We start from the raw sequence: 144,179 nt of genomic DNA, 5'->3' as shown, positions 1-144,179 counted from the left end.
AGATTCCACAGAAATAAGGCTAGCAAAGAGATCCACGAAATACCGATGTAACTCTGTGAGAGGAAGTCACACATCACAGAGCAGTTTCTCAGAAAGCTTCTTTCCAGATTTCATCTGAGGATATTTCCTTTTTCACCATAGCCCTCTATGGGCTTCCAAATATCACTTTGCCAATTCCACAAGAACTGTCTTAGCGAAAGGATTCTCGAGGGGAAAGCTGTAACTCTGTTAGATGATTTCACAGAACACAAAGAAGTTTCTCAGAAAGCTTCTTTCTCATTGTTATCGGAGGATATTTCCTTTGGCCCTATAGTCTTCAAAGGGATCCGAAATATCTGTTCTCAGATTCCAAAGAAATAAGGCTAGCAAAGAGATGCACGAAATACAGATGTAACTCTGTGAGATGAATTAACAGAACACTAAGCAGTTTCTCAGAAAGCTTCTTTCCAGATTTCATCTGAGGATATTTCCTTTTTCACCATAGCCCTCTATGGGCTTCCAAATATCACTTTGCCAATTGCACAAGAACTGTCTTAGCGAAAGGCTTCTTGAGGAGAAAGCTGTAACTCTGTGAGATGATTTCACAGAACACAAAGAAGTTTCTCAGAAAGCTTCTTTCTCTTTGTTATCGGAGGATATTTCCTTTGGCTCTATAGTCATCAAAGGGATCCGAAATATCTGTTCTCAGATTCCACAGAAATAAGGCTAGCAAAGAGATCCACGAAATACAGATGTAACTCTGTGTGATGAATTAACAGAACACTAAGCAGTTTCTCAGAAAGCTTCTTTCCAGATTTCATCTGAGGATATTTCCTTTTTCACCATAGCCCTCTATGGGCTTCCAAATATCACTTTGCCAATTCCACAAGAACTGTCTTAGCGAAAGGCTTCTTGAGGGGAAAGCTGTAACTCTGTGAGATGATTTCACAGAACACAAAGAAGTTTCTCAGAAAGCTTCTTTCTCATTGTTATCGGAGGATATTTCCTTTGGCCCTATAGACTTCAAACGGATCCGAAATATCTCTTCTCAGATTCCACAGAAATAAGGCTAGCAAAGAGATCCACGAAATACAGATGTAACTCTGTGAGAGGAAGTCACACATCACAGAGCAGTTTCTCAGAAAGCTTCTTTGCAGATTTCATCTGAGGATATTTCCTTTTTCACCATAGCCCCCTATGGGCTTCCAAATATCACTTTGCCAATTTCACAAGAACTGTCTTAGCGAAAGGCTTCTTGAGGGGAAAGCTGTAACTCTGTGAGATGATTTCACAGATCACAAAGAAGTTTCTCAGAAAGATTCTTTCTCTTTGTTATCGGAGGATATTTCCTTTGGCCCTATAGTCTTCAAAGGGATCCGAAATATCTGTTCTCAGATTCCACAGAAAAAAGGCTAGCAAAGAGATGCACGAAATACAGATGTAACTCTGTGAGATGAATTAAAAGAACACTAAGCAGTTTCTCAGAAAGCTTCTTTCCAGATTTCATCAGAGGATATTTCCTTTTTCACCATAGCCCTCTATGGGCTTCCAAATATCACTTTGCCAATTCCACAAGAACTGTCTTAGCGAAAGGCTTCTTGAGGGGAAAGCTGTAACTCTGTGAGATGATTTCACAGATCACAAAGAAGTTTCTCAGAAAGCTTCTTTCTCTTTTTTATCGGAGGATATTTCCTTTGGCCCTATAGTCTTCAAAGGGATCCGAAATATCTCTTCTCAGATTCCACAGAAATAAGGCTAGCAAAGAGATCCACGAAATACAGATGTAACTCTGTGAGAGGAAGTCACACATCACAGAGCAGTTTCTCAGAAAGCTTCTTTCCAGATTTCATCTGAGGATATTTCCTTTTTCACCATAGCCCTCTATGGGCTTCCATATATCACTTTGCCAATTCCACAAGAACTGTCTTAGCGAAAGGCTTCTTGAGGGGAAAGATGTAACTCTGTGAGATGATTTCACAGAACACAAAGAAGTTTCTCAGTAAGCTTCTTTCTCTTTGTTATCGGAGGATATTTCCTTTGGCCCTTTAGTCTTCAGGGGATCCGAAATATCTGTTCTCAGATTCCACAGAAATAAGGCTAGCAAAGAGATGCCCAAAATACAGATGTAACTCTGTGAGATGAATTAACAGAACACTAAGCAGTTTCTCAGAAAGCTTCTTTCCTGATTTCATCTGAGGATATTTCCTTTTTCACCATAGCCCTCTATGGGCTTCCAAATATCACTTTGCCAATTCCACAAGAACTGTCTTAGCGAAAGGCTTCTTGAGGGGAAAGCTCTAACTCAGTGAGATGATTTCACAGATCACAAAGAAGTTTCTCAGAAAGCTTCTTTCTCTTTGTTATCGGAGGATATTTCCTTTGGCCCTGTAGTCTTCAAAGGCATCCGAAATATCTCTTCTCAGATTCCACAGAAATAAGGCTAGCAAAGAGATCCATGAAATATAGATGTAACTCTGTGAGTGGAAGTCACACATCACAGAGCAGTTTCTCAGAAAGCTTCTTTCCAGATTTCATCTGAGGATATTTCCTTTTTCACCATAGCCCTCTATGGGCTTCCAAATATCACTTTGCCAATTCCACAAGAACTGTCTTAGCGAAAGGCTTCTTGAGGGGAAAGCTGTAACTCTGTGAGATGATTTCACAGAACACAAAGAAGTTTCTCAGAAAGCTTCTTTCTGTTTGTTATGGGAGGATAAGTCCTTTGGCCCTATAGTCTTCAAAGGGATCCAAATATCTCTTCTCAGATTCCACAGAAATAAGGTAGCAAAGAGATCCACGAAATACCGATGTAACTCTGTGAGATGAATTAACAGAACACTAAGCAGTTTCTCAGAAAGCTTCTTTCCAGATTTCTTCTGAGGATATTTCCTTTTTCACCATAGCCCTCTATGGGCTTCCAAATATCACTTTGCCAATTCCACAAGAACTGTCTTAGCGAAAGACTTCTTGAGGGGAAAGCTGTAACTCTGTAAGATGATTAACAGAACACAAAGAAGTTTCTCAGAAAGCTTCTTTCTCTTTGTTATCGGAGAATATTTCCTTTGGCCCTATAGTCTTCAAAGGGATCCGAAATATCTGTTCTCAGATTCCACAGAAATAAGGTTAGCAAAGAGATCCACGAAATACAGATGTAACTCTGTGAGTGGAAGTCACACATCACAGAGCAGTTTCTCAGAAAGCTTCTTTCCAGATTTCATCTGAGGATATTTCCTTTTTCACCATAGCCCTCTATGGGCTTCCAAATATCACTTTGCCAATTCCACAAGAACTGTCTTAGCGAAAGGCTTCTTGAGGGGAAAGCTGTAACTCTGTGAGATGATTTCACAGATCACAAAAAAGTTTCTCAGAAAGCATCTTTCTCTTTGTTATTGGAGGATATTTCCTTTGGCCCTATAGTCTTCAAAGGGATCCGAAATACCTCTTCTCAGATTCCACAGAAATAAGGCTAGCAAAGAGATCCACGAAATACAGATGTAACTCTGTGAGAGGAAGTCACACATCACAGAGCAGTTTCTCAGAAAGCTTCTTTCCAGATTTCATCTGAGGATATTTCCTTTTTCACCATAGCCCCCTGTGGGCTTCCAAATATCACTTTGCGAATTCCACAAGAACTGTCTTAGCGAAAGGCTTCTTGAGGGGAAAGGTGTAACTATGTGAGATGATTTCACAGAACACAAAGAAGTTTCTCAGTAAGCTTCTTTCTCTTTGTTATCGGAGGATATTTCCTTTGGCCCTATAGTCTTCAAAGGGATCCGAAATATCTGTTCTCATATTCCACAGAAATAAGGCTAGCAAAGAGATGCACGAAATACAGATGTAACTCTGTGAGATGAATTAACAGAACACTAAGCAGTTTCTCAGAAAGCTTCTTTCCAGATTTCATCGGAGGATATTTCCTTTTTCACCATAGCCCTCTGTGGGCTTCCAAATATCACTTTGCCAATTCCACAAGAACTGTCTTAGCGAAAGGCTTCTTGAGGGGAAAGCTGTAACTCTGTGAGATGATTTCACAGATCACAAAGAAGTTTCTCAGAAAGCTTCTTTCTCTTTGTTATCGGAGGATATTTCCTTTTGCCCTGTAGTCTTCAAAGGGATCTGAAATATCTGTTCTCAGATTCCACAGAAATAAGGCTAGCAAAGAGATCCACGAAATACAGATGTAACCCTGTGAGGTGAATTAACAGAACACTAAGCAGTTTCTCAGAAATCTTCTTTCCAGATTTCATCTGAGGATATTTCCTTTTTCACCATAGCCCTCTATGGGCTTCCAAATATCACTTTGCCAATTCCACAAGAACTGTCTTAGCGAAAGGCTTCTTGAGGGGAAAGCTCTAACTCTGTGAGATGATTTTACAGAACACAAAGAAGTTTCTCAGAAAGCTTCTTTCTGTTTGTTATGGGAGGATATGTCCTTTGGCCCTATAGCCTTTAAAGGGATCCGAAATATCTGTTCTCAGATTCCACAGAAATAAGGCTAGCAAAGAGATCCACGAAATACAGATGTAACTCTGTGAGTGGAAGTCACACATCACAGAGCAATTTCTCAGAAAGCTTCTTTCCAGATTTCATCTGAGGATATTTCCTTTTTCACCATAGCCCTCTATGGGCTTCCAAATATCACTTTGCCAATTCCACAAGAACTGTCTTAGCGAAAGGCTTCTTGAGGGGAAAGCTGTAACTCTGTGAGATGACTTCACAGAACACAAAGAAGTTTCTCAGTAAGCTTCTTTCTGTTTGTTATCGGAGGATATTTCCTTTGGCTCTATAGTCTTCAAAGGGATCCGAAATATCTGTTCTCAGATTCCACAGAAATAAGGCTAGCAAAGAGATCCACGAAATACAGATGTAACTCCGTGAGATGAATTAACAGAACATTAAGCAGTTTCTCAGAAAGCTTCTTTCCAGATTTCATCTGAGGATATTTCCTTTTTCACCATAGCCCTCTATGGGCTACCAAATATCACTTTGCCAATTCCACAAGAACTGTCTTAGCGAAAGGCTTCTTGAGGGGAAAGCTGTAAGTCTGTGAGATGATTTCACAGAACACAAAGAAGTTTCTCAGTAAGCATCTTTCTCTTTGTTATCGGAGGATATTTCCTTTGGCCCTATAGTCTTCAAAGGGATCCGAAATATCTCCTCTCAGATTCCACAGAAATAAGGCTAGCAAAGAGATCCACGAAATACAGATGTAACTCTGTGAGAGGAAGTCACACATCACAGAGCAGTTTCTCAGAAAGCTTCTTTCCAAATTTCATCTGAGGATATTTCCTTTTTCACCATAGCCCTCTATGGGCTTCCAAATATCACTTTGCCAATGCCACAAGAACTGTCTTAGCGAAAGGCTTCCTTAGGGGAAAGCTGTAACTCTGTGAATTGATTTCACAGAACACAAAGAAGTTTCTCAGAGGGCTTCTTTCTGTTTGTTATCCGAGGATATTTCCTTTGGCCCTATAGTCTTCAAAGTGATCCGAAATATCTGTTCTCAGATTCCACAGAAATAAGGCTAGCAAAGAGATCCACGAAATACCGATGTAACTCTGTGAGAGGAAGTCACACATCACAGAGCAGTTTCTCAGAAAGCTTCTTTCCAGATTTCATCTGAGGATATTTCCTTTTTCACCATAGCCCTCTATGGGCTTCCAAATATCACTTTGCCAATTCCACAAGAACTGTCTTAGCGAAAGGATTCTCGAGGGGAAAGCTGTAACTCTGTTAGATGATTTCACAGAACACAAAGAAGTTTCTCAGAAAGCTTCTTTCTCATTGTTATCGGAGGATATTTCCTTTGGCCCTATAGTCTTCAAAGGGATCCGAAATATCTGTTCTCAGATTCCAAAGAAATAAGGCTAGCAAAGAGATGCACGAAATACAGATGTAACTCTGTGAGATGAATTAACAGAACACTAAGCAGTTTCTCAGAAAGCTTCTTTCCAGATTTCATCTGAGGATATTTCCTTTTTCACCATAGCCCTCTATGGGCTTCCAAATATCACTTTGCCAATTGCACAAGAACTGTCTTAGCGAAAGGCTTCTTGAGGAGAAAGCTGTAACTCTGTGAGATGATTTCACAGAACACAAAGAAGTTTCTCAGAAAGCTTCTTTCTCTTTGTTATCGGAGGATATTTCCTTTGGCTCTATAGTCATCAAAGGGATCCGAAATATCTGTTCTCAGATTCCACAGAAATAAGGCTAGCAAAGAGATCCACGAAATACAGATGTAACTCTGTGTGATGAATTAACAGAACACTAAGCAGTTTCTCAGAAAGCTTCTTTCCAGATTTCATCTGAGGATATTTCCTTTTTCACCATAGCCCTCTATGGGCTTCCAAATATCACTTTGCCAATTCCACAAGAACTGTCTTAGCGAAAGGCTTCTTGAGGGGAAAGCTGTAACTCTGTGAGATGATTTCACAGAACACAAAGAAGTTTCTCAGAAAGCTTCTTTCTCATTGTTATCGGAGGATATTTCCTTTGGCCCTATAGACTTCAAACGGATCCGAAATATCTCTTCTCAGATTCCACAGAAATAAGGCTAGCAAAGAGATCCACGAAATACAGATGTAACTCTGTGAGAGGAAGTCACACATCACAGAGCAGTTTCTCAGAAAGCTTCTTTGCAGATTTCATCTGAGGATATTTCCTTTTTCACCATAGCCCCCAATGGGCTTCCAAATATCACTTTGCCAATTCCACAAGAACTGTCTTAGCGAAAGGCTTCTTAAGGGGAAAGCTGTAACTCTGTGAGATGATTTCACAGATCACAAAGAAGTTTCTCAGAAAGATTCTTTCTCTTTGTTATCAGAGGATATTTCCTTTGGCCCTATAGTCTTCAAAGGGATCCGAAATATCTGTTCTCAGATTCCACAGAAAAAAGGCTAGCAAAGAGATGCACGAAATACAGATGTAACTCTGTGAGATGAATTAAAAGAACACTAAGCAGTTTCTCAGAAAGCTTCTTTCCAGATTTCATCTGAGGATATTTCCTTTTTCACCATAGCCCTCTATGGGCTTCCAAATATCACTTTGCCAATTCCACAAGAACTGTCTTAGCGAAAGGCTTCTTGAGGGGAAAGCTGTAACTCTGTGAGATGATTTCACAGATCACAAAGAAGTTTCTCAGAAAGCTTCTTTCTCTTTTTTATCGGAGGATATTTCCTTTGGCCCTATAGTCTTCAAAGGGATCCGAAATATCTCTTCTCAGATTCCACAGAAATAAGGCTAGCAAAGAGATCCACGAAATACAGATGTAACTCTGTGAGAGGAAGTCACACATCACAGAGCAGTTTCTCAGAAAGCTTCTTTCCAGATTTCATCTGAGGATATTTCCTTTTTCACCATAGCCCTCTATGGGCTTCCATATATCACTTTGCCAATTCCACAAGAACTGTCTTAGCGAAAGGCTTCTTGAGGGGAAAGATGTAACTCTGTGAGATGATTTCACAGAACACAAAGAAGTTTCTCGGTAAGCTTCTTTCTCTTTGTTATCGGAGGATATTTCCTTTGGCCCTTTAGTCTTCAGGGGATCCGAAATATCTGTTCTCAGATTCCACAGAAATAAGGCTAGCAAAGAGATGCCCAAAATACAGATGTAACTCTGTGAGATGAATTAACAGAACACTAAGCAGTTTCTCAGAAAGCTTCTTTCCAGATTTCATCTGAGGATATTTCCTTTTTCACCATAGCCCTCTATGGGCATCCAAATATCACTTTGCCAATTCCACAAGAACTGTCTTAGCGAAAGGCTTCTTGAGGGGACAGCTGTAACTCTGTGAGATGATTTCACAGATCACAAAGAAGTTTCTCAGAAAGCTTCTTTCTCTTTGTTATCGGAGGATATTTCCTTTGGCCCTGTAGTCTTCAAAGGGATCCGAAATATCTCTTCTCAGATTCCACAGAAATAAGGCTAGCAAAGAGATCCATGAAATATAGATGTAACTCTGTGAGTGGAAGTCACACATCACAGAGCAGTTTCTCAGAAAGCTTCTTTCCAGATTTCATCTGAGGATATTTCCTTTTTCACCATAGCCCTCTATGGGCTTCCAAATATCACTTTGCCAATTCCACAAGAACTGTCTTAGCGAAAGGCTTCTTGAGGGGAAAGCTGTAACTCTGTGAGATGATTTCACAGAACACAAAGAAGTTTCTCAGAAAGCTTCTTTCTGTTTGTTATGGGAGGATAAGTCCTTTGGCCCTATAGTCTTCAAAGGGATCCGAAATATCTCTTCTCAGATTCCACAGAAATAAGGTAGCAAAGAGATCCACGAAATACCGATGTAACTCTGTGAGATGAATTAACAGAACACTAAGCAGTTTCTCAGAAAGCTTCTTTCCAGATTTCTTCTGAGGATATTTCCTTTTTCACCATAGCCCTCTATGGGCTTCCAAATATCACTTTGCCAATTCCACAAGAACTGTCTTAGCGAAAGACTTCTTGAGGGGAAAGCTGTAACTCTGTAAGATGATTAACAGAACACAAAGAAGTTTCTCAGAAAGCTTCTTTCTCTTTGTTATCGGAGAATATTTCCTTTGGCCCTATAGTCTTCAAAGGGATCGGAAATATCTGTTCTCAGATTCCACAGAAATAAGGCTAGCAAAGAGATCCACGAAATACAGATGTAACTCTGTGAGATGAATTAACAGAACACTAAGCAGTTTCTCAGAAAGCTTCTTTCCAGATTTCATCTGAGGATATTTCCTTTTTCACCATAGCCCTCTATGGGCTTCCAAATATCACTTTGCCAATTCCACAAGAACTGTCTTAGCGAAAGGCTTCTTGAGGGGAAAGATGTAACTCTGTAAGATGATTTCACAGAACACAAAGAAGTTTCTCAGAAAGCTTCTTTCTCTTTGTTATCGGAGGATATTTTCTTTGGCCCTATAGTCTTCAAAGGGATCCGAAATATCTGTTCTCAGATTCCACAGAAACAAGGTTAGCAAAGAGATCCACGAAATACAGATGTAACTCTGTGAGTGGAAGTCACACATCACAGAGGAGTTTCTCAGAAAGCTTCTTTCCAGATTTCATCTGAGGATATTTCCTTTTTCACCATAGCCCTCTATGGGCTTCCAAATATCACTTTGCCAATTCCACAAGAACTGTCTTAGCGAAAGGCTTCTTGAGGGGAAAGCTGTAACTCTGTGAGGTGATTTCACAGAACACAAAGAAGTTTCTCAGAAAGCTTCTTTCTCATTGTTATCGGAGGATATTTCCTTTGGCCCTATAGTCTTCAAAGGGATCCGAAATATCTGTTCTCAGATTCCAAAGAAATAAGGCTAGCAAAGAGATGCACGAAATACAGATGTAACTCTGTGAGATGAATTAACAGAACACTAAGCAGTTTCTCAGAAAGCTTATTTCCAGATTTCATCTGAGGATATTTCCTTTTTCACCATAGCCCTCTATGGGCTTCCAAATATCACTTTGCCATTCCACAAGAACTGTCTTAGCGAAAGGCTTCTTGAGGGGAAAGCTGTAACTCTCTGAGATGATTTCACAGAACACAAAGAAGTTTCTCAGAAAGCTTCTTTCTCTTTGTTATCGGAGGATATTTCCTTTGGCCCTATAGTCTTCAAAGGGATCGGAAATATCTGTTCTCAGATTCCAAAGAAATAAGGCTAGCAAAGAGATCCACGCAATACAGATGTAATTCTGTGAGTCGAAGTCACACATCACAGAGCAGTTTCTCAGAAAGCTTCTTTCCACATTTCATCTGAGGATATTTCCTTTTTCACCATAGCCCTCTATGGGCTTCCAAATATCACTTTGCCAATTCCACAAGAACTGTCTTAGCGAAAGGCTTCTTGAGGGGAAAGCTGTAACTCTGTGAGATGATTTTACAGAACACAAAGAAGTTTCTCAGAAAGCTTCTTTCTCATTGCTATAGGAGGATATTTCCTTTGGCCCTATAGTCTTCAAAGGGATCCGAAATATCTGTTCTCAGATTCCAAAGAAATAAGGCTATCAAAGAGATGCACGAAACACAGATGTAACTCTGTGAGATTAATTAACAGAACACTAAGCAGTTTCTCAGAAAGCTTCTTTCCAGATTTCATCTGAGGATATTTCCTTTTTCACCATAGCCCTCTATGGGCTTCCAAATATCACTTTGCAAATTCCACAAGAACTGTCTTAGCGAAAGGCTTCTTGAGGGGAAAGCTGTAACTCTGTGAGATGATTTCACAGAACACAAAGAAGTTTCTCAGAAAGCTTCTTTCTCATTGTTATCGGAGGATATTTCCTTTGGCCCTATAGTCTTCAAAGGGATCCGAAATATCTGTTCTCAGATTCCAAAGAAATAAGGCTAGCAAAGAGATGCACGAAATACAGATGTAACTCTGTGAGATGAATTCACAGAACACTAAGCAGTTTCTCAGAAAGCTTCTTTCCAGATTTCATCGGAGGATATTTCCTTTTTCACCATAGCCCTCTATGGGCTTCCAAATATCACTTTGCCAATTCCACAAGAACTGTCTTAGCGAAAGGCTTCTTGAGGGGAAAGCTGTAACACTCTGAGATGATTTCACAGATCACAAAGAAGTTTCTCAGAAAGCTTCTTTCTCTTTGTTATCGGAGGATAATTCCTTTGGCCCTATAGTCTTCAAAGGGATCCGAAATATCTGTTCTCAGATTCCACAGAAATAAGGCTAGCAAAGAGATGCACGAAATACAGATGTAACTCTTTGAGATGAATTAAAAGAACACTAAGCAGTTTCTCAGAAAGCTTCTTTCCAGATTTCATCTGAGGATATTTCCTTTTTCACCATAGCCCTCTATGGGCTACCAAATATCACTTTGCCAATTCCACAAGAACTGTCTTAGCGAAAGGCTTCTTGAGATGAAAGCTGTAACTCTGTGAGATGATTTCACAGAACACAAAGAAGTCTCTCAGAAAGCTTCTTTCTGTTTGTCATGGGAGGATATGTCCTTTGGCCCTATAGTCTTCAAAGGGATCCGAAATATCTGTTCTCAGATTCCACAGAAATAAGGCTAGCAAAGAGATCCACGAAATACAGATGTAACTCTGTGAGTGGAAGTCACACATCACAGAGCAATTTCTCAGAAAGCTTCTTTCCAGATTTCATCTGAGGATATTTCCTTTTTCACCATAGCCCTCTATGGGCTTCCAAATATCACTTTGCCAATTCCACAAGAACTGTCTTAGCGAAAGGCTTCTTGAGGGGAAAGCTGTAACTCTGTGAGATGATTTCACAGAACACAAAGAAGTTTCTCAGAAAGCTTCTTTCTGTTTGTTATCGGAGGATATTTCCTTTGGCTCTATAGTCTTCAAAGGGATCCGAAATATCTGTTCTCAGATTCCACAGAAATAAGGCTAGCAAAGAGATCCACGAAATACAGATGTAACTCCGTGAGATGAATTAACAGAACATTAAGCAGTTTCTCAGAAAGCTTCTTTCCAGATTTCATCTGAGGATATTTCCTTTTTCACCATAGCCCTCTATGGGCTACCAAATATCACTTTGCCAATTCCACAAGAACTGTCTTGGCGAAAGGCTTCTTGAGGGGAAAGCTGTAACTCTGTGAGATGATTTTACAGAACACAAAGAAGTTTCTCAGAAAGCTTCTTTCTCTTTGTTATCGGAGGATATTTCCTTTGGCCCTATAGTCTTCAAAGGGATCTGAAATATCTGTTCTCAGATTCCACAGAAATAAGGCAAGCAAAGAGATCCACGAAATACAGATGTAACTCTGTGAGATGAATTAACAGAACACTAAGCAGTTTCTCAGAAAGCTTCTTTCCAGATTTCATCTGAGGATATTTCCTTTTTCACCATAGCCCTCTATGGGCTTCCAAATATCACTTTGCCAATTCCACAAGAACTGTCTTAGCGAAAGGCTTCTTGAGGGGAAAGCTGTAACTCTGTAAGATGATTTCACAGAACACAAAGAAGTTTCTCAGAAAGCTTCTTTCTCTTTGTTATCGGAGGATATTTCCTTTGGCCACATAATCTTCAAAGGGATCCGAAATATCTGTTCTCAGATTCCACAGAAATAAGGCTAGCAAAGAGATCCACGAAATACCGATGTAACTCTGTGAGATGAATTAACAGAACACTAAGCAGTTTCTCAGAAAGCTTCTTTCCAGATTTCATCTGAGGATATTTCCTTTTTCACCATAGCCCTCTATGGGCTTCCAAATATCACTTTGCCAATTCCACAAGAACTGTCTTAGCGAAAGACTTCTTGAGGGGAAAGCTGTAACTCTGTAAGATGATTAACAGAACACAAAGAAGTTTCTCAGAAAGCTTCTTTCTCTTTGTTATCGGAGAATATTTCCTTTGGCCCTATAGTCTTCAAAGGGATCCGAAATATCTGTTCTCAGATTCCACAGAAATAAGGTTAGCAAAGAGATCCACGAAATACAGATGTAACTCTGTGAGTGGAAGTCACATATCACAGAGCACTATCTCAGAAAGCTTCTTTCCAGATTTCATCTGAGGATATTTCCTTTTTCACCATAGCCCTCTAAGGGCTTCCAAATATCACTTTGCCAATTCCACAAGAACTGTCTTAGCGAAAGGCTTCTTGAGGGGAAAGCTGTAACTCTGTGAGATGATTTCACAGATCACAAAGAAGTTTCTCAGAAAGCTTCTTTCTCTTTGTTATCGGAGGATAATTCCTTTGGCCCTATAGTCTTCAAAGGGATCCGAAATATCTGTTCTCAGATTCCACAGAAAAAAGGCTAGCAAAGAGATGCACGAAATACAGATGTAACTCTGTGAGGTGAATTAACAGAACACTAAGCAGTTTCTCAGAAAGCTTCTTTCCAGATTTCATCTGAGGATATTTCCTTTTTCACCATAGCCCTCTATGGGCTTCCAAATATCACTTTGCCAATTCCACAAGAGCGGTCTTAGCGAAAGGCTTCTTGAGCGGAAAGCTGTAACTCTGTGAGATGATTTCACAAAACACAAAGAAGTTTCTCAGTAAGCTTCTTTCTCTTTGTTATCGGAGGATATTTCCTTTGTCCCTATAGTCTTGAAAGGGATCGGAAATATCTGTTCTCAGATTCCACAGAAATAAGGCTAGCAAAGAGATCCACGAAATACAGATGTAACTCTGTGAGATGAATTAACAGAACACTAAGCAGTTTCTCAGAAAGCTTCTTTCCAGATTTCATCGGAGGATATTTCCTTTTTCACCATAGCCCTCTGTGGGCTTCCAAATATCACTTTGCCAATTCCACAAGAACTGTCTTAGCGAAAGGCTTCTTGAGGGGAAAGCTGTAACTCTGTGAGATGATTTCACAGATAACAAAGAAGTTTCTCAGAAAGCTTCTTTCTCTTTGTTATCGGAGGATATTTCCTTTTGCCCTGTAGTCTTCAAAGGGATCCGAAATATCTCTTCTCAGATTTCACAGAAATAAGGCTAGCAAAGAGATCCAGGAAATATAGATGTAACTCTGTGAGTGGAAGTCACACATCACAGAGCAGTTTCTCAGAAATCTTCTTTCCAGATTTCATCTGAGGATATTTCCTTTTTCACCATAGCCCTCTATGGGCTTCCAAATATCACTTTGCCAATTCCACAAGAACTGTCTTAGCGAAAGGCTTCTTGAGGGGAAAGCTGTAACTCTGTGAGATGATTTCACAGAACACAAAGAAGTTTCTCAGAAAGCTTCTTTCTGTTTGTTATGGGAGGATATGTCCTTTGGCCCTATAGTCTTCAAAGGGATCCGAAATATCTGTTCTCAGATTCCACAGAAATAAGGCTAGCAAAGAGATCCACGAAATACAGATGTAACTCTGTGAGTGGAAGTCACACATCACAGAGCAGTTTCTCAGAAAGCTTCTTTCCAGATTTCATCTGAGGATATTTCCTTTTTCACCATAGCCCTCTAGGGGCTTCCAAATATCACTTTGCCAATTCCACAAGAACTGTCTTAGCGAAAGGCTTCTTGAGGGGAAAGCTGTAACTCTGTGAGGTGATTTCACAGAACACAAAGAAGTTTCTCAGAAAGCTTCTTTCTCATTGTTATCAGAGGATATTTCCTTTGGCCCTATAGTCTTCAAAGGGATCCGAAATATCTGTTCTCAGATTCCAAAGAAATAAGGCTAGCAAAGAGATGCACGAAATACAGATGTAACTCTGTGAGATGAATTAACAGAACACTAAGCAGTTTCTCAGAAAGCTTATTTCCAGATTTCATCTGAGGATATTTCCTTTTTCACCATAGCCCTCTATGGGCTTCCAAATATCACTTTTCCATTCCACAAGAACTGTCTTAGCGAAAGGCTTCTTGAGGGGAAAGCTGTAACTCTGTGAGATGATTTCACAGAACACAAAGAAGTTTCTCAGAAAGCTTCTTTCTGTTTGTTATCGGAGGATATTTCCTTTGGCCCTATAGTCTTGAAAGGGATCGGAAATATCTGTTCTCAGATTCCACAGAAATAAGGCTAGCAAAGAGATCCACGAAATACAGATGTAACTCCGTGAGATGAATTAACAGAACACTAAGCAGTTTCTCAGAAAGCTTCTTTCCAGATTTCAACGGAGGATATTTCCTTTTTCACCATAGCCCTCTATGGGCTTCCGAATATCACTTTGCCAATTTCACAAGAACTGTCTTAGCGAAAGGCTTCTTTAGTGAAAAGGTGTAACTCTGTGAGATGATTTCACGGAACACAAAGAAGTTTCTCAGAAAGCTTCTTTCTCTTTGTTATCGGAGGATATTTCCTTTGGCCCTATAGTCTTCAAAGGGATCCGAAGTATCTGTTCTCAGATTCCACAGGAATAAGGCTAGCAAAGAGATCCACGAAATACAGATGTAACTCTGTGAGATGAATTAACAGAACACTAAGCAGTTTCTCAGAAAGCTTCTTTCCAGATTTCATCTGAGGATATTTCCTTTTTCACCATAGCCCTCTATGGGCTTCCAAATATCACTTTGCCGATTCCACAAGAACTGTCTAAGCGAAAGGCTTCTTGAGTTGAAAGCTGTAACTCTGTGAGATGATTTCACGGAACACAAAGAAGTATCTCAGAAAGCTTCTTTCTCTTTGTTATCGGAAGATATTTCCTTTGGCCCTATAGTCTTCAAAGGGATCCGAAATATCTGTTCTCAGATTCCAAAGAAATAAGGCTAGCAAAGAGATGCACGAAATACAGATGTAACTCTGTGAGATGAATTAACAGAACACTAAGCAGTTTCTCAGAAAGCTTCTTTCCAGATTTCATCTGAGATTATTTCCTTTTTCACCATAGCCCTCTATGGGCTTCCAAATATCACTTTGCCAATTCCACAAGAACTGTCTTAGCGAAAGGCTTCTTGAGGGGAAAGCTGTAACTCTGTGAGATGATTTCACAGATCACAAAGAAGTTTCTCAGAAAGCTTCTTTCTATTTGTTATCGGAGGATATGTCCTTTGGCCCTATAGTCTTCAAAGGGATAAGAAATATCTGTTCTCAGATTCCACAGAAATAAGGCTAGCAAAGAGATGCACGAAATACAGATGTAACTCTGTGAGTGGAAGTCACACATCACAGAGCAGTTTCTCAGAAAGCTTCTTTCCAGATTTCATCTGAGGATATTTCCTTTTTCACCATAGCATTCTATGGGCTTCCATATATCACTTTGCCAATTCCACAAGAACTGTCTTAGCGAAAGGCTTCTTGAGGGGAAAGCTGTAACTCTGTGACATGATTTCACAGATCACAAAGAAGTTTCTCAGAAAGCTTCTTTCTCTTTGTTATAGGAGGATATTTCCTTTGGCCCTATATTCTTCAAAGGGATCCGAAATATCTGTTCTCAGATTCCACAAAAATAAGGCTAGCAAAGAGATGCACGAAATACAGATGTAACTCTGTGAGATGAATTAACAGAACACTAAGCAGTTTCTCAGAAAGCTTCCTTCCAGATTTCATCTGAGGATATTTCCTTTTTCACCATAGCCCTCTAAGGGCTTCCAAATATCACTTTGACAATTCCACAAGAACTGGCTTAGCGAAAGGCTTCTTGAGGGGAAAGCTGTAACTCTGTGAGATGATTTCACAGAACACAAAGAAGTTTCTCAGAAAGCTTCTTTCTATTTGTTATCGGAGGATAATTCCTTTGGCCCTATAGTCTTCAAAGGGATCCGAAATATCTGTTCTCAGATTCCACAGAAATAAGGCTAGCAAAGAGATCCACGAAATACAGATGTAACTCTGTGAGATGAATTAACAGAACTCTAAGCAGTTTCTCAGAAAGCTTCTTTCCAGATTTCATCTGAGGATATTTCCTTTTTCACCATAGCCCTCTATGGGCTTCCAAATATCACTTTGCCAATTCCACAAGAACTGTCTTAGCGAAAGGCTTCTTGAGGGGAAAGCTGTAACTCTGTGAGATGATTTCACAGAACACAAAGAAGTTTCTCAGAAAGCTTCTTTCTGTTTGTTATGGGAGGATATGTCCTTTGGCCCTATAGTCTTCAAAGGGATCCGAAATATCTGTTCTCAGATTCCACAGAAATAAGGCTAGCAAAGAGATCCACGAAATACAGATGTAACTCTGTGAGTGGAAGTCACACATCACAGAGCAATTTCTCAGAAAGCTTCTTTCCAGATTTCATCTGAGGATATTTCCTTTTTCACCATAGCCCTCTAGGGGCTTCCAAATATCACTTTGCCAATTCCACAAGAACTGTCTTAGCGAAAGGCTTCTTGAGGGGAAAGCTGTAACTCTGTGAGGTGATTTCACAGAACACAAAGAAGTATCTCAGAAAGCTTCTTTCTCATTGTTATCAGAGGATATTTCCTTTGGCCCTATAGTCTTCAAAGGGATCCGAAATATCTGTTCTCAGATTCCAAAGAAATAAGGCTAGCAAAGAGATGCACGAAATACAGATGTAACTCTGTGAGATGAATTAACAGAACACTAAGCAGTTTCTCAGAAAGCTTATTTCCAGATTTCATCTGAGGATATTTCCTTTTTCACCATAGCCCTCTATGGGCTTCCAAATATCACTTTTCCATTCCACAAGAACTGTCTTAGCGAAAGGCTTCTTGAGGGGAAAGCTGTAACTCTGTGAGATGATTTCACAGAACACAAAGAAGTTTCTCAGAAAGCTTCTTTCTGTTTGTTATCGGAGGATATTTCCTTTGGCCCTATAGTCTTGAAAGGGATCGGAAATATCTGTTCTCAGATTCCACAGAAATAAGGCTAGCAAAGAGATCCACGAAATACAGATGTAACTCCGTGAGATGAATTAACAGAACACTAAGCAGTTTCTCAGAAAGCTTCTTTCCAGATTTCAACGGAGGATATTTCCTTTTTCACCATAGCCCTCTATGGGCTTCCGAATATCACTTTGCCAATTTCACAAGAACTGTCTTAGCGAAAGGCTTCTTTAGTGAAAAGGTGTAACTCTGTGAGATGATTTCACGGAACACAAAGAAGTTTCTCAGAAAGCTTCTTTCTCTTTGTTATCGGAGGATATTTCCTTTGGCCCTATAGTCTTCAAAGGGATCCGAAGTATCTGTTCTCAGATTCCACAGGAATAAGGCTAGCAAAGAGATCCACGAAATACAGATGTAACTCTGTGAGATGAATTAACAGAACACTAAGCAGTTTCTCAGAAAGCTTCTTTCCAGATTTCATCTGAGGATATTTCCTTTTTCACCATAGCCCTCTATGGGCTTCCAAATATCACTTTGCCGATTCCACAAGAACTGTCTAAGCGAAAGGCTTCTTGAGTTGAAAGCTGTAACTCTGTGAGATGATTTCACGGAACACAAAGAAGTATCTCAGAAAGCTTCTTTCTCTTTGTTATCGGAAGATATTTCCTTTGGCCCTATAGTCTTCAAAGGGATCCGAAATATCTGTTCTCAGATTCCAAAGAAATAAGGCTAGCAAAGAGATGCACGAAATACAGATGTAACTCTGTGAGATGAATTAACAGAACACTAAGCAGTTTCTCAGAAAGCTTCTTTCCAGATTTCATCTGAGATTATTTCCTTTTTCACCATAGCCCTCTATGGGCTTCCAAATATCACTTTGCCAATTCCACAAGAACTGTCTTAGCGAAAGGCTTCTTGAGGGGAAAGCTGTAACTCTGTGAGATGATTTCACAGATCACAAAGAAGTTTCTCAGAAAGCTTCTTTCTATTTGTTATCGGAGGATATGTCCTTTGGCCCTATAGTCTTCAAAGGGATCCGAAATATCTGTTCTCAGATTCCACAGAAATAAGGCTAGCAAAGAGATGCACGAAATACAGATGTAACTCTGTGAGTGGAAGTCACACATCACAGAGCAGTTTCTCAGAAAGCTTCTTTCCAGATTTCATCTGAGGATATTTCCTTTTTCACCATAGCATTCTATGGGCTTCCATATATCACTTTGCCAATTCCACAAGAACTGTCTTAGCGAAAGGCTTCTTGAGGGGAAAGCTGTAACTCTGTGACATGATTTCACAGATCACAAAGAAGTTTCTCAGAAAGCTTCTTTCTCTTTGTTATAGGAGGATATTTCCTTTGGCCCTATATTCTTCAAAGGGATCCGAAATATCTGTTCTCAGATTCCACAAAAATAAGGCTAGCAAAGAGATGCACGAAATACAGATGTAACTCTGTGAGATGAATTAACAGAACACTAAGCAGTTTCTCAGAAAGCTTCCTTCCAGATTTCATCTGAGGATATTTCCTTTTTCACCATAGCCCTCTAAGGGCTTCCAAATATCACTTTGACAATTCCACAAGAACTGGCTTAGCGAAAGGCTTCTTGAGGGGAAAGCTGTAACTCTGTGAGATGATTTCACAGAACACAAAGAAGTTTCTCAGAAAGCTTCTTTCTATTTGTTATCGGAGGATAATTCCTTTGGCCCTATAGTCTTCAAAGGGATCCGAAATATCTGTTCTCAGATTCCACAGAAATAAGGCTAGCAAAGAGATCCACGAAATACAGATGTAACTCTGTGAGATGAATTAACAGAACTCTAAGCAGTTTCTCAGAAAGCTTCTTTCCAGATTTCATCTGAGGATATTTCCTTTTTCACCATAGCCCTCTATGGGCTTCCAAATATCACTTTGCCAATTCCACAAGAACTGTCTTAGCGAAAGGCTTCTTGAGGGGAAAGCTGTAACTCTGTGAGATGATTTCACAGAACACAACGAAGTTTCTTAGAAAGCTTCTTTCTCTTTGTTATCGGAGGATATTTCCTTTGGCCCTATAGTCTTCAAAGGGATCCGAAATATCTGTTCTCAGATTCTACAGAAATAAGGCTAGCAAAGAGATCCACGAAATACAGATGTAACTCTGTGAGATGAATTAACAGAACACTAAGCAGTTTCTCAGAAAGCTTCTTTCCAGATTTCATCTGAGGATATTTCCTTTTTCACCATAGCCCTCTAAGGGCTTCCAAATATCACCTTGCCAATTCCACAAGAACTGTCTCAGCGAAAGGCTTCTTGAGTGGAAAGCTGTAACTCTGTGAGATGATTTCACGGAACACAAAGAAGTATCTCAGAAAGCTTCTTTCTCTTTGTTATCGGAGGATATTTCCTTTGGCCCTATAGTCTTCAAAGGGATCCGAAGTATCTGTTCTCAGATTCCACAGAAATAAGGCTAGCAAAGAGATGCACGAAATACAGATGTAACTCTGTGAGATGAATTAACAGAACACTAAGTAGTTTCTCAGAAAGCTTCTTTCCAGATTTCATCTGAGGATATTTCCTTTTTCACCGCAGCCCTCTAAGGGCTTCCAAATATCACCTTGCCAATTCCACAAGAACTGTCTCAGCGAAAGGCTTCTTGAGGGGAAAGCTGTAACTCTGTGAGATGATTTCACGGAACACAAAGAAGTATCTCAGAAAGCTTCTTTCTCTTTGTTATCGGAGGATATTTCCTTTGGCCCTATAGTCTTCAAAGGGATCCGAAGTATCTGTTCTCAGATTCCACAGAAATAAGGCTAGCAAAGAGATGCACGAAATACAGATGTAACTCTGTGAGATGAATTAACAGAACACTAAGCAGTTTCTCAGAAAGCTTCTTTCCAGATTTCATCTGAGGATATTTCCTTTTTCACCATAGCCCTCTATGGGCTTCCAAATATCACTTTGCCAATTCCACAAGAACTGTCTTAGCGAAAGGCTTCTTGAGGGGAAAGCTGTACCTCTGTGAGATGATTTCACAAAACACAAAGAAGTTTCTCAGTAAGCTTCTTTCTCTTTGTTATCGGAGGATATTTCCTTTGGCCCTATAGTCTTCAAAGGGATCCGAAATATCTGTTCTCAGATTCCACAAAAAATAAGGCTAGCAAAGAGATGCACGAAACACAGATGTAACTCTGTGAGATGAATTAACAGAACACTAATGAGTTTCTCAGAAAGCTTTTTTCCAGATTTCATCTGAGGATATTTCCTTTTTCACCATAGCCCTCTATGGGCTTCCAAATATCACTTTGCCAATTCCACAAGAACTGTCTTAGCGAAAGGCTTCTTGAGGGGAAAGCTGTAACTCTGTGAGATGATTTCACAGAACACAAAGAAGTTTCTCAGAAAGCTTCTTTCTCTTTGTTATCGGAGGTTATTTCCTTTGGCCCTATAGTCTTCAAAGGGATCCGAAATATCTGTTTTCAGATTCCAAAGAAATAAGGCTAGCAAAGAGATCCACGAAATACAGATGTAACTCTGTCAGATGAATTAACAGAACACTAAGCAGTTTCTCAGAAAGCTTCTTTCCAGATTTCATCTGAGGATATTTCCTTTTTCACCATAGCCCTCTATGGGCTTCCAAATATCACTTTGCCAATTCCACAAGAACTGTCTTAGCGAAAGACTTCTTGAGGGGAAAGCTGTAACTCTGTAAGATGATTAACAGAACACAAAGAAGTTTCTCAGAAAGCTTCTTTCTCTTTGTTATCGGAGAATATTTCCTTTGGCCCTATAGTCTTCAAAGGGATCCGAAATATCTGTTCTCAGATTCCACAGAAATAAGGTTAGCAAAGAGATCCACGAAAAACAGATGTAACTCTGTGAGTGGAAGTCACATATCACAGAGCACTATCTCAGAAAGCTTCTTTCCAGATTTCATCTGAGGATATTTCCTTTTTCACCGTAGCCCTCTATGGGCTTCCAAATATCACTTTGCCAATTCCACAAGAACTGTCTTAGCGAAAGGCTTCTTGAGGGGAAAGCTGTAACTCTGTGAGATGATTTCACAGATCACAAAGAAGTTTCTCAGAAAGCTTCTTTCTCTTTGTTATCGGAGGATAATTCCTTTGGCCCTATAGTCTTCAAAGGGATCCGAAATATCTGTTCTCAGATTCCACAGAAAAAATGCTAGCAAAGAGATGCACGAAATACAGATGTAACTCTGTGAGGTGAATTAACAGAACACTAAGCAGTTTCTCAGAAAGCTTCTTTCCAGATTTCATCTGAGGATATTTCCTTTTTCACCATAGCCCTCTATGGGCTTCCAAATATCACTTTGCCAATTCCACAAGAGCGGTCTTAGCGAAAGGCTTCTTGAGCGGAAAGCTGTAACTCTGTGAGATGATTTCACAAAACACAAAGAAGTTTCTCAGTAAGCTTCTTTCTCTTTGTTATCGGAGGATATTTCCTTTGTCCCTATAGTCTTCAAAGGGATCCGAAATATCTGTTCTCAGATTCCACAGAAATAAGGCTAGCAAAGAGATCCACGAAATACAGATGTAACTCTGTGAGATGAATTAACAGAACACTAAGCAGTTTCTCAGAAAGCTTCTTTCCAGATTTCATCGGAGGATATTTCCCTTTTCACCATAGCCCTCTGTGGGCTTCCAAATATCACTTTGCCAATTCCACAAGAACTGTCTTAGCGAAAGGCTTCTTGAGGGGAAAGCTGTAACTCTGTGAGATGATTTCACAGATCACAAAGAAGTTTCTCAGAAAGCTTCTTTCTCTTTGTTATCGGAGGATATTTCCTTTTGCCCTGTAGTCTTCAAAGGGATCCGAAATATCTCTTCTCAGATTTCACAGAAATAAGGCTAGCAAAGAGATCCAGGAAATATAGATGTAACTCTGTGAGTGGAAGTCACACATCACAGAGCAGTTTCTCAGAAATCTTCTTTCCAGATTTCATCTGAGGATATTTCCTTTTTCACCATAGCCCTCTATGGGCTTCCAAATATCACTTTGCCAATTCCACAAGAACTGTCTTAGCGAAAGGCTTCTTGAGGGGAAAGCTGTAACTCTGTGAGATGATTTCACAGAACACAAAGAAGTTTCTCAGAAAGCTTCTTTCTGTTTGTTATGGGAGGATATGTCCTTTGGCCCTATAGTCTTCAAAGGGATCGGAAATATCTGTTCTGAGATTCCAAAGAAATAAGGCTAGCAAAGAGATCCACGAAATACAGATGTAACTCTGTGAGTGGAAGTCACACATCACAGAGCAATTTCTCAGAAAGCTTCTTTCCAGATTTCATCTGAGGATATTTCCTTTTTCACCATAGCCCTCTATGGGCTTCCAAATATCACTTTGCCAATTCCACAAGAACTGTCTTAGCGAAAGGCTTCTTGAGGGGAAAGCTGTAACTCTGTGAGGTGATTTCACAGAACACAAAGAAGTTTCTCAGAAAGCTTCTTTCTCATTGTTATCAGAGGATATTTCCTTTGGCCCTATAGTCTTCAAAGGGATCCGAAATATCTGTTCTCAGATTCCAAAGAAATAAGGCTAGCAAAGAGATGCACGAAATACAGATGTAACTCTGTGAGATGAATTAACAGAACACTAAGCAGTTTCTCAGAAAGCTTATTTCCAGATTTCATCTGAGGATATTTCCTTTTTCACCATAGCCCTCTATGGGCTTCCAAATATCACTTTTCCATTCCACAAGAACTGTCTTAGCGAAAGGCTTCTTGAGGGGAAAGCTGTAACTCTGTGAGATGATTTCACAGAACACAAAGAAGTTTCTCAGAAAGCTTCTTTCTGTTTGTTATCGGAGGATATTTCCTTTGGCCCTATAGTCTTGAAAGGGATCGGAAATATCTGTTCTCAGATTCCACAGAAATAAGGCTAGCAAAGAGATCCACGAAATACAGATGTAACTCCGTGAGATGAATTAACAGAACACTAAGCAGTTTCTCAGAAAGCTTCTTTCCAGATTTCAACGGAGGATATTTCCTTTTTCACCATAGCCCTCTATGGGCTTCCGAATATCACTTTGCCAATTTCACAAGAACTGTCTTAGCGAAAGGCTTCTTTAGTGAAAAGGTGTAACTCTGTGAGATGATTTCACGGAACACAAAGAAGTTTCTCAGAAAGCTTCTTTCTCTTTGTTATCGGAGGATATTTCCTTTGGCCCTATAGTCTTCAAAGGGATCCGAAGTATCTGTTCTCAGATTCCACAGGAATAAGGCTAGCAAAGAGATCCACGAAATACAGATGTAACTCTGTGAGATGAATTAACAGAACACTAAGCAGTTTCTCAGAAAGCTTCTTTCCAGATTTCATCTGAGGATATTTCCTTTTTCACCATAGCCCTCTATGGGCTTCCAAATATCACTTTGCCGATTCCACAAGAACTGTCTAAGCGAAAGGCTTCTTGAGTTGAAAGCTGTAACTCTGTGAGATGATTTCACGGAACACAAAGAAGTATCTCAGAAAGCTTCTTTCTCTTTGTTATCGGAAGATATTTCCTTTGGCCCTATAGTCTTCAAAGGGATCCGAAATATCTGTTCTCAGATTCCAAAGAAATAAGGCTAGCAAAGAGATGCACGAAATACAGATGTAACTCTGTGAGATGAATTAACAGAACACTAAGCAGTTTCTCAGAAAGCTTCTTTCCAGATTTCATCTGAGATTATTTCCTTTTTCACCATAGCCCTCTATGGGCTTCCAAATATCACTTTGCCAATTCCACAAGAACTGTCTTAGCGAAAGGCTTCTTGAGGGGAAAGCTGTAACTCTGTGAGATGATTTCACAGATCACAAAGAAGTTTCTCAGAAAGCTTCTTTCTATTTGTTATCGGAGGATATGTCCTTTGGCCCTATAGTCTTCAAAGGGATCCGAAATATCTGTTCTCAGATTCCACAGAAATAAGGCTAGCAAAGAGATGCACGAAATACAGATGTAACTCTGTGAGTGGAAGTCACACATCACAGAGCAGTTTCTCAGAAAGCTTCTTTCCAGATTTCATCTGAGGATATTTCCTTTTTCACCATAGCATTCTATGGGCTTCCATATATCACTTTGCCAATTCCACAAGAACTGTCTTAGCGAAAGGCTTCTTGAGGGGAAAGCTGTAACTCTGTGACATGATTTCACAGATCACAAAGAAGTTTCTCAGAAAGCTTCTTTCTCTTTGTTATAGGAGGATATTTCCTTTGGCCCTATATTCTTCAAAGGGATCCGAAATATCTGTTCTCAGATTCCACAAAAATAAGGCTAGCAAAGAGATGCACGAAATACAGATGTAACTCTGTGAGATGAATTAACAGAACACTAAGCAGTTTCTCAGAAAGCTTCCTTCCAGATTTCATCTGAGGATATTTCCTTTTTCACCATAGCCCTCTAAGGGCTTCCAAATATCACTTTGACAATTCCACAAGAACTGGCTTAGCGAAAGGCTTCTTGAGGGGAAAGCTGTAACTCTGTGAGATGATTTCACAGAACACAAAGAAGTTTCTCAGAAAGCTTCTTTCTATTTGTTATCGGAGGATAATTCCTTTGGCCCTATAGTCTTCAAAGGGATCCGAAATATCTGTTCTCAGATTCCACAGAAATAAGGCTAGCAAAGAGATCCACGAAATACAGATGTAACTCTGTGAGATGAATTAACAGAACTCTAAGCAGTTTCTCAGAAAGCTTCTTTCCAGATTTCATCTGAGGATATTTCCTTTTTCACCATAGCCCTCTATGGGCTTCCAAATATCACTTTGCCAATTCCACAAGAACTGTCTTAGCGAAAGGCTTCTTGAGGGGAAAGCTGTAACTCTGTGAGATGATTTCACAGAACACAAAGAAGTTTCTTAGAAAGCTTCTTTCTCTTTGTTATCGGAGGATATTTCCTTTGGCCCTATAGTCTTCAAAGGGATCCGAAATATCTGTTCTCAGATTCTACAGAAATAAGGCTAGCAAAGAGATCCACGAAATACAGATGTAACTCTGTGAGATGAATTAACAGAACACTAAGCAGTTTCTCAGAAAGCTTCTTTCCAGATTTCATCTGAGGATATTTCCTTTTTCACCATAGCCCTCTAAGGGCTTCCAAATATCACCTTGCCAATTCCACAAGAACTGTCTCAGCGAAAGGCTTCTTGAGTGGAAAGCTGTAACTCTGTGAGATGATTTCACGGAACACAAAGAAGTATCTCAGAAAGCTTCTTTCTCTTTGTTATCGGAGGATATTTCCTTTGGCCCTATAGTCTTCAAAGGGATCCGAAGTATCTGTTCTCAGATTCCACAGAAATAAGGCTAGCAAAGAGATGCACGAAATACAGATGTAACTCTGTGAGATGAATTAACAGAACACTAAGTAGTTTCTCAGAAAGCTTCTTTCCAGATTTCATCTGAGGATATTTCCTTTTTCACCGCAGCCCTCTAAGGGCTTCCAAATATCACCTTGCCAATTCCACAAGAACTGTCTCAGCGAAAGGCTTCTTGAGGGGAAAGCTGTAACTCTGTGAGATGATTTCACGGAACACAAAGAAGTATCTCAGAAAGCTTCTTTCTCTTTGTTATCGGAGGATATTTCCTTTGGCCCTATAGTCTTCAAAGGGATCCGAAGTATCTGTTCTCAGATTCCACAGAAATAAGGCTAGCAAAGAGATGCACGAAATACAGATGTAACTCTGTGAGATGAATTAACAGAACACTAAGCAGTTTCTCAGAAAGCTTCTTTCCAGATTTCATCTGAGGATATTTCCTTTTTCACCATAGCCCTCTATGGGCTTCCAAATATCACTTTGCCAATTCCACAAGAACTGTCTTAGCGAAAGGCTTCTTGAGGGGAAAGCTGTACCTCTGTGAGATGATTTCACAAAACACAAAGAAGTTTCTCAGTAAGCTTCTTTCTCTTTGTTATCGGAGGATATTTCCTTTGGCCCTATAGTCTTCAAAGGGATCCGAAATATCTGTTCTCAGATTCCACAAAAAATAAGGCTAGCAAAGAGATGCACGAAACACAGATGTAACTCTGTGAGATGAATTAACAGAACACTAATGAGTTTCTCAGAAATCTTTTTTCCAGATTTCATCTGAGGATATTTCCTTTTTCACCATAGCCCTCTATGGGCTTCCAAATATCACTTTGCCAATTCCACAAGAACTGTCTTAGCGAAAGGCTTCTTGAGGGGAAAGCTGTAACTCTGTGAGATGATTTCACAGAACACAAAGAAGTTTCTCAGAAAGCTTCTTTCTCTTTGTTATCGGAGGTTATTTCCTTTGGCCCTATAGTCTTCAAAGGGATCCGAAATATCTGTTTTCAGATTCCAAAGAAATAAGGCTAGCAAAGAGATCCACGAAATACAGATGTAACTCTGTCAGATGAATTAACAGAACACTAAGCAGTTTCTCAGAAAGCTTCTTTCCAGATTTCATCTGAGGATATTTCCTTTTTCACCATAGCCCTCTATGGGCTTCCAAATATCACTTTGCCAATTCCACAAGAACTGTCTTAGCGAAAGACTTCTTGAGGGGAAAGCTGTAACTCTGTAAGATGATTAACAGAACACAAAGAAGTTTCTCAGAAAGCTTCTTTCTCTTTGTTATCGGAGAATATTTCCTTTGGCCCTATAGTCTTCAAAGGGATCCGAAATATCTGTTCTCAGATTCCACAGAAATAAGGTTAGCAAAGAGATCCACGAAAAACAGATGTAACTCTGTGAGTGGAAGTCACATATCACAGAGCACTATCTCAGAAAGCTTCTTTCCAGATTTCATCTGAGGATATTTCCTTTTTCACCGTAGCCCTCTATGGGCTTCCAAATATCACTTTGCCAATTCCACAAGAACTGTCTTAGCGAAAGGCTTCTTGAGGGGAAAGCTGTAACTCTGTGAGATGATTTCACAGATCACAAAGAAGTTTCTCAGAAAGCTTCTTTCTCTTTGTTATCGGAGGATAATTCCTTTGGCCCTATAGTCTTCAAAGGGATCCGAAATATCTGTTCTCAGATTCCACAGAAAAAATGCTAGCAAAGAGATGCACGAAATACAGATGTAACTCTGTGAGGTGAATTAACAGAACACTAAGCAGTTTCTCAGAAAGCTTCTTTCCAGATTTCATCTGAGGATATTTCCTTTTTCACCATAGCCCTCTATGGGCTTCCAAATATCACTTTGCCAATTCCACAAGAGCGGTCTTAGCGAAAGGCTTCTTGAGCGGAAAGCTGTAACTCTGTGAGATGATTTCACAAAACACAAAGAAGTTTCTCAGTAAGCTTCTTTCTCTTTGTTATCGGAGGATATTTCCTTTGTCCCTATAGTCTTCAAAGGGATCCGAAATATCTGTTCTCAGATTCCACAGAAATAAGGCTAGCAAAGAGATCCACGAAATACAGATGTAACTCTGTGAGATGAATTAACAGAACACTAAGCAGTTTCTCAGAAAGCTTCTTTCCAGATTTCATCGGAGGATATTTCCCTTTTCACCATAGCCCTCTGTGGGCTTCCAAATATCACTTTGCCAATTCCACAAGAACTGTCTTAGCGAAAGGCTTCTTGAGGGGAAAGCTGTAACTCTGTGAGATGATTTCACAGATCACAAAGAAGTTTCTCAGAAAGCTTCTTTATCTTTGTTATCGGAGGATATTTCCTTTTGCCCTGTAGTCTTCAAAGGGATCCGAAATATCTCTTCTCAGATTTCACAGAAATAAGGCTAGCAAAGAGATCCAGGAAATATAGATGTAACTCTGTGAGTGGAAGTCACACATCACAGAGCAGTTTCTCAGAAATCTTCTTTCCAGATTTCATCTGAGGATATTTCCTTTTTCACCATAGCCCTCTATGGGCTTCCAAATATCACTTTGCCAATTCCACAAGAACTGTCTTAGCGAAAGGCTTCTTGAGGGGAAAGCTGTAACTCTGTGAGATGATTTCACAGAACACAAAGAAGTTTCTCAGAAAGCTTCTTTCTGTTTGTTATGGGAGGATATGTCCTTTGGCCCTATAGTCTTCAAAGGGATCCGAAATATCTGTTCTGAGATTCCAAAGAAATAAGGCTAGCAAAGAGATCCACGAAATACAGATGTAACTCTGTGAGTGGAAGTCACACATCACAGAGCAATTTCTCAGAAAGCTTCTTTCCAGATTTCATCTGAGGATATTTCCTTTTTCACCATAGCCCTCTATGGGCTTCCAAATATCACTTTGCCAATTCCACAAGAACTGTCTTAGCGAAAGGCTTCTTGAGGGGAATGCTGTAACTCTGTGAGATGATTTCACAGAACACAAAGAAGTTTCTCAGAAAGCTTCTTTCTGTTTGTTATCGGAGGATATTTCCTTTGGCTCTATAGTCTTCAAAGGGATCCGAAATATCTGTTCTCAGATTCCACAGAAATAAGGCTATCAAAGAGATCCACGAAATACAGATGTAACTCTGTGAGATGAATTAACAGAACATTAAGCAGTTTCTCAGAAAGCTTCTTTCCAGATTTCATCTGAGGATATTTCCTTTTTCACCATAGCCCTCTATGGGCTTCCAAATATCACTTTGCCAATTCCACAAGAACTGTCTTGGCGAAAGGCTTCTTGAGGGGAAAGCTGTAACTCTGTGAGATGATTTTACAGAACACTAAGAAGTTTCTCAGAAAGCTTCTTTCTCTTTGTTATCGGAGGATATTTCCTTTGGCCCTGTAGTCTTCAAAGGGATCCGAAATATCTGTTCTCAGATTCCACAGAAATAAGGCTAGCAAAGAGATCCACGAAATACAGATGTAACTCTGTGAGATGAATTAACAGAACACTAAGCAGTTTCTCAGAAAGCTTCTTTCCAGATTTCATCTGAGGATATTTCCTTTTTCACCATAGCCCTCTATGGGCTTCCAAATATCACTTTGCCAATTCCACAAGAACTGTCTTAGCGAAAGGCTTCTTGAGGGGAAAGCTGTAACTCTGTAAGATGATTTCACAGAACACAAAGAAGTTTCTCAGAAAGCTTCTTTCTCTTTGTTATCGGAGGATATTTCCTTTGGCCCTATAGTCTTCAAAGGGATCCGAAATATCTGTTCTCAGATTCCACAGAAACAAGGTTAGCAAAGAGATCCACGAAATACAGATGTAACTCTGTGAGTGGAAGTCACACATCACAGAGCAGTTTCTCAGAAAGCTTCTTTCCAGATTTCATCTGAGGATATTTCCTTTTTCACCATAGCCCTCTATGGGCTTCCAAATATCACTTTGCCAATTCCACAAGAACTGTCTTAGCGAAAGGCTTCTTGAGGGGAAAGCTGTAACTCTGTGAGGTGATTTCACAGAACACAAAGAAGTTTCTCAGAAAGCTTCTTTCTCATTGTTATCGGAGGATATTTCCTTTGGCCCTATAGTCTTCAAAGGGATCCGAAATATCTGTTCTCAGATTCCAAAGAAATAAGGCTAGCAAAGAGATGCACGAAATACAGATGTAACTCTGTGAGATGAATTAACAGAACACTAAGCAGTTTCTCAGAAAGCTTATTTCCAGATTTCATCTGAGGATATTTCCTTTTTCACCATAGCCCTCTATGGGCTTCCAAATATCACTTTTCCATTCCACAAGAACTGTCTTAGCGAAAGGCTTCTTGAGGGGAAAGCTGTAACTCTGTGAGATGATTTCACAGAACACAAAGAAGTTTCTCAGAAAGCTTCTTTCTGTTTGTTATCGGAGGATATTTCCTTTGGCCCTATAGTCTTGAAAGGGATCGGAAATATCTGTTCTCAGATTCCACAGAAATAAGGCTAGCAAAGAGATCCACGAAATACAGATGTAACTCCGTGAGATGAATTAACAGAACACTAAGCAGTTTCTCAGAAAGCTTCTTTCCAGATTTCAACGGAGGATATTTCCTTTTTCACCATAGCCCTCTATGGGCTTCCGAATATCACTTTGCCAATTCCACAAGAACTATCTTAGCGAAAGGCTTCTTTAGTGAAAAGGTGTAACTCTGTGAGATGATTTCACGGAACACAAAGAAGTTTCTCAGAAAGCTTCTTTCTCTTTGTTATCGGAGGATATTTCCTTTGGCCCTATAGTCTTCAAAGGGATCCGAAGTATCTGTTCTCAGATTCCACAGGAATAAGGCTAGCAAAGAGATCCACGAAATACAGATGTAACTCTGTGAGATGAATTAACAGAACACTAAGCAGTTTCTCAGAAAGCTTCTTTCCAGATTTCATCTGAGGATATTTCCTTTTTCACCATAGCCCTCTATGGGCTTCCAAATATCACTTTGCCGATTCCACAAGAACTGTCTAAGCGAAAGGCTTCTTCAGTTGAAAGCTGTAACTCTGTGAGATGATTTCACGGAACACAAAGAAGTATCTCAGAAAGCTTCTTTCTCTTTGTTATCGGAAGATATTTCCTTTGGCCCTATAGTCTTCAAAGGGATCCGAAATATCTGTTCTCAGATTCCAAAGAAATAAGGCTAGCAAAGAGATGCACGAAATACAGATGTAACTCTGTGAGATGAATTAACAGAACACTAAGCAGTTTCTCAGAAAGCTTCTTTCCAGATTTCATCTGAGATTATTTCCTTTTTCACCATAGCCCTCTATGGGCTTCCAAATATCACTTTGCGAATTCCACAAGAACTGTTTTAGCGAAAGGCTTCTTGAGGGGAAAGCTGTAACTCTGTGAGATGATTTCACAGATCACAAAGAAGTTTCTCAGAAAGCTTCTTTCTATTTGTTATCGGAGGATATTTCCTTTGGCCCTATAGTCTTCAAAGGGATCCGAAATATCTGTTCTCAGATTCCACAGAAATAAGGCTAGCAAAGAGATGCACGAAATACAGATGTAACTCTGTGAGTGGAAGTCACACATCACAGAGCAGTTTCTCAGAAAGCTTCTTTCCAGATTTCATCTGAGGATATTTCCTTTTTCACCATAGCATTCTATGGGCTTCCATATATCACTTTGCCAATTCCACAAGAACTGTCTTAGCGAAAGGCTTCTTGAGGGGAAAGCTGTAACTCTGTGACATGATTTCACAGATCACAAAGAAGTTTCTCAGAAAGCTTCTTTCTCTTTGTTATAGGAGGATATTTCCTTTGGCCCTATATTCTTCAAAGGGATCCGAAATATCTGTTCTCAGATTCCACAGAAATAAGGCTAGCAAAGAGATGCACGAAATACAGATGTAACTCTGTGAGATGAATTAACAGAACACTAAGCAGTTTCTCAGAAAGCTTCCTTCCAGATTTCATCTGAGGATATTTCCTTTTTCACCATAGCCCTCTATGGGCTTCCAAATATCACTTTGACAATTCCACAAGAACTGGCTTAGCGAAAGGCTTCTTTAGTGGAAAGCTGTAACTCTGTGAGATGATTTCACGGAACACAAAGAAGTATCTCAGAAAGCTTCTTTCTCTTTGTTATCGGAGGATATTTCCTTTGGCCCTATAGTCTTCAAAGGGATCCGAAGTATCTGTTCTCAGATTCCACAGAAATAAGGCTAGCAAAGAGATGCACGAAATACAGATGTAACTCTGTGAGATGAATTAACAGAACACTAAGTAGTTTCTCAGCAAGCTTCTTTCCAGATTTCATCTGAGGATATTTCCTTTTTCACCATAGCCCTCTAAGGGCTTCCAAATATCACCTTGCCAATTCCACAAGAACTGTCTCAGCGAAAGGCTTCTTGAGTGGAAAGCTGTAACTCTGTGAGATGATTTCACGGAACACAAAGAAGTATCTCAGAAAGCTTCTTTCTCTTTGTTATCGGAGGATATTTCCTTTGGCCCTATAGTCTTCAAAGGGATCCGAAGTATCTGTTCTCAGATTCCACAGAAATAAGGCTAGCAAAGAGATGCACGAAATACAGATGTAACTCTGTGAGATGAATTAACAGAACACTAAGCAGTTTCTCAGAAAACTTCTTTCCAGATTTCATCTGAGGATATTTCCTTTTTCACCATAGCCCTCTATGGGCTTCCAAATATCACTTTGCCAATTCCACAAGAACTGTCTTAGCGAAAGGCTTCTTGAGGGGAAAGCTGTACCTCTGTGAGATGATTTCACAAAACACAAAGAAGTTTCTCAGTAAGCTTCTTTCTCTTTGTTATCGGAGGATATTTCCTTTGGCCCTATAGTCTTCAAAGGGATCCGAAATATCTGTTCTCAGATTCCACAGAAAAAAGGCTAGCAAAGAGATGCACGAAATACAGATGTAACTCTATGAGATGAATTAACACAACACTAAGCAGTTTCTCAGAAAGCTTCTTTCCAGATTTCATTTGAGGATATTTCCTTTTTCACCATAGCCCTCTATGGCTTCCAAATATCACTTTGCCAATTCCACAAGAACTGTCTTAGCGAAAGGCTTCTTGAGGGGAAAGCTGTAACTCTGTGAGATGATTTCACGGAACACAAAGAAGTTTCTCAGAAAGCTTCTTTCTATTTGTTATCGGAGGATATTTCCTTTGGCCCTATAGTCTTCAAAGGGATCCGAAGTATCTGTTCTCAGATTCCACAGAAATAAGGCTAGCAAAGAGATCCACGAAATACAGATGTAACTGTGTGAGATGAATTAACAGAACACTAAGCAGTTTCTCAGAAAGCTTCTTTCCAGATTTCATCTGAGGATATTTCCTTTTTCACCATAGCCCTCTATGGGCTTCCAAATATCACTTTGCCAATTCCACAAGAACTGTCTTAGCGAAAGGCTTCTTGAGTGGAAAGCTGTAACTCTGTGAGATGATTTCACGGAACACAAAGAAGTATCTCAGAAAGCTTCTTTCTCTTTGTTATCGGAGGATATTTCCTTTGGCCCTATAGTCTTCAAAGGGATCCGAAATATCTGTTCTCAGATTCCACAGAAATAAGGCTAGCAAAGAGATGCACGAAATACAGATGTAACTCTGTGAGATGAACTAACAGAACACTAAGCAGTTTCTCAGAAAGCTTCTTTCCAGATTTCATCTGAGGATATTTCTTTTTTCACCATAGCCCTCTAGGGGCTTCCAAATATCACTTTGCGAATTCCACAAGAAGTGTCTTAGCGAAAGGCTTCTTGAGGGGAAAGCTGTAACTCTGTGAGATGATTTCACAGAACACAAACAAGTTTCTCAAAAAGCTTCTTTCTCTTTGTTATCGGAGGATATTTCCTTTGGCCCTATAGTCTTCAAAGGGATCCGAAATATCTGTTCTCAGATTCCACAGAAATAAGGTTAGCAAAGAGATCCACGAAAAACAGATGTAACTCTGTGAGTGGAAGTCACATATCACAGAGCACTATCTCAGAAAGCTTCTTTCCAGATTTCATCTGAGGATATTTCCTTTTTCACCATAGCCCTCTATGGGCTTCCAAATATCACTTTGCCAATTCCACAAGAACTGTCTTAGCGAAAGGCTTCTTGAGGGGAAAGCTGTAACTCTGTGAGATGATTTCACAGATCACAAAGAAGTTTCTCAGAAAGCTTCTTTCTCTTTGTTATCGGAGGATAATTCCTTTGGCCCTATAGTCTTCAAAGGGATCCGAAATATCTGTTCTCAGATTCCACAGAAAAAATGCTAGCAAAGAGATGCACGAAATACAGATGTAACTCTGTGAGGTGAATTAACAGAACACTAAGCAGTTTCTCAGAAAGCTTCTTTCCAGATTTCATCTGAGGATATTTCCTTTTTCACCATAGCCCTCTATGGGCTTCCAAATATCACTTTGCCAATTCCACAAGAGCGGTCTTAGCGAAAGGCTTCTTGAGCGGAAAGCTGTAACTCTGTGAGATGATTTCACAAAACACAAAGAAGTTTCTCAGTAAGCTTCTTTCTCTTTGTTATCGGAGGATATTTCCTTTGTCCCTATAGTCTTCAAAGGGATCCGAAATATCTGTTCTCAGATTCCACAGAAATAAGGCTAGCAAAGAGATCCACGAAATACAGATGTAACTCTGTGAGATGAATTAACAGAACACTAAGCAGTTTCTCAGAAAGCTTCTTTCCAGATTTCATCGGAGGATATTTCCTTTTTCACCATAGCCCTCTGTGGGCTTCCAAATATCACTTTGCCAATTCCACAAGAACTGTCTTAGCGAAAGGCTTCTTGAGGGGAAAGCTGTAACTCTGTGAGATGATTTCACAGATCACAAAGAAGTTTCTCAGAAAGCTTCTTTCTCTTTGTTATCGGAGGATATTTCCTTTTGCCCTGTAGTCTTCAAAGGGATCCGAAATATCTCTTCTCAGATTTCACAGAAATAAGGCTAGCAAAGAGATCCAGGAAATATAGATGTAACTCTGTGAGTGGAAGTCACACATCACAGAGCAGTTTCTCAGAAATCTTCTTTCCAGATTTCATCTGAGGATATTTCCTTTTTCACCATAGCCCTCTATGGGCTTCCAAATATCACTTTGCCAATTCCACAAGAACTGTCTTAGCGAAAGGCTTCTTGAGGGGAAAGCTGTAACTGTGTGAGATGATTTCACAGAACACAAAGAAGTTTCTCAGAAAGCTTCTTTCTGTTTGTTATGGGAGGATATGTCCTTTGGCCCTATAGTCTTCAAAGGGATCCGAAATATCTGTTCTGAGATTCCAAAGAAATAAGGCTAGCAAAGAGATCCACGAAATACAGATGTAACTCTGTGAGTGGAAGTCACACATCACAGAGCAATTTCTCAGAAAGCTTCTTTCCAGATTTCATCTGAGGATATTTCCTTTTTCACCATAGCCCTCTATGGGCTTCCAAATATCACTTTGCCAATTCCACAAGAACTGTCTTAGCGAAAGGCTTCTTGAGGGGAATGCTGTAACTCTGTGAGATGATTTCACAGAACACAAAGAAGTTTCTCAGAAAGCTTCTTTCTGTTTGTTATCGGAGGATATTTCCTTTGGCTCTATAGTCTTCAAAGGGATCCGAAATATCTGTTCTCAGATTCCACAGAAATAAGGCTATCAAAGAGATCCACGAAATACAGATGTAACTCTGTGAGATGAATTAACAGAACATTAAGCAGTTTCTCAGAAAGCTTCTTTCCAGATTTCATCTGAGGATATTTCCTTTTTCACCATAGCCCTCTATGGGCTTCCAAATATCACTTTGCCAATTCCACAAGAACTGTCTTGGCGAAAGGCTTCTTGAGGGGAAAGCTGTAACTCTGTGAGATGATTTTACAGAACACTAAGAAGTTTCTCAGAAAGCTTCTTTCTCTTTGTTATCGGAGGATATTTCCTTTGGCCCTGTAGTCTTCAAAGGGATCCGAAATATCTGTTCTCAGATTCCACAGAAATAAGGCTAGCAAAGAGATCCACGAAATACAGATGTAACTCTGTGAGATGAATTAACAGAACACTAAGCAGTTTCTCAGAAAGCTTCTTTCCAGATTTCATCTGAGGATATTTCCTTTTTCACCATAGCCCTCTATGGGCTTCCAAATATCACTTTGCCAATTCCACAAGAACTGTCTTAGCGAAAGGCTTCTTGAGGGGAAAGCTGTAACTCTGTAAGATGATTTCACAGAACACAAAGAAGTTTCTCAGAAAGCTTCTTTCTCTTTGTTATCGGAGGATATTTCCTTTGGCCCTATAGTCTTCAAAGGGATCCGAAATATCTGTTCTCAGATTCCACAGAAACAAGGTTAGCAAAGAGATCCACGAAATACAGATGTAACTCTGTGAGTGGAAGTCACACATCACAGAGCAGTTTCTCAGAAAGCTTCTTTCCAGATTTCATCTGAGGATATTTCCTTTTTCACCATAGCCCTCTATGGGCTTCCAAATATCACTTTGCCAATTCCACAAGAACTGTCTTAGCGAAAGGCTTCTTGAGGGGAAAGCTGTAACTCTGTGAGGTGATTTCACAGAACACAAAGAAGTTTCTCAGAAAGCTTCTTTCTCATTGTTATCGGAGGATATTTCCTTTGGCCCTATAGTCTTCAAAGGGATCCGAAATATCTGTTCTCAGATTCCAAAGAAATAAGGCTAGCAAAGAGATGCACGAAATACAGATGTAACTCTGTGAGATGAATTAACAGAACACTAAGCAGTTTCTCAGAAAGCTTATTTCCAGATTTCATCTGAGGATATTTCCTTTTTCACCATAGCCCTCTATGGGCTTCCAAATATCACTTTTCCATTCCACAAGAACTGTCTTAGCGAAAGGCTTCTTGAGGGGAAAGCTGTAACTCTGTGAGATGATTTCACAGAACACAAAGAAGTTTCTCAGAAAGCTTCTTTCTGTTTGTTATCGGAGGATATTTCCTTTGGCCCTATAGTCTTGAAAGGGATCGGAAATATCTTTTCTCAGATTCCACAGAAATAAGGCTAGCAAAGATATCCACGAAATACAGATGTAACTCCGTGAGATGAATTAACAGAACACTAAGCAGTTTCTCAGAAAGCTTCTTTCCAGATTTCAACGGAGGATATTTCCTTTTTCACCATAGCCCTCTATGGGCTTCCGAATATCACTTTGCCAATTCCACAAGAACTATCTTAGCGAAAGGCTTCTTTAGTGAAAAGGTGTAACTCTGTGAGATGATTTCACGGAACACAAAGAAGTTTCTCAGAAAGCTTCTTTCTCTTTGTTATCGGAGGATATTTCCTTTGGCCCTATAGTCTTCAAAGGGATCCGAAGTATCTGTTCTCAGATTCCACAGGAATAAGGCTAGCAAAGAGATCCACGAAATACAGATGTAACTCTGTGAGATGAATTAACAGAACACTAAGCAGTTTCTCAGAAAGCTTCTTTCCAGATTTCATCTGAGGATATTTCCTTTTTCACCATAGCCCTCTATGGGCTTCCAAATATCACTTTGCCGATTCCACAAGAACTGTCTAAGCGAAAGGCTTCTTCAGTTGAAAGCTGTAGCTCTGTGAGATGATTTCACGGAACACAAAGAAGTATCTCAGAAAGCTTCTTTCTCTTTGTTATCGGAAGATATTTCCTTTGGCCCTATAGTCTTCAAAGGGATCCGAAATATCTGTTCTCAGATTCCAAAGAAATAAGGCTAGCAAAGAGATGCACGAAATACAGATGTAACTCTGTGAGATGAATTAACAGAACACTAAGCAGTTTCTCAGAAAGCTTCTTTCCAGATTTCATCTGAGATTATTTCCTTTTTCACCATAGCCCTCTATGGGCTTCCAAATATCACTTTGCGAATTCCACAAGAACTGTTTTAGCGAAAGGCTTCTTGAGGGGAAAGCTGTAACTCTGTGAGATGATTTCACAGATCACAAAGAAGTTTCTCAGAAAGCTTCTTTCTATTTGTTATCGGAGGATATTTCCTTTGGCCCTATAGTCTTCAAAGGGATCCGAAATATCTGTTCTCAGATTCCACAGAAATAAGGCTAGCAAAGAGATGCACGAAATACAGATGTAACTCTGTGAGTGGAAGTCACACATCACAGAGCAGTTTCTCAGAAAGCTTCTTTCCAGATTTCATCTGAGGATATTTCCTTTTTCACCATAGCATTCTATGGGCTTCCATATATCACTTTGCCAATTCCACAAGAACTGTCTTAGCGAAAGGCTTCTTGAGGGGAAAGCTGTAACTCTGTGACATGATTTCACAGATCACAAAGAAGTTTCTCAGAAAGCTTCTTTCTCTTTGTTATAGGAGGATATTTCCTTTGGCCCTATATTCTTCAAAGGGATCCGAAATATCTGTTCTCAGATTCCACAGAAATAAGGCTAGCAAAGAGATGCACGAAATACAGATGTAACTCTGTGAGATGAATTAACAGAACACTAAGCAGTTTCTCAGAAAGCTTCCTTCCAGATTTCATCTGAGGATATTTCCTTTTTCACCATAGCCCTCTATGGGCTTCCAAATATCACTTTGACAATTCCACAAGAACTGGCTTAGCGAAAGGCTTCTTGAGAGGAAAGCTGTAACTCTGTGAGATGATTTCACAGAACACAAAGAAGTTTCTCAGAAAGCTTCTTTCTATTTGTTATCGGAGGATAATTCCTTTGGCCCTATAGTCTTCAAAGGGATCCGAAATATCTGTTCTCAGATTCCACAGAAATAAGGCTAGCAAAGAGATCCACGAAATACAGATGTAACTCTGTGAGATGAATTAACAGAACACTAAGCAGTTTCTCAGAAAGCTTCTTTCCAGATTTCATCTGAGGATATTTCCTTTTTCACCATAGCCCTCTATGGGCTTCCAAATATCACTTTGCCAATTCCACAAGAACTGTCTTAGCGAAAGGCTTCTTGAGGGGAAAGCTGTAACTCTGTGAGATGATTTCATAGAACACAAAGAAGTTTCTTAGAAAGCTTCTTTCTCTTTGTTATCGGAGGATATTTCCTTTGGCCCTATAGTCTTCAAAGGGATCCGAAATATCTGTTCTCAGATTCTACAGAAATAAGGCTAGCAAAGAGATCCACGAAATACAGATGTAACTCTGTGAGATGAATTAACAGAATACTAAGCAGTTTCTCAGAAAGCTTCTTTCCAGATTTCATCTGAGGATATTTCCTTTTTCACCATAGCCCTCTAAGGGCTTCCAAATATCACCTTGCCAATTCCACAAGAACTGTCTCAGCGAAAGGCTTCTTTAGTGGAAAGCTGTAACTCTGTGAGATGATTTCACGGAACACAAAGAAGTATCTCAGAAAGCTTCTTTCTCTTTGTTATCGGAGGATATTTCCTTTGGCCCTATAGTCTTCAAAGGGATCCGAAGTATCTGTTCTCAGATTCCACAGAAATAAGGCTAGCAAAGAGATGCACGAAATACAGATGTAACTCTGTGAGATGAATTAACAGAACACTAAGTAGTTTCTCAGCAAGCTTCTTTCCAGATTTCATCTGAGGATATTTCCTTTTTCACCATAGCCCTCTAAGGGCTTCCAAATATCACCTTGCCAATTCCACAAGAACTGTCTCAGCGAAAGGCTTCTTGAGTGGAAAGCTGTAACTCTGTGAGATGATTTCACGGAACACAAAGAAGTATCTCAGAAAGCTTCTTTCTCTTTGTTATCGGAGGATATTTCCTTTGGCCCTATAGTCTTCAAAGGGATCCGAAGTATCTGTTCTCAGATTCCACAGAAATAAGGCTAGCAAAGAGATGCACGAAATACAGATGTAACTCTGTGAGATGAATTAACAGAACACTAAGCAGTTTCTCAGAAAACTTCTTTCCAGATTTCATCTGAGGATATTTCCTTTTTCACCATAGCCCTCTATGGGCTTCCAAATATCACTTTGCCAATTCCACAAGAACTGTCTTAGCGAAAGGCTTCTTGAGGGGAAAGCTGTACCTCTGTGAGATGATTTCACAAAACACAAAGAAGTTTCTCAGTAAGCTTCTTTCTCTTTGTTATCGGAGGATATTTCCTTTGGCCCTATAGTCTTCAAAGGGATCCGAAATATCTGTCCTCAGATTCCACAGAAAAAAGGCTAGCAAAGAGATGCACGAAATACAGATGTAACTCTATGAGATGAATTAACACAACACTAAGCAGTTTCTCAGAAAGCTTCTTTCCAGATTTCATCTGAGGATATTTCCTTTTTCACCATAGCCCTCTATGGCTTCCAAATATCACTTTGCCAATTCCACAAGAACTGTCTTAGCGAAAGGCTTCTTGAGGGGAAAGCTGTAACTCTGTGAGATGATTTCACGGAACACAAAGAAGTTTCTCAGAAAGCTTCTTTCTATTTGTTATCGGAGGATATTTCCTTTGGCCCTATAGTCTTCAAAGGGATCCGAAGTATCTGTTCTCAGATTCCACAGAAATAAGGCTATCAAAGAGATCCACGAAATACAGATGTAACTGTGTGAGATGAATTAACAGAACACTAAGCAGTTTCTCAGAAAGCTTCTTTCCAGATTTCATCTGAGGATATTTCCTTTTTCACCATAGCCCTCTATGGGCTTCCAAATATCACTTTGCCAATTCCACAAGAACTGTCTTAGCGAAAGGCTTCTTGAGTGGAAAGCTGTAACTCTGTGAGATGATTTCACGGAACACAAAGAAGTATCTCAGAAAGCTTCTTTCTCTTTGTTATCGGAGGATATTTCCTTTGGCCCTATAGTCTTCAAAGGGATCCGAAATATCTGTTCTCAGATTCCACAGAAATAAGGCTAGCAAAGAGATGCACGAAATACAGATGTAACTCTGTGAGATGAATTAACAGAACACTAAGCAGTTTCTCAGAAAGCTTCTTTCCAGATTTCATCTGAGGATATTTCTTTTTTCACCATAGCCCTCTAGGGGCTTCCAAATATCACTTTGCGAATTCCACAAGAAGTGTCTTAGCGAAAGGCTTCTTGAGGGGAAAGCTGTAACTCTGTGAGATGATTTCACAGAACACAAACAAGTTTCTCAAAAAGCTTCTTTCTCTTTGTTATCGGAGGATATTTCCTTTGGCCCTATAGTCTTCAAAGGGATACGAAATATCTGTTCTCAGATTCCACAGAAATAAGGCTAGCAAAGAGATGCACGAAATACAGATGTAACTCTGTGAGATGAATTAACAGAACACTAAGCAGTTTCTCAGAAAGCTTCTTTCCAGATTTCATCTGAGGATATTTCCTTTTTCACCATAGCCCTCTATGGGCTTCCAAATATCACTTTGCCAATTCCACAAGAACTGTCTTAGCGAAAGGCTTCTTGAGGGGAAAGCTGTAACACTGTGAAATGATTTCACAGAACACAAAGAAGTTTCTCAGAAAGCTTCTTTCTGTTTGTTATCGGAGGATATTTCCTTTGGCTCTACAGTCTTCAAAGGGATACGAAATATCTGTTCTCAGATTCCACAGAAATAAGGCTAGCAAAGAGGTCCACGAAATACAGATGTAACTCTGTGAGATGAATTAACAGAACACTAAGCAGTTTCTCAGAAAGCTTCTTTCCAGATTTCATCTGAGGATATTTCCTCTTTCACCATAGCCCTCTATGGGCTTCCAAATATCACTTTGCCAATTCCACAAGAACTGTCTTAGCGAAAGGCTTCTTGAGGGGAAAGCTGTAACTCTGTGAGATGATTTCACAGAACACAAAGAAGTTTCTCAGAAAGCTTCTTTCTGTTTGTTATGGGAGGATATTTCCTTTGGCCCTATAGTCTTCAAAGGGATCCGAAATATCTGTTCTCAGATTCCACAGAAATAAGGCTAGCAAAGAGATCCACGAAATACAGAAGTAACTCCGTGAGATGAATTAACAGAACACTAAGCAGTTTCTCAGACAGCTTCTTTCCAGATTTCATGTGAGGATATTTCCTTTTTCACCAAAGCCCTCTATGGGCTTCCAAATATCACTTTGCCAATTCCACAAGAACTATCTTAGCGTAAGGCTTCTTTAGTGGAAAGGTGTAACTCTGTGAGATGATTTCACAGATCACAAAGAAGTTTCTCAGAAAGCTTCTTTCTCTTTGTTATCGGAGGATATTTCCTTTGGCCCTATAGTCTTCAAAGGGATCCGAAATAACTGTTCTCAGATTCCAATGAAATAAGGCTAGCAAAGAGATCCACGAAATACAGATGTAACTCTGTGAGATGAATTAACAGAACACTAAGCAGTTTCTCAGAAAGCTTCTTTCCAGATTTCATCTGAGGATATTTCCTTTTTCACCATAGCCCTCTATGGGCTTCCAAATATCACTTTGCCAATTCCACAAGAACTGTCTTAGCGAAAGGCTTCTTGAGGGGAAAGCTGTAACTCTGTGAGATGATTTCACAGAACACAAAGAAGTTTCTCAGAAAGCTTCTTTCTCTTTGTTATCGGAGGATATTTCCTTTGGCCCTATAGTCTTCAAAGGGATCCGAAATATCTGTTCTCAGATTCCACAGAAATAAGGCTACCAAAGAGATGCACGAAATACAAATGTAACTCTGTGAGTCGAAGTCACACGTCACAGAGCAGTTTCTCAGAAAGCTTCTTTCCACATTTCATCTGAGGATATTTCCTTTTTCACCATAGCCCTCTATGGGCTTCCAATTATCACTTTGCCGATTCCACAAGAACTGTCTTAGCGAAAGGTTTCTTGAGGGGAAAGCTGTAACTCTGTGAGAAGATTTCACAGAACACAAAGAAGTTTTCAGAAAGCTTCTTTCTCATTGTTATCGGAGGATATTTCCTTTGGCCCTACAGTCTTCAAAGGGATCCGAAATATCTGTTCTCAGATTCCAAAGAAATAAGGCTAGCAAAGAGATGCACGAAATACAGATGTAACTCTGTGAGATGAATTAACAGAACACTAAGCAGTTTCTCAGAAAGCTTCTTTCCAGATTTCATCTGAGGATATTTCCTTTTTCACCATAGCCCTCTATGGGCTTCCAAATATCACTTTGCCAATTCCAGAAGAACTGTCTTACCGAAAGGCTTCTTGAGTGGAAAGCTGTAACTCTGTGAGATGATTTCACGGAACACAAAGAAGTATCTCAGAAAGCTTCTTTCTCTTTCTTATCGGAGGATATTTCTTTTGGCCCTATAGTCTTCAAAGCGATCCGAAATATCTGTTCTCAGATTCCACAGAAATAAGGCTAGCAAAGAGATGCACGAAATACAGATGTAACTCTGTGAGATGAATTAACAGAACACTAAGGAGTTTCTCACAAAGCTTCTTTCCAGATTTCATCTGAGGATATTTCCTTTTTCACCATAGCCCTCTATGGGCTTCCAAATATCACTTTGCGAATTCCACAAGAACTGTTTTAGCGAAAGGCTTCTTGAGGGGAAAGCTGTAACTCTGTGAGATGATTTCACAGATCACAAAGAAGTTTCTCAGAAAGCTTCTTTCTATTTGTTATCGGAGGATATTTCCTTTGGCCCTATAGTCTTCAAAGGGATCCGAAATATCTGTTCTCAGATTCCACAGAAATAAGGCTAGCAAAGAGATCCACGAAATACAGATGTAACACTGTTAGTGGAAGTCACACATCACAGAGCAGTTTCTCAGAAAGCTTCTTTCCAGATTTCATCTGAGGATACTTCCTTTTTCACCATAGCCCTCTATGGGCTTCCAAATATCACTTTGCCAATTCCACAAGAACTGTCTTAGCGAAAGGCTTCTTGAGGGGAAAGCTGTAACTCTGTGAGATGATTTCACAGATCCCAAAGAAGTTTCTCAGAAAGCTTCTTTCTCTTTGTTATCGGAGGATATTTCCTTTGGCCCTATAGTCTTCAAAGGGATCCGAAATATCTGTTCTCAGATTCCACAGAAATAAGGCAAGCAAAGAGATCCACGAAATACAGATGTAACTCTGTGAGATGAATTAACAGAACACTAAGCAGTTTCTCAGAAAGCTTCTTTCCAGATTTCATCTGAGGATATTTCCTTTTTCACCATAGCCCTCTATGGGCTTCCAAATATCACTTTGCCAATTCCACAAGAACTGTCTTAGCGAAAGGCTTCTTGAGTGGAAAGCTGTAACTCTGTGAGATGATTTCACAAAACACAAAGAAGTTTCTCAGTAATCTTCTTTCTCTTTGTTATCGGAGGATATTTCCTTTGGCCCTATAGTCTTCAAAGGGATCCGAAATATCTGTTCTCAGATTCCACGGAAATAAGGCTAGCAATGAGATGCACGAAATACAGATGTAACTCTGTGAGATGAATTAACAGAACACTAAGCAGTTTCTCAGAAAGCTTCTTTCCAGATTTCATCTGAGGATATTTCCTTTTTCAGCATAGCCCTCTATGGGCTTCCAAATATCACTTTGCCAATTCCAAAAGAACTGTCTTAGCGAAAGGCTTCTTGAGGGGAAAGCTGTAACTCTGTGAGATGATTTCACAAAACACAAAGAAGTTTCTCAGTAAGCTTCTTTCTCTTTGTTATCGGAGGATATTTCCTTTGGCCCTATAGTCTTCAAAGGGATCCGAAATATCTGTTCTCAGATTCCACTGAAATAAGGCTAGCAAAGAGATGCACGAAATACAGATGTAACTCTGTGAGATGAATTAACAGAACACTAAGCAGTTTCTCAGAAAGCTTCTTTCCAGATTTCATCTGAGGATATTTCCTTTTTCACCATAGCCCTCTATGGGCTTCCAAATATCACTTTGCCAATTCCACAAGAACTGTCTTAGCGAAAGGCTTCTTGAGGGGAAAGCTGTAACTCTGTGAGATGATTTCACAGAACACATAGAAGTTTCTCAGTAAGCTTCTTTCTCTTTGTTATCGGAGGATATTTCCTTTGGCCCTATAGTCTTCAAAGGGATCCGAAATATCTGTTCTCAGATTCCACAAAAAATAAGGCTAGCAAAGAGATGCACGAAACACAGATGTAACTCTGTGAGATGAATTAACAGAACACTAATCAGTTTCTCAGAAAGCTTCTTTCCAGATTTCATCTGAGGATATTTCCTTTTTCACCATAGCCCTCTATGGGCTTCCAAATATCACTTTGCCAATTCCACAAGAACTGTCTTAGCGAAAGGCTTCTTGAGGGGAAAGCTGTAACTCTGTGAGATGATTTCACAGAACACAAAGAAGTTTCTCAGAAAGCTTCTTTCTCTATGTTATCGGAGGTTATTTCCTTTGGCCCTATAGTCTTCAAAGGGATCCGAAATATCTGTTTTCAGATTCCAAAGAAATAAGGCTAGCAAAGAGATCCACGAAATACAGATGTAACTCTGTGAGATGAATTAACAGAACACTAAGCAGTTTCTCAGAAAGCTTCTTTCCAGATTTCATCTGAGGATATTTCCTTTTTCACCATAGCCCTCTATGGGCTTCAAAATATCACTTTGCCAATTCCACAAGAACTGTCTTAACGAAAGGCTTCTTGAGGGGAAAGCTGTAACTCTGTGAGATGATTTCACAGATCACAAAGAAGTTTCTCAGAAAGCTTCTTTCTCTTTGTTATCGGAGGATATTTCCTATGGCCCTATAGTGTTCAAAGGGATCCGAAATATCTGTTCTCAGATTCCGCAGAAATAAGGCTAGCAAAGAGATCCACGAAATACAGATGTAACTCTGTGAGTGGAATTCACACATCAGAGAGCACTTTCTCAGAAACCTTCTTTCCAGATTTCATCTGAGGATATTTCCTTTTTCACCATAGCCCTCTATGTGCTTCCAAATATCACTTTGCCAATTCCACAAGAACTGTCTTAGCGAAAGGCTTCTTGAGGGGAAAGCTGTAACTCTGTGAGATGATTTCACAGAACACAAAGAAGTTTCTCAGAAAGCTTCTTTCTCTTTGTTATCGGAGGATAATTCCTTTGGCCCTATAGTCCTCAAAGGGATCCGAAATATCTGTACTCAGATTCCACAGAAATAAGGCTAGCAAAGAGATGCACGAAATACAGATGTAACTCTGTGAGATGAATTAACAGAACACTAAGCAGTTTCTCAGAAAGCTTCTTTGCAGATTTCATCTGAGGATATTTCCTTTTTCACCATAGCCCTCTATGGGCTTCCAAATATCACTTTGCCAATTCCACAAGAACTGTCTTAGCGAAAGGCTTCTTGAGTGGAAAGCTGTAACTCTGTGAGATGATTGCACGGAACACAAAGAAGTATCTCAGAAAGCTTCTTTCTCTTTCTTATCGGAGGATATTTCCTTTGGCCCTATAGTCTTCAAAGGGATCCGAAATATCTGTTCTCAGATTCCACAGAAATAAGGCTAGCAAAGAGATGCACGAAATACAGATGTAACTCTGTGAGATGAATTAACAGAACACTAAGCAGTTTCTCACAAATCTTCTTTCCAGATTTCATCTGAGGATATTTCCTTTTTCACCATAGCCCTCTATGGGCTTCCAAATATCACTTTGCCAATTCCACAAGAACTGTCTTAGCGAAAGGCTTCTTGAGGGGAAAGATGTAACATTGTGAGATGATTTCACAGAACACAAAGAAGTTTTCAGAAAGCTTCTTTCTCATTGTTATCAGAGGATATTTCCTTTGGCCCTATAGTCTTCAAAGGGATCCGAAATATCTGTTCTCAGATTCCAAAGAAATAAGGCTAGCAAAGAGATGCACGAAATACAGATGTAACTCTGTGAGATGAATTAACAGAACACTAAGCAGTTTCTCAGAAAGCTTCTTTCCAGATTTCATCTGAGGATATTTCCTTTTTCACCATAGCCCTCTATGGGCTTCCAAATATCACTTTGCCAATTCCACAAGAACTGTCTTAGCGAAAGGCTTCTTGAGGGGAAAGTTGTAACTCTGTGAGATTATTTCACAAAACACAAAGAAGTTTCTCAGAAAGCTTCTTTCTGTTTGTTATCGGAGGATATTTCCTTTGGCTCTATAGTCTTCAAAGGGATCCGAAATATCTGTTCTCAGATTCCACAGAAATAAGGCTAGCAAAGAGATCCACGAAATACAGATGTAACTCTGTGAGATGAATTAACAGAACACTAAGCAGTTTCTCAGAAAGCTTCTTTCCAGATTTCATCTGAGGATATTTCCTTTTTCACCATAGCCCTCTATGGGCTTCAAAATATCACCTTGCCAATTCCACAAGAACTGTCTTAGCGAAAGGCTTCTTGAGGGGAAAGCTGTAACTCTGTGAGATGATTTCACGGAACACAAAGAAGTATCTCAGAAAGCTTCTTTCTCTTTGTTATCGGAGGATATTTCCTTTGGCCCTATAGTCTTCAAAGGGATCCGAAATATCTGTTCTCAGATTCAACAGAAATAAGGCTAGCAAAGAGATTCACGAAATACAGATGTAACTCTGTGAGATGAATTAACAGAACCCTAATCAGTTTCTCAGAAAGCTTCTTTCCAGATTTCATCTGAGGATATTTCCTTTTTCACCATAGCCCTCTATGGGCTTCCAAATATCACTTTGCCAATTCCACAAGAACTGTCTTAGCGAAAGGCTTCTTGAGGGGAAAGCTGTAACTCTGTGAGATGATTTCACAGATCACAAAGAAGTTTCTCAGTAAGCTTCTTTCTCTTTGTTATCGGAGGATATTTCCTTTGGCCCTATAGTCTTCAAAGGGATCCGAAATATCTGTTCTCAGATTCCACAGAAATAAAGCTAGCAAAGAGATCCACGAAATACAGATGTAACTCTGTGAGTGGAAGTCACACATCACAGAGCAGTTTCTCAGAAAGCTTCTTTCCAGATTTCATCTGAGGACATTTCCTTTTTCACCATAGCCCTATATGGGCTTCCAAATATCACTTTGCCAATTCCACAAGAACTGTCTTAGCGAAAGGCTTCTTGAGTTGAAAGCAGTAACTCTGTGAGATGATTTCACGGAATACAAAGAAGTATCTCAGAAAGCTTCTTTCTCTTTGTTATCGGAGGATATTTCCTTTGGCCCTATAGTCTTCAAAGGGATCCGAAATATCTGTTCTCAGAATCCACAGAAATAAGGCTAGCAAAGAGATGCACGAAATACAGATGTAACTCTGTGAGATGAATTAACAGAACACTAAGCAGTTTCTCAGAAAGCTTCTTTCGAGATTTCATCTGAGGATATTTCCTTTTTCACCATAGCCCTCTATGGGCTTCCAAATATCACTTTGCCAATTCCACAAGAACTGTCTTAGCGAAAGGCTTCTTGAGGGGAAAGCTGTAACTCTGTGAGATGATTTCACAGAACACAAAGAAGTTTCTCAGAAAGATTCTTTCTGTTTGTTATTGGAGGATATTTCATTTGGCCCTATAGTCTTCAAAGAGATCCGAAATATCTGTTCTCAGATTCCACAGAAATAAGGCTAGCAAAGAGATCCACGAAATACAGATGTAACTCTGTGAGTCGAAGTCACACATCACAGAGCAGTCTCTCAGAAAGCTTCTTTCCAGATTTCATCTGAGGATATTTCCTTTTTCACCATAGCCCTCTATGGGCTTCCGAATATCACTTTGCCAATTCCACAAGAACTGTCTTAGCGAAAGGCTTCTTGAGGGGAAAGCTGTAACTCTGTGAGATGATTTCACAGAACACAAAGAAGTTTCTCAGAAAGCTTCTTTCTCTTTGTTATCGGAGGATATTTCCTTTGGCCCTATAGTCTTCAAAGGGATCCGAAATATCTGTTCTCAGATTCCACAGAAATAAGGCTAGCAAAGAGATCCACGAAATACAGATGTAACTCTGTGAGATGAATTAACAGAACACTAAGCAGTTTCTCAGAAAGCTTCTTTCCCGATTTCATCTGAGGATATTTCCTTTTTCACCATAGCCCTCTATGGGCTTCCAAATATCACTTCGCCAATTCCACAAGAACTGTCTAAGCGAAAGGCTTCTTGAGTTGAAAGCAGTAACTCTGTGAGATGATTTCACGGAATACAAAGAAGTATCTCAGAAAGCTTCTTTCTCTTTGTTATCGGAGGATATTTCCTTTGGCCCTATAGTCTTCAAAGGGATCCGAAATATCTGTTCTCAGATTCCACAGAAATAAGGCTAGCAAAGAGATCCACGAAATACAGATGTAACTCTGTGAGTGGAAGTCACACATCACAGAGCAGTTTCTCAGAAAGCTTCTTTCCAGATTTCATCTGAGGATATTTCCTTTTTCACCATAGCCCTCTATGGGCTTCCAAATATCACTTTGCCAATTCCACAAGAACTGTCTTAGCGAAAGGCTTCTTGAAGGGAAAGCTGTAACTCTGTGAGATGATTTCACAAAACACAAGGAAGTTTCTCAGTAAGCTTCTTTCTCTTTGTTATCGGAGGATATTTCCTTTGGCCCTATAGTCTTCAAAGAGATCCGAAATATCCGTTCTCAGATTCCACAGAAATAAGGCTAGCAAAGAGATGCACGAAATACAGATGTAACACTGTGAGACGAATTAACAGAACACTAAGCAGTTTCTCAGAAAGCTTCTTTCCAGATATCATCTGAGGATATTTCCTTTTTCACCATAGCCCTCTATGGGCTTCCGAATATCACTTTGCCAATTCAACAAGAACTGTCTTAGCGAAAGGTTTCTTGAGGGGAAAGGTGTAACTCTGTGAGATGATTTCACAGAACACAAAGAAGTTTCTCAGAAAGCTTCTTTCTCTTTGTTATCACAGGATATTTCCTTTGGCCCTATAGTCTTCAAAGGGATCCGAAATATGTGTTCTCAGATTCCAAAGAAATAAGGCTAGCAAAGAGATGCACGAAATACAGATGTAACTCTGTGAGATGAATTAACAGAATACTAAGCAGTTTCTCAGAAAGCTTCTTTCCAGATTTCATCTGAGGATATTTCCTTTTTCACCATTGCCCTCTATGGGCTTCGAATATCACTTTGCCAATTCCACAAGAACTGTCTTAGCGAAAGGCTTCTTGAGGGGAAAGCTGTAACTCTGTGAGATGATTTCACAGAACACAAAGAAGTTTCTCAGAAAGCTTCTTTCTCTTTGTTATCGGAGGATATTTCCTTTGGCCCTATAGTCTTCAAAGGGATCCGAAATATCTGTTCTCAGATTCCACAGAAATAAGGCTAGCAAAGAGATCCACGAAATACAGATGTAACTCTGTGAGATGAATTAACAGAACACTAAGCAGTTTCTCAGAAAGCTTCTTTCCCGATTTCATCTGAGGATATTTCCTTTTTCACCATAGCCCTCTATGGGCTTCCAAATATCACTTCGCCAATTCCACAAGAACTGTCTTAGCGAAAGGCTTCTTGAGTTGAAAGCAGTAACTCTGTGAGATGATTTCACGGAATACAAAGAAGTATCTCAGAAAGCTTCTTTCTCTTTGTTATCGGAGGATATTTCCTTTGGCCCTATAGTCTTCAAAGGGATCCGAAATATCTGTTCTCAGATTCCACAGAAATAAGGCTAGCAAAGAGATGCACGAAATACAGACGTAACTCTGTGAGATGAATTAAGAGAACACTAAGCAGTTTCTCAGAAAGCTTCTTTCCAGATTTCATCTGAGGATATTTCCTTTTTCACCATAGCCCTCTATGGGCTTCCAAATATCACTTTACGAATTCCACAAGAACTGTTTTAGTGAAAGGCTTCTTGAGGGGAAAGCTGTAACTCTGTGAGATGATTTCACAGATCACAAAGAAATTTCTCAGAAAGCTTCTTTCTATTTGTTATCGGAGGATATTTCCTTTGGCCCTATAGTCTTCAAAGGGATCCGAAATATCTGTTCTCAGATTCCACAGAAATAAGGCTAGCAAAGAGATCCACGAAATACAGATGTAACTCTGTGAGTGGAAGTCACACATCACAGAGCAGTTTCTCAGAAAGCTTCTTTCCAGATTTCATCTGAGGATATTTCCTTTTTCACCATAGCCCTCTATGGGCTTCCAAATATCACTTTGCCAATTCCACAAGAACTGTCTTAGCGAAAGGCTTCTTGAGGGGAAAGCTGTAACTCTGTGAGATGATTTCACAAAACCCAAAGAAGTTTCTCAGAAAGCTTCTTTCTCTTTGTTATCGGAGGATATTTCCTTTGGTCCTATAGTCTTCAAAGGGATCCGAAATATCTGTTCTCAGATTCCACAGAAATAAGGCTAGCAAAGAGATGCACGAAATACAGATGAAACTCTGTGAGATGAATTAACAGAACACTAAGCAGTTTCTCAGAAAGCTTCTTTCCAGATTTCATCTGAGGATATTTCCTTTTTCACCATAGCCATCTATGGGCTTCCAAATATCACTTTGCCAATTCCACAAGAACTGTCTTAGCGAAAGGCTTCTTCAGGGGAAAGCTGTAACTCTGTGAGATGATTTCACGGAACACAAACAAGTTTCCAGAAAGCTTCTTTCTCTTTGTTATCGGAGGATATTTCCTTTGGCCCTATAGTCTTCAAAGGGATCCGAAATATCTGTTCTCAGATTCCAAAGAAATAAGGCTAGCAAAGAGATCCACGAAATACAGATGTAACTCTGTGAGTGGAAGTCACACATCACAGAGCAGTTTCTCAGAAAGCTTCTTTCCAGATTTCATCTGAGGATATTTCCTTTTTCACCATAGCCCTCTATGGGATTCCGAATATCACTTTGCCAATTCCACAAGAACTGTCTTAGCGAAAGGCTTCTTGAAGGGAAAGCTGTAACTCTGTGAGATGATTTCACAGAACCCAAAGAAGTTTCTCAGAAAGCTTCTTTCTCTTTGTTATCGGAGGATATTTCCTTTGGCCCTATAGTCTTCAAAGGGATCCGAAATATCTGTTCTCAGATTCCACAGAAATAAGGCTAGCAAAGAGATCCACGAAATATAGATGTAACTCTGTGAGATGAATTAACAGAACACTAAGCAGTTTCTCAGAAAGCTTCTTTCAGATTTCATCTGAGGATATTTCCTTTTTCACCATAGCCCTCTATGGGCTTCCAAATATCACTTTGCCAATTCCACAAGAACTGTCTTAGCGAAAGGCTTCTTTAGTGGAAAGGTGTAACTCTGTGAGATGATTTCACGGAACACAAAGAAGTTTCTCAGAAAGCTTCTTTCTCTTTGTTATCGGAGGATATTTCCTTTGGCCCTATAGTCTTCAAAGGGATCCGAAGTATTTGTTCTCAGATTCCACAGAAATAAGGCTAGCAAAGAGATCCACGAAATACAGATGTAACTCTGTGAGATGAATTAACAGAACACGAAGCAGTTTCTCAGAAAGCTTCTTTCCAGATTTCATCTGAGGATATTTCCTTTTTCACCATAGCCCTCTAAGGGCTTCCAAATATCACTTTGCCAATTCCACAAGAACTGTCTTAGCGAAAGGCTTCTTGAGTTGAAAGCTGTAACTCTGTGAGTTGATTTCACGGAACACAAAGAAGTATCTCAGAAAGCTTCTTTCTCTTTGTTATCGGAGGATATTTCCTTTGGCCCTATAGTCTTCAAAGGGATCCGAAATATCTGTTCTCAGATTCCACAGAAACAAGGCTAGCAAAGAGAGATGCACGAAATACAGATGTAACTCTGTGAGATGAATTAACAGAATACTAAGCAGTTTCTCAGAAAGCTTCTTTCCAGATTTCATCTGAGGATATTTCCTTTTTCACCATAGCCCTCTATGGGCTTCCAAATATCACTTTGCCAATTCCACAAGAACTGTTTTAGCGAAAGGCTTCTTGAGGGGAAAGCTGTAACTCTGTGAGATGATTTCACAGATCACAAAGAAGTTTCTCAGAAAGCTTCTTTCTCTTTGTTATCGGAGGATATTTCCTTTGGCCCTATAATCTTCAAAGGGATGTGAAATATCTGTTCTCATATTCCACAGAAATAAGGCTAGCAAGGAGATCCACGAAATACAGAAGTAACTCTGTGAGTGGAAGTCACACATCACAGAGCAGTTTCTCAGAAAGCTTCTTTCCAGATTTCATCTGAGGATATTTCCTTTTTCACCATAGCCCTCTATGGGCTTCCAAATATCACTTTGCGAATTCCACAAGAACTGTCTTAGCGAAAGGCTTCTTGAGGGGAAAGCTGTAACTCTGTGAGATGATTTCACAGATCACAAAGAAGTTTCCCAGAAAGCTTCTTTCTGTTTCTTATCGGAGGATATTTCCTTTGGCTCTACAGTCTTCAAGGGGATCCGAAATATCTGTTCTCAGATTCCACAGAAATAAGGCTAGCAAAGAGATCCACGAAATACAGATGTAACTCTGTGAGATGAATTAACAGAACATTAAGCAGTTTCTCAGAAAGCTTCTTTCCAGATTTCATCTGAGGATATTTCCTTTTTCACCATAGCCGTCTATGGGCTTCCAAATATCACTTTGCGAATTCCACAAGAACTGTTTTAGCGAAAGGCTTCTTGAGGGGAAAGCTGTAACTCTGTGAGATGATTTCACAGATCACAAAGAAGTTTCTCAGAAAGCTTCTTTCTCTTTGTTATCGGAGGATATTTCCTTTGGCCCTATAGTCTTCAAAGGGATCCGAAATATCTGTTCTCAGATTCCACAGAAATAAGGCTAGCAAAGAGATCCACGAAATACAGATGTAACTCTGTGAGTGGAAGTCACACATCACAGAGCAGTTTCTCAGAAAGCTTCTTTCCAGATTTCATCTGAGGATATTTCCTTTTTCACCATAGCCCTCTATGGGCATCCAAATATCACTTTGCCAATTCCACAAGAACTGTCTTAGCGAAAAGCTTCTTGAGGGGAAAGCTGTAACTCTGTGAGATGATTTCACAGATCACAAAGAAGTTTCTCAGAAAGCTTCTTTCTCTTTGTTATCGGAGGATATTTCCTTTGGCCCTATAGTCTTCAAAGCGATCCGAAATATCTGTTCTCAGATTCCACAGAAATAAGGCTAGCAAGGAGATGCACGAAATACAGATGTAACTCTGTGAGATGAATTAACAGAACACTAAGCAGTTTCTCAGAAAGCTTCTTTCCAGATTTCATCTGAGGATATTTCGTTTTTCACCATAGCCCTCTATGGGCTTCCAAATATCACTTTTCCAATTCCACAAGAACTGTCTTAGCGAAAGGATTCGTGAGGGGAAAGCTGTAACTCTGTGAGATGATTTCACAAAACACAAAGAAGTTTCTCAGAAAGCTTCTTTCTCTTTGTTATCGGAGGATATTTCCTTTGGCCCTATAGTCTTCCAAGGGATCCGAAATATCTCTTCTCAGATTCCACAGAAATAAGGCTAGCAAAGAGATCCACGAAATACAGATGTAACTCTGTGAGTGGAATTCACAAATCACAGAGCAGTTTCTCAGAAAGCTGCTTTCCAGATTTCATCTGAGGATATTTCCTTTTTCACCATAGCCCTCTATGGGCTTCCAAATATCACTTTGCCAATTCCACAAGAACTGTCTTAGCGAAAGGCTTCTTGAAGGGAAAGCTGTAACTCTGTGAGATGATTTCACAGACACAAAGAAGTTTCTCAGAAAGCTTCTTTCTGTTTGTTATCGGAGGATATTTCCTTTGTCTCTACAGTCTTCAAAGGGATCCGAAATATCTGTTCTCAGATTCCACAGAAATAAGGCTAGCAAAGAGATCCACGAAATACAGATGTAACTCTGTGAGTGGAAGTCACACATCACAGAGCAGTTTCTCAGAAAGCTTCTTTCCAGATTTCATCTGAGGATATTTCCTTTTTCACCATAGCCCTCTATGGGCTTCCAAATATCACTTTGCCAATTCCACAAGAACTGTCTTAGCGAAAGGCTTCTTGAGGGGAAAGCTGTAACTCTGTGAGATGATTTCACAGATCACAAAGAAGTTTCTCAGAAAGCTTCTTTCTCTTTGTTATCGGAGGATATTTCCTTTGGCCCTATAGTCTTCAAAGGGATCCGAAATATCTGTTCTCAGATTCCACAGAAATAAGGCTAGCAAAGAGATCCACGAAATATAGATGTAACTCTGTGAGATGAATTAACAGAACACTAAGCAGTTTCTCAGAAAGCTTCTTTCAGATTTCATCTGAGGATATTTCCTTTTTCACCATAGCCCTCTATGGGCTTCCAAATATCACTTTGCCAATTCCACAAGAACTGTCTTAGCGAAAGGCTTCTTTAGTGGAAAGGTGTAACTCTGTGAGATGATTTCACGGAACACAAAGAAGTTTCTCAGAAAGCTTCTTTCTCTTTGTTATCGGAGGATATTTCCTTTGGCCCTATAGTCTTCAAAGGGATCCGAAGTATTTGTTCTCAGATTCCACAGAAATAAGGCTAGCAAAGAGATCCACGAAATACAGATGTAACTCTGTGAGATGAATTAACAGAACACGAAGCAGTTTCTCAGAAAGCTTCTTTCCAGATTTCATCTGAGGATATTTCCTTTTTCACCATAGCCCTCTAAGGGCTTCCAAATATCACTTTGCCAATTCCACAAGAACTGTCTTAGCGAAAGGCTTCTTGAGTTGAAAGCTGTAACTCTGTGAGTTGATTTCACGGAACACAAAGAAGTATCTCAGAAAGCTTCTTTCTCTTTGTTATCGGAGGATATTTCCTTTGGCCCTATAGTCTTCAAAGGGATCCGAAATATCTGTTCTCAGATTCCACAGAAACAAGGCTAGCAAAGAGAGATGCACGAAATACAGATGTAACTCTGTGAGATGAATTAACAGAATACTAAGCAGTTTCTCAGAAAGCTTCTTTCCAGATTTCATCTGAGGATATTTCCTTTTTCACCATAGCCCTCTATGGGCTTCCAAATATCACTTTGCCAATTCCACAAGAACTGTTTTAGCGAAAGGCTTCTTGAGGGGAAAGCTGTAACTCTGTGAGATGATTTCACAGATCACAAAGAAGTTTCTCAGAAAGCTTCTTTCTCTTTGTTATCGGAGGATATTTCCTTTGGCCCTATAATCTTCAAAGGGATGTGAAATATCTGTTCTCATATTCCACAGAAATAAGGCTAGCAAGGAGATCCACGAAATACAGAAGTAACTCTGTGAGTGGAAGTCACACATCACAGAGCAGTTTCTCAGAAAGCTTCTTTCCAGATTTCATCTGAGGATATTTCCTTTTTCACCATAGCCCTCTATGGGCTTCCAAATATCACTTTGCGAATTCCACAAGAACTGTCTTAGCGAAAGGCTTCTTGAGGGGAAAGCTGTAACTCTGTGAGATGATTTCACAGATCACAAAGAAGTTTCCCAGAAAGCTTCTTTCTGTTTCTTATCGGAGGATATTTCCTTTGGCTCTACAGTCTTCAAGGGGATCCGAAATATCTGTTCTCAGATTCCACAGAAATAAGGCTAGCAAAGAGATCCACGAAATACAGATGTAACTCTGTGAGATGAATTAACAGAACATTAAGCAGTTTCTCAGAAAGCTTCTTTCCAGATTTCATCTGAGGATATTTCCTTTTTCACCATAGCCGTCTATGGGCTTCCAAATATCACTTTGCGAATTCCACAAGAACTGTTTTAGCGAAAGGCTTCTTGAGGGGAAAGCTGTAACTCTGTGAGATGATTTCACAGATCACAAAGAAGTTTCTCAGAAAGCTTCTTTCTCTTTGTTATCGGAGGATATTTCCTTTGGCCCTATAGTCTTCAAAGGGATCCGAAATATCTGTTCTCAGATTCCACAGAAATAAGGCTAGCAAAGAGATCCACGAAATACAGATGTAACTCTGTGAGTGGAAGTCACACATCACAGAGCAGTTTCTCAGAAAGCTTCTTTCCAGATTTCATCTGAGGATATTTCCTTTTTCACCATAGCCCTCTATGGGCATCCAAATATCACTTTGCCAATTCCACAAGAACTGTCTTAGCGAAAAGCTTCTTGAGGGGAAAGCTGTAACTCTGTGAGATGATTTCACAGATCACAAAGAAGTTTCTCAGAAAGCTTCTTTCTCTTTGTTATCGGAGGATATTTCCTTTGGCCCTATAGTCTTCAAAGCGATCCGAAATATCTGTTCTCAGATTCCACAGAAATAAGGCTAGCAAGGAGATGCACGAAATACAGATGTAACTCTGTGAGATGAATTAACAGAACACTAAGCAGTTTCTCAGAAAGCTTCTTTCCAGATTTCATCTGAGGATATTTCGTTTTTCACCATAGCCCTCTATGGGCTTCCAAATATCACTTTTCCAATTCCACAAGAACTGTCTTAGCGAAAGGATTCGTGAGGGGAAAGCTGTAACTCTGTGAGATGATTTCACAAAACACAAAGAAGTTTCTCAGAAAGCTTCTTTCTCTTTGTTATCGGAGGATATTTCCTTTGGCCCTATAGTCTTCCAAGGGATCCGAAATATCTCTTCTCAGATTCCACAGAAATAAGGCTAGCAAAGAGATCCACGAAATACAGATGTAACTCTGTGAGTGGAATTCACAAATCACAGAGCAGTTTCTCAGAAAGCTGCTTTCCAGATTTCATCTGAGGATATTTCCTTTTTCACCATAGCCCTCTATGGGCTTCCAAATATCACTTTGCCAATTCCACAAGAACTGTCTTAGCGAAAGGCTTCTTGAAGGGAAAGCTGTAACTCTGTGAGATGATTTCACAGACACAAAGAAGTTTCTCAGAAAGCTTCTTTCTGTTTGTTATCGGAGGATATTTCCTTTGTCTCTACAGTCTTCAAAGGGATCCGAAATATCTGTTCTCAGATTCCACAGAAATAAGGCTAGCAAAGAGATCCACGAAATACAGATGTAACTCTGTGAGTGGAAGTCACACATCACAGAGCAGTTTCTCAGAAAGCTTCTTTCCAGATTTCATCTGAGGATATTTCCTTTTTCACCATAGCCCTCTATGGGCTTCCAAATATCACTTTGCCAATTCCACAAGAACTGTCTTAGCGAAAGGCTTCTTGAGGGGAAAGCTGTAACTCTGTGAGATGATTTCACAGATCACAAAGAAGTTTCTCAGAAAGCTTCTTTCTCTTTGTTATCGGAGGATATTTCCTTTGGCCCTATAGTCTTCAAAGGGATCCGAAATATCTGTTCTCAGATTCCACAGAAATGAGGCTAGCAAAGAGATGCACGAAATACAGATGTAACTCTGTGAGATGAATTAACAGAACACTAAGCAGTTTCTCAGAAAGCTTCTTTCCAGATTTCATCTGAGGATATTTCCTTTTTCACCATAGCCCTCTATGGGCTTCCAAATATCACTTTGCCAATTCCACAAGAACTGTCTTTGCGAAAGGCTTCTTGAGGGGAAAGCTGTAACTCTGTGAGATGATTTCACAGACACAAAGAAGTTTCTCAGAAAGCTTCTTTCTGTTTGTTATCGGAGGATATTTCCTTTGGCCCTATAGTCTTCAAAGAGATCCGAAATATCTGTTCTCAGATTCCACGGAAATAAGGCTAGCAAAGAGATGCACGAAATACAGATGTAACTCTGTGAGATGAGTTAACAGAACACTAAGCAGTTTCTCAGAAAGCTTCTTTCCACATTTCATCTGAGGATATTTCCTTTTTCAGCATAGCCCTCTATGGGCATCCAAATATCACTTTGCCAATTCCAAAAGAACTGTCTTAGCGAAAGGCTTCTTGAGGGGAAAGCTGTAACTCTGTGAGATGATTTCACAGAACACAAAGAAGTTTCTCAGAAAGCTTCTTTCTCTTTGTTATCGGAGGATATTTCCTTTGGCCCTATAGTCTTCAAAGGGATCCGAAATATCTTTTCTCAGATTCCACAGAAATAAGGCTAGCAAAGAGATCCACGAAATACAGATGTAACTCCGTGAGATGAATTAACAGAACACTAAGCAGTTTCTCAGAAAGCTTCTTTCCAGATTTCATCTGAGGATATTTCCATTTTCACCATAGCCCTCTATGGGCTTCCAAATATCACTTTGCCAATTCCACAAGAACTGTCTTAGCGAAAGGCTTCTTGAGGGGAAAGCTGTAACTCTGTGAGATGATTTCACGGAACACAAAGAAGTTTCTCAGAAAGCTTCTTTCTCTTTGTTATCGGAGGATATTTCCTTTGGCCCTATAGTCTTCAAAGGGATCCGAAGTATTTGTTCTCAGATTCCACAGAAATAAGGCTAGCAAAGAGATCCACGAAATACAGATGTAACTCTGTGAGATGAATTAACAGAACACGAAGCAGTTTCTCAGAAAGCTTCTTTCCAGATTTCATCTGAGGATATTTCCTTTTTCACCATAGCCCTCTAAGGGCTTCCAAATATCACTTTGCCAATTCCACAAGAACTGTCTTAGCGAAAGGCTTCTTGAGTTGAAAGCTGTAACTCTGTGAGTTGATTTCACGGAACACAAAGAAGTATCTCAGAAAGCTTCTTTCTCTTTGTTATCGGAGGATATTTCCTTTGGCCCTATAGTCTTCAAAGGGATCCGAAATATCTGTTCTCAGATTCCACAGAAACAAGGCTAGCAAAGAGAGATGCACGAAATACAGATGTAACTCTGTGAGATGAATTAACAGAATACTAAGCAGTTTCTCAGAAAGCTTCTTTCCAGATTTCATCTGAGGATATTTCCTTTTTCACCATAGCCCTCTATGGGCTTCCAAATATCACTTTGCCAATTCCACAAGAACTGTTTTAGCGAAAGGCTTCTTGAGGGGAAAGCTGTAACTCTGTGAGATGATTTCACAGATCACAAAGAAGTTTCTCAGAAAGCTTCTTTCTCTTTGTTATCGGAGGATATTTCCTTTGGCCCTATAATCTTCAAAGGGATGTGAAATATCTGTTCTCATATTCCACAGAAATAAGGCTAGCAAGGAGATCCACGAAATACAGAAGTAACTCTGTGAGTGGAAGTCACACATCACAGAGCAGTTTCTCAGAAAGCTTCTTTCCAGATTTCATCTGAGGATATTTCCTTTTTCACCATAGCCCTCTATGGGCTTCCAAATATCACTTTGCGAATTCCACAAGAACTGTCTTAGCGAAAGGCTTCTTGAGGGGAAAGCTGTAACTCTGTGAGATGATTTCACAGATCACAAAGAAGTTTCCCAGAAAGCTTCTTTCTGTTTCTTATCGGAGGATATTTCCTTTGGCTCTACAGTCTTCAAGGGGATCCGAAATATCTGTTCTCAGATTCCACAGAAATAAGGCTAGCAAAGAGATCCACGAAATACAGATGTAACTCTGTGAGATGAATTAACAGAACATTAAGCAGTTTCTCAGAAAGCTTCTTTCCAGATTTCATCTGAGGATATTTCCTTTTTCACCATAGCCCTCTATGGGCTTCCAAATATCACTTTGCGAATTCCACAAGAACTGTTTTAGCGAAAGGCTTCTTGAGGGGAAAGCTGTAACTCTGTGAGATGATTTCACAGATCACAAAGAAGTTTCTCAGAAAGCTTCTTTCTCTTTGTTATCGGAGGATATTTCCTTTGGCCCTATAGTCTTCAAAGGGATCCGAAATATCTGTTCTCAGATTCCACAGAAATAAGGCTAGCAAAGAGATCCACGAAATACAGATGTAACTCTGTGAGTGGAAGTCACACATCACAGAGCAGTTTCTCAGAAAGCTTCTTTCCAGATTTCATCTGAGGATATTTCCTTTTTCACCATAGCCCTCTATGGGCATCCAAATATCACTTTGCCAATTCCACAAGAACTGTCTTAGCGAAAAGCTTCTTGAGGGGAAAGCTGTAACTCTGTGAGATGATTTCACAGATCACAAAGAAGTTTCTCAGAAAGCTTCTTTCTCTTTGTTATCGGAGGATATTTCCTTTGGCCCTATAGTCTTCAAAGCGATCCGAAATATCTGTTCTCAGATTCCACAGAAATAAGGCTAGCAAGGAGATGCACGAAATACAGATGTAACTCTGTGAGATGAATTAACAGAACACTAAGCAGTTTCTCAGAAAGCTTCTTTCCAGATTTCATCTGAGGATATTTCGTTTTTCACCATAGCCCTCTATGGGCTTCCAAATATCACTTTTCCAATTCCACAAGAACTGTCTTAGCGAAAGGATTCGTGAGAGGAAAGCTGTAACTCTGTGAGATGATTTCACAAAACACAAAGAAGTTTCTCAGAAAGCTTCTTTCTCTTTGTTATCGGAGGATATTTCCTTTGGCCCTATAGTCTTCCAAGGGATCCGAAATATCTCTTCTCAGATTCCACAGAAATAAGGCTAGCAAAGAGATCCACGAAATACAGATGTAACTCTGTGAGTGGAATTCACAAATCACAGAGCAGTTTCTCAGAAAGCTGCTTTCCAGATTTCATCTGAGGATATTTCCTTTTTCACCATAGCCCTCTATGGGCTTCCAAATATCACTTTGCCAATTCCACAAGAACTGTCTTAGCGAAAGGCTTCTTGAAGGGAAAGCTGTAACTCTGTGAGATGATTTCACAGACACAAAGAAGTTTCTCAGAAAGCTTCTTTCTGTTTGTTATCGGAGGATATTTCCTTTGTCTCTATAGTCTTCAAAGGGATCCGAAATATCTGTTCTCAGATTCCACAGAAATAAGGCTAGCAAAGAGATCCACGAAATACAGATGTAACTCTGTGAGTGGAAGTCACACATCACAGAGCAGTTTCTCAGAAAGCTTCTTTCCAGATTTCATCTGAGGATATTTCCTTTTTCACCATAGCCCTCTATGGGCTTCCAAATATCACTTTGCCAATTCCACAAGAACTGTCTTAGCGAAAGGCTTCTTGAGGGGAAAGCTGTAACTCTGTGAGATGATTTCACAGATCACAAAGAAGTTTCTCAGAAAGCTTCTTTCTCTTTGTTATCGGAGGATATTTCCTTTGGCCCTATAGTCTTCAAAGGGATCTGAAATATCTGTTCTCAGATTCCACAGAAATGAGGCTAGCAAAGAGATGCACGAAATACAGATGTAACTCTGTGAGATGAATTAACAGAACACTAAGCAGTTTCTCAGAAAGCTTCTTTCCAGATTTCATCTGAGGATATTTCCTTTTTCACCATAGCCCTCTATGGGCTTCCAAATATCACTTTGCCAATTCCACAAGAACTGTCTTTGCGAAAGGCTTCTTGAGGGGAAAGCTGTAACTCTGTGAGATGATTTCACAGACACAAAGAAGTTTCTCAGAAAGCTTCTTTCTGTTTGTTATCGGAGGATATTTCCTTTGGCCCTATAGTCTTCAAAGAGATCCGAAATATCTGTTCTCAGATTCCACGGAAATAAGGCTAGCAAAGAGATGCACGAAATACAGATGTAACTCTGTGAGATGAGTTAACAGAACACTAAGCAGTTTCTCAGAAAGCTTCTTTCCACATTTCATCTGAGGATATTTCCTTTTTCAGCATAGCCCTCTATGGGCATCCAAATATCACTTTGCCAATTCCAAAAGAACTGTCTTAGCGAAAGGCTTCTTGAGGGGAAAGCTGTAACTCTGTGAGATGATTTCACAGAACACAAAGAAGTTTCTCAGAAAGCTTCTTTCTCTTTGTTATCGGAGGATATTTCCTTTGGCCCTATAGTCTTCAAAGGGATCCGAAATATCTTTTCTCAGATTCCACAGAAATAAGGCTAGCAAAGAGATCCACGAAATACAGATGTAACTCCGTGAGATGAATTAACAGAACACTAAGCAGTTTCTCAGAAAGCTTCTTTCCAGATTTCATCTGAGGATATTTCCATTTTCACCATAGCCCTCTATGGGCTTCCAAATATCACTTTGCCAATTCCACAAGAACTGTCTTAGCGAAAGGCTTCTTGAGGGGAAAGCTGTAACTCTGTGAGATGATTTCACGGAACACAAAGAAGTTTCTCAGAAAGCTTCTTTCTCTTTGTTATCGGAGGATATTTCCTTTGGCCCTATAGTCTTCAAAGGGATCCGAACTATCTGTTCTCAGATTCCACAGAAATAAGGCCAGCAAAGAGATCCACGAAATACAGATGTAACTCTGTGAGATGAATTAACAGAACACTAAGCAGTTTCTCAGAAAGCTTCTTTCCAGATTTCATCTAGGATATTTCCTTTTTCACCATAGCCCTCTATGGGCTTCCAAATATCACTTTGCCAATTCCACAAGAACTGTCTTAGCGAAAGGCTTCTTGAGTGGAAAGCTGTAACTCTGTGAGATGATTTCACGGAACACAAAGAAGTATCTCAGAAAGCTTCTTTTTCTTTGTTATCGGAGGATATTTCCTTTGGCCCTGTAGTCTTCAAAGGGATCCGAAATATCTGTTCTCAGATTCCACAGAAATAAGGGAAGCAAGGAGATGCACGAAATACAGATGTAACTCTGTGAGATGAATTAAGAGAACACTAAGCAGTTTCTCAGAAAGCTTCCTTCCAGATTTCATGTGAGGATATTTCCTTTTTCACCATAGCCCTCTATGGGCTTCCAAATATCACTTTGCGAATTCCACAAGAACTGTTTTAGGGAAAGGCTTCTTGAGGGGAAAGCTGTAACTCTGTGAGATGATTTCACAGATCACAAAGAAGTTTCTCAGAAAGCTTCTTTCTCTTTGTTATCGGAGGATATTTCCTTTGGGCCTATAATCTTCAAAGGGATCTGAAATATCTGTTCTCAGATTCCACAGAAATAAGGCTAGCAAAGAGATCCACGAAATACAGATGTAACTCTGTGAGTGGAAGTCACACATCACAGAGCAGTTTCTCAGAAAGCTTCTTTCCAGATTTCATCTGAGGATATTTCCTTTTTCACCATAGCCCTCTATGGGCTTCCAAATATCACTTTGCCAATTCCACAAGAACTGTCTTAGCGAAAGGCTTCTTTAGTGGAAAGGTGTAACTCTGTGAGATGATTTCACGGAACACAAAGAAGTTTCTCAGAAAGCTTCTTTCTATTTGTTATCGGAGGATATTTCCTTTGGCCCTATAGTCTTCAAAGGGATCCGAAGTATCTGTTCTCAGATTCCACAGAAAAAAGGCTAGCAAAGAGATCCACGAAATACAGATATAACTCTGTGAGATGAAATAACAGAACATTAAGCAGTTTCTCAGAAAGCTTCTTTCCAGATTTCATCTGAGGATATTTCCTTTTTCAACATAGCCCTCTATGGGCTTCCAAATATCACTTTGCCAATTCCACAAGAACTGTCTTAGCGAAAGGCTTCTTGAGTGGAAAGCTGTAACTCTGTGAGATGATTTCACGGAACACAAAGAAGTATCTCAGAAAGCTTCTTTCTGTTTCTTATCGGAGGATATTTCCTTTGGCTCTACAGTCTTGAAAGGGATCCGAAATATCTGTTCTCAGATTCCACAGAAATAAGGGTAGCAAAGAGATGCACGAAATACAGATGTAACTCTGTGAGATGAATTAAGAGAACACTAAGCAGTTTCTCAGAAAGCTTCTTTCCAGATTTCATCTGAGGATATTTCCTTTTTCACCATAGCCCTCTATGGGCTTCCAAATATCACTTTGCGAATTCCACAAGAACTGTTTTAGCGAAAGGCTTCTTGAGGGGAAAGCTGTAACTCTGGGAGATGATTTCACAGATCTTAAAGAAGTTTCTCAGAAAGCTTCTTTCTATTTGTTATCGGAGGATATTTCCTTTGGCCCTATAGTCTTCAAAGGGATCCGAAATACCTGTTCTCAGATTCCACAGAAATAAGGCTAGCAAAGAGATCCACGAAATACAGATGTAACTCTGTGAGTGGAAGTCACACATCACAGAGTAGTTTCTCAGAAAGCTTCTTTCCAGATTTCATCTGAGGATATTTCCTTTTTCACCATAGATAGCCCTCTATGGGCATCCAAATATCACTTTGCCAATTCCACAAGAACTGTCTTAGCGAAAAGCTTCTTGAGGGGAAAGCTGTAACTCTGTGAGATGATTTCACAGATCACAAAGAAGTTTCTCAGAAAGCTTCTTTCTCTTTGTTATCGGAGGATATTTCCTTTGGCCCTATAGTCTTCAAAGCGACCCGAAATATCTGTTCTCAGATTCCACAGAAATAAGGCTAGCAAGGAGATGCACGAAATACAGATGTAACTCTGTGAGATGAATTAACAGAACACTAAGCAGTTTCTCAGAAAGCTTCTTTCCAGATTTCATCTGAGGATATTTCGTTTTTCACCATAGCCCTCTATGGGCTTCCAAATATCACTTTTCCAATTCCACAAGAACTGTCTTAGCGAAAGGATTCGTGAGGGGAAAGCTGTAACTCTGTGAGATGATTTCACAAAACACAAAGAAGTTTCTCAGAAAGCTTCTTTCTCTTTGTTATCGGAGGATATTTCCTTTGGCCCTATAGTCTTCAAAGGGATCCGAAATATCTCTTCTCAGATTCCACAGAAATAAGGCTAGCAAAGAGATCCACGAAATACAGATGTAACTCTGTGAGTGGAATTCACAAATCACAGAGCAGTTTCTCAGAAAGCTTCTTTCCAGATTTCATCTGAGGATATTTCCTTTTTCACCATAGCCCTCTATGGGCTTCCAAATATCACTTTGCCAATTCCACAAGAACTGTCTTAGCGAAAGGCTTCTTGAAGGGAAAGCTGTAACTCTGTGAGATGATTTCACAGACACAAAGAAGTTTCTCAGAAAGCTTCTTTCTGTTTGTTATCGGAGGATATTTCCTTTGTCTCTATAGTCTTCAAAGGGATCCGAAGTATCTGTTCTCAGATTCCACAGAAAAAAGGCTAGCAAAGAGATCCACGAAATACAGATATAACTCTGTGAGATGAAATAACAGAACATTAAGCAGTTTCTCAGAAAGCTTCTTTCCAGATTTCATCTGAGGATATTTCCTTTTTCAACATACCCCTCTATGGGCTTCCAAATATCACTTTGCCAATTCCACAAGAACTGTCTTAGCGAAAGGCTTCTTGAGTGGAAAGCTGCAACTCTGTGAGATGATTTCACGGAACACAAAGAAGTATCTCAGAAAGCTTCTTTCTGTTTCTTATCGGAGGATATTTCCTTTGGCTCTACAGTCTTCAAAGGGATGCGAAATATCTGTTCTCAGATTCCACAGAAATAAGGGTAGCAAAGAGATGCACGAAATACAGATGTAACTCTGTGAGATGAATTAAGAGAACACTAAGCAGTTTCTCAGAAAGCTTCTTTCCAGATTTCATCTGAGGATATTTCCTTTTTCACCATAGCCCTCTATGGGCTTCCAAATATGACTTTGCGAATTCCACAAGAACTGTTTTAGCGAAAGGCTTCTTGAGGGGAAAGCTGTAACTCTGGGAGATGATTTCACAGATCTTAAAGAAGTTTCTCAGAAAGCTTCTTTCTATTTGTTATCGGAGGATATTTCCTTTGGCCCTATAGTCTTCAAAGGGATCCGAAATACCTGTTCTCAGATTCCACAGAAATAAGGCTAGCAAAGAGATCCACGAAATACAGATGTAACTCCGTGAGATGAATTAACAGAACACTAACCAGTTTCTCAGAAAGCTTCTTTCCAGATTTCATCTGAGGATATTTCCTTTTTCACCATAGCCCTCTACGGGCTTCCGAATATCACTTTGCCAATTCCACAAGAACTGTCTTAGCGAAAGGCTTCTTTAGTGGAAAGGTGTAACTCTGTGAGATGATTTCACGGAACACAAAGAAGTTTCTCAGAAAGCTTCTTTCTCTTTGTTATCGGAGGATATTTCCTTTGGCCCTATAGTCTTCAAAGGGATCCGAAGTATCTGTTCTCAGATTCCACAGAAATAAGGCTAGCAAAGAGATCCACGAAATACAGATGTAACTCTGTGAGATGAATTAACAGAACACTAAGCAGTTTCTCAGAAAGCTTCCTTCCAGATTTCATCTGAGGATATTTCCTTTTTCACCATAGCCCTCTATGGGCTTCCAAACATCACTTTGCCAATTCCACAAGAACTGTCTTAGCGAAAGGCTTCTTGAGGGGAAAGCTGTAACTCTGTGAGATGATTTCACAGAACACAAAGAAGTTTCTCAGAAAGCTTCTTTCTCTTTGTTATCGGAGGATATTTCCTTTGGCCCTATAGTCTTCAAAGGGATCCGAAATATCTGTTCTCAGATTCCAAAGAAATAAGGCTAGCAAAGAGATCCACGAAATACAGATGTAACTCTGTGAGTCGAAATCACACATCACAGAGCAGTTTCTCAGAAAGCTTCTTTCCAGATTTCATCTGAGGATATTTCCTTTTTCACCATAGCCCTCTATGGGCTTCCAAATATCATTTTGCCAATTCCACAAGAACTGTTTTAGGCAAAGGCTTCTTGAGGGGAAAGCTGTAACTCTGTGAGATGATTTCACAGAACACAAAGAAATTTCTCAGAAAGCTTCTTTCTGTTTGTTATCGGAGGATATTTCCTTTGGCCCTATAGTCCTCAAAGGGATCGGAAATATCTCTTCTCAGATTCCACAGAAATAAGGCTAGCAAAGAGATCCACGAAATACAGATGTAACTCTGTGAGTCGAAGTCACACATCACAGAGCAGTTTCTCAGAAATCTTCTTTCCACATTTCATCTGAAGATATTTCCTTTTTCACCTTAGCCCTCTAGGGGCTTCCAAATATCACTTTGCCAATTCCACAAGAACTGTCTTAGCGAAAGGCTTCTTGAGGGGAAAGCTGTAACTCTGTGAGATGATTTCACAGAACACAAAGAAGTTTCTCAGAAAGCTTCTTTCTCTTTGTTATCGGGGGATATTTCCTTTGGCCCTATAGTCTTCAAAGGGATCCGAAATATCTGTTCTCAGATTCCAAAGAAATAAGGCTAGCAAAGAGATCCACGAAATACAGATGTAACTCTGTGAGTCGAAATCACACATCACAGAGCAGTTTCTGAGAAAGCTTCTTTCCACATTTCATCTGAGGATATTTCCTTTTTCACCATAGCCCTCTATGGGCTTCCAAATATCACTTTGCCAATTCCACAAGAACTGTCTTAGCGAAAGGCTTCTTGAGGGGAAAGGTGTAATGCTGGGAGATGATTTCACAGAACACAAAGAAGTTTCTCTGAAAGCTTCTTTCTGATTGTTATCGGAGGATATTTCCTTTGGCCCTATAGTCTTCAAAGGGATCCGAAATATCTGTTCTCAGATTCCAAAGAAATAAGGCTAGCAAAGAGATCCATGAAATACAGATGTAACTCTGTGAGATGAATTAACAGAACACTAAGCAGTTTCTCAGAAAGCTTCTTTCCAGATTTCATCTGAGGATATTTCCTTTTTCACCATAGCCCTCTATGGGCTTCCAAATATCACTTTGCCAATTCCACAAGAACTGTCTTAGCGAAAGGCTTCTTGAGGGGAAAGCTGTAACTCTGTGAGATGATTTCACAGATCACAAAGAAGTTTCTCAGAAAGCTTCTTTCTCTTTGTTATCGGAGGACATTTCCTTTGGCCCTATAGTCTTCAAAGGGATCCGAAATATCTCTTCTCAGATTCCACAGAAATAAGGCTAGCAAAGAGATCCACGAAATACAGATGTAACTCTGTGAGAGGAAGTCACACATGACAGAGCAGTTTCTCAGAAAGCTTCTTTCCAGATTTCATCTGACGATATTTCCTTTTTCACCATAGCCTCCTATGGGCTTCCAAATATCACTTTGCCAATTCCACAAGAACTGTCTTAGCGAAAGGCTTCTTGAGCGGAAAGCTGTAAATCGGTGAGATGATTTCACAGATCACAAAGAAGTTTCTCAGAAAGCTTCTTTCTCTTTCTTATCGGAGGATATTTCCTTTGGCCCTATAGTCTTCAAAGGGATCCGAAATATCTGTTCTCAGATTCCACGGAAAAAAGGCTAGCAAAGAGATGCACGAAATACAGATGTAACTCTGTGAGTCAAAATCACACATCACAGAGCAGTTTCTCAGAAAGCTTCTTTCCAGATTTCATCTGAGGATATTTCCTTTTTCACCATAGCCCCCTATGGGCTTCCAAATATCACTTTGCCAATTCCACAAGAACTGTCTTAGCGAAAGGCTTCTTGAGGGGAAAGCTGTAACTCTGTGAGATGATTTCACAGATCACAAAGAAGTTTCTCAGAAAGCTTCTTTCTCTTTGTTATCGGAGGACATTTCCTTTGGCCCTATAGTCTTCAAAGGGATCCGAAATATCTGTTCTCAGATTCCACAGAAAAAAGGCTAGCAAAGAGATGCACGAAATACAGATGTAACTCTGTGAGATGAATTAACAGAACACTAAGCAGTTTCTCAGAAAGCTTCTTTCCAGATTTCATCTGAGGATATTTCCTTTTTCACCATAGCCCTCTATGGGCTTCCAAATATCACTTTGCCAATTCCCCAAGAACTGTCTTAGCGAAAGGCTTCTTGAGGGGAAAGCTGTAACTCTGTGAGATGATTTCACAGAACACAAAGAAGTTTCTCAGAAAGCTTCTTTCTCTTTGTTATCGGAGGATATTTCCTTTGGCCCTATAGTCTTCAAAGGGATCCGAAATATCTGTTCTCAGATTCCACAGAAATAAGGCTAGCAAAGAGATCCACGAAATACAGATGTAACTCTGTGAGAAAAATAAACAGAACACTAAGCAGTTTCTTAGAAAGCTTCTTTCCAGATTTCATCTGAGGATATTTCCTTTTTCACCATAGCCCTCTATGGGCTTCCAAATATCACTTTGCCAATTCCACAAGAACTGTCTTAGCGAAAGGCTTCTTGAGGGGAAAGCTGTAACTCTGTAAGATGATTTCACAGAACACAAAGAAGTTTCTCAGAAAGCTTCTTTCTCTTTGTTATCGGAGGATATTTCCTTTGGCCCTATAGTCTTCAAATGGATCCCAAATATCTGTTCTCAGATTCCATAGAAATAAGGTTAGCAAAGAGATCCACGAAATACAGATATAACTCTGTGAGTGTAAGTCACACATCACAGAGCAGTTTCTCAGAAAGCTTCTTTCCAGATTTCATCTGAGGATATTTCCTTTTTCACCATAGCCCTCTATGGGCTTCCAAATATCACTTTGCCAATTCCACAAGAACTGTCTTAGCGAAAGGATTCTTGAGGGGAAAGCTGTAACTCTGTGAGATGATTTCACAGAACTCAAAGAAGTTTCTCAGTAAGCTTCTTTCTCTTTGTTATCGGAGGATATTTCCTTTGGCCCTATAGTCTTCAAAGGGATCGGAAATATCTGTTCTCAGATTCCACAGAAATAAGGCTAGCAAAGAGATCCACGAAATACAGATGTAACTCCGTGAGATGAATTAACAGAACACTAAGCAGTTTCTCAGAAAGCTTCTTTCCAGATTTCATCTGAGGATATTTCCTTTTTCACCATAGCCCTCTATGGGCTTCCGAATATCACTTTGCCAATTCCACAAGAACTGTCTTAGCGAAAGGCTTCTTGAGGGGAAAGCTGTAACTCTGTAAGATGATTTCACAGAACACAAAGAAGTTTCTCAGAAAGCTTCTTTCTCTTTGTTATCGGAGGATATTTCCTTTGGCCCTATAGTCTTCAAATGGATCCGAAATATCTGTTCTCAGATTCCACAGAAATAAGGTTAGCAAAGAGATCCACGAAATACAGATATAACTCTGTGAGTGGAAGTCACACATCACAGAGCAGTTTCTCAGAAAGCTTCTTTCCAGATTTCATCTGAGGATATTTCCTTTTTCACCATATCCCTCTATGGGCTTCCAAATATCACTTTGCCAATTCCACAAGAACTGTCTTAGCGAAAGGCTTCTTGAGGGGAAAGCTGTAACTCGGTGAGATGATTTCACAGATCACAAAGAAGTTTCTCAGAAAGCTTCTTTCTCTTTGTTATCGGAGGATATTTCCTTTGGCCCTATAGTCTTCAAAGGGATCCGAAATATCTGTTCTCAGATTCCACAGAAATAAGGCTAGCAAAGAGATGCACGAAATACAGATGTAACTCTGTGAGATGAATTAACGGAACACTAAGCAGTTTCTCAGAAAGCTTCTTTCCAGATTTCATCTGAGGATACTTCCTTTTTCACCATAGCCCTCTATGGGCTTCCAAATATTACTTTGCCAATTCCACAAAACTGTCTTAGCGAAAGGCTTCTTGAGGGGAAAGATGTAACTCTGTGAGATGATTTCACAGAACACAAAGAAGTTTCTCAGAAAGCTTCTTTCTGTTTGTTATCGGAAGATATTTCCTTTGGTCCTATAGTCTTCAAAGGGATCCGAAATATCTGTTCTCAGATTCCACAGAAATAAGGCTAGCAAAGAGATGCACGAAATACAGATGTAACTCTGTGAGATGAATTAACAGAACACTAAGCAGTTTCTCAGAAAGCTTCTTTCCAGATTTCATCTGAGGATATTTCCTTTTTCACCATAGCCCTCTATGGGCTTCCAAATATCACTTTGCCAATTCCACAAGAACTGTCTTAGCGAAAGGCTTCTTGAGGGGAAAGCTGTAACTCTGTGAGATGATTTCACAAAACACAAAGAAGTTTCTCAGTAAGCTTCTTTCTCTTTGTTATCGGAGGATATTTCCTTTGGCCTATAGTCTTCAAAGGGATCCGAAATATCTGTTCTCAGATTCCAAAGAAATAAGGCTAGCAAAGAGATCCACGAAATACAGATGTAACTCTGTGAGATGAATTAACAGAACACTAAGCAGTTTCTCAGAAAGCTTCTTTCCAGATTTCATCTGAGGATATTTTCTTTTTCGCCATAGCCCTCTATGGGCTTCCAAATATCACTTTGCCAATTCCACAAGAACTGTCTTAGCGAAAGGCTTCTTGAGAGGAAAGCTGTAACTCTGTGAGATGATTTCACAGAACACAAAGAAGTTTCTCAGAAAGCTTCTTTCTGTTTGTTATCGGAGGATATTTCCTTTGGCTCTATAGTCATCAAAGGGATCCGAAATATCTGTTCTCAGATTCCACAGAAATAAGGCTAGCAAAGATATCCACGAAATACAGATGTAACTCTGTGTGATGAATTAACAGAACCCGAAGCAGTTTCTCAGAAAGCTTCTTTCCAGATTTCATCTGAGGATATTTCCTTTTTCACCATAGCCCCCTATGGGCTTCCAAATATCACTTTGCCAATTCCACAAGAACTGTCTTAGCGAAAGGCTTCTTGAGGGGAAAGCTGTAACTCTGTGAGATGATTTCACAGATCACAAAGAAGTTTCTCAGAAAGCTTCTTTCTCTTTGTTATCGGAGGACATTTCCTTTGGCCCTATAGTCTTCAAAGGAATCCGAAATATCTGTTCTCAGATTCCACAGAAAAAAGGCTAGCAAAGAGATGCACGAAATACAGATGTAACTCTGTGAGATGAATTAACAGAACACTAAGCAGTTTCTCAGAAAGCTTCTTTCCAGATTTCATCTGAGGATATTTCCTTTTTCACCATAGCCCTCTATGGGCTTCCAAATATCACTTTGCCAATTCCACAAGAACTGTCTTAGCGAAAGGCTTCTTGAGGGGAAAGCTGTAACTCTGTAAGATGATTTCACAGAACACAAAGAAGTTTCTCAGAAAGCTTCTTTCTCTTTGTTATCGGAGGATATTTCCTTTGGCCCTATAGACTTCAAATGGATCCGAAATATCTGTTCTCAGATTCCACAGAAATAAGGTTAGCAAAGAGATCCATGAAATACAGATATAACTCTGTGAGTGGAAGTCACACATCACAGAGCAGTTTCTCAGAAAGCTTCTTTCCAGATTTCATCTGAGGATATTTCCTTTTTCACCATAGCCCTCTATGGGCTTCCAAATATCACTTTGCCAATTCCACAAGAACTGTCTTAGCGAAAGGCTTCTTGAGGGGAAAGCTGTAACTCTGTGAGATGATTTCACAGAACACAAAGAAGTTTCTCAGTAAGCTTCTTTCTCTTTGTTATCGGAGGATATTTCCTTTGGCCCTATAATCTTCACAGGGATCCGAAATATCTGTTCTGAGATTCTACAGAAATAAGGCTAGCAAAGAGATGCACGGAATACAGATGTAACTCTGTGAGAGGAAGTCACACATCACAGAGCAGTTTTTCAGAAAGCTTCTTTCCAGATTTCATCTGACGATATGTCCTTTTTCACCTTAGCCCTCTATGGGCTTCCAAATATCACTTTGCCAATTCCACAAGAACTGTCTTAGCGAAAGGCTTCTTGAGGGGAAAGCTGTAACTCTGTGAGATGATTTCACAGAACACAAAGAAGTTTCTCAGAAAGCTTCTTTCTCTTTGTTATCGGAGGATATTTCCTTTGGCCCTATAGTCTTCAAAGGGATCCGAAATATCTGTTTTCAGATTCCAAAGAAAGAAGGCTAGCAAAGAGATCCACGAAATACAGATGTAACTCTGTGAGATGAATTAACAGAACACGAAGCAGTTTCTCAGAAAGCTTCTTTCCAGATTTCATCTGAGGATATTTCCTTTTTCACCATAGCCCTCTTTGGGCTTCCAAATATCACTTTGCCAATTCCACAAGAACTGTCTTAGCGAAAGGCTTCTTGAGGGGAAAGCTGTAACTCTGTGAGATGATTTCTGAGAACACAAAGAAGTTTCTCAGAAAGCTTCTTTCTCTTTGTTATCGGAGGATATTTCCTTTGGCCCTATAGTCTTCAAAGGGATTGGAAATATCTGTTCTCAGATTCCACAGAAATAAGGCTAGCAAAGAGATCCACGAAATACAGATGTAAATCCGTGAGATGAATTAACAGAACACTAAGCAGTTTCTCAGAAAGCTTCTTTCCAGATTTCATCTGAGGATATTTCCTTTTTCACCATAGCCCTCTATGGGCTTCCGAATATCACTTTGCCAATTCCACAAGAACTGTCTTAGCGAAAGGCTTCTTTAGTGGAAAGGTGTAACTCTGTTAGATGATTTCACGGAACACAAAGAACTTTCTCAGAAAGCTTCTTTCTCTTTGTTATCGGAGGATATTTCCTTTTGCCGTATAGTCTTCAAAGGGATCCGAAGTATCTGTTCTCAGATTCCGCAGAAATAAGGCTAGCAAAGAGATCCACGAAATACAGATGTAACTCTGTGAGATGAATTAACAGAACACTAAGCAGTTTCTCAGAAAGTTTCTTTCCAGATTTCATCTGAGGATATTTCCTTTTTCACCATAGCCCTCTATGGGCTTCCAAATATCACTTTGCCGATTCCACAAGAACTGTCTTAGCGAAAGGCTTCTTGAGTTGAAAGCTGTAACTCTGTGAGATGATTTCACGGAACACAAAGAAGTTTCTCAGAAAGCTTCTTTCTCTTTGTTATCGGAGGATATTTCCTTTGGCCCTATAGTCTTCAAAGGGATCCGAAATATCTGTTCTCAGATTCCACAGAAATAAGGCTAGCAAAGAGATGCACGAAATACAGATGTAACTCTGTGAGTGGAAGTCACACATCACAGAGCAGTTTCTCAGAAAGCTTCTTTCCAGATTTCATCTGAGGATATTTCCTTTTTCACCATAGCCCTCTATGGGCTTCCAAATATCACTTTGCCAATTCCACAAGAACTGTCTTAGCGAAAGGCTTCTTGAGGGGAAAACTGTAACTCTGTGAGATGATTTCACAGATCACAAAGAAGTTTCTCAGAAAGCTTCTTTCTCTTTGTTATCGGAGGATATTTCCTTTGGCCCTATAGTCTTCAAAGGGATCCGAAATATCTGTTCTCCGATTCCACAGAAATAAGGATAGCAAAGAGATGCACGAAATACAGATGTAACTCTGTGAGATGAATTAACGGAACACTAAGCAGTTTCTCAGAAAGCTTCTTTCCAGATTTCATCTGAGGATATTTCCTTTTTCACCATAGCCCTCTATGGGCTTCCAAATATCACTTTGCCAATTCCACAAGAACTGTCTTAGCGAAAGGCTTCTTGAGGGGAAAGCTGTAACTCTGTGAGATGATTTCACAGAACACAAAGAAGTTTCTCTGTAAGCTTCTTTCCCTTTGTTATCGGAGGATATTTCCTTTGGCCCTATTGTCTTCAAAGGGATCCGAAATATCTGTTCTCAGATTCCACAGAAATAAGGCTAGCAAAGAGATGCACGAAATACAGATGTAACTCTGTGAGATGAATTAACAGAACACTAAGCAGTTTCTCAGAAAGCTTCTTTCCAGATTTCATCTGAGGATATTTCCTTTTTCACCATAGCCCACTATGGGCTTCCAAATATCACTTTGCCAATTCCACAAGAACTGTCTTAGCGAAAGGCTTCTTGAGGGGAAAGCTGTATCTCTGTGAGATGATTTCACAAAACACAAAGAAGTTTCTCAGTAAGCTTCTTTCTCTTTGTTATCGGAGGTTATTTCCTTTGGCCCTATAGTCTTCAAAGGGATCCGAAATATCTGTTCTCAGATTCCACAGAAATAAGGCTTGCAAAGAGATCCACGAAATACAGATGTAACACTGTGAGATGAATTAACAGAACACTAAGCAGTTTTTCAGAAAGCTTCTTTCCAGATTTCATCTGAGGATATTTCCTTTTTCACCATAGCCCTGTATGGGCTTCCAAATATCACTTTGCCAATTCCACAAGAACTGTCTTAGCGAAAGGCTTCTTGAGGGGGAAGATGTAACTCTGTGAGATGATTTCACAGAACACAAAGAATTTTCTCAGAAAGCTTCTTTCTGTTTTTTATCGGAGGATATTTCCTTTGGCCCTATAGTCTTCAAAGGGATCCGAAATATCTGTTCTCAGATTCCAAAGAAATAAGGCTAGCAAAGAGATCCACGAAATACAGATGTAACTCTGTGAGATGAATTAACAGAACACTAAGCAGTTTCTCAGAAAGCTTCTTTCCAGATTTCATCTGAGGATATTTCCTTTTTCACCATAGCCCTCTATGGGCTTCCAAATATCACTTTGCCAATTCCACAAGAACTGTCTTAGCGAAAGGCTTCTTGAGGGGAAAGCTCTAACTCTGGGAGATGATTTCACAGAACACAAAGAAGTTTCTCAGAAAGCTTCTTTCTCATTGTTATCGGAGGATATTTCCTTTGTCCCTATAGTCTTCGAAGGGATCCGAAATATCTGTTCTCAGATTCCAAAGAAATAAGGCTAGCAAAGAGATGCACGAAATCCAGATGTAACTCTGTGAGATGAATTAACAGAACACTAAGCAGTTTCTCAGAAAGCTTCTTTCCAGATTTCATCTGAGGATATTTCCTTTTTCGCCATAGCCCTCTATGGGCTTCCGAATATCACTTTGCCAATTCCACAAGAACTGTCTAAGCGAAAGGCTTCTTTATTGGAAAGGTGTAACTCTGTGAGATGATTTCACGGAAAACAAAGAAGTTTCTCAGAAAGCTTCTTTCTGTTTGTTATCGGAGGATATTTCCTTTGGCCGCATAGTCTTCAAAGGGATCCGCAGTATCTGTTCTCAGATTCCACAGAAATAAGGCTAGGAAAGAGATCCACGAAATACAGATGTAACTCTGTGAGATGAATTAACAGAACACTAAGCAGTTTCTCAGAAAGCTTCTTTCCAGATTTCATCTGAGAATATTTCCTTTTTCACCATAGCCCTCTAAGGGCTTCCAAATATCACTTTGCCGATTCCACAAGAACTGTCTTAGCGAAAGGCTTCTTGAGTTGAAAGCTGTAACTCTGTGAGATGATTTCAAGGAACACAAAGAAGTATCTCAGAAAGCTTCTCTCTCTTTGTTATCGGAAGATATTTCCTTTGGCCCTATAGTCTTCAAGGGATCCGAAATATCAGTTCTCAGATTCCACAGAAATAAGGCCAGCAAAGAGATGCACGAAATACAGATGTAACTCTGTGAGATGAATTAACAGAACACTAAGCAGTTTCTCAGAAAACTTCTTTCCAGATTTCATCTGAGAATATTTCCTTTTTCACCATAGCCCTCTGTGGGCTTCCAAGTATCACTTTGCGAATTCCACAAGAACTGTCTTAGCGAAAGGCTTCTTGAGGGGAAAGCTGTAACTCTGTGAGATGATTTCACAGAACACAAAGAAGTTTCTCAGTAAGCTTCTTTCTCTTTGTTATCGGAGGATATTTCCTTTGGCCCTATAGTCTTCAAAAGGATCGGAAATATCTGTTCTCAGACTCCACAGAAATAAGGCTAGCAAAGAGATCCACGAAATACAGATGTAACTCCGTGAGATGAATTAACAGAACACTAAGCAGTTTCTCAGAACGCTTCTTTCCAGATTTCATCTGAGGATATTTCCGTTTTCACCATAGCCCTCTATGGGCTTCCGAATATCACTTTGCCAATTCCACAAGAACTGTCTTAGCGAAAGGCTTCTTTAGTGGAAAGGTGTAACTCTGTGAGATGATTTCACGGAACACAAAGAAGTTTCTCAGAAAGCTTCTTTCTCTTTGTTATCGGAGGATATTTCCTTTGGCCGTATAGTCTTCAAAGGGATCCGCAGTATCTGTTCCCAGATTCCACAGAAAAAAGGCTAGCAAAGAGATCCACGAAATACAGATGTAACTCTGTGAGATGAATTAACAAAACACTAAGCAGTTTCTTAGAAAGCTTCTTTCCAGATTTCATCTGAGGATATTTCCTATTTCACCATAGCCCTCTATGGGCTTCCAAATATCACTTTGCCGATTCCACAAGAACTGTCTTAGCGAAAGGCTTCTTGAGTTGAAAGCTGTAACTCTGTGAGATGATTTCAAGGAACACAAAGAAGTATCTCAGAAAGCTTCTTTCTCTTTGTTATCGGAAGATATTTCCTTTGGCCCTATAGTCTTCAAAGGGATCCGAAATATCAGTTCTCAGATTCCACAGAAATAAGGCCAGCAAAGAGATGCACGAAATACAGATGTAACTCTGTGAGATGAATTAACAGAACACTAAGCAGTTTCTCAGAAAACTTCTTTCCAGATTTCATCTGAGAATATTTCCTTTTTCACCATAGCCCTCTATGGGCTTCCAAGTATCACTTTGCCAATTCCACAAGAACTGTCTTAGCGAAAGGCTTCTTGAGGGGAAAGCTGTAACTCTGTAAGATGATTTCACAGAACACAAAGAAGTTTCTCAGAAAGCTTCTTTCTCTTTGTTATCGGAGGATATTTCCTTTGGCCCTATAGTCTTCAAATGGATCCGAAATATCTGTTCTCAGATTCCACAGAAATAAGGTTAGTAAAGAGATCCACGAAATACAGATATAACTCTGTGAGTGGAAGTCACACATCACAGAGCAGTTTCTCAGAAAGCTTCTTTCCAGATTTCACCTGAGGATATTTCCTTTTTCACCATAGCCCTGTATGGGCTTCCAAATATCACTTTGCCAATTCCACAAGAACTGTCTTAGCGAAAGGCTTCTTGAGGGGAAAGCTCTAACTCTGGGAGATGATTTCACAGAACACAAAGAAGTTTCTCAGAAAGCTTCTTTCTCATTGTTATCGGAGGATATTTCCTTTGTCCCTATAGTCTTCAAAGGGATCCGAAATATCTGTTCTCAGATTCCAAAGAAATAAGGCTAGCAAAGAGATGCACGAAATCCAGATGTAACTCTGTGAGATGAATTAACAGAACACTAAGCAGTTTCTCAGAAAGCTTCTTTCCAGATTTCATCTGAGGATATTTCCTTTTTCGCCATAGCCCTCTATGGGCTTCCGAATATCACTTTGCCAATTCCACAAGAACTGTCTAAGCGAAAGGCTTCTTTATTGGAAAGGTGTAACTCTGTGAGATGATTTCACGGAAAACAAAGAAGTTTCTCAGAAAGCTTCTTTCTGTTTGTTATCGGAGGATATTTCCTTTGGCCGCATAGTCTTCAAAGGGATCCGCAGTATCTGTTCTCAGATTCCACAGAAATAAGGCTAGGAAAGAGATCCACGAAATACAGATGTAACTCTGTGAGATGAATTAACAGAACACTAAGCAGTTTCTCAGAAAGCTTCTTTCCAGATTTCATCTGAGAATATTTCCTTTTTCACCATAGCCCTCTATGGGCTTCCAAATATCACTTTGCCGATTCCACAAGAACTGTCTTAGCGAAAGGCTTCTTGAGTTGAAAGCTGTAACTCTGTGAGATGATTTCAAGGAACACAAAGAAGTATCTCAGAAAGCTTCTTTCTCTTTGTTATCGGAAGATATTTCCTTTGGCCCTATAGTCTTCAAAGGGATCCGAAATATCAGTTCTCAGATTCCACAGAAATAAGGCCAGCAAAGAGATGCACGAAATCCAGATGTAACTCTGTGAGATGAATTAACAGAACACTAAGCAGTTTCTCAGAAAACTTCTTTCCAGATTTCATCTGAGAATATTTCCTTTTTCACCATAGCCCTCTGTGGGCTTCCAAGTATCACTTTGCGAATTCCACAAGAACTGTCTTAGCGAAAGGCTTCTTGAGGGGAAAGCTGTAACTCTGTGAGATGATTTCACAGAACACAAAGAAGTTTCTCAGTAAGCTTCTTTCTCTTTGTTATCGGAGGATATTTCCTTTGGCCCTATAGTCTTCAAAAGGATCGGAAATATCTGTTCTCAGACTCCACAGAAATAAGGCTAGCAAAGAGATCCACGAAATACAGATGTAACTCCGTGAGATGAATTAACAGAACACTAAGCAGTTTCTCAGAACGCTTCTCTCCAGATTTCATCTGAGGATATTTCCGTTTTCACCATAGCCCTCTATGGGCTTCCGAATATCACTTTGCCAATTCCACAAGAACTGTCTTAGCGAAAGGCTTCTTTAGTGGAAAGGTGTAACTCTGTGAGATGATTTCACGGAACACAAAGAAGTTTCTCAGAAAGCTTCTTTCTCTTTGTTATCGGAGGATATTTCCTTTGGCCGTATAGTCTTCAAAGGGATCCGCAGTATCTGTTCCCAGATTCCACAGAAAAAAGGCTACCAAAGAGATCCACGAAATAGAGATGTAACTCTGTGAGATGAATTAACAAAACACTAAGCAGTTTCTTAGAAAGCTTCTTTCCAGATTTCATCTGAGGATATTTCCTATTTCACCATAGCCCTCTATGGGCTTCCAAATATCACTTTGCCGATTCCACAAGAACTGTCTTAGCGAAAGGCTTCTTGAGTTGAAAGCTGTAACTCTGTGAGATGATTTCAAGGAACACAAAGAAGTATCTCAGAAAGCTTCTTTCTCTTTGTTATCGGAAGATATTTCCTTTGGCCCTATAGTCTTCAAAGGGATCCGAAATATCAGTTCTCAGATTCCACAGAAATAAGGCCAGCAAAGAGATGCACGAAATACAGATGTAACTCTGTGAGATGAATTAACAGAACACTAAGCAGTTTCTCAGAAAACTTCTTTCCAGATTTCATCTGAGAATATTTCCTTTTTCACCATAGCCCTCTATGGGCTTCCAAGTATCACTTTGCCAATTCCACAAGAACTGTCTTAGCGAAAGGCTTCTTGAGGGGAAAGCTGTAACTCTGTAAGATGATTTCACAGAACACAAAGAAGTTTCTCAGAAAGCTTCTTTCTCTTTGTTATCGGAGGATATTTCCTTTGGCCCTATAGTCTTCAAATGGATCCGAAATATCTGTTCTCAGATTCCACAGAAATAAGGTTAGTAAAGAGATCCACGAAATACAGATATAACTCTGTGAGTGGAAGTCACACATCACAGAGCAGTTTCTCAGAAAGCTTCTTTCCAGATTTCACCTGGGGATATTTCCTTTTTCACCATAGCCCTGTAGGGGCTTCCAAATATCACTTTGCCAATTCCACAAGAACTGTCTTAGCGAAAGGCTTCTTGAGGGGAAAGCTGTAACTCTGTGAGATGATTTCACAGAACACAAAGAAGTTTCTCAGTAAGCTTCCTTCTCTTTGTTATCGGAGGATATTTCCTTTGGCCCTATAGTCTTCACAGGGATCCGAAATATCTGTTCTGAGATTCTACAGAAATAAGGCTAGCAAAGAGATGCACGAAATACAGATGTAACTCTGTGAGAGGAAGTCACACATCACAGAGCAGTTTCTCAGAAAGCTTCTTTCCAGATTTCATCTGACGATATTTCCTTTTTCACCTTAGCCCTCTACGGGCTTCCAAATATCACTTTGCCAATTCCACAAGAACTGTCTTAGCGAAAGGCTTCTTGAGGGGAAAGCTGTAACTCTGTGAGATGATTTCACAGAACACAAAGAAGTTTCTCAGAAAGCTTCTTTCTCTTTGTTATCGGAGGGTATTTCCTTTGGCCCTATAGTCTTCAAAGGGATCCGAAATATCTGTTCTCAGATTCCAAAGAAAGAAGGCTAGCAAAGAGATCCACTAAATACAGATGTAACTCTGTGAGATGAATTAACAGAACACGAAGCAGTTTCTCAGAAAGCTTCTTTCCAGATTTCATCTGAGGATATTTCCTTTTTCACCATAGCCCTCTATGGGCTTCCAAATATCACTTTGCCAATTCCACAAGAACTGTCTTAGCGAAAGGCTTCTTGAGGGGAAAGCTGTAACTCTGTGAGATGATTTCACGGAACACAAAGAAGTTTCTCAGAAAGCTTCTTTCTCTTTGTTATCGGAGGATATTTCCTTTGGCCCTATAGTCTTCAAAGGGATCGGAAATATCTGTTCTCAGATTCCACAGAAATAAGGCTAGCAAAGAGATCCACGAAATACAGATGTAACTCCGTGAGATGAATTAACAGAACACTAAGCAGTTTCTCAGAAAGCTTCTTTCCAGATTTCATCTGAGGATATTTCCTTTTTCACCATAGCCCTCTATGGGCTTCCAAATATCACTTTGCCAATTCCACAAGAACCGTTTTAGCGAAAGGCTTCTTGATGGGAAAGCTGTAACTCTGTGAGATGATTTCACAGATCACAAAGAAGTTTCTCAGAAAGCTTCTTTCTATTTGTTATCGGAGGATATTTCCTTTGGCCCTATAGTCTTCAAAGGGATCCGAAATATCTGTTCTCAGATTCCACAGAAATAAGGTTAGCAAAGAGATGCACGAAATACAGATGTAACTCTGTGAGTGGAAGTCACACATCACAGAGCAGTTTCTCAGAAAGCTTCTTTCCAGATTTCATCTGAGGATATTTCCTTTTTCACCATAGCCCTGTATGGGCTTCCAAATATCACTTTGCCAATTCCACAAGAACTGTCTTAGCGAAAGGCTTCTTGAGGGGAAAGCTGTAACTCTGTGAGATGATTTCACAGAACACAAAGAAGTTTCTCAGAAAGCTTCTTTCTGTTTGTTATCGGAAGATATTTCCTTTGGTCCTATAGTCTTCAAAGGGATCCGAAATATCTGTTCTCAGATTCCACAGAAATAAGGCTAGCAAAGAGATGCACGAAATACAGATGTAACTCTGTGAGTGGAAGTCACACATCACAGAGCAGTTTCTCAGAAAGCTTCTTTCCAGATTTCATCTGAGGATATTTCCTTTTTCACCATAGCCCTGTATGGGCTTCCAAATATCACTTTGCCAATTCCACAAGAACTGTCTTAGCGAAAGGCTTCTTGAGGGGAAAGCTGTAACTCTGTGAGTTGATTTCACAGAACACAAAGAAGTTTCTCAGAAAGCTTCTTTCTCTTTCTTATCGGAGGATATTTCCTTTGGCCCTATAGTCTTCAAAGGGATCCGAAATATCTGTTCTCAGATTCCACAGAAATAAGGCCTGCAAAGAGATCCACGAAATACAGATGTAACTCTGTGAGATGAATTAACAGAACACTAAGCAGTTTCTCAGAAAGCTTCTTTCCAGATTTCATCTGAGGATATTTCCTTTTTCACCCTAGCCCTCTATGGGCTTCCAAATATCACTTTGCCAATTCCACAAGAACTGTCTTAGCGAAAGGCTTCTTGAGGGGAAAGCTGTAACTCTGTGAGATGATTTCACAGATCACAAAGTAGTTTCTCAGAAAGCTTCTTTCTCATTGTTATCGGAGGATATTTCCTTTGGCCCTATAGTCTTCAAAGGGATCCGAAATATCCGTTCTTAGATTCCACAGAAATAAGGCTAGCAAAGAGATGCACGAAATACAGATGTAACTCTGTGAGATGAATTAACAGAACACTAAGCAGTTTCTCAGAGGGCTTCTTTCCAGATTTCTTCTGAGGATATTTTCTTTTTCACCATAGCCCTCTATGGGCTTCCAAATATCACTTTGCCAATTCCACAAGAACTGTCTTAGCGAAAGGCTTCTTGAGGGGAAAGCTGTAACTCTGTGAGATGATTTCACAGAACACAAAGAAGTTTCTCAGAAAGCTTCTTTCTCTTTGTTATCGGAGGATATTTCCTTTGGCCCTATAGTCTTCAAAGGGATCCGAAATATCTGTTCTCAGATTCCAAAGAAATAAGGCTAGCAAAGAGATACACGAAATACAGATGTAACTCTGTGAGATGAATTAACAGAACACTAAGCAGTTTCTCAGAAAGCTTCTTTCCAGATTTCATCTGAGGATATTTCCTTTTTCACCATAGCCATCTATCCGCTTCCAAATATCACTTTGCCAATTCCACAAGAACTGTCTTAGCGAAAGGCTTCTTGAGGGGAAAGCTGTAACTCTCTGAGATGATTTCACAGAACACAAAGAAGTTTCTCAGAAAGCTTCTTTCTGTTTGTTATCGGAGGATATTTCCTTTGGCTCTATAGTCTTCAAAGGGATCCGAAATATCTGTTCTCGGATTCCACAGAAATAAGGCTAGCAAAGAGATCCACGAAATACAGATGTAACTCTGTGAGATGAATTAACAGAACACTAAGCAGTTTCTCAGAAAGCTTCTTTCCAGATTTCATCTGAGGATATTTCCTTTTTCACCATAGCCCTCTATGGGCTTCCAAATATCACTTTGCCAATTCCACAAGAACTGTCTTAGCGAAAGGCTTCTTGAGGGGAAAGCTGTAACTCTGTGAGATGATTTCACAGAACACAAAGAAGTTTCTCAGAAAGCTTCTTTCTCTTTGTTATCGGAGGATATTTCCTTTGGCCCTATAGTCTTCAAAGGAATCCGAAATATCTGTTCTCAGATTCCAAAGAAATAAGGCTAGCAAAGAGATCCACGAAATAAAGATATAACTCTGTGAGATGAATTAACGGAACACTAAACAGTTTCTCAGAAAGCTTCTTTCCAGATTTCATCTGAGGATATTTCCTTTTTCACCATAGCCCTCTAAAGGGCTTCCAAATATCACTTTGCCAATTCCACAAGAACTGTCTTAACGAAAGGCTTCTTGAGGGGAAAGCTGTAACTCTGTGAGATGATTTCACAGAACACAAAGAAGTTTCTCAGAAAGCTTCTTTCTGTTTGTTATCGGAGGATATTTCCTTTGGCCCTATAGTCTTCAAAGGGATCCGAAATATCTGTTCTCAGATTCCACAGAAATAAGGCTAGCAAAGAGATCCACGAAATACAGATGTAACTCTGTGAGTCGAAGTCACACATCACAGAGCAGTTTCTCAGAAAGCTTCTTTCCAGATTTCATCTGAGGATATTTCCTTTTTCACCATAGCCCTCTATGGGCTTCCAAATATCACTTTGCCAATTCCACAAGAACTGTGTTAGTGAAAGGCTTCTTGAGGGGAAAGCTGTAACTCTGTGAGATGATTTCACAGAACACAAAGAAGTTTCTCAGAAAGCTTCTTTCTGTTTGTTATCGGAGGATATTTCCTTTGGCTCTATAGTCTTCAAAGGGATCCGAAATATCTGTTCTCAGATTCCACAGAAATAAGGCCAGCAAAGAGATCCACGAAATACAGATGTAACTCTGTGAGATGAATTAACAGAACACTAAGCAGTTTCTCAGAAAGCTTCTTTCCAGATTTCATCTGAGGATATTTCCTTTTTCACCATAGCCCTCTATGGGCTTCCAAATATCACTTTGCCAATTCCACAAGAACTGTCTTAGCGAACGGCTTCTTGAGGGGAAAGCTGTAACTCTGTGAGATGATTTCACAGATCACAAAGAAGTTTCTCAGAAAGCTTCTTTCTCTTTGTTATCGGAGGATATTTCCTTTGGCCCTATAGTCTTCAAAGGGATCCGAAATATCTGTTCTCAGATTCCACAGAAATAAGGCTAGCAAAGAGATCCACGAAATACAGATGTAACGCTGTGAGTGGAAGTCACACATCACAGAGCAGTTTCTCAGAAAGCTTCTTTCCAGATTTCATCTGAGGATATTTCCTTTTTCACCATAGCCCTCTAGGGGCGTCCAAATATCACTTTGCCAATTCCACAAGAACTGTCTTAGCGAAAGGCTTCTTGAGGGGAAAGCTGTAACTCTGTGAGATGATTTCACGGAACACAAAGAAGTTTCTCAGAAAGTTTCTTTCTCTTTGTTATCGGAGGATATTTCCTTTGGCCCTATAGTCTTCAAAGGGATCCGAAATATCTGTTCTCAGATTCCACAGAAATAAGGCTAGCAAAGACATGCACGAAATACAGATGTAACTCTGTGAGATGAATAAACAGAACACTAAGCAGTTTCTCAGAAAGCTTCTTTCCAGATTTCATCTGAGGATATTTCCTTTTTCACCATAGCCCTCCATGGGCTTCCAAATATCACTTTGCCAATTCCACAAGAACTGTCTTAGCGAAAGGCTTCTTGAGGGGAAAGCTGTAACTCTGTGAGATGATTTCACAGAACACAAAGAAGTTTCTCAGAAAGCTTCTTTCTCTTTGTTATCGGAGGATATTTCCTTTGGCCCTATAGTCTTCAAAGGGATCCGAAATATGTGTTCTCAGATTCCAAAGAAATAAGGCTAGCAAAGAGATCCACGAAATACAGATGTAACTCTGTGAGTCGAAGTCACACATCACAGAGCAGTTTCTCAGAAAGCTTCTTTCCAGATTTCATCTGAGGATATTTCCTTTTTCACCATAGCCCTCTATGGGCTTCCAAATATCACTTTGCCAATTCCACAAGAAATGTCTTACCGAAACGCTTCTTCAGGGGAAAGCTGTATCTCTGTGAGATGATTTCACAAAACACAAAGAAGTTTCTCAGAAAGCTTCTTTCTCTTTGTTATCGGTGGATATTTCCTTTGGCCTTATAGTCTTCAAAGGGATCCGAAATATCTGTTCTCAGATTCCACAGAAATAAGGCTAGCAAAGAGATGCACGAAATACAGATGTAACTCTGTGAGATGAATTAACAGAACACTAAGCAGTTTCTCAGAAAGCTTCCTTCCAGATTTCATCTGAGGATATTTCCTTTTTCACCATAGCCCTCTATGGGCTTCCAAATATCCCTTTGCCAATTCCACAAGAACTGTCTTAGCGAAAGGCTTCTTGAGGGGAAAGCTGTAACTCTGTGAGATGATTTCACAGAACACAAAGAAGTTTCTCAGAAAGCTTCTTTCTGTTTGTTATCCGAGGATATTTCCTTTGGCCCTATAGTCTTCAAAGGGATCCGAAATATCTGTTCTCAGATTCCAAAGAAATCAGGCTAGCAAAGAGATCCACGAAATACAGATGTAATTCTGTGAGATGAATTAACAGAACACTAAGCAGTTTCTCAGAAAGCTTCTTTCCAGATTTCATCTGAGCATATTTCCTTTTTCACCATAGCCCTCTATGGGCTTCCAAATATCACTTTGCCAATTCCACAGGAACTGTCTTGGCGAAAGGCTTCTTGAGGGGAAAGCTGTAACTCTGTGAGATGATTTCACAGATCACAAAGAAGTTTCTCAGAAAGCTTCTTTCTCTTTGTTATCGGAGGATATTTCCTTTGGCCCTATAGTCTTCAAAGGGATCCGAAATATCTCTTATCAGATTCCACAGAAATAAGGCTAGCAAAGAGATCCACGAAATACAGATGTAACTCTGTGAGTGGAAGTCACACATCACAGAGCAGTTTCTCAGAAAGCTTCTTTCCAGATTTCATCTGAGGATATTTCCTTTTTCAACATAGCCCTCTATGGGCTTCCAAATATCACTTTGCCAATTCCACAAGAACTGTCTTAGCGAAAGGCTTCTTGAGGGGAAAGCTGTAACTCTGTGAGATGATTTCACAGATCACAAAGAAGTTTCTCAGAAGGCTTCTTTCTCATTGTTATCGGAGGATATTTCCTTTGGCCCTAAAGTCTTCAAAGGGATCCGAAATATCTGTTCTCAAATTCCACAGAAATAAGGCTAGCAAAGAGATGCACGAAATACAGATGTAACTCTGTGAGATGAATTAACAGAACACTAAGCAGTTTCTCAGAAAACTTCTTTCCAGATTTCATCTGAGGATATTTTCTTTTTCACCATAGCCCTCTATGGGCTTCCAAATATCACTTTTCCAATTCCACAAGAACTGTCTTACCGAAAGGCTTCTTGAGGGGAAAGCTATAACTCTGTGAGATGATTTCACAGAACACAAAGAAGTTTCTCAGTAAGCTTCTTTCTCTTTGTTATTGGAGGTTACTTCCTTTGGCCCTATAGTCTTCAAAGGGATCCGACATATCGGTTCTCAGATTCCAAAGAAATAAGGCTAGCAAAGAGATGCACGAAATACAGATGTAACTCTGTGAGATGAATTAACAGGACACTAAGCAGTTTCTCAGAAAGCTTCTTTCCAGATTTCATCTGAGGATATTTCCTTTTTCACCATAGCCCTCTATGGGCTTCCAAATATCACTTTGCCAATTCCACAAGAACTGTCTAAGCGAAAGGCTTCTTGAGGGGAAAGCTGTAACTCTGTGAGATGATTTCACAGATCACAAAGAAGATTCTCAGAAGGCTTCTTTCTCATTGTTATCGGAGGATATTTCCTTTGGCCCTATAGTCTTCAAAGGGATCCGAAATATCTGTTCTCAGATTCCAAAGAAATAAGGCTAGCAAAGAGATGCACGAAATACAGATGTAATTCTGTGAGATGAATTAACAGAACACTAAGCAGTTTCTCAGAAAACTTCTTTCCAGAATTCATCTGAGGATATTTTCTTTTTCACCATTGCCCTCTATGGGCTTCCAAATATCACTTTGCCAATTCCACAAGAACTGTCTTAGCGAAAGGCTTCTTGAGGGGAAAGCTGTAACTCTGTGAGATGATTTCACAGAACACAAAGAAGTTTCTCAGTAAGCTTCTTTCTCTTTGTTATCGGAGGATATTTCCTTTGGCCCTATAGTCTTCAAAGGGATCCGAAATATCTGTTCTCAGATTCCACAGAAATAAGGCTAGCAAAGAGATCCACGAAATACAGTTGTATCTCTGTGAGATGAATTAACAGAACACTAAGCCGTTTCTCAGAAAGCTTCTTTCCAGATTTCATCTGAGGATATTTCCTTTTTCACCATAGCCCTGTAAGGGCTTCCAAATATCACTGTGCGAATTCCACAAGAACTGTCTTAGCGAAAGGCTTCTTGAGGGGAAAGCTGTAACTCTGTGAGATGATTTCCCAGATCACAAAGAAGTTTCTCAGAAAGCTTCTTTCTCTTTGTTATCGGAGGATATTTCGTATGGCCCTATAGTCTTCAAAGGGATCCGAAATATCTGTTCTCAGATTCCACAGAAATAAGGCTAGCAAAGAGATCCACGAAATACAGATGTAACTCTGTGAGTGGAAGTCACACATCACAGAGCAGTTTCTCAGAAAGCTTCTTTCCAGATTTCATCTGAGGATATTTCCTTTTTCACCATAGCCCTCTATGGGCTTCCAAATATCACTTTGCCCATTCCACCAGAACTGTTTTAGCGAAAGGCTTCTTTAGTGGAAAGGTGTAACTCTGTGAGATGATTTCACGGAACACAAAGAAGTTTCTAAGAAAGCTTCTTTCTATTTGTTATCGGAGGATATTTCCTTTGGCCCTATAGCCTTCAAAGGGATCCGAAATATCTGTTCTCAGATTCCACAGGAATAAGGCTAGCAAAGAGATCCACGAAATACAGATGTAACTCTGTGAGTGGAAGTCACACATCACAGAGCAGTTTCTCAGAAAGCTTCTTTCCAGATTTTGTCTGAGGATATTTCCTTTTTCACCGTAGCCCTCTATGGGCTTCCAAATATCACTTTGCCAATTCCACAAGAATTGTCTTAGCGAAAGGCTTCTTGAGGGGAAAGCTGTAACTCTGTGAGATGATTTCACAGAAAACAAAGAAGTTTCTCAGAAAGCTTCTTTCTCTTTGTTATCGGAGGATATTTCCTTTGGCCCTATATTCTTCAAAGGGATCCGAAATATCTCTTCTCAGATTCCAAAGAAATAAGGCTAGCAAAGAGATCCACGAAATACAGATGTAACTCTGTGAGATGAATTAACAGAACACTAAGCAGTTTCTCAGAAAGCTTCTTTCCAGATTTCATCTGAGGATATTTCCTTTTTCACCATTGCCCTCTATGGGCTTCCAAATATCACTTTGACAATTCCACAAGAACTGTCTTAGCGAAAGGCTTCTTGAGGGGAAAGCTGTAACTCTGTGAGATGATTTCACAGAACACAAAGAAGTTTCTCTGTAAGCTTCTTTCCCTTTGTTATCGGAGGATATTTCCTTTGGCCCTATAGTCTTCAAAGGGATCCGAAATATCTGTTCTCAGATTCCACAGAAATAAGGCTAGCAAAGAGATGCACGAAATACAGATGTAACTCTGTGAGATGAATTAACAGAACACTAAGCAGTTTCTCAGAAAGCTTCTTTCCAGATTTCATCTGAGGATATTTCCTTTTTCACCATAGCCCACTATGGGCTTCCAAATATCATTTTGCCAATTCCACAAGAACTGTCTTAGCGAAAGGCTTCTTGAGGGGAAAGCTGTATCTCTGTGAGATGATTTCACAAAACACAAAGAAGTTTCTCAGTAAGCTTCTTTCTCTTTGTTATCGGAGGTTATTTCCTTTGGCCCTATAGTCTTCAAAGGGATCCGAAATATCTGTTCTCAGATTCCACAGAAATAAGGCTTGCAAAGAGATCCACGAAATACAGATGTAACACTGTGAGATGAATTAACAGAACACTAAGCAGTTTCTCAGAAAGCTTCTTTCCAGATTTCATCTGAGGATATTTCCTTTTTCACCATAGCCCTGTATGAGCTTCCAAATATCACTTTGCCAATTCCACAAGAACTGTCTTAGCGAAAGGCTTCTTGAGGGGGAAGATGTAACTCTGTGAGATGATTTCACAGAACACAAAGAATTTTCTCAGAAAGCTTCTTTCTGTTTTTTATCGGAGGATATTTCCTTTGGCCCTATAGTCTTCAAAGGGATCCGAAATATCTGTTCACAGATTCCAAAGAAATAAGGCTAGCAAAGAGATCCACGAAATACAGATGTAACTCTGTGAGATGAATTAACAGAACACTAAGCAGTTTCTCAGAAAGCTTCTTTCCAGATTTCATCTGAGGATATTTCCTTTTTCACCATAGCCCTCTATGGGCTTCCAAATATCACTTTGCCAATTCCACAAGAACTGTCTTAGCTAAAGGCTTCTTGAGGGGAAAGCTCTAACTCTGGGAGATGATTTCACAGAACACAAAGAAGTTTCTCAGAAAGCTTCTTTCTCATTGTTATCGGAGGATATTTCCTTTGTCCCTATAGTCTTCAAAGGGATCCGAAATATCTGTTCTCAGATTCCAAAGAAATAAGGCTAGCAAAGAGATGCACGAAATCCAGATGTAACTCTGTGAGATGAATTAACAGAACACTAAGCAGTTTCTCAGAAAGCTTCTTTCCAGATTTCATCTGAGGATATTTCCTTTTTCGCCATAGCCCTCTATGGGCTTCCGAATATCACTTTGCCAATTCCACAAGAACTGTCTAAGCGAAAGGCTTCTTTATTGGAAAGGTGTAACTCTGTGAGATGATTTCACGGAAAACAAAGAAGTTTCTCAGAAAGCTTCTTTCTGTTTGTTATCGGAGGATATTTCCTTTGGCCGCATAGTCTTCAAAGGGATCCGCAGTATCTGTTCTCAGATTCCACAGAAATAAGGCTAGGAAAGAGATCCACGAAATACAGATGTAACTCTGTGAGATGAATTAACAGAACACTAAGCAGTTTCTCAGAAAGCTTCTTTCCAGATTTCATCTGAGAATATTTCCTTTTTCACCATAGCCCTCTATGGGCTTCCAAATATCACTTTGCCGATTCCACAAGAACTGTCTTAGCGAAAGGCTTCTTGAGTTGAAAGCTGTAACTCTGTGAGATGATTTCAAGGAACACAAAGAAGTATCTCAGAAAGCTTCTTTCTCTTTGTTATCGGAAGATATTTCCTTTGGCCCTATAGTCTTCAAAGGGATCCGAAATATCAGTTCTCAGATTCCACAGAAATAAGGCCAGCAAAGAGATGCACGAAATACAGATGTAACTCTGTGAGATGAATTAACAGAACACTAAGCAGTTTCTCAGAAAACTTCTTTCCAGATTTCATCTGAGAATATTTCCTTTTTCACCATAGCCCTCTGTGGGCTTCCAAGTATCACTTTGCGAATTCCACAAGAACTGTCTTAGCGAAAGGCTTCTTGAGGGGAAAGCTGTAACTCTGTGAGATGATTTCACAGAACACAAAGAAGTTTCTCAGTAAGCTTCTTTCTCTTTGTTATCGGAGGATATTTCCTTTGGCCCTATAGTCTTCAAAAGGATCGGAAATATCTGTTCTCAGACTCCACAGAAATAAGGCTAGCAAAGAGATCCACGAAATACAGATGTAACTCCGTGAGATGAATTAACAGAACACTAAGCAGTTTCTCAGAACGCTTCTTTCCAGATTTCATCTGAGGATATTTCCGTTTTCACCATAGCCCTCTATGGGCTTCCGAATATCACTTTGCCAATTCCACAAGAACTGTCTTAGCGAAAGGCTTCTTTAGTGGAAAGGTGTAACTCTGTGAGATGATTTCACGGAACACAAAGAAGTTTCTCAGAAAGCTTCTTTCTCTTTGTTATCGGAGGATATTTCCTTTGGCCGTATAGTCTTCAAAGGGATCCGCAGTATCTGTTCCCAGATTCCACAGAAAAAAGGCTAGCAAAGAGATCCACGAAATACAGATGTAACTCTGTGAGATGAATTAACAAAACACTAAGCAGTTTCTTAGAAATCTTCTTTCCAGATTTCATCTGAGGATATTTCCTATTTCACCATAGCCCTCTATGGGCTTCCAAATATCACTTTGCCGATTCCACAAGAACTGTCTTAGCGAAAGGCTTCTTGAGTTGAAAGCTGTAACTCTGTGAGATGATTTCAAGGAACACAAAGAAGTATCTCAGAAAGCTTCTTTCTCTTTGTTATCGGAAGATATTTCCTTTGGCCCTATAGTCTTCAAAGGGATCCGAAATATCAGTTCTCAGATTCCACAGAAATAAGGCCAGCAAAGAGATGCACGAAATACAGATATAACTCTGTGAGTGGAAGTCACACATCACAGAGCAGTTTCTCAGAAAGCTTCTTTCCAGATTTCACCTGAGGATATTTCCTTTTTCACCATAGCCCTGTATGGGCTTCCAAATATCACTTTGCCAATTCCACAAGAACTGTCTTAGCGAAAGGCTTCTTGAGGGGAAAGCTGTAACTCTGTGAGATGATTTCACAGAACACAAAGAAGTTTCTCAGTAAGCTTCCTTCTCTTTGTTATCGGAGGATATTTCCTTTGGCCCTATAGTCTTCACAGGGATCCGAAATATCTGTTCTGAGATTCTACAGAAATAAGGCTAGCAAAGAGATGCACGAAATACAGATGTAACTCTGTGAGAGGAAGTCACACATCACAGAGCAGTTTCTCAGAAAGCTTCTTTCCAGATTTCATCTGACGATATTTCCTTTTTCACCTTAGCCCTCTATGGGCTTCCAAATATCACTTTGCCAATTCCACAAGAACTGTCTTAGCGAAAGGCTTCTTGAGGGGAAAGCTGTAACTCTGTGAGATGATTTCACAGAACACAAAGAAGTTTCTCAGAAAGCTTCTTTCTCTTTGTTATCGGAGGATATTTCCTTTGGCCCTATAGTCTTCAAAGGGATCCGAAATATCTGTTCTCAGATTCCAAAGAAAGAAGGCTAGCAAAGAGATCCACGAAATACAGATGTAACTCTGTGAGATGAATTAACAGAACACGAAGCAGTTTCTCAGAAAGCTTCTTTCCAGATTTCATCTGAGGATATTTCCTTTTTCACCATAGCCCTCTATGGGCTTCCAAATATCACTTTGCCAATTCCACAAGAACTGTCTTAGCGAAAGGCTTCTTGAGGGGAAAGCTGTAACTCTGTGAGATGATTTCACAGAACACAAAGAAGTTTCTCAGAAAGCTTCTTTCTCTTTGTTATCGGAGGATATTTCCTTTGGCCCTATAGTCTTCAAAGGGATCGGAAATATCTGTTCTCAGATTCCACAGAAATAAGGCTAGCAAAGAGATCCACGAAATACAGATGTAACTCCGTGAGATGAATTAACAGAACACTAAGCAGTTTCTCAGAAAGCTTCTTTCCAGATTTCATCTGAGGATATTTCCTTTTTCACCATAGCCCTCTATGGGCTTCCAAATATCACTTTGCCAATTCCACAAGAACCGTTTTAGCGAAAGGCTTCTTGATGGGAAAGCTGTAACTCTGTGAGATGATTTCACAGATCACAAAGAAGTTTCTCAGAAAGCTTCTTTCTATTTGTTATCGGAGGATATTTCCTTTGGCCCTATAGTCTTCAAAGGGATCCGAAATATCTGTTCTCAGATTCCACAGAAATAAGGCTAGCAAAGAGATGCACGAAATACAGATGTAACTCTGTGAGATGAATTAACAGAACACTAAGCAGTTTCTCAGAAAGCTTCTTTCCAGATTTCATCTGAGGATATTTCCTTTTTCACCATTGCCCTCTATGGGCTTCCAAATATCACTTTGCCAATTCCACAAGAACTGTCTTAGCGAAAGGCTTCTTGAGGGGAAAGCTGTAACTCTGTGAGATGATTTCACAAAACACAAAGAAGTTTCTCAGTAAGCTTCTTTCTCTTTGTTATCGGAGGATATTTCCTTTGGCCCTATAGTCTTCAAAGGGATCCGAAATATCTGTTCTCAGATTCCACAGAAATAAGGCTAGCAAAGAGATCCACGAAATACAGATGTAACTCTGTGAGATGAATTACCAGAACACTAAGCAGTTTCTCAGAAAGCTTCTTTCCAGATTTCATCGGAGGATATTTCATTTTTCACCTTAGCCCTCTATGGGCTTCCAAATATCACTTTGCCAATTCCAAAAGAACTGTCTTAGCGAAAGGCTTCTTGAGGGGGAAGCTGTAACTCTGTGAGATGATTTCACAGAACACAAAGAAGTTTCTCAGAAAGCTTCTTTCTGTTTGTTATCGGAGGATATTTCCTTTGGCCCTATAGTCTTCAAAGGGATCCGAAATATCTGTTCTCAGATTCCACAGAAATAAGGCTAGCAAAGAGATGCACGAAATACAGATGTAACTCTGTGAGTGGAAGTCACACATCACAGAGCAGTTTCTCAGAAAGCTTCTTTCCAGATTTCATCTGAGGATATTTCCTTTTTCACCATAGCCCTGTATGGGCTTCCAAATATCACTTTGCCAATTCCACAAGAACTGTCTTAGCGAAAGGCTTCTTGAGGGGAAAGCTGTAACTCTGTGAGTTGATTTCACAGAACACAAAGAAGTTTCTCAGAAAGCTTCTTTCTCTTTCTTATCGGAGGATATTTCCTTTGGCCCTATAGTCTTCAAAGGGATCCGAAATATCTGTTCTCAGATTCCACAGAAATAAGGCCTGCAAAGAGATCCACGAAATACAGATGTAACTCTGTGAGATGAATTAACAGAACACTAAGCAGTTTCTCAGAAAGCTTCTTTCCAGATTTCATCTGAGGATATTTCCTTTTTCACCCTAGCCCTCTATGGGCTTCCAAATATCACTTTGCCAATTCCACAAGAACTGTCTTAGCGAAAGGCTTCTTGAGGGGAAAGCTGTAACTCTGTGAGATGATTTCACAGATCACAAAGTAGTTTCTCAGAAAGCTTCTTTCTCATTGTTATCGGAGGATATTTCCTTTGGCCCTCTAGTCTTCAAAGGGATCCGAAATATCCGTTCTTAGATTCCACAGAAATAAGGCTAGCAAAGAGATGCACGAAATACAGATGTAACTCTGTGAGATGAATTAACAGAACACTAAGCAGTTTCTCAGAGGGCTTCTTTCCAGATGTCTTCTGAGGATATTTTCTTTTTCACCATAGCCCTCTATGGGCTTCCAAATATCACTTTGCCAATTCCACAAGAACTGTCTTAGCGAAAGGCTTCTTGAGGGGAAAGCTGTAACTCTGTGAGATGATTTCACAGAACACAAAGAAGTTTCTCAGAAAGCTTCTTTCTCTTTGTTATCGGAGGATATTTCCTTTGGCCCTATAGTCTTCAAAGGGATCCGAAATATCTGTTCTCAGATTCCAAAGAAATAAGGCTAGCAAAGAGATACACGAAATACAGATGTAACTCTGTGAGATGAATTAACAGAACACTAAGCAGTTTCTCAGAAATCTTCTTTCCAGATTTCATCTGAGGATATTTCCTTTTTCACCATAGCCATCTATGCGCTTCCAAATATCACTTTGCCAATTCCACAAGAACTGTCTTAGCGAAAGGCTTCTTGAGGGGAAAGCTGTAACTCTCTGAGATGATTTCACAGAACACAAAGAAGTTTCTCAGAAAGCTTCTTTCTGTTTGTTATCGGAGGATATTTCCTTTGGCTCTATAGTCTTCAAAGGGATCCGAAATATCTGTTCTCGGATTCCACAGAAATAAGGCTAGCAAAGAGATCCACGAAATACAGATGTAACTCTGTGAGATGAATTAACAGAACACTAAGCAGTTTCTCAGAAAGCTTCTTTCCAGATTTCATCTGAGGATATTTCCTTTTTCACCATAGCCCTCTATGGGCTTCCAAATATCACTTTGCCAATTCCACAAGAACTGTGTTAGCGAAAGGCTTCTTGAGGGGAAAGCTGTAACTCTGTGAGATGATTTCACAGAACACAAAGAAGTTTCTCAGAAAGCTTCTTTCTCTTTGTTATCGGAGGATATTTCCTTTGGCCCTATAGTCTTCAAAGGAATCCGAAATATCTGTTCTCAGATTCCAAAGAAATAAGGCTAGCAAAGAGATCCACGAAATAAAGATATAACTCTGTGAGATGAATTAACGGAACACTAAACAGTTTCTCAGAAAGCTTCTTTCCAGATTTCATCTGAGGATATTTCCTTTTTCACCATAGCCCTCTAAAGGGCTTCCAAATATCACTTTGCCAATTCCACAAGAACTGTCTTAACGAAAGGCTTCTTGAGGGGAAAGCTGTAACTCTGTGAGATGATTTCACAGAACACAAAGAAGTTTCTCAGAAAGCTTCTTTCTGTTTGTTATCGGAGGATATTTCCTTTGGCTCTATAGTCTTCAAAGGGATCCGAAATATCTGTTCTCAGATTCCACAGAAATAAGGCCAGCAAAGAGATCCACGAAATACAGATGTAACTCTGTGAGATGAATTAACAGAACACTAAGCAGTTTCTCAGAAAGCTTCTTTCCAGATTTCATCTGAGGATATTTCCTTTTTCACCCTAGCCCTCTATGGGCTTCCAAATATCACTTTGCCAATTCCACAAGAACTGTCTTAGCGAACGGCTTCTTGAGGGGAAAGCTGTAACTCTGTGAGATGATTTCACAGATCACAAAGAAGTTTCTCAGAAAGCTTCTTTCTCTTTGTTATCGGAGGATATTTCCTTTGGCCCTATAGTCTTCAAAGGGATCCGAAATATCTGTTCTCAGATTCCACAGAAATAAGGCTAGCAAAGAGATCCACGAAATACAGATGTAACGCTGTGAGTGGAAGTCACACATCACAGAGCAGTTTCTCAGAAAGCTTCTTTCCAGATTTCATCTGAGGATATTTCCTTTTTCACCATAGCCCTCTAGGGGCGTCCAAATATCACTTTGCCAATTCCACAAGAACTGTCTTAGCGAAAGGCTTCTTGAGGGGAAAGCTGTAACTCTGTTAGATGATTTCACGGAACACAAAGAAGTTTCTCAGAAAGCTTCTTTCTCTTTGTTATCGGAGGATATTTCCTTTGGCCCTATAGTCTTCAAAGGGATCCGAAATATCTGTTCTCAGATTCCACAGAAATAAGGCTAGCAAAGACATGCACGAAATACAGATGTAACTCTGTGAGATGAATAAACAGAACACTAAGCAGTTTCTCAGAAAGCTTCTTTCCAGATTTCATCTGAGGATATTTCCTTTTTCACCATAGCCCTCTATGGGCTTCCAAATATCACTTTGCCAATTCCACAAGAACTGTCTTAGCGAAAGGCTTCTTGAGGGGAAAGCTGTAACTCTGTGAGATGATTTCACAGAACACAAAGAAGTTTCTCAGAAAGCTTCTTTCTCTTTGTTATCGGAGGATATTTCCTTTGGCCCTATAGTCTTCAAAGGGATCCGAAATATGTGTTCTCAGATTCCAAAGAAATAAGGCTAGCAAAGAGATGCACGAAATACAAATGTAACTCTGTGAGATGAATTAACAGAACACTAAGCAGTTTCTCAGAAAGCTTCTTTCAAGATTTCATCTGAGGATATTTCCTTTTTCACCATAGCCCTCTATGGGCTTCCAAATATCACTTTGCCAATTCCACAAGAAATGTCTTACCGAAACGCTTCTTCAGGGGAAAGCTGTATCTCTGTGAGATGATTTCACAAAACACAAAGAAGTTTCTCAGAAAGCTTCTTTCTCTTTGTTATCGGTGGATATTTCCTTTGGCCTTATAGTCTTCAAAGGGATCCGAAATATCTGTTCTCAGATTCCACAGAAATAAGGCTAGCAAAGAGATGCACGAAATACAGATGTAACTCTGTGAGATGAATTAACAGAACACTAAGCAGTTTCTCAGAAAGCTTCCTTCCAGATTTCATCTGAGGATATTTCCTTTTTCACCATAGCCCTCTATGGGCTTCCAAATATCCCTTTGCCAATTCCACAAGAACTGTCTTAGCGAAAGGCTTCTTGAGGGGAAAGCTGTAACTCTGTGAGATGATTTCACAGAACACAAAGAAGTTTCTCAGAAAGCTTCTTTCTGTTTGTTATCCGAGGATATTTCCTTTGGCCCTATAGTCTTCAAAGGGATCCGAAATATCTGTTCTCAGATTCCAAAGAAATCAGGCTAGCAAAGAGATCCACGAAATACAGATGTAACTCTGTGAGATGAATTAACAGAACACTAAGCAGTTTCTCAGAAAGCTTCTTTCCAGATTTCATCTGAGCATATTTCCTTTTTCACCATAGCCCTCTATGGGCTTCCAAATATCACTTTGCCAATTCCACAGGAACTGTCTTGGCGAAAGGCTTCTTGAGGGGAAAGCTGTAACTCTGTGAGATGATTTCACAGATCACAAAGAAGTTTCTCAGAAAGCTTCTTTCTCTTTGTTATCGGAGGATATTTCCTTTGGCCCTATAGTCTTCAAAGGGATCCGAAATATCTCTTATCAGATTCCACAGAAATAAGGCTAGCAAAGAGATCCACGAAATACAGATGTAACTCTGTGAGTGGAAGTCACACATCACAGAGCAGTTTCTCAGAAAGCTTCTTTCCAGATTTCATCTGAGGATATTTCCTTTTTCAACATAGCCCTCTATGGGCTTCCAAATATCACTTTGCCAATTCCACAAGAACTGTCTTAGCGAAAGGCTTCTTGAGGGGAAAGCTGTAACTCTGTGAGATGATTTCACAGATCACAAAGAAGTTTCTCAGAAGGCTTCTTTCTCATTGTTATCGGAGGATATTTCCTTTGGCCCTAAAGTCTTCAAAGGGATCCGAAATATCTGTTCTCAAATTCCACAGAAATAAGGCTAGCAAAGAGATGCACGAAATACAGATGTAACTCTGTGAGATGAATTAACAGAACACTAAGCAGTTTCTCAGAAAACTTCTTTCCAGATTTCATCTGAGGATATTTTCTTTTTCACCATAGCCCTCTATGGGCTTCCAAATATCACTTTTCCAATTCCACAAGAACTGTCTTACCGAAAGGCTTCTTGAGGGGAAAGCTGTAACTCTGTGAGATGATTTCACAGAACACAAAGAAGTTTCTCAGTAAGCTTCTTTCTCTTTGTTATTGGAGGTTACTTCCTTTGGCCCTATAGTCTTCAAAGGGATCCGACATATCGGTTCTCAGATTCCAAAGAAATAAGGCTAGCAAAGAGATGCACGAAATACAGATGTAACTCTGTGAGATGAATTAACAGGACACTAAGCAGTTTCTCAGAAAGCTTCTTTCCAGATTTCATCTGAGGATATTTCCTTTTTCACCATAGCCCTCTATGGGCTTCCAAATATCACTTTGCCAATTCCACAAGAACTGTCTAAGCGAAAGGCTTCTTGAGGGGAAAGCTGTAACTCTGTGAGATGATTTCACAGATCACAAAGAAGATTCTCAGAAGGCTTCTTTCTCATTGTTATCGGAGGATATTTCCTTTGGCCCTATAGTCTTCAAAGGGATCCGAAATATCTGTTCTCAGATTCCAAAGAAATAAGGCTAGCAAAGAGATGCACGAAATACAGATGTAATTCTGTGAGATGAATTAACAGAACACTAAGCAGTTTCTCAGAAAACTTCTTTCCAGAATTCATCTGAGGATATTTTCTTTTTCACCATTGCCCTCTATGGGCTTCCAAATATCACTTTGCCAATTCCACAAGAACTGTCTTAGCGAAAGGCTTCTTGAGGGGAAAGCTGTAACTCTGTGAGATGATTTCACAGAACACAAAGAAGTTTCTCAGTAAGCTTCTTTCTCTTTGTTATCGGAGGATATTTCCTTTGGCCCTATAGTCTTCAAAGGGATCCGAAATATCTGTTCTCAGATTCCACAGAAATAAGGCTAGCAAAGAGATCCACGAAATACAGTTGTATCTCTGTGAGATGAATTAACAGAACACTAAGCCGTTTCTCAGAAAGCTTCTTTCCAGATTTCATCTGAGGATATTTCCTTTTTCACCATAGCCCTGTAAGGGCTTCCAAATATCACTGTGCGAATTCCACAAGAACTGTCTTAGCGAAAGGCTTCTTGAGGGGAAAGCTGTAACTCTGTGAGATGATTTCCCAGATCACAAAGAAGTTTCTCAGAAAGCTTCTTTCTCTTTGTTATCGGAGGATATTTCGTATGGCCCTATAGTCTTCAAAGGGATCCGAAATATCTGTTCTCAGATTCCACAGAAATAAGGCTAGCAAAGAGATCCACGAAATACAGATGTAACTCTGTGAGTGGAAGTCACACATCACAGAGCAGTTTCTCAGAAAGCTTCTTTCCAGATTTCATCTGAGGATATTTCCTTTTTCACCATAGCCCTCTATGGGCTTCCAAATATCACTTTGCCCATTCCACCAGAACTGTTTTAGCGAAAGGCTTCTTTAGTGGAAAGGTGTAACTCTGTGAGATGATTTCACGGAACACAAAGAAGTTTCTAAGAAAGCTTCTTTCTATTTGTTATCGGAGGATATTTCCTTTGGCCCTATAGCCTTCAAAGGGATCCGAAATATCTGTTCTCAGATTCCACAGGAATAAGGCTAGCAAAGAGATCCACGAAATACAGATGTAACTCTGTGAGTGGAAGTCACACATCACAGAGCAGTTTCTCAGAAAGCTTCTTTCCAGATTTTGTCTGAGGATATTTCCTTTTTCACCGTAGCCCTCTATGGGCTTCCAAATATCACTTTGCCAATTCCACAAGAATTGTCTTAGTGAAAGGCTTCTTGAGGGGAAAGCTGTAACTCTGTGAGATGATTTCACAGAAAACAAAGAAGTTTCTCAGAAAGCTTCTTTCTCTTTGTTATCGGAGGATATTTCCTTTGGCCCTATATTCTTCAAAGGGATCCGAAATATCTCTTCTCAGATTCCAAAGAAATAAGGCTAGCAAAGAGATCCACGAAATACAGATGTAACTCTGTGAGATGAATTAACAGAACACTAAGCAGTTTCTCAGAAAGCTTCTTTCCAGATTTCATCTGAGGATATTTCCTTTTTCACCATTGCCCTCTATGGGCTTCCAAATATCACTTTGACAATTCCACAAGAACTGTCTTAGCGAAAGGCTTCTTGAGGGGAAAGCTGTAACTCTGTGAGATGATTTCACAGAACACAAAGAAGTTTCTCTGTAAGCTTCTTTCCCTTTGTTATCGGAGGATATTTCCTTTGGCCCTATAGTCTTCAAAGGGATCCGAAATATCTGTTCTCAGATTCCACAGAAATAAGGCTAGCAAAGAGATGCACGAAATACAGATGTAACTCTGTGAGATGAATTAACAGAACACTAAGCAGTTTCTCAGAAAGCTTCTTTCCAGATTTCATCTGAGGATATTTCCTTTTTCACCATAGCCCACTATGGGCTTCCAAATATCATTTTGCCAATTCCACAAGAACTGTCTTAGCGAAAGGCTTCTTGAGGGGAAAGCTGTATCTCTGTGAGATGATTTCACAAAACAGAAAGAAGTTTCTCAGTAAGCTTCTTTCTCTTTGTTATCGGAGGTTATTTCCTTTGGCCCTATAGTCTTCAAAGGGATCCGAAATATCTGTTCTCAGATTCCACAGAAATAAGGCTTGCAAAGAGATCCACGAAATACAGATGTAACACTGTGAGATGAATTAACAGAACACTAAGCAGTTTCTCAGAAAGCTTCTTTCCAGATTTCATCTGAGGATATTTCCTTTTTCACCATAGCCCTGTATGGGCTTCCAAATATCACTTTGCCAATTCCACAAGAACTGTCTTAGCGAAAGGCTTCTTGAGGGGGAAGATGTAACTCTGTGAGATGATTTCACAGAACACAAAGAATTTTCTCAGAAAGCTTCTTTCTGTTTTTTATCGGAGGATATTTCCTTTGGCCCTATAGTCTTCAAAGGGATCCGAAATATCTGTTCTCAGATTCCAAAGAAATAAGGCTAGCAAAGAGATCCACGAAATACAGATGTAACTCTGTGAGATGAATTAACAGAACACTAAGCAGTTTCTCAGAAAGCTTCTTTCCAGATTTCATCTGAGGATATTTCCTTTTTCACCATAGCCCTCTATGGGCTTCCAAATATCACTTTGCCAATTCCACAAGAACTGTCTTAGCTAAAGGCTTCTTGAGGGGAAAGCTCTAACTCTGGGAGATGATTTCACAGAACACAAAGAAGTTTCTCAGAAAGCTTCTTTCTCATTGTTATCGGAGGATATTTCCTTTGTCCCTATAGTCTTCAAAGGGATCCGAAATATCTGTTCTCAGATTCCAAAGAAATAAGGCTAGCAAAGAGATGCACGAAATCCAGATGTAACTCTGTGAGATGAATTAACAGAACACTAAGCAGTTTCTCAGAAAGCTTCTTTCCACATTTCATCTGAGGATATTTCCTTTTTCGCCATAGCCCTCTATGGGCTTCCGAATATCACTTTGCCAATTCCACAAGAACTGTCTAAGCGAAAGGCTTCTTTATTGGAAAGGTGTAACTCTGTGAGATGATTTCACGGAAAACAAAGAAGTTTCTCAGAAAGCTTCTTTCTGTTTGTTATCGGAGGATATTTCCTTTGGCCGCATAGTCTTCAAAGGGATCCGCAGTATCTGTTCTCAGATTCCACAGAAATAAGGCTAGGAAAGAGATCCACGAAATACAGATGTAACTCTGTGAGATGAATTAACAGAACACTAAGCAGTTTCTCAGAAAGCTTCTTTCCAGATTTCATCTGAGAATATTTCCTTTTTCACCATAGCCCTCTATGGGCTTCCAAATATCACTTTGCCGATTCCACAAGAACTGTCTTAGCGAAAGGCTTCTTGAGTTGAAAGCTGTAACTCTGTGAGATGATTTCAAGGAACACAAAGAAGTATCTCAGAAAGCTTCTTTCTCTTTGTTATCGGAAGATATTTCCTTTGGCCCTATAGTCTTCAAAGGGATCCGAAATATCAGTTCTCAGATTCCACAGAAATAAGGCCAGCAAAGAGATGCACGAAATACAGATGTAACTCTGTGAGATGAATTAACAGAACACTAAGCAGTTTCTCAGAAAACTTCTTTCCAGATTTCATCTGAGAATATTTCCTTTTTCACCATAGCCCTCTGTGGGCTTCCAAGTATCACTTTGCGAATTCCACAAGAACTGTCTTAGCGAAAGGCTTCTTGAGGGGAAAGCTGTAACTCTGTGAGATGATTTCACAGAACACAAAGAAGTTTCTCAGTAAGCTTCTTTCTCTTTGTTATCGGAGGATATTTCCTTTGGCCCTATAGTCTTCAAAAGGATCGGAAATATCTGTTCTCAGACTCCACAGAAATAAGGCTAGCAAAGAGATCCACGAAATACAGATGTAACTCCGTGAGATGAATTAACAGAACACTAAGCAGTTTCTCAGAACGCTTCTTTCCAGATTTCATCTGAGGATATTTCCGTTTTCACCATAGCCCTCTATGGGCTTCCGAATATCACTTTGCCAATTCCACAAGAACTGTCTTAGCGAAAGGCTTCTTTAGTGGAAAGGTGTAACTCTGTGAGATGATTTCACGGAACACAAAGAAGTTTCTCAGAAAGCTTCTTTCTCTTTGTTATCGGAGGATATTTCCTTTGGCCGTATAGTCTTCAAAGGGATCCGCAGTATCTGTTCCCAGATTCCACAGAAAAAAGGCTAGCAAAGAGATCCACGAAATACAGATGTAACTCTGTGAGATGAATTAACAAAACACTAAGCAGTTTCTTAGAAATCTTCTTTCCAGATTTCATCTGAGGATATTTCCTATTTCACCATAGCCCTCTATGGGCTTCCAAATATCACTTTGCCGATTCCACAAGAACTGTCTTAGCGAAAGGCTTCTTGAGTTGAAAGCTGTAACTCTGTGAGATGATTTCAAGGAACACAAAGAAGTATCTCAGAAAGCTTCTTTCTCTTTGTTATCGGAAGATATTTCCTTTGGCCCTATAGTCTTCAAAGGGATCCGAAATATCAGTTCTCAGATTCCACAGAAATAAGGCCAGCAAAGAGATGCACGAAATACAGATGTAACTCTGTGAGATGAATTAACAGAACACTAAGCAGTTTCTCAGAAAACTTCTTTCCAGATTTCATCTGAGAATATTTCCTTTTTCACCATAGCCCTCTATGGGCTTCCAAGTATCACTTTGCCAATTCCACAAGAACTGTCTTAGCGAAAGGCTTCTTGAGGGGAAAGCTGTAACTCTGTAAGATGATTTCACAGAACACAAAGAAGTTTCTCAGAAAGCTTCTTTCTCTTTGTTATCGGAGGATATTTCCTTTGGCCCTATAGTCTTCAAATGGATCCGAAATATCTGTTCTCAGATTCCACAGAAATAAGGTTAGTAAAGAGATCCACGAAATACAGATATAACTCTGTGAGTGGAAGTCACACATCACAGAGCAGTTTCTCAGAAAGCTTCTTTCCAGATTTCACCTGAGGATATTTCCTTTTTCACCATAGCCCTGTATGGGCTTCCAAATATCACTTTGCCAATTCCACAAGAACTGTCTTAGCGAAAGGCTTCTTGAGGGGAAAGCTGTAACTCTGTGAGATGATTTCACAGAACACAAAGAAGTTTCTCAGTAAGCTTCCTTCTCTTTGTTATCGGAGGATATTTCCTTTGGCCCTATAGTCTTCACAGGGATCCGAAATATCTGTTCTGAGATTCTACAGAAATAAGGCTAGCAAAGAGATGCACGAAATACAGATGTAACTCTGTGAGAGGAAGTCACACATCACAGAGCAGTTTCTCAGAAAGCTTCTTTCCAGATTTCATCTGACGATATTTCCTTTTTCACCTTAGCCCTCTATGGGCTTCCAAATATCACTTTGCCAATTCCACAAGAACTGTCTTAGCGAAAGGCTTCTTGAGGGGAAAGCTGTAACTCTGTGAGATGATTTCACAGAACACAAAGAAGTTTCTCAGAAAGCTTCTTTCTCTTTGTTATCGGAGGATATTTCCTTTGGCCCTATAGTCTTCAAAGGGATCCGAAATATCTGTTCTCAGATTCCAAAGAAAGAAGGCTAGCAAAGAGATCCACGAAATACAGATGTAACTCTGTGAGATGAATTAACAGAACACGAAGCAGTTTCTCAGAAAGCTTCTTTCCAGATTTCATCTGAGGATATTTCCTTTTTCACCATAGCCCTCTATGGGCTTCCAAATATCACTTTGCCAATTCCACAAGAACTGTCTTAGCGAAAGGCTTCTTGAGGGGAAAGCTGTAACTCTGTGAGATGATTTCACAGAACACAAAGAAGTTTCTCAGAAAGCTTCTTTCTCTTTGTTATCGGAGGATATTTCCTTTGGCCCTATAGTCTTCAAAGGGATCGGAAATATCTGTTCTCAGATTCCACAGAAATAAGGCTAGCAAAGAGATCCACGAAATACAGATGTAACTCCGTGAGATGAATTAACAGAACACTAAGCAGTTTCTCAGAAAGCTTCTTTCCAGATTTCATCTGAGGATATTTCCTTTTTCACCATAGCCCTCTATGGGCTTCCAAATATCACTTTGCCAATTCCACAAGAACCGTTTTAGCGAAAGGCTTCTTGATGGGAAAGCTGTAACTCTGTGAGATGATTTCACAGATCACAAAGAAGTTTCTCAGAAAGCTTCTTTCTATTTGTTATCGGAGGATATTTCCTTTGGCCCTATAGTCTTCAAAGGGATCCGAAATATCTGTTCTCAGATTCCACAGAAATAAGGCTAGCAAAGAGATGCACGAAATACAGATGTAACTCTGTGAGATGAATTAACAGAACACTAAGCAGTTTCTCAGAAAGCTTCTTTCCAGATTTCATCTGAGGATATTTCCTTTTTCACCATTGCCCTCTATGGGCTTCCAAATATCACTTTGCCAATTCCACAAGAACTGTCTTAGCGAAAGGCTTCTTGAGGGGAAAGCTGTAACTCTGTGAGATGATTTCACAAAACACAAAGAAGTTTCTCAGTAAGCTTCTTTCTCTTTGTTATCGGAGGATATTTCCTTTGGCCCTATAGTCTTCAAAGGGATCCGAAATATCTGTTCTCAGATTCCACAGAAATAAGGCTAGCAAAGAGATCCACGAAATACAGATGTAACTCTGTGAGATGAATTACCAGAACACTAAGCAGTTTCTCAGAAAGCTTCTTTCCAGATTTCATCTGAGGATATTTCATTTTTCACCTTAGCCCTCTATGGGCTTCCAAATATCACTTTGCCAATTCCAAAAGAACTGTCTTAGCGAAAGGCTTCTTGAGGGGAAAGCTGTAACTCTGTGAGATGATTTCACAGAACACAAAGAAGTTTCTCAGAAAGCTTCTTTCTGTTTGTTATCGGAGGATATTTCCTTTGGCCCTATAGTCTTCAAAGGGATCCGAAATATCTGTTCTCAGATTCCACAGAAATAAGGCTAGCAAAGAGATGCACGAAATACAGATGTAACTCTGTGAGTGGAAGTCACACATCACAGAGCAGTTTCTCAGAAAGCTTCTTTCCAGATTTCATCTGAGGATATTTCCTTTTTCACCATAGCCCTGTATGGGCTTCCAAATATCACTTTGCCAATTCCACAAGAACTGTCTTAGCGAAAGGCTTCTTGAGGGGAAAGCTGTAACTCTGTGAGTTGATTTCACAGAACACAAAGAAGTTTCTCAGAAAGCTTCTTTCTCTTTCTTATCGGAGGATATTTCCTTTGGCCCTATAGTCTTCAAAGGGATCCGAAATATCTGTTCTCAGATTCCACAGAAATAAGGCCTGCAAAGAGATCCACGAAATACAGATGTAACTCTGTGAGATGAATTAACAGAACACTAAGCAGTTTCTCAGAAAGCTTCTTTCCAGATTTCATCTGAGGATATTTCCTTTTTCACCCTAGCCCTCTATGGGCTTCCAAATATCACTTTGCCAATTCCACAAGAACTGTCTTAGCGAAAGGCTTCTTGAGGGGAAAGCTGTAACTCTGTGAGATGATTTCACAGATCACAAAGTAGTTTCTCAGAAAGCTTCTTTCTCATTGTTATCGGAGGATATTTCCTTTGGCCCTCTAGTCTTCAAAGGGATCCGAAATATCCGTTCTTAGATTCCACAGAAATAAGGCTAGCAAAGAGATGCACGAAATACAGATGTAACTCTGTGAGATGAATTAACAGAACACTAAGCAGTTTCTCAGAGGGCTTCTTTCCAGATGTCTTCTGAGGATATTTTCTTTTTCACCATAGCCCTCTATGGGCTTCCAAATATCACTTTGCCAATTCCACAAGAACTGTCTTAGCGAAAGGCTTCTTGAGGGGAAAGCTGTAACTCTGTGAGATGATTTCACAGAACACAAAGAAGTTTCTCAGAAAGCTTCTTTCTCTTTGTTATCGGAGGATATTTCCTTTGGCCCTATAGTCTTCAAAGGGATCCGAAATATCTGTTCTCAGATTCCAAAGAAATAAGGCTAGCAAAGAGATACACGAAATACAGATGTAACTCTGTGAGATGAATTAACAGAACACTAAGCAGTTTCTCAGAAATCTTCTTTCCAGATTTCATCTGAGGATATTTCCTTTTTCACCATAGCCATCTATGCGCTTCCAAATATCACTTTGCCAATTCCACAAGAACTGTCTTAGCGAAAGGCTTCTTGAGGGGAAAGCTGTAACTCTCTGAGATGATTTCACAGAACACAAAGAAGTTTCTCAGAAAGCTTCTTTCTGTTTGTTATCGGAGGATATTTCCTTTGGCTCTATAGTCTTCAAAGGGATCCGAAATATCTGTTCTCGGATTCCACAGAAATAAGGCTAGCAAAGAGATCCACGAAATACAGATGTAACTCTGTGAGATGAATTAACAGAACACTAAGCAGTTTCTCAGAAAGCTTCTTTCCAGATTTCATCTGAGGATATTTCCTTTTTCACCATAGCCCTCTATGGGCTTCCAAATATCACTTTGCCAATTCCACAAGAACTGTGTTAGCGAAAGGCTTCTTGAGGGGAAAGCTGTAACTCTGTGAGATGATTTCACAGAACACAAAGAAGTTTCTCAGAAAGCTTCTTTCTCTTTGTTATCGGAGGATATTTCCTTTGGCCCTATAGTCTTCAAAGGAATCCGAAATATCTGTTCTCAGATTCCAAAGAAATAAGGCTAGCAAAGAGATCCACGAAATAAAGATATAACTCTGTGAGATGAATTAACGGAACACTAAACAGTTTCTCAGAAAGCTTCTTTCCAGATTTCATCTGAGGATATTTCCTTTTTCACCATAGCCCTCTAAAGGGCTTCCAAATATCACTTTGCCAATTCCACAAGAACTGTCTTAACGAAAGGCTTCTTGAGGGGAAAGCTGTAACTCTGTGAGATGATTTCACAGAACACAAAGAAGTTTCTCAGAAAGCTTCTTTCTGTTTGTTATCGGAGGATATTTCCTTTGGCTCTATAGTCTTCAAAGGGATCCGAAATATCTGTTCTCAGATTCCACAGAAATAAGGCCAGCAAAGAGATCCACGAAATACAGATGTAACTCTGTGAGATGAATTAACAGAACACTAAGCAGTTTCTCAGAAAGCTTCTTTCCAGATTTCATCTGAGGATATTTCCTTTTTCACCATAGCCCTCTATGGGCTTCCAAATATCACTTTGCCAATTCCACAAGAACTGTCTTAGCGAACGGCTTCTTGAGGGGAAAGCTGTAACTCTGTGAGATGATTTCACAGATCACAAAGAAGTTTCTCAGAAAGCTTCTTTCTCTTTGTTATCGGAGGATATTTCCTTTGGCCCTATAGTCTTCAAAGGGATCCGAAATATCTGTTCTCAGATTCCACAGAAATAAGGCTAGCAAAGAGATCCACGAAATACAGATGTAACGCTGTGAGTGGAAGTCACACATCACAGAGCAGTTTCTCAGAAAGCTTCTTTCCAGATTTCATCTGAGGATATTTCCTTTTTCACCATAGCCCTCTAGGGGCGTCCAAATATCACTTTGCCAATTCCACAAGAACTGTCTTAGCGAAAGGCTTCTTGAGGGGAAAGCTGTAACTCTGTTAGATGATTTCACGGAACACAAAAAAGTTTCTCAGAAAGCTTCTTTCTCTTTGTTATCGGAGGATATTTCCTTTGGCCCTATAGTCTTCAAAGGGATCCGAAATATCTGTTCTCAGATTCCACAGAAATAAGGCTAGCAAAGACATGCACGAAATACAGATGTAACTCTGTGAGATGAATAAACAGAACACTAAGCAGTTTCTCAGAAAGCTTCTTTCCAGATTTCATCTGAGGATATTTCCTTTTTCACCATAGCCCTCTATGGGCTTCCAAATATCACTTTGCCAATTCCACAAGAACTGTCTTAGCGAAAGGCTTCTTGAGGGGAAAGCTGTAACTCTGTGAGATGATTTTACAGAACACAAAGAAGTTTCTCAGAAAGCTTCTTTCTCTTTGTTATCGGAGGATATTTCCTTTGGCCCTATAGTCTTCAAAGGGATCCGAAATATGTGTTCTCAGATTCCAAAGAAATAAGGCTAGCAAAGAGATGCACGAAATACAAATGTAACTCTGTGAGATGAATTAACAGAACACTAAGCAGTTTCTCAGAAAGCTTCTTTCAAGATTTCATCTGAGGATATTTCCTTTTTCACCATAGCCCTCTATGGGCTTCCAAATATCACTTTGCCAATTCCACAAGAAATGTCTTACCGAAACGCTTCTTCAGGGGAAAGCTGTATCTCTGTGAGATGATTTCACAAAACACAAAGAAGTTTCTCAGAAAGCTTCTTTCTCTTTGTTATCGGTGGATATTTCCTTTGGCCTTATAGTCTTCAAAGGGATCCGAAATATCTGTTCTCAGATTCCACAGAAATAAGGCTAGCAAAGAGATGCACGAAATACAGATGTAACTCTGTGAGATGAATTAACAGAACACTAAGCAGTTTCTCAGAAAGCTTCCTTCCAGATTTCATCTGAGGATATTTCCTTTTTCACCATAGCCCTCTATGGGCTTCCAAATATCCCTTTGCCAATTCCACAAGAACTGTCTTAGCGAAAGGCTTCTTGAGGGGAAAGCTGTAACTCTGTGAGATGATTTCACAGAACACAAAGAAGTTTCTCAGAAAGCTTCTTTCTGTTTGTTATCCGAGGATATTTCCTTTGGCCCTATAGTCTTCAAAGGGATCCGAAATATCTGTTCTCAGATTCCAAAGAAATCAGGCTAGCAAAGAGATCCACGAAATACAGATGTAACTCTGTGAGATGAATTAACAGAACACTAAGCAGTTTCTCAGAAAGCTTCTTTCCAGATTTCATCTGAGCATATTTCCTTTTTCACCATAGCCCTCTATGGGCTTCCAAATATCACTTTGCCAATTCCACAGGAACTGTCTTGGCGAAAGGCTTCTTGAGGGGAAAGCTGTAACTCTGTGAGATGATTTCACAGATCACAAAGAAGTTTCTCAGAAAGCTTCTTTCTCTTTGTTATCGGAGGATATTTCCTTTGGCCCTATAGTCTTCAAAGGGATCCGAAATATCTCTTATCAGATTCCACAGAAATAAGGCTAGCAAAGAGATCCACGAAATACAGATGTAACTCTGTGAGTGGAAGTCACACATCACAGAGCAGTTTCTCAGAAAGCTTCTTTCCAGATTTCATCTGAGGATATTTCCTTTTTCAACATAGCCCTCTATGGGCTTCCAAATATCACTTTGCCAATTCCACAAGAACTGTCTTAGCGAAAGGCTTCTTGAGGGGAAAGCTGTAACTCTGTGAGATGATTTCACAGATCACAAAGAAGTTTCTCAGAAGGCTTCTTTCTCATTGTTATCGGAGGATATTTCCTTTGGCCCTAAAGTCTTCAAAGGGATCCGAAATATCTGTTCTCATATTCCACAGAAATAAGGCTAGCAAAGAGATGCACGAAATACAGATGTAACTCTGTGAGATGAATTAACAGAACACTAAGCAGTTTCTCAGAAAACTTCTTTCCAGATTTCATCTGAGGATATTTTCTTTTTCACCATAGCCCTCTATGGGCTTCCAAATATCACTTTTCCAATTCCACAAGAACTGTCTTACCGAAAGGCTTCTTGAGGGGAAAGCTGTAACTCTGTGAGATGATTTCACAGAACACAAAGAAGTTTCTCAGTAAGCTTCTTTCTCTTTGTTATTGGAGGTTACTTCCTTTGGCCCTATAGTCTTCAAAGGGATCCGACATATCGGTTCTCAGATTCCAAAGAAATAAGGCTAGCAAAGAGATGCACGAAATACAGATGTAACTCTGTGAGATGAATTAACAGGACACTAAGCAGTTTCTCAGAAAGCTTCTTTCCAGATTTCATCTGAGGATATTTCCTTTTTCACCATAGCCCTCTATGGGCTTCCAAATATCACTTTGCCAATTCCACAAGAACTGTCTAAGCGAAAGGCTTCTTGAGGGGAAAGCTGTAACTCTGTGAGATGATTTCACAGATCACAAAGAAGATTCTCAGAAGGCTTCTTTCTCATTGTTATCGGAGGATATTTCCTTTGGCCCTATAGTCTTCAAAGGGATCCGAAATATCTGTTCTCAGATTCCAAAGAAATAAGGCTAGCAAAGAGATGCACGAAATACAGATGTAATTCTGTGAGATGAATTAACAGAACACTAAGCAGTTTCTCAGAAAACTTCTTTCCAGAATTCATCTGAGGATATTTTCTTTTTCACCATTGCCCTCTATGGGCTTCCAAATATCACTTTGCCAATTCCACAAGAACTGTCTTAGCGAAAGGCTTCTTGAGGGGAAAGCTGTAACTCTGTGAGATGATTTCACAGAACACAAAGAAGTTTCTCAGTAAGCTTCTTTCTCTTTGTTATCGGAGGATATTTCCTTTGGCCCTATAGTCTTCAAAGGGATCCGAAATATCTGTTCTCAGATTCCACAGAAATAAGGCTAGCAAAGAGATACACGAAATACAGTTGTATCTCTGTGAGATGAATTAACAGAACACTAAGCCGTTTCTCAGAAAGCTTCTTTCCAGATTTCATCTGAGGATATTTCCTTTTTCACCATAGCCCTGTAAGGGCTTCCAAATATCACTGTGCGAATTCCACAAGAACTGTCTTAGCGAAAGGCTTCTTGAGGGGAAAGCTGTAACTCTGTGAGATGATTTCCCAGATCACAAAGAAGTTTCTCAGAAAGCTTCTTTCTCTTTGTTATCGGAGGATATTTCGTATGGCCCTATAGTCTTCAAAGGGATCCGAAATATCTGTTCTCAGATTCCACAGAAATAAGGCTAGCAAAGAGATCCACGAAATACAGATGTAACTCTGTGAGTGGAAGTCACACATCACAGAGCAGTTTCTCAGAAAGCTTCTTTCCAGATTTCATCTGAGGATATTTCCTTTTTCACCATAGCCCTCTATGGGCTTCCAAATATCACTTTGCCCATTCCACCAGAACTGTTTTAGCGAAAGGCTTCTTTAGTGGAAAGGTGTAACTCTGTGAGATGATTTCACGGAACACAAAGAAGTTTCTAAGAAAGCTTCTTTCTATTTGTTATCGGAGGATATTTCCTTTGGCCCTATAGCCTTCAAAGGGATCCGAAATATCTGTTCTCAGATTCCACAGGAATAAGGCTAGCAAAGAGATCCACGAAATACAGATGTAACTCTGTGAGTGGAAGTCACACATCACAGAGCAGTTTCTCAGAAAGCTTCTTTCCAGATTTCGTCTGAGGATATTTCCTTTTTCACCGTAGCCCTCTATGGGCTTCCAAATATCACTTTGCCAATTCCACAAGAATTGTCTTAGCGAAAGGCTTCTTGAGGGGAAAGCTGTAACTCTGTGAGATGATTTCACAGAAAACAAAGAAGTTTCTCAGAAAGCTTCTTTCTCTTTGTTATCGTAGGATATTTCCTTTGGCCCTATATTCTTCAAAGGGATCCGAAATATCTCTTCTCAGATTCCAAAGAAATAAGGCTAGCAAAGAGATCCACGAAATACAGATGTAACTCTGTGAGATGAATTAACAGAACACTAAGCAGTTTCTCAGAAAGCTTCTTTCCAGATTTCATCTGAGGATATTTCCTTTTTCACCATTGTCCTCTATGGCCTTCCAAATATCACTTTGCCAATTCCACAAGAACTGTCTTAGCGAAAGGCTTCTTGAGGGGAAAGCTGTAACTCTGTGAGATGATTTCACAACACAAAGAAGTTTCTCAGAAAGCTTCTTTCTGTTTGTTATCGGAGGATATTTCCTTTGGCCCTATAGTCTTCAAAGGGATCCGAAATATCTGTTCTCAAATTCCACAGAAATAAGGCTAGCAAAGAGATCCACGAAATACAGATGTAACTCTGTGAGATGAATTAACAGAACACTAATCAGTTTCTCAGAAAGCTTCTTTCCAGATTTCATGTGAGGATATTTCCTTTTTCACCATAGCCCTCTAAGGGCTTCCAAATATCACTTTGCGAATTCCACAAGAACTGTCTTAGCGAAAGGCTTCTTGAGGGGAAAGCTGTAACTCTGTGAGATGATTTCCCAGATCACAAAGAAGTTTCTCAGAAAGCTTCTTTCTCTTTGTTATCGGAGGACATTTCGTATGGCCCTATAGTCTTCAAAGGGATCCGAAATATCTGTTCTCAGATTCCACAGAAATAAGGCTAGCAAAGAGATCCACGAAATACAGATGTAACTCTGTGAGTGGAATTCACACATCACAGAGCAGTTTCTCAGAAAGCTTTTTTACAGATTTCATCTGAGGATATTTCCTTTATCACCATAGCCCTCTATGGGCTTCCAAATATCACTTTGCCCATTCCACAAGAACTGTTTTAGCGAAAGGCTTCTTTAGTGGAAAGGTGTAACTCTGTGAGATGATTTCACGGAACACAAAGAAGTTTCTCAGAAAGCTTTTTTCTCTTTGTTATCGGAGGATATTTCCTTTGGCCCTACAGTCTTCAAAGGGATCCGAAATATCTGTTCTCAGATTCCACAGAAATAAGGCTAGCAAAGAGATCCACGAAATACAGATGTAACTCTGTGAGATGAATTAACAGAACACTAAGCAGTTTCTCAGAAAGCTTCTTTCCAGATTTCATCTGAGGTTATTTCCTTTTTCACCATAGCCCTCTATGGGCTTCCAAATATCACTTTGCCCATTCCACAAGAACTGTTTTAGAGAAAGGCTTCTTGAGGGGAAAGCTGTAACTCTGTGAGATGATTTCACAGAACACAAAGAAGTTTCTCAGAAAGCTTCTTTCTATTTGTTATCGGAGGATATTTCCTTTGCCCCTATAGCCTTCAAAGGGATCCGAAATATCTGTTCTAAGATTCCACAGGAATAAGGCTAGCAAAGAGATCCACGAAATACAGATGTAACTCTGTGAGTGGAAGTCACACATCACAGAGCAGTTTCTCAAAAAGCTTCTTTCCAGATTTCATCTGAGGATATTTCCTTTTTCACCATAGCCCTCTATGGTCTTCCAAATATCACTTTGCCAATTCCACAAGAACTGTCTTAGCGAAAGTCTTCTTGAGGGGAAAGCTGTAACTCTGTGAGATGATTTCACAGAACACAAAGAAGTTTCTCAGAAAGCTTCTTTCTCTTTGTTATCGGAGTATATTTCCTTTGGCCCTATAGTCTTCAAAGGGATCCGAAATATCTGTTCTCAGATTCCACAGAAATAAGGCTAGCAAAGAGATGCACGAAATACAGATGTAACTCTGTGAGATGAATTAACAGAACACTAAGCAGTTTCTCAGAAAGCTTCTTTCCAGATTTCATCTGAGGATATTTCCTTTTTCCACATAGCCCTCTATGGGCTTCCAAATATCACTTTGCCAATTCCACAAGAACTGTCTTAGCGAAAGGCTTCTTGAGGGGAAAGCTGTAACTCTGTGAGATGATTTCACAGAACACAAAGAAGTTTCTCAGAAAGCTTCTTTCTGTTTGTTATCGGAGGATATTTCCTTTGGCCCCATAGTCTTCAAAGGGATCCGAATTATCTGTTCTCAGATTCCACAGAAATAAGGCTAGCAAAGAGATGCACGAAATACAGATGTAACTCTGTGAGATGAATTAACAGAACACTAAGCAGTTTCTCAGAAAGCTTCTTTCCAGATTTCATCTGACGATATTTCCTTTTTCAACATAGCCCTCTATGGGCTTCCAAATATCACTTTGCCAATTGCACAAGAACTGTTTGAGCGAAAGGCTTCTTTAGTGGACAGGTGTAACTCTGTGAGATGATTTCACGGAACACAAAGAAGTTTCTCAGAAAGCTTCTTTCTCTTTGTTATCGGAGGATATTTCCTTTGGCCCTATAGTCTTCAAAGGGATCCGAAATATCTGTTCTCAGATTCCACAGAAATAAGGCTAGCAAAGAGATCAACGAAATACAGATGTAACTCTGTGAGTCGAAGTCACACATCACAGAGCAGTTTCTCAGAAAGCTTCTTTCCAGATTTCATCTGAGGATATTTCCTTTTTCACCATAGCCCTTTATGGGCTTCCAAATATCACTTTGCCAATTCCACAGGAACTGTCTTAGCGAAAGGCTTCTTGAGGGGAAAGCTGTAACTCTGTGAGATGATTTCACAGATCACAAAGAAGTTTCTCAGAAAGCTTCTTTCTATTTGTTATCGGAGGATATTTCCTTTGGCCCTATAGTCGTCAAAGAGATCCGAAATATCTCTTCTCAGATTCCACAGAAATAAGGCTAGCAAAGAGATCCACGAAATACAGATGTAACTATGTGAGTGGAAGTCACACATCACAGAGCAGTTTCTCAGAAAGCTTCTTTCCAGATTTCATCTGAGGATATTTCCTTTTTCACCATATCCCTCTATGGGCTTCCAAATATCACTTTGCCAATTCCACAAGAACAGTCTTAGCGAAAGGCTTCTTGGGGGGAAAGCTGTAACTCTGTGAGATGATTTCACAGAACACAAAGAAGTTTCTCAGTAAGCTTCTTTCTCTTTGTTATCGGATGATATTTCCTTTGGCCCTATAGTCTTCAAAGGGTTCCGAAATATCTGTTCTCAGATTCCACAGAAATAAGGCTAGCAAAGAGATGCACGAAATACAGGTGTAACTCTGTGAGATGAATTAACAGAACACTAAGCAGTTTCTCAGAAAGCTTCTTTCTAGATTTCATCTGAGGATATTTCCTTTTTCACCATAGCCCTCTATGGGCTTCCACATATCACTTTGCCAATTCCACAAGAACTGTCTTAGCGAAAGGCTTCTTGAGGGGAAAGCTGTAACTCTGTGAGATGATTTCACAGAACACAAAGAAGATTCTCAGAAAGCTTCTTTCTGTTTGTTATCGGAGGATATTTCCTTTGGCTCTATAGTCTTCAAAGGGATCCGAAATATCTGTTCTCAGATTCCACAGAAATAAGACTAGCAAAGAGATCCACGAAATACAGATGTAACTCTGTGAGATGAATTAACAGAACACTAAGCAGTTTCTCAGAAAGCTTCTTTCCCGATATCATCTGAGGATATTTCCTTTTTCACCATAGCCCTCTATGGGCTTCCAAATATCACTTTGCCAATTCCACAAGAACTGTCTTAGCGAAAGGCTTCTTGAGGTGAAAGCTGTAACTCTGTGAGATGATTTCACAGATCACAAAGAAGTTTCTCAGAAAGCTTCTTTCTGTTTGTTATCCGAGGATATTTCCTTTGGACCTATAGTCTTCAAAGGGATCCGAAATATCTGTTCTCAGATTCCAAAAAATAAGGCTAGCAAAGAGATCCACGAAATACAGATGTAACTCTGTGAGATGAATTAACAGAACACTAAGCAGTTTCTCAGAAAGCTTCTTTCCAGATTTCATCTGAGGATATTTCCTTTTTCACCATAGCCCTCTATGGGCTTCCAAATATCACTTTGCCAATTCCACAAGAACTGTCTTAGCGAAAGGCTTCTTGAGGGGAAAGCTGTAACTCTGTGAGATGATTCCACAGAACACAAAGAAGTTTCTCAGAAAGTTTCTTTCTGTTTGTTATCGGAGGATATTTCCTTTGGCCCTATAGTCTTCAAAGGGATCCGAAATATCTGTTCTCAGATTCCACAGAAATAAGGCTAGCAAAGAGATCCACGAAATACAGATGTAATTCCGTGAGATGAAATAACAGAACACTAAGCAGTTTCTCAGAAAGCTTCTTTCCAGATTTCATCTGAGGATATTTCCTTTTTCACCATAGCCCTCTATGGGCTTCCAAATATCACTTTGCCAATTCCACAAGAACTGTCTTAGCGAAAGGCTTCTTGAGGGGAAAGCTGTAACTCTGTGAGATGATTTCATGGAACACAAAGAGGTTTCTGAGAAAGCTTCTTTCTCTTTGTTATCGGAGGATATTTCCTTTGTCCCTATAGTCTTCAAAGGGATCCGAAATATCTGTTCTCAGATTCCACAGAAATAAGGCTTGCAAAGAGATCCACGAAATACAGATGTAACTCTGTGAGATGATTTAACGGAACACTGAGCAGTTTCTCAGAAAGCTTCTTTCCAGATTTCATCTGAGGATATTTCCTTTTTCACCATAGCCCTCTATGGGCTTCCAAATATCACTTTGCCAATTCCACAAGAACTTTCTTAGCGAAAGGCATCTTGAGGGGAAAGCTGTAACTCTGTGAGATGATTTCACAGATCACAAAGAAGTTTCTCAGAAAGCTTCTTTCTATTTGTTATCGGAGGATATTTCCTTTGGCCCTATATTCTTCAAAGGGATCCGAAATATCTGTTCTCAGATTCCACAGAAATAAGGCTAGCAAAGAGATCCACGAAATAAAGATGTAATTCGGTGAGTGGAATTCACACATCACAGAGCAGTTTCTCAGAAAGCTTCTTTCCAGATTTCATCTGAGGATACTTCCTTTTTCACCATAGCCCTCTATGGGCTTCCAAATATCACTTTGCCAATTCCACAAGAAGTGTCATAGCGAAAGGCTTCATGAGGGGAAAGCTGTAACTCTGTGAGATGATTTCACAGATCACAAAGAAGTTTCTCTGAAAGCTTCTTTCTCTTTGTTACCGGAGGATATTTCCTTTGGCCCTATAGTCTTCAAAGGGATCGGAAATATCTTTTCTCAGATTCCAAAGAAATAAGGCTAGCAAAGAGATCCACGAAATACAGATGTAACTCTGGGAGTGGAAGTCACACACCACAGAGCAGTTTCTCAGAAAGCTTCTTTCCAGATTTCATCTGAGGATATTTCCTTTTTCACCATAGCCCTCTATGGGCTTCCAAATATCACTTTGCCAATTCCACAAGAACTGTCTTAGTGAAAGGCTTCTTGAGGGGAAAGCTGTAACTCTGTGAGATTATTTCACAGAACACAAAGAAGTTTCTCAGAAAGCTTCTTTCTCATTGTTATCGGAGGATATTTCCTTTGGCCCCATAGTCTTCAAAGGGATCCGAAATATCTGTTCTCAGATTCCAAAGAAATAAGGCTAGCAAAGAGATCCACGAAATACAGATGTAACTCTGTGAGATGAATTAACAGAACACTAAGCAGTTTCTCAGAAAGCTTCTTTCCAGATTTCATCTGAGGATATTTCCTTTTTCACCATAGCCCTCTATGGGCTTCCAAATATCACTTTGCCAATTCCACAAGAACTGTCTTAGCAAAAGGCTTATTGAGTGGAAAGCTGTAACTCTGTGAGATGATTTCACGGAACACAAAGAAGTATCTCAGAAAGCTTCTTTCTCTTTGTTATCGGAGGATATTTCCTTTGGCCCTGTAGTCTTCAAAGGGATCCGAAATATCTGTTCTCAGATTCCACAGAAATAAGGCTAGCAAAGAGATCCACGAAATACAGATGTAACTATGGGAGTGGAAGTCACACATCACAGAGCAGTTTCTCAGAAAGCTTCTTTCCAGATTTCATCTGAGGATATTTCCTTTTTCACCATAGCCCTCTATGGGCTTCCAAATATCACTTTGCCAATTCCACAAGAACTGTCTTAGCGAAAGGCTTCTTGAGCGGAAAGCTGTAACTCTGTGAGATGATTTCACAGAACACAAAGAAGTTTCTCAGAAAGCCCTTTCTGTCTGTTATCGGAGGATATTCCCTTTGGCCCTATAGTCTTCAAAGGGATCCGAAACATCTGTTCTCAGATTCCACAGAAATAAGGCTAGCAAAGAAATGCACGAAATACAGATGTAACTCTGTGAGATGAATTAACAGAACACTAAGCAGTTTCTCAGAAAGCTTCTTTCCAGATTTCATCTGAGGATATTTCCTTTTTCACCATAGCCCTCTATGGGCTTCCAAATATCACTTTGCCAATTCCACAAGAACGGTCTTAGCGAAAGGCTTCTTGAGCGGAAAGCTGTAACTCTGTGAGATGATTTCACAAAACACAAAGAAGTATATCAGAAAGCTTCTTTCTCTTTGTTATCGGAGGATATTTCCTTTGTCCCTATAGTCTTCAAAGGGATCCGAAATATCTGTTCTCAGATTCCACAGAAATAAGGCTAGCAAAGAGATCCACGAAATACAGATGGAACTCTGCGAGATGAATTAACAGAACACTAAGCAGTTTCTCAGAAAGCTTCTTTCCAGATTTCATCTGAGGATATTTCCTTTTTCACCATAGCCATCTATGGGCTTCCAAATATCACTTTGCCAATTCCACAAGAACTGTATTAGTGAAAGGCTTCTTGAGGGGAAAGCTGTAACTCTGTGAGATGATTTCACAGAACACAAAGAAGTTTCTCAGAAAGCTTCTTTCTGTTTGTTATCGGAGGATACTTCCTTTGGCCCTATAGTCTTCAAAGGGATCCGAAATATCTGTTCTCAGATTCCACAGAAATAAGGCTAGCAAAGAGATCCACGAAATACAGATGTAACTCCGTGAGATGAATTAACAGAACACTAAGCAGTTTCTTACAAAGCTTCTTTCCAGATTTCATCTGAGGATATTTCCTTTTTCACCATAGCCCTCTAAGGGCTTCCAAATATCACTTTGCGAATTCCACAAGAACTGTCTTAGCGAAAGGCTTCTTGAGGGGAAAGCTGTAACTCTGTGAGATGATTTCACAGATCACAAAGAAGTTTCTCAGAAAGCTTCTTCCTCTTTGTTATCGGAGGATATTTCCTATGGCCCTATAGTCTTCAAAGGGATGCGAAATATCTGTTCTCAGATTCCACAGAAATAAGGCTAGCAAAGAGATCCACGAAATACAGATGTCACTCTGTGAGTGGAATTCACACATCACAGAGCAGTTTCTCAGAAAGCTTCTTTCCAGATTTCATCTGAGGATATTTCCTTTTTCACCATAGCCCTCTATGGGCTTCCAAATATCACTTTGCCAATTCCACAAGAACTGTCTTAGTGAATGGCTTCTTGAGGGGAAAGCTGTAACTCTGTGAGATGATTTCCCAGATCACAAAGAAGTTTCTCAGAAAGCTTCTTTCTGTCTGTTATCGGAGGATATTTCCTTTGGCCCTATAGTCTTCAAAGGGATCCGAAATATCTGTTCTCAGATTCCACAGAAATAAGGCTTGCAAAGAGATCCACGAAATACAGATGTAACTCTGTGAGATGAATTAACAGAACACTGAGCAGTTTCTCAGAAAGCTTCTTTCCAGATTTCATCTGAGGATATTTCCTTTTTCACCATAGCCCTCTATGGGCTTCCAAATATCACTTTGCCAATTCCAGAAGAACTGTCTTAGCGAAAGGCTTCTTGAGGGGAAAGCTGTAACTCTGTGAGATGATTTCACAGATCACAAAGAAGTTTCTCAGAAAGCTTCTTTCTCTTTGTTATCGGAGGATATTTCCTATGGCCCTATAGTCTTCAAAGGGATCCGAAATATCTGTTCTCAGATTCCACAGAAATAAGGCTAGCAAAGAGATCCACGAAATAAAGATGTAATTCGGTGAGTGGAATTCACACATCACAGAGCAGTTTCTCAGAAAGCTTCTTTCCAGATTTCATCTGAGGATATTTCCTTTTTCACCATAGCCCTCTATGGGCTTCCAAATATCACTTTGCCAATTCCACAAGAAGTGTCTTAGCGAAAGGCTTCTTGAGGGGAAAGCTGTAAATCTGTGAGTTGATTTCACAGATCACAAAGAAGTTTCTCTTAAAGCTTCTTTCTCTTTGTTACCGGAGGATATTTCCTTTGGCCCTATAGTCTTCAAAGGGATCCGAACTATCTTTTCTCAAATTCCAAAGAAATAAGGCTAGCAAAGAGATCCACGAAATACAGATGTAACTCTGGGAGTGGAAGTCACACATCACAGAGCAGTTTCTCAGAAAGCTTCTTTCCAGATTTCATCTGAGGATATTTCCTTTTTCACCATAGCCCCTATGGGCTTCCAAATATCACTTTGCCAATTCCACAAGAACTGTCTTAGTGAAAGGCTTCTTGAGGGGAAAGCTGTAACTCTGTGAGATTATTTCACAGAACACAAAGAAGTTTCTCAGTAAGCTTCTTTCTCTTTGTTATCGGAGGATATTTCCTTTGGCCCTATAGTCTTCAAAGGGATCCGAAATATCTGTTCTCAGATTCCACAGAAATAAGGGTAGCAAAGAGATGCACGAAATACAGGTGTAACTCTGTGAGATGAATTAACAGAACACTAAGCAGTTTCTCAGAAAGCTTCTTTCCACATTTCATCTGAGGATATTTCCTTTTTCACCATAGCCCTCTATGGGCGTCCGAATATCACTGCCAATTCCACAAGAACTGTCTTAGCGAAAGGCTTCTGGAGGGGAAAGCTGTAACGCTGTGAGATGATTTCACAGAACACAAAGAAGTTTCTCAGAAAGCTTCTTTCTCATTGTTATCGGAGGATATTTCCTTTGGCCCCATAGTCTTCAAAGGGATCCGAAATATCTGTTCTCAGATTCCAAAGAAATAAGGCTAGCAAAGAGATCCACGAAATAGAGATGTAACTCTGTGAGATGAATTAACAGAACACTAAGCAGTTTCTCAGAAAGCTTCTTTCCAGAGTTCATCTGAGGATATTTCCTTTTTCACCATAGCCCTCTATGGGCTTCCAAATATCACTTTGCCAATTCCACAAGAACTGTCTTAGCGAAAGGCTTCTTTATTGGAAAGGTGTAACACTGTGAGATGATTTCACGGAACACAAAGAAGTTTCACAGAAAGCTTCTTTCTCTTTGTTATCGGAGGATATTTCCTTTGGCCCTATAGTCTTCAAAGGGATCAGAAATATCTTTTCTCAGATTCCACAGAAATAAGGCTAGCAAGGAGATCCACAAAATACAGATGTAACTCTGTGAGATGAATTAACAGAACACTAAGCCGTTTCTCAGAAAGCTTCTTTCCAGATTTCATCTGAGGATATTTCCTTTTTCACCATAGCCCTCTATGTGCTTCTAAATATCACTTTGCCAATTCCACAAGAACTGTCTTAGCAAAAGGCTTATTGAGTGTAAAGCTGTAACTCTGTGAGATGATTTCACGGAACACAAAGAAGTATATCAGAAAGCTTCTTTCTCTTTGTTATCGGAGGATATTTCCTTTGGCCCTATAGTCTTCAAAGGGATCCGAAATATCTGTTCTCAGATTCCACAGAAATAAGGCTAGGAAAGAGATCCACGAAGTACAGATGTAACTCTGGGAGTGGAAGTCACACATCACAGAGCAGTTTCTCAGAAAGCTTCTTTCCAGATTTCATATGAGGATATTTCCTTTTTCACCATAGCCCTCTATGGGCTTCCAAATATCACTTTGCCAATTCCACAAGAACTGTCTTAGCGAAAGGCTTCTTGAGCGGAAAGCTGTAACTCTGTGAGATGATTTCACAGAACACAAAGAAGTTTCTCAGAAAGCCCTTTCTGTCTGTTATCGAAGGATATTCCCTTTGGCCCTATAGTCTTCAAAGGGATCAGAAACATCTGTTCTCAGATTCCACAGAAATAAGGCTAGCAGAGAAATGCACGAAATACAGATGTAACTCTGTGAGATGAATTAACAGAACACTAAGCAGTTTCTCAGAAAGCTTCTTTCCAGATTTCATCTGAGGATATTTCCTTTTTCACCATAGCCCTCTATGGGCTTCCAAATATCACTTTGCCAATTCCACAAGAACTGTCTTAGCGAAAGGCTTCTTGAGTGGAATGCTGTAACTCTGTGAGATCATTTCACGGAACACAAAGAAGTATCTCAGAAAGCTTCTTTCTCTTTGTTATCAGAGGATATTTCCTTTGGCCCTATAGTCTTCAAAGGGATCCGAAATATCTGTTCTCAGATTCCACAGAAATAAGGCTAGCAAAGAGATCCACGAAATAAAGATGTAATTCGGTGAGTGGAATTCACACATCACAGAGCAGTTTCTCAGAAAGCTTCTTTCCAGATTTCATCTGAGGATATTTCCTTTTTCACCATAGCCCTCTATGGGCTTCCAAATATCACTTTGCCAGTTCCACAAGAAGTGTCATAGCGAAAGGCTTCTTGAGGGGAAAGCTGTAACTCTGTGAGATGATTTCACAGATCACAAAGAAGTTTCTCTGAAAGCTTCTTTCTCTTTGTTACCGGAGGATATTTCCTTTGGCCCTATAGTCTTCAAAGGGATCCGAAATATCTTTTCTCAGATTCCAAAGAAATAAGGCTAGCAAAGAGATCCACGAAATACAGATGTAACTCTGGGAGTGTAAGTCACACATCACAGAGCAGTTTCTCAGAAAGCTTCTTTCCAGATTTCATCTGAGGATATTTCCTTTTTCACCATAGCCCTCTATGGGCTTCCAAATATCACTTTGCCAATTCCACAAGAACTGTCTTAGTGAAAGGCTTCTTGAGGGGAAAGCTGTAACTCTGTGAGATTATTTCACAGAACACAAAGAAGTTTCTCAGTAAGCTTCTTTCTCTTTGTTATCGGAGGATATTCCTTTGGCCCTATAGTCTTCAAAGGGATCCGAAATATCTGTTCTCAGATTCCACAGAAATAAGGGTAGCAAAGAGATGCACGAAATACAGGTGTAACTCTGTGAGATGAATTAACAGAACACTAAGCAGTTTCTCAGAAAGCTTCTTTCCACATTTCATCTGAGGATATTTCCTTTTTCACCATAGCCCTCTATGGGCTTCCAAATATCACTTTGCCAATTCCACAAGAACTGTCTTAGCGAAAGGCTTCTGGAGGGGAAAGCTGTAACGCTGTGAGATGATTTCACAGAACACAAAGAAGTTTCTCAGAAAGCTTCTTTCTCATTGTTATCGGAGGATATTTCCTTTGGCCCCATAGTCTTCAAAGGGATCCGAAATATCTGTTCTCAGATTCCAAAGAAATAAGGCTAGCAAAGAGATCCACGAAATACAGATGTAACTCTGTGAGATGAATTAACAGAACACTAAGCAGTTTCTCAGAAAGCTTCTTTCCAGAGTTCATCTGAGGATATTTCCTTTTTCACCATAGCCCTCTATGGGCTTCCAAATATCACTTTGCCAATTCCACAAGAACTGTCTTAGCAAAAGGCTTATTGAGTGTAAAGCTGTAACTCTGTGAGATGATTTCACGGAACACAAAGAAGTATATCAGAAAGCTTCTTTCTCTTTGTTATCGGAGGATATTTCCTTTGGCCCTATAGTCTTCAAAGGGATCCGAAATATCTGTTCTCAGATTCCACAGAAATAAGGCTAGCAAAGAGATCCACGAAGTACAGATGTAACTCTGGGAGTGGAAGTCACACATCACAGAGCAGTTTCTCAGAAAGCTTCTTTCCAGATTTCATATGAGGATATTTCCTTTTTCACCATAGCCCTCTATGGGCTTCCAAATATCACTTTGCCAATTCCACAAGAACTGTCTTAGCGAAAGGCTTCTTGAGCGGAAAGCTGTAACTCTGTGAGATGATTTCACAGAACACAAATAAGTTTCTCAGAAAGCCCTTTCTGTCTGTTATCGAAGGATATTCCCTTTGGCCCTATAGTCTTCAAAGGGATCCGAAACATCTGTTCTCAGATTCCACAGAAATAAGGCTAGCAGAGAAATGCACGAAATACAGATGTAACTCTGTGAGATGAATTAACAGAACACTAAGCAGTTTCTCAGAAAGCTTCTTTCCAGATTTCATCTGAGGATATTTCCTTTTTCACCATAGCCCTCTATGGGCTTCCAAATATCACTTTGCCAATTCCACAAGAACTGTCTTAGCGAAAGGCTTCTTTAGTGGAATGCTGTAACTCTGTGAGATCATTTCACGGAACACAAAGAAGTATCTCAGAAAGCTTCTTTCTCTTTGTTATCAGAGGATATTTCCTTTGGCCCTATAGTCTTCAAAGGGATCCGAAATATCTGTTCTCAGATTCCACAGAAATAAGGCTAGCAAAGAGATCCACGAAACACAGATGTATCTCTGTGAGATGAATTAACAGAACACTAAGCAGTTTCTCAGAAAGCTTCTTTCCAGATTTCATCTGAGGATATTTCCTTTTTCACCATAGCCCTCTATGGGCTTCCAAATATCACTTTGCCAATTCCACAAGAACTGTATTAGCGAAAGGCTTCTTGAGGGGAAAGCTGTAACTCTGTGAGATGATTTCACAGAACACAAAGAAGTTTCTCAGAAAGCTTCTTTCTGTTTGTTATCGGAGGATACTTCCTTTGGCCCTATAGTCTTCAAAGGGATCCGAAATATCTGTTCTCAGATTCCACAGAAATAAGGCTAGCAAAGAGATCCACGAAATACAGATGTAACTCCGTGAGATGAATTAAAAGAACACTAAGCAGTTTCTCACAAAGCTTCTTTCCAGATTTAATCTGAGGATATTTCCTTTTTCACCATAGCCCTCTAAGGGCTTTCAAATATCACTTTGCGAATTCCACAAGAACTGTCTTAGCGAAAGGCTTCTTGAGGGGAAAACTGTAACTCTGTGAGATGATTTCACAGATCACAAAGAAGTTTCTCAGAAAGCTTCTTTCTCTTTGTTATCGGAGGATATTTCCTATGGCCCTATAGTCTTCAAAGGGATTCGAAATATCTGTTCTCAGATTCCACAGAAATAAGGCTAGCAAAGAGATCCACGAAATACAGATGTAACTCTGTGAGTGGAATTCACACATCACAGAGCAGTTTCTCAGAAAGCTTCTTTCCAGATTTCATCTGAGGATATTTCCTTTTTCACCATAGCCCTCTAAGGGCTTCCAAATATCACTTTGCCAATTCCACAAGAACTGTCTTAGTGAAAGGCTTCTTGAGGGGAAAGTTGTAACTCTGTGAGATGATTTCACAGAACACAAAGAAGTTTCTCAGAAAGCTTCTTTCTGTCTGTTATCGGAGGATATTTCCTTTGGCCCTATAGTCTTCAAAGGGATCCGAAATATCTGTTCTCAGATTCCACAGAAATAAGGCTAGCAAAGAGATGCACAAAATACAGTTGTAACTCTGTGAGATGAATTAACAGAACACTAAGCAGTTTCTCAGAAAGCTTCTTTGCAGATTTCATCTGAGGATATTTCCTTTTTCACCATAGCCCTCTATGGGCTTCCAAATATCACTTTGCCAATTCCACAAGAACTGTCTTAGCGAAAGACTTCTGGAGGGGAAAGCTGTAACGCTGTGAGATGATTTCACAGAACACAAAGAAGTTTCTCAGAAAGCTTCTTTCTCATTGTTATCGGAGGATATTTCCTTTGGCCCCATAGTCTTCAAAGGGATCCGAAATATCTGTTCTCAGATTCCAAAGAAAGAAGGCTAGCAAAGAGATCCACGAAATACAGATGTAACTCTGTGAGATGAATTAACAGAACACTAAGCAGTTTCTCAGAAAGCTTCTTTCCAGAGTTCATCTGAGGATATTTCCTTTTTCACCAGAGCCCTCTATGGGCTTCCAAATATCACTTTGCCAATTCCACAAGAACTGTCTTAGCAAAAGGCTTATTGAGTGTAAAGCTGTAACTCTGTGAGATGATTTCACGGAACAGAAAGAAGTATATCAGAAAGCTTCTTTCTCTTTGTTATCGGAGGATATTTCCTTTGGCCCTATAGTCTTCAAAGGGATCCGAAATATCTGTTCTCAGATTCCACAGAAATAAGGCTAGCAAAGAGATCCACGAAGTACAGATGTAACTCTGTGAGTGGAATTCACACATCACAGAGCAGTTTCTCAGAAAGCATCTTTCCAGATTTCATCTGAGGATATTTCCTTTTTCACCATAGCCCTCTATGGGCTTCCAAATATCACTTTGCCAATTCCACAAGAACTGTCTTAGTGAAAGGCTTCTTGAGGGGAAAGCTGTAACTCTGTGAGATGATTTCACAGAACACAAAGAAGTTTCTCAGAAAGCTTCTTTCTGTCTGTTATCGGAGGATATTTCCTTTGGCCCTATAGTCTTCAAAGGGATCCGAAATATCTGTTCTCAGACTCCACAAAATAAGGCTAGCAAAGAGATGCACAAAATACAGTTGTAACTCTGTGAGATGAATTAACAGAACACTAAGCAGTTTCTCAGAAAGCTTCTTTGCAGATTTCATCTGAGGATATTTCCTTTTTCACCATAGCCCTCTATGGGCTTCCAAATATCACTTTGCCAATTCCACAAGAACTGTCTTAGCGAAAGGCTTCTTGAGTGGAACGCTGTAACTCTGTGAGATCATTTCACGGAACACAAAGAAGTATCTCAGAAAGCTTCTATCTCTTTGTTATCGGAGGATATTTCCTTTGGCCCTATAGTCTTCAAAGGGATCCGAAATATTTGTTCTCAGATTCCACAGAAATAAGGCTAGCAAAGAGATCCACGAAATACAGATGTATCTCTGTGAGATGAATTAACAGAACACTAAGCAGTTTCTCAGAAAGCTTCTTTCCAAATTTCATCTGAGGATATTTCCTTTTGGACCATAGCCCTCTAGGAGCTTCCAAATATCACGTTGCCAATTCCACAAGAACTGTTTTAGCGAAAGGCTTCTTGAGGGGAAAGCTGTGACTCTGTGAGATGATTTCACAGATCACAAAGAAGTTTCTCAGAAAGCTTCTTTCTATTTGTTATCGGAGGATGTTTCCTTTGGCCCTATAGACTTCAAAGGGATCCGAAATATCTGTTCTCAGATTCCACAGAAATAAGGCTAGCAAACAGATCCACGAAATAAAGATGTAATTCGGTGAGTGGAATTCACACATCACAGAGCAGTTTCTCAGAAAGCTTCTTTCCAGATTTCATCTGAGGATATTTCCTTTTTCACCATAGCCCTCTATGGGCTTCCAACTATCACTTTGCCAATTCCACAAGAAGTGTCATAGCGAAAGGCTTCTTGAGGGGAAAGCTGTAACTCTGTGAGATGATTTCACAGATCACAAAGAAGTTTCTCTGAAAGCTTCTTTCTCTTTGTTACCGGAGGATATTTCCTTTGGCCCTATAGTCTTCAAAGGGATCCGAAATATCTTTTCTCAGATTCCAAAGAAATAAGGCTAGCAAAGAGATCCACGAAATACAGATGTAACTCTGGGAGTGGAAGTCACACATCACAGAGCAGTTTCTCAGAAAGCTTCTTTCCAGATTTCATCTGAGGATATTTCCTTTTTCACCATAGCCCTCTATGGGCTTCCAAATATCACTTTGCCAATTCCACAAGAACTGTCTTAGGGAAAGGCTTCTTGAGGGGAAAGCTGTAACTCTGTGAGATTATTTCACAGAACACAAAGAAGTTTCTCAGTAAGCTTCTTTCTCTTTGTTATCGGAGGATATTTCCTTTGGCCCTATAGTCTTCAAAGGGATCCGAAATATCTGTTCTCAGATTCCACAGAAATAAGGGTAGCAAAGAGATGCACGAAATACAGGTGTAACTCTGTGAGATGAATTAACAGAACACTAAGCAGTTTCTCAGAAAGCTTCTTTCCACATTTCATCTGAGGATATTTCCTTTTTCACCATAGCCCTCTACGGGCTTCCAAATATCACTTTGCCAATTCCACAAGAATTGTCTTAGCGAAAGGCTTCTGGAGGGGAAAGCTGTAACGCTGTGAGATGATTTCACAGAACACAAAGAAGTTTCTCAGAAAGCTTCTTTCTAATTGTTATCGGAGGATATTTCCTTTGGCCCCATAGTCTTCAAAGGGATCCGAAATATCTGTTCTCAGATTCCAAAGAAATAAGGCTAGCAAAGAGATCCACGAAATACAGATGTAACTCTGTGAGATGAATTAACAGAACACTAAGCAGTTTCTCAAAAGCTTCTTTCCAGAGTTCATCTGAGGATATTTCCTTTTTCACCATAGCCCTCTATGGGCTTCCAAATATCACTTTGCCAATTCCACAAGAACTGTCTTAGCGAAAGGCTTCTTTATTGGAAAGGTGTAACACTGTGAGATGATTTCACGGAACACAAAGAAGTTTCACAGAAAGCTTCTTTCTCTTTGTTATCGAAGGATATTTCCTTTGGCCCTATAGTCTTCAAAGGGATCCGAAATATCTTTTCTCAGATTCCACAGAAATAAGGCTAGCAAGGAGATCCACGAAATACAGATGTAACTCTGTGAGATGAATTAACAGAACACTAAGCAGTTTCTCAGAAAGCTTCTTTCCAGATTTCATCTGAGGATATTTCCTTTTTCACCATAGCCCTCTATGGGCTTCCAAATATCACTTTGCCAATTCCACAAGAACTGTCTTAGCAAAAGGCTTCTTGAGGGGAAAGCTGTAACTCTGTGAGATGATTTCACGGAACACAAAGAAGTATCTCAGAAAGCTTCTTTCTCTTTGTTATCGGAGGATATTTCCTTTGGCCCTATAGTCTTCAAAGGGATCCGAAATATCTGTTCTCAGATTCCACAGAAATAAGGCTAGCAAAGAGATCCACGAAGTACAGATGTAACTCTGGGAGTGGAAGTCACACATCACAGAGCAGTTTCTCAGAAAGCTTCTTTCCAGATTTCATATGAGGATATTTCCTTTTTCACCATAGCCCTCTATGGGCTTCCAAATATCACTTTGCCAATTACACAAGAACTGTCTTAGCGAAAGGCTTCTTGAGCGGAAAGCTGTAACTCTGTGAGATGATTTCACAGAACACAAAGAAGTTTCTCAGAAAGCCCTTTCTGTCTGTTATCGAAGGATATTCCCTTTGGCCCTATAGTCTTCAAAGGGATCCGAAACATCTGTTCTCAGATTCCACAGAAATAAGGCTAGCAGAGAAATGCACGAAATACAGATGTAACTCTGTGAGATGAATTAACAGAACACTAAGCAGTTTCTCAGAAAGCTTCTTTCCAGATTTCATCTGAGGATATTTCCTTTTTCACCATAGCCCTCTATGGGCTTCCAAATATCACTTTGCCAATTCCACAAGAACTGTCTTAGCGAAAGGCTTCTTGAGTGGAATGCTGTAACTCTGTGAGATCATTTCACGGAACACAAAGAAGTATCTCAGAAAGCTTCTTTCTCTTTGTTATCAGAGGATATTTCCTTTGGCCCTATAGTCTTCAAAGGGATCCGAAATATCTGTTCTCAGATTCCACAGAAATAAGGCTAGCAAAGAGATCCACGAAATACAGATGTAACTCTGTGAGTGGAATTCACACATCACAGAGCAGTTTCTCAGAAAGCTTCTTTCCAGATTTCATCTGAGGATATTTCCTTTTTCACCATAGCCCTCTATGGGCTTCCAAATATCACTTTGCCAATTCCACAAGAACTGTCTTAGTGAAAGGCTTCTTGAGGGGAAAGCTGTAACTCTGTGAGATGATTTCACAGAACACAAAGAAGTTTCTCAGAAAGCTTCTTTCTGTCTGTTATCGGAGGATATTTCCTTTGGCCCTATAGTCTTCAAAGGGATCCGAAATATCTGTTCTCAGATTCCACAGAAATAAGGCTAGCAAAGAGATGCACAAAATACAGTTGTAACTCTGTGAGATGAATTAACAGAACACTAAGCAGTTTCTCAGAAAGCTTCTTTGCAGATTTCATCTGAGGATATTTCCTTTTTCACCATAGCCCTCTATGGGCTTCCAAATATCACTTTGCCAATTCCACAAGAACTGTCTTAGCGAAAGGCTTCTTGAGTGGAACGCTGTAACTCTGTGAGATCATTTCACGGAACACAAAGAAGTATCTCAGAAAGCTTCTTTCTCTTTGTTATCGGAGGATATTTCCTTTGGCCCTATATTCTTCAAAGGGATCTGAAATATCTGTTCTCAGATTCCACAGAAATAAGGCTAGCAAAGAGATCCACGAAATACAGATGTACCTCTGTGAGATGAATTAACAGAACACTAAGCAGTTTCTCAGAAAGCTTCTTTCCAGATTTCATCTGAGGATATTTCCTTTTGGACCATAGCCCTCTAGGGGCTTCCAAATATCACTTTGCCAATTCCACAAGAACTGTTTTAGCGAAAGGCTTCTTGAGGGGAAAGCTGTAACTCTGTGAGATGATTTCACAGATCACAAAGAAGTTTCTCAGAAAGCTTCTTTCTATTTGTTATCGGAGGATGTTTCCTTTGGCCCTATAGACTTCAAAGGGATCCGAAATATCTGTTCTCAGATTCCACAGAAATAAGGCTAGCAAAGAGATCCACGAAATAAAGATGTAATTCGGTGAGTGGAATTCACACATCACAGAGCAGTTTCTCAGAAAGCTTCTTTCCAGATTTCATCTGAGGATATTTCCTTTTTCACCATAGCCCTCTATGGGCTTCCAAATATCACTTTGCCAATCCACAAGAAGTGTCATAGCGAAAGGCTTCTAGAGGGGAAAGCTGTAACTCTGTGAGATGATTTCACAGATCACAAAGAAGTTTATCTGAAAGCTTCTTTCTCTTTGTTACCGGAGGATATTTCCTTTGGCCCTATAGTCTTCAAAGGGATCCGAAATATCTTTTCTCAGATTCCAAAGAAATAAGGCTAGCAAAGAGATCCACGAAATACAGATGTAACTCTGTGAGTGGAAGTCACACATCACAGAGCAGTTTCTCAGAAAGCTTCTTTCCAGATTTCATCTGAGGATATTTCCTTTTTCACCATAGCCCTCTATGGGCTTCCAAATATCACTTTGCCAATTCCACAAGAACTGTCTTAGTGAAAGGCTTCTTGAGGGGAAAGCTGTAACTCTGTGAGATTATTTCACAGAACACAAAGAAGTTTCTCAGTAAGCTTCTTTCTCTTTGTTATCGGAGGATATTTCCTTTGGCCCTATAGTCTTCAAAGGGATCCGAAATATCTGTTCTCAGATTCCACAGAAATAAGGCTAGCAAAGAGATGCACGAAATACAGGTGTAACTCTGTGAGATGAATTAACAGAACACTAAGCAGTTTCTCAGAAAGCTTCTTTCCACATTTCATCTGAGGATATTTCCTTTTTCACCATAGCCCTCTATGGGCTTCCAAATATCACTTTGCCAATTCCACAAGAACTGTCTTAGCGAAAGGCTTCTGGAGGGGAAAGCTGTAACGCTGTGAGATGATTTCACAGAACACAAAGAAGTTTCTCAGAAAGCTTCTTTCTCTTTGTTATCGGAGGATATTTCCTTTGGCCCTGTAGTCTTCAAAGGGATCCGAAATATCTGTTCTCAGATTCCACAGAAATAAGGCTAGCAAAGAGATCCACGAAATACAGATGTAACTCTGGGAGTGGAAGTCACACATCACAGAGCAGTTTCTCAGAAAGCTTCTTTCCAGATTTCATCTGAGGATATTTCCTTTTTCACCATAGCCCTCTATGGGCTTCCAAATATCACTTTGCCAATTCCACAAGAACTGTCTTAGCGAAAGGCTTCTTGAGCGGAAAGCTGTAACTCTGTGAGATGATTTCACAGAACACAAAGAAGTTTCTCAGAAAGCCCTTTCTGTCTGTTATCGGAGGATATTCCCTTTGGCCCTATAGTCTTCAAAGGGATCCGAAACATCTGTTCTCACATTCCACAGAAATAAGGCTAGCAAAGAAATGCACGAAATACAGATGTAACTCTGTGAGATGAACTAACAGAACACTAAGCAGTTTCTCAGAAAGCTTCTTTCCAGATTTCATCTGAGGATATTTCCTTTTTCACCATAGCCCTCTATGGGCTTCCAAATATCACTTTGCCAATTCCACAAGAACTGTCTTAGCGAAAGGCTTCTTGAGTGGAATGCTGTAACTCTGTGAGATCATTTCACGGAACACAAAGAAGTATCTCAGAAAGCTTCTTTCTCTTTGTTATCGGAGGATATTTCCTTTGGCCCTATAGTCTTCATAGGGATCCGAAATATCTGTTCTCAGATTCCACAGAAATAAGGCTAGCAAAGTGATCCACGAAATACAGATGTATCTCTGTGAGATGAATTAACAGAACACTAAGGAGTTTCTCAGAAAGCTTCTTTCCAGATTTCATCTGAGGATATTTCCTTTTTCACCATAGCCCTCTATGGGCTTCCAAATATCACTTTGCCAATTCCACAAGAACTGTATTAGCGAAAGGCTTCTTGAGGGGAAAGCTGTAACTCTGTGAGATGATTTCACAGAACACAAAGAAGTTTCTCAGAAAGCTTCTTTCTGTTTGTTATCGGAGGATACTTCCTTTGGCCCTATAGTCTTCAAAGGGATCCGAAATATCTGTTCTCAGATTCCACAGAAATAAGGCTTGCAAAGAGATCCACGAAATACAGATGTAACTCTGTGAGATGAATTAACAGAACACTGAGCAGTTTCTCAGAAAGCTTCTTTCCAGATTTCATCTGAGGATATTTCCTTTTTCACCATAGCCCTCTATGGGCTTCCAAATATCACTTTGCCAATTCCACAAGAACTGTCTTAGAGAAAGGCTTCTTGAGTGGAAAGCTGTAACTCTGTGAGATGATTTCACGGAACACAAAGAAGTTTCTCAGAAAGCTTCTTTCTCATTGTTATCGGAGGATATTTCCTTTGGCCCCATAGTCTTCAAAGGGATCCGAAATATCTGTTCTCAGAATCCAAAGAAATAAGGCTAGCAAAGAGATCCACGAAATACAGATGTAACTCTGTGAGATGAATTAACAGAACACTAAGCAGTTTCTCAGAAAGCTTCTTTCCAGATTTCATCTGAGGATATTTCCTTTTTCACCATAGCCCTCTATGGGCTTCCAAATATCACTTTGACAATTCCACAAGAACTTTCTCAGCGAAAGGCTTCTTGAGGGGAAAGCTGTAACTCTGTGAGATGATTTCACAGAACACAAAGAAGTTTCTCAGAAAGCTTCTTTCTGTTTGTTATCGGAGGATACTTCGTTTGGCCCTATAGTCTTCAAAGGGATCCGAAATATCTGTTCTCAGATTCCACAGAAATAAGGCTAGCAAAGAGATCCACGAAATACAGATGTAACTCCGTGAGATGAATTAACAGAACACTAAGCAGTTTCTTAGAAAGCTTCTTTCCAGATTTCATCTGAGGATATTTCCTTTTTCACCATAGCCCTCTAAGGGCTTCCAAATATCACTTTGCGAATTCCACAAGAACTGTCTTAGCGAAAGGCTTCTTGAGGGGAAAGCTGTAACTCTGTGAGATGATTTCACAGATCACAAAGAAGTTTCTCAGAAAGCTTCTTTCTCTTTGTTATCGGAGGATATTTCCTATGGCCCTATAGTCTTCAAAGGGATCCGAAATATCTGTTCTCAGATTCCACAGAAATAAGGCTAGCAAAGAGATCCACGAAATACAGATGTAACTCTGTGAGTGGAATTCACACATCACAGAGCAGTTTCTCAGAAAGCTTCTTTCCAGATTTCATCTGAGGATATTTCCTTTTTCACCATAGCCCTCTATGGGCTTCCAAGTATCACTTTGCCAATTCCACAAGAACTGTCTTAGCGAAAGGCTTCTTGAGGGGAAAGCTGTAACTCTGTGAGATGATTTCACAGAACAGAAAGAAGTTTCTCAGAAAGCTTCTTTCTGTCTGTTATCAGAGGATATTTCCTTTGGCCCTATAGTCTTCAAAGGGATCCGAAATATCTGTTCTCAGATTCCACAGAAATAAGGCTAGCAAAGAGATCCACGAAATACAGATGTAACTCTGTGAGATGAATTAACAGAACACTAAGCAGTTTCTCAGAAAGCTTCTTTGCAGATTTCATCTGAGGATATTTCCTTTTTCACCATAGCCCTCTATGGGCTTCCAAATATCACTTTGCCAATTCCACAAGAACTGTCTTAGCGAAAGGCTTCTTGAGAGGAACGCTGTATCTCTGTGAGATCATTTCACGGAACACAAAGAAGTATCTCAGAAAGCTTCTTTCTCTTTGTTATCGGAGGATATTTCCTTTGGCCCTATAGTCTTCAAAGGGATCCGAAATATTTGTTCTCAGATTCCACAGAAATAAGGCTAGCAAAGAGATCCACGAAATACAGATGTATCTCTGTGAGATGAATTAACAGAACACTAAGCAGTTTCTCAGAAAGCTTCTTTCCAGATTTCATCTGAGGATATTTCCTTTTTCACCATAGCCCTCTATGGGCTTCCAAATATCACTTTGCCAATTCCACAAGAACTGTCTTAGGGAAAGGCTTCTTGAGGGGAAAGCTGTAACTCTGTGAGATTATTTCACAGAACACAAAGAAGTTTCTCAGTAAGCTTCTTTCTCTTTGTTATCGGAGGATATTTCCTTTGGCCCTATAGTCTTCAAAGGGATCCGAAATATCTGTTCTCAGATTCCACAGAAATAAGGGTAGCAAAGAGATGCACGAAATACAGGTGTAACTCTGTGAGATGAATTAACAGAACACTAAGCAGTTTCTCAGAAAGCTTCTTTCCAGATTTCATCTGAGGATATTTCCTTTTTCACCATAGCCCTCTATGGGCTTCCAAATATCACTTTGCCAATTCCACAAGAACTGTCTTAGCGAAAGGCTTCTGGAGGGGAAAGCTGTAACGCTGTGAGATGATTTCACAGAACACAAAGAAGTTTCTCAGAAAGCTTCTTTCTCATTGTTATCGGAGGATATTTCCTTTGGCCCCATAGTCTTCAAAGGGATCCGAAATATCTGTTCTCAGATTCCAAAGAAATAAGGCTAGAAAAGAGATCCACGAAATACAGATGTAACTCTGTGAGATGAATTAACAGAACACTAAGCAGTTTCTCAGAAAGCTTCTTTCCAGATTTCTTCTGAGGATATTTCCTTTTTCACCATAGCCCTCTATGGGCTTCCAAATATCACTTTGCCAATTCCACAAGAACTGTCTTAGCGAAAGGCTTCTTGAGTGGAATGCTGTAACTCTGTGAGATCATTTCACGGAACACAAAGAAGTATCTCAGAAAGCTTCTTTCTCTTTGTTATCAGAGGATATTTCCTTTGGCCCTATAGTCTTCAAAGGGATCCGAAATATCTGTTCTCAGATTCCACAGAAATAAGGCTAGCAAAGAGATCCACGAAATACAGATGTAACTCTGTGAGTGGAATTCACACATCACAGAGCAGTTTCTCAGAAAGCTTCTTTCCAGATTTCATCTGAGGATATTTCCTTTTTCACCATAGCCCTCTATGGGCTTCCAAATATCACTTTGCCAATTCCACAAGAACTGTCTTAGTGAAAGGCTTCTTGAGGGGAAAGCTGTAACTCTGTGAGATGATTTCACAGAACACAAAGAAGTTTCTCAGAAAGCTTCTTTCTGTCTGTTATCGGAGGATATTTCCTTTGGCCCTATAGTCTTCAAAGGGATCCGAAATATCTGTTCTCAGATTCCACAGAAATAAGGCTAGCAAAGAGATGCACAAAATACAGTTGTAACTCTGTGAGATGAATTAACAGAACACTAAGCAGTTTCTCAGAAAGCTTCTTTGCAGATTTCATCTAAGGATATTTCCTTTTTCACCATAGCCCTCTATGGGCTTCCAAATATCACTTTGCCAATTCCACAAGAACTGTCTTAGCGAAAGGCTTCTTGAGTGGAACGCTGTAACTCTGTGAGATCATTTCACGGAACACAAAGAAGTGTCTCAGACAGCTTCTTTCTCTTTGTTATCGGAGGATATTTCCTTTGGCCCTATATTCTTCAAAGGGATCTGAAATATCTGTTCTCAGATTCCACAGAAATAAGGCTAGCAAAGAGATCCACGAAATACAGATGTATCTCTGTGAGATGAATTAACAGAACACTAAGCAGTTTCTCAGAAAGCTTCTTTCCAGATTTCATCTGAGGATATTTCCTTTTGGACCATAGCCCTCTAGGGGCTTCCAAATATCACTTTGCCAATTCCACAAGAACTGTTTTAGCGAAAGGCTTCTTGAGGGGAAAGCTGTAACTCTGTGAGATGATTTCACAGATCACAAAGAAGTTTCTCAGAAAGCTTCTTTCTATTTGTTATCGGAGGATGTTTCCTTTGGCCCTATAGACTTCAAAGGGATCCGAAATATCTGTTCTCAGATTCCACAGAAATAAGGCTAGCAAAGAGATCCACGAAATAAAGATGTAATTCGGTGAGTGGAATTCACACATCACAGAGCAGTTTCTCAGAAAGCTTCTTTCCAGATTTCATCTGAGGATATTTCCTTTTTCACCATAGCCCTCTATGGGCTTCCAAATATCACTTTGCCAATCCACAAGAAGTGTCATAGCGAAAGGCTTCTAGAGGGGAAAGCTGTAACTCTGTGAGATGATTTCACAGATCACAAAGAAGTTTATCTGAAAGCTTCTTTCTCTTTGTTACCGGAGGATATTTCCTTTGGCCCTATAGTCTTCAAAGGGATCCGAAATATCTTTTCTCAGATTCCAAAGAAATAAGGCTAGCAAAGAGATCCACGAAATACAGATGTAACTCTGGGAGTGGAAGTCACACATCACAGAGCAGTTTCTCAGAAAGCTTCTTTCCAGATTTCATCTGAGGATATTTCCTTTTTCACCATAGCCCTCTATGGGCTTCCAAATATCACTTTGCCAATTCCACAAGAACTGTCTTAGTGAAAGGCTTCTTGAGGGGAAAGCTGTAACTCTGTGAGATTATTTCACAGAACACAAAGAAGTTTCTCAGTAAGCTTCTTTCTCTTTGTTATCGGAGGATATTTCCTTTGGCCCTATAGTCTTCAAAGGGATCCGAAATATCTGTTCTCAGATTCCACAGAAATAAGGCTAGCAAAGAGATGCACGAAATACAGGTGTAACTCTGTGAGATGAATTAACAGAACACTAAGCAGTTTCTCAGAAAGCTTCTTTCCACATTTCATCTGAGGATATTTCCTTTTTCACCATAGCCCTCTATGGGCTTCCAAATATCACTTTGCCAATTCCACAAGAACTGTCTTAGCGAAAGGCTTCTGGAGGGGAAAGCTGTAACGCTGTGAGATGATTTCACAGAACACAAAGAAGTTTCTCAGAAAGCTTCTTTCTCTTTGTTATCGGAGGATATTTCCTTTGGCCCTGTAGTCTTCAAAGGGATCCGAAATATCTGTTCTCAGATTCCACAGAAATAAGGCTAGCAAAGAGATCCACGAAATACAGATGTAACTCTGGGAGTGGAAGTCACACATCACAGAGCAGTTTCTCAGAAAGCTTCTTTCCAGATTTCATCTGAGGATATTTCCTTTTTCACCATAGCCCTCTATGGGCTTCCAAATATCACTTTGCCAATTCCACAAGAACTGTCTTAGCGAAAGGCTTCTTGAGCGGAAAGCTGTAACTCTGTGAGATGATTTCACAGAACACAAAGAAGTTTCTCAGAAAGCCCTTTCTGTCTGTTATCGGAGGATATTCCCTTTGGCCCTATAGTCTTCAAAGGGATCCGAAACATCTGTTCTCACATTCCACAGAAATAAGGCTAGCAAAGAAATGCACGAAATACAGATGTAACTCTGTGAGATGAACTAACAGAACACTAAGCAGTTTCTCAGAAAGCTTCTTTCCAGATTTCATCTGAGGATATTTCCTTTTTCACCATAGCCCTCTATGGGCTTCCAAATATCACTTTGCCAATTCCACAAGAACTGTCTTAGCGAAAGGCTTCTTGAGTGGAATGCTGTAACTCTGTGAGATCATTTCACGGAACACAAAGAAGTATCTCAGAAAGCTTCTTTCTCTTTGTTATCGGAGGATATTTCCTTTGGCCCTATAGTCTTCATAGGGATCCGAAATATCTGTTCTCAGATTCCACAGAAATAAGGCTAGCAAAGTGATCCACGAAATACAGATGTATCTCTGTGAGATGAATTAACAGAACACTAAGGAGTTTCTCAGAAAGCTTCTTTCCAGATTTCATCTGAGGATATTTCCTTTTTCACCATAGCCCTCTATGGGCTTCCAAATATCACTTTGCCAATTCCACAAGAACTGTATTAGCGAAAGGCTTCTTGAGGGGAAAGCTGTAACTCTGTGAGATGATTTCACAGAACACAAAGAAGTTTCTCAGAAAGCTTCTTTCTGTTTGTTATCGGAGGATACTTCCTTTGGCCCTATAGTCTTCAAAGGGATCCGAAATATCTGTTCTCAGATTCCACAGAAATAAGGCTAGCAAAGAGATCCACGAAATACAGATGTAACTCCGTGAGATGAATTAACAGAACACTAAGCAGTTTCTCACAAAGCTTCTTTCCAGATTTCATCTGAGGATATTTCCTTTTTCACCATTGCCCTCTAAGGGCTTCCAAATATCACTTTGCGAATTCCACAAGAACTGTCTTAGCGAAAGGCTTCTTGAGGGGAAAGCTGTAAATCTGTGAGATGATTTCACAGATCACAAAGAAGTTTCTCAGAAAGCTTCTTTCTCTTTGTTATCGGAGGATATTTCCTATGGCCCTATAGTCTTCAAAGGGATGCGAGATATCTGTTCTCAGATTCCACAGAAATAAGGCTAGCAAAGTGATCCACGACATACAGATGTAACTCTGTGAGTGGAATTCACACATCACAGAGCAGGTTCTCAGAAAGCTTCTTTCCAGATTTCATCTGAGGATATTTCCTTTTTCACCATAGCCCTCTATGGGCTTCCAAATATCACTTTGCCAATTCCACAAGAACTGTCTTAGTGAAAGGCTTCTTGAGGGGAAAGCTGTAACTCTGTGAGATGATTTCACAGAACACAAAGAAGTTTCTCAGAAAGCTTCTTTCTGTCTGTTATCGGAGGATATTTCCTTTGGCCCTATAGTCTTCAAAGGGATCCGAAATATCTGTTCTCAGATTCCACAGAAATAAGGCTTGCAAAGAGATCCACGAAATACAGATGTAACTCTGTGAGATGAATTAACAGAACACTGAGCAGTTTCTCAGAAAGCTTCTTTCCAGATTTCATCTGAGGATATTTCCTTTTTCACCATAGCCCTCTATGGGCTTCCAAATATCACTTTGCCAATTCCACAAGAACTGTCTTAGAGAAAGGCTTCTTGAGTGGAAAGCTGTAACTCTGTGAGATGATTTCACGGAACACAAAGAAGTTTCTCAGAAAGCTTCTTTCTCATTGTTATCGGAGGATATTTCCTTTGGCCCCATAGTCTTCAAAGGGATCCGAAATATCTGTTCTCAGAATCCAAAGAAATAAGGCTAGCAAAGAGATCCACGAAATACAGATGTAACTCTGTGAGATGAATTAACAGAACACTAAGCAGTTTCTCAGAAAGCTTCTTTCCAGATTTCATCTGAGGATAATTCCTTTTTCACCATAGCCCTCTATGGGCTTCCAAATATCACTTTGACAATTCCACAAGAACTTTCTCAGCGAAAGGCTTCTTGAGGGGAAAGCTGTAACTCTGTGAGATGATTTCACAGAACACAAAGAAGTTACTCAGAAAGCTTCTTTCTGTTTGTTATCGGAGGATACTTCGTTTGGCCCTATAGTCTTCAAAGGGATCCGAAATATCAGTTCTCAGATTCCACAGAAATAAGGCTAGCAAAGAGATCCACGAAATACAGATGTAACTCCGTGAGATGAATTAACAGAACACTAAGCAGTTTCTTAGAAAGCTTCTTTCCAGATTTCATCTGAGGATATTTCCTTTTTCACCATAGCCCTCTAAGGGCTTCCAAATATCACTTTGCGAATTCCACAAGAACTGTCTTAGCGAAAGGCTTCTTGAGGGGAAAGCTGTAACTCTGTGAGATGATTTCACAGATCACAAAGAAGTTTCTCAGAAAGCTTCTTTCTCTTTGTTATCGGAGGATATTTCCTATGGCCCTATAGTCTTCAAAGGGATCCGAAATATCTGTTCTCAGATTCCACAGAAATAAGGCTAGCAAAGAGATCCACGAAATACAGATGTAACTCTGTGAGTGGAATTCACACATCACAGAGCAGTTTCTCAGAAAGCTTCTTTCCAGATTTCATCTGAGGATATTTCCTTTTTCACCATAGCCCTCTATGGGCTTCCAAGTATCACTTTGCCAATTCCACAAGAACTGTCTTAGCGAAAGGCTTCTTGAGGGGAAAGCTGTAACTCTGTGAGATGATTTCACAGAACAGAAAGAAGTTTCTCAGAAAGCTTCTTTCTGTCTGTTATCAGAGGATATTTCCTTTGGCCCTATAGTCTTCAAAGGGATCCGAAATATCTGTTCTCAGATTCCACAGAAATAAGGCTAGCAAAGAGATCCACGAAATACAGATGTAACTCTGTGAGATGAATTAACAGAACACTAAGCAGTTTCTCAGAAAGCTTCTTTGCAGATTTCATCTGAGGATATTTCCTTTTTCACCATAGCCCTCTATGGGCTTCCAAATATCACTTTGCCAATTCCACAAGAACTGTCTTAGCGAAAGGCTTCTTGAGAGGAACGCTGTATCTCTGTGAGATCATTTCACGGAACACAAAGAAGTATCTCAGAAAGCTTCTTTCTCTTTGTTATCGGAGGATATTTCCTTTGGCCCTATAGTCTTCAAAGGGATCCGAAATATTTGTTCTCAGATTCCACAGAAATAAGGCTAGCAAAGAGATCCACGAAATACAGATGTATCTCTGTGAGATGAATTAACAGAACACTAAGCAGTTTCTCAGAAAGCTTCTTTCCAGATTTCATCTGAGGATATTTCCTTTTTCACCATAGCCCTCTATGGGCTTCCAAATATCACTTTGCCAATTCCACAAGAACTGTCTTAGGGAAAGGCTTCTTGAGGGGAAAGCTGTAACTCTGTGAGATTATTTCACAGAACACAAAGAAGTTTCTCAGTAAGCTTCTTTCTCTTTGTTATCGGAGGATATTTCCTTTGGCCCTATAGTCTTCAAAGGGATCCGAAATATCTGTTCTCAGATTCCACAGAAATAAGGGTAGCAAAGAGATGCACGAAATACAGGTGTAACTCTGTGAGATGAATTAACAGAACACTAAGCAGTTTCTCAGAAAGCTTCTTTCCAGATTTCATCTGAGGATATTTTCTTTTTCACCATAGCCCTCTATGGGCTTCCAAATATCACTTTGCCAATTCCACAAGAACTGTCTTAGCGAAAGGCTTCTGGAGGGGAAAGCTGTAACGCTGTGAGATGATTTCACAGAACACAAAGAAGTTTCTCAGAAAGCTTCTTTCTCATTGTTATCGGAGGATATTTCCTTTGGCCCCATAGTCTTCAAAGGGATCCGAAATATCTGTTCTCAGATTCCAAAGAAATAAGGCTAGAAAAGAGATCCACGAAATACAGATGTAACTCTGTGAGATGAATTAACAGAACACTAAGCAGTTTCTCAGAAAGCTTCTTTCCAGATTTCATCTGAGGATATTTCCTTTTTCACCATAGCCCTCTATGGGCTTCCAAATATCACTTTGCCAATTCCACAAGAACTGACTTAGCGAAAGGCTTCTTTATTGGAAAGGTGTAACACTGTGAGATGATTTCACGGAACACAAAGAAGTTTCACAGAAAGCTTCTTTCTCTTTGTTATCGGAGGATATTTCCTTTGGCCCTATAGTCTTCAAAGGGATCCGAAATATCTGTTCTCAGATTCCACAGAAATAAGGGTAGCAAAGAGATGCACGAAATACAGATGTAACTCTGTGAGATGAATTAACAGAACACTAAGCAGTTTCTCAGAAAGCTTCTTTCCAGATTTCATCTGAGGATATTTCCTTTTTCACCATAGCCCTCTATGGGCTTCCAAATATCACTTTGCCAATTCCACAAGAACTGTCTTAGCAAAAGGCTTATTGAATGGAAAGCTGTAACTCTGTGAGATGATTTCACGGAACACAAAGAAGTATCTCAGAAAGCTTCTTTCTCTTTGTTTTCGGAGGATATTTCCTTTGGCCCTGTAGTCTTCAAAGGGATCCGAAATATCTGTTCTCAGATTCCACAGAAATAAGGCTAGCAAAGAGATCCACGAAGTACAGATGTAACTCTGGGAGTGGAAGTCACACATCACAGAGCAGTTTCTCAGAAAGCTTCTTACCAGATTTCATCTGAGGATATTTCCTTTTTCACCATAGCCCTCTATGGGCTTCCAAATATCACTTTGCCAATTCCACAAGAACTGTCTTAGCGAAAGGCTTCTTGAGCGGAAAGCTGTAACTCTGTGAGATGATTTCACGGAACACAAAGAAGTATCTCAGAAAGCTTCTTTCTCTTTGTTATCGGAGGATATTTCCTTTGGCCCTATAGTCTTCAAAGGGATCCGAAATATTTGTTCTCAGATTCCACAGAAATAAGGCTAGCAAAGAGATCCACGAAATACAGATGTATCTCTGTGAGATGAATTAACAGAACACTAAGCAGTTTCTCAGAAAGCTTCTTTCCAGATTTCATCTGAGGATATTTCCTTTTTCACCATAGCCCTCTATGGGCTTCCAAATATCACTTTGCCAATTCCACAAGAACTGTCTTAGGGAAAGGCTTCTTGAGGGGAAAGCTGTAACTCTGTGAGATTATTTCACAGAACACAAAGAAGTTTCTCAGTAAGCTTCTTTCTCTTTGTTATCGGAGGATATTTCCTTTGGCCCTATAGTCTTCAAAGGGATAGGAAATATCTGTTCTCAGATTCCACAGAAATAAGGGTAGCAAAGAGATGCACGAAATACAGGTGTAACTCTGTGAGATGAATTAACAGAACACTAAGCAGTTTCTCAGAAAGCTTCTTTCCAGATTTCATCTGAGGATATTTCCTTTTTCACCATAGCCCTCTATGGGCTTCCAAATATCACTTTGCCAATTCCACAAGAACTGTCTTAGCGAAAGGCTTCTGGAGGGGAAAGCTGTAACGCTGTGAGATGATTTCACAGAACACAAAGAAGTGTCTCAGAAGGCTTCTTTCTCATTGTTATCGGAGGATATTTCCTTTGGCCCCATAGTCTTCAAAGGGATCCGAAATATCTGTTCTCAGATTCCAAAGAAATAAGGCTAGAAAAGAGATCCACGAAATACAGATGTAACTCTGTGAGATGAATTAACAGAACACTAAGCAGTTTCTCAGAAAGCTTCTTTCCAGATTTCATCTGAGGATATTTCCTTTTTCACCATAGCCCTCTATGGGCTTCCAAATATCACTTTGCCAATTCCACAAGAACTGACTTAGCGAAAGGCTTCTTTATTGGAAAGGTGTAACACTGTGAGATGATTTCACGGAACACAAAGAAGTTTCACAGAAAGCTTCTTTCTCTTTGTTATCGGAGGATATTTCCTTTGGCCCTATAGTCTTCAAAGGGATCCGAAATATCTGTTCTCAGATTCCACAGAAATAAGGCTAGCAAAGAGATGCACGAAATACAGATGTAACTCTGTGAGATGAATTAACAGAACATTAAGCAGTTTCTCAGAAAGCTTCTTTCCAGATTTCATCTGAGGATATTTCCTTTTTCACCATAGCCCTCTATGGGCTTCCAAATATCACTTTGCCAATTCCACAAGAACTGTCTTAGCAAAAGGCTTATTGAGTGGAAAGCTGTAACTCTGTGAGATGATTTCACGGAACACAAAGAAGTATCTCAGAAAGCTTCTTTCTCTTTGTTATCGGAGGATATTTCCTTTGGCCCTGTAGTCTTCAAAGGGATCCGAAATATCTGTTCTCAGATTCCACAGAAATAAGGCTAGCAAAGAGATCCACGAAGTACAGATGTAACTCTGGGAGTGGAAGTCACACATCACAGAGCAGTTTCTCAGAAAGCTTCTTTCCAGATTTCATCTGAGGATATTTCCTTTTTCACCATAGCCCTCTATGGGCTTCCAAATATCACTTTGCCAATTCCACAAGAACTGTCTTAGCGAAAGGCTTCTTGAGCGGAAAGCTGTAACTCTGTGAGATGATTTCACAGAACACAAAGAAGTTTCTCAGAAAGCCCTTTCTGTCTGTTATCGGAGGATATTCCCTTTGGCCCTATAGTCTTCAAAGGGATCCGAAACATCTGTTCTCAGATTCCACAGAAATAAGGCTAGCAAAGAAATGCACGAAATACAGATGTAACTCTGTGAGATGAATTAACAGAACACTAAGCAGTTTCTCAGAAAGCTTCTTTCCAGATTTCATTTGAGGATATTTCCTTTTTCACCATAGCCCTCTATGGGCTT

Source organism: Macaca fascicularis, chromosome X (assembly GCF_037993035.2).
Source record: "Macaca fascicularis isolate 582-1 chromosome X, T2T-MFA8v1.1".
NCBI lineage: Eukaryota > Metazoa > Chordata > Mammalia > Primates > Cercopithecidae > Macaca > Macaca fascicularis.
This window is presented reverse-complemented; position numbering follows the sequence as displayed.